General features: G+C 39.0%; 2 protein-coding genes and 1 pseudogene across 11 annotated transcripts in view; all 3 read right to left on the reverse strand.

Moving 5' to 3' along the window:
* Serpinc1 (serpin family C member 1) overlaps positions 1–5,163 on the reverse strand; it is a 43,525-nt gene extending 38,362 nt beyond the window's left edge. For 4 of the 7 annotated variants that reach the window (XM_087194340.1, XM_087194341.1, XM_004853407.4 and 1 more), the window contains exons 1-4: positions 4,956–5,088; positions 4,235–4,408; positions 2,935–3,304; positions 471–686 (exon numbers count right to left, since the gene is read on the reverse strand). In XM_087194340.1, coding sequence (XP_087050466.1) covers positions 471–686; positions 2,935–3,304; positions 4,235–4,408; positions 4,956–4,981 — 786 coding nt within the window. In that variant the 5' untranslated portion in view covers positions 4,982–5,088. Of the gene's footprint in view, positions 1–470; positions 687–2,934; positions 3,305–4,234; positions 4,472–4,955 lie in introns of all 7 variants that reach the window. The other 3 variants (XM_021265400.2, XM_004853409.4, XM_004853412.4) reach the window with 3 other exon arrangements.
* Positions 5,164–14,338: 9,175 nt separating this feature from the next.
* On the reverse strand, positions 14,339–111,897 carry Rc3h1 (ring finger and CCCH-type domains 1). Of its 4 annotated transcripts, none has more exons than XM_087194336.1 (20): positions 111,768–111,897; positions 79,127–79,505; positions 64,747–64,867; positions 63,605–63,844; positions 63,022–63,197; positions 60,492–60,692; positions 52,852–52,984; positions 48,670–48,788; positions 44,174–44,286; positions 38,814–39,095; positions 38,266–38,480; positions 35,398–35,771; positions 34,703–34,870; positions 30,643–30,795; positions 27,730–27,943; positions 27,228–27,318; positions 26,763–26,895; positions 24,607–24,750; positions 22,684–22,799; positions 14,339–20,370 (listed from the first exon to the last, which is right to left on the reverse strand). In XM_087194336.1, the coding sequence occupies exons 2-20, from the start codon at positions 79,355–79,357 to the stop codon at positions 20,220–20,222; spliced, it is 3,375 nt and encodes a 1,124-aa protein (XP_087050462.1). In that variant the 5' UTR covers positions 79,358–79,505; positions 111,768–111,897; the 3' UTR covers positions 14,339–20,219. The 4 variants fall into 4 exon arrangements, with proteins under 4 accessions (XP_087050462.1, XP_087050461.1, XP_087050463.1 ...); XM_087194335.1 differs by having other exon boundaries at positions 24,607–24,777; XM_087194337.1 differs by lacking the exon at positions 111,768–111,897 and adding an exon at positions 67,930–67,980 and having other exon boundaries at positions 24,607–24,777; positions 79,127–79,282.
* Positions 71,761–71,918, reverse strand: LOC147823102 (U2 spliceosomal RNA; annotated as a pseudogene).
* Positions 111,898–144,179: the final 32,282 nt, after the last annotated feature.

A 144,179-nucleotide genomic window follows, 5' to 3' on the forward strand; every position in this document is an offset into this window, starting at 1 on the left:
GGAGACAAGTGCCCATGTGTTCAAATAAGTTTGAGAAATTCTGGCTGAATAGAGCAGTATATTTCTTTGTTGCAGCACTTCTCAGAACACTTAATAGCCTCGTGTGCTTCATGAATCTCCAAGAGGAGAAGACAACATGCATCATATACCAATTTTATTTGACCTCAGCAACTGTTTACATTAAATAAGTTCTCCCATAGGACCAGGATCTCCTTCCAGTGTATAGCCTTTGTTATATATCTGAACGAGGTGGGTGAAATAAAGAACTGACTTATACAACTTTGTCAGAGGAGAATTGGAATCTAAGCTGTCTGTACCATGGACTTGTGAAGTTTCCAGTAAGAATTGGTACTCCAGGTTCCAGTTTGTGGCCAGTCTTCAGCTAGCATAGCAGTGCTGCCTTTTTCTACCTCCTCACTGTCCCGGTGGACAGAAAGAACTCCTCGGTGAAAGGGGCATCTGCCACTCACCTTGAAGTCCAGGGGCTGGAGCTTGGCGCCATAAACCACCTCACTGATGTCCTGGTAGGTCTCATTGAAGGTCAGGGATTTGTCTCCAAACAGCCGGTTGGCTGATACTAACTTGGAGGACTTGTTGGCTTTTCGATAGAGTCGACAGTTGAGTTTGGCAAAGAAGAAGTGGATCTGATCAGAGGTTTTCTCGGAGATGGTATCAAACTTAAAAACCTGTGGAGGCCAAAAGAAAATGGCGGTGGGTTTGGCAGGACAGTGCGGCCCAGCCTCCAGCCAAAGCCAGCAGTCATCTGCTTTGCGCACAGTGCCCAGCGCAGCATGAATGCCTAGCTCGGACTTGAGGATGAGTAAAGGGACAGAAGAAGGGCAGGAAGCATGAAGGGAAAAGGAAAGACAGTGAGAACAGAGAGCCACCCACAGTCTCAAAAGGGCTCTAGGCCGACATGCAGATGTTTTCTTAATGGGACAGGAAAAGTCCTCTTGGTGTTGGGGACAGAGTGGGAGCCACGATCATGTCTTTCCTTAGAACAGCACTTTCCTGGCATCTACAGGGCTCAGTTGGGGCTCCAGGATACTGGCTATGGTAGGGCTAAGAAAGGAAAACAGTGATTCCCTTAGCAAGGAAATAAACAGGCCTCAAAGCAGAGTGTCTAAAAAGTCATTGGTCATGTCTAAAAAGTCATGGTCAGAGCCATGGAAGCTTCCTCCTCTCAACCACCCACCCTCACCATCAAGGAAAATAGTGAGGTTACTCTTCCCCTCCCTCCAAGCTCTGTCCCATGGTGATAAAAGGCATATCGGTTTTATCTATTCTCTGATTTTGATTTTCCTGATTTTGTCTCAGCATGCAATTTTTTAAAAACCACGATAGCTTGGTGTGGAGGTGCATGCCTGTAATCCCAGCACTGGGGAGGCTGAGGCAGGAGGATCGCCATGAGTTTGAGGCCAGCCTGAACTACATAGTGAGACCCTGCCTCACATAAACAAACAAAAGAAAAGAACCATGCTTTGACTAACAGCTTGATGCTGAGTTTCTTCCTTCTCTAGAGTCCCACCCCAGTTCTCTAATATATGACAGGGCATGGTCAGTTTGGAAATGATGTTCTGTTTCTGTTTTCTTTTATTTTTTGTTCTGCTTGGGATCAAACCCTGTGCATAACTAGGCATAGTCTACCACTGAGATATACCCTAGCTCTGTTTCAGGTCTTTTTATAGAAGGAGCCACATTTAAGCTCTTACGTGCTACAGAGATGTGTCCTGGTAAACAGAAGCATTTTAAGACCAATACCTGTTATACAAAGGTTATAGAAGGGCCTTGAGAAGGCAGTAGTAGTATGTGTTCTACGAGATTCCTAATATACATCAACAAGGAGTAATACTACATAACAGAGAAAGGACAGTGTGTTCAACAAATGGTATTGGAGAAATACACAAAAGATTTAAATTAGCAGACTAGAGAGCCCAGGAATAATTTCTAAAGCTACATATGTTTTGTGGCACGAAGGCATGGATTAGCTCATTACAGAGACTGAACAGATTGATAAAGTCCAGTGGAAACCGGCCACCAGAGGAAAGGTGAACTCTTCACATGCTTCGGTGTCTGGGACTCAGAAACACTGGGCACCACACTCAAGGGTCTTGTGCCTCCCTATAGTTTATCTCTGCTTCCAAAGGGAGACTCAACCTGAAGAGAGCTAACTGGGAACTCAAGTTAAAGGCAGACTAAAGGATCTAGTGTGTCCACTGGTGACTTATTATAGCGGTATCAGTGGTGAATTAACTTGTGTCATTTCTTCTTGTCCTGCCTTCCTTCCTAGCAAAACAAGGAAAAGAATCAATCCTTATCTGAAGCGATCAATACCTTCCTGAGGATCCTTTTGGCTTCCCTGGAACCCAGGTCTCAAAATACAGTCCTCACATCTTTATCCACAAGAGCCCGCGTGCCAGGTCCGCAGGATGGTAAACTGCCCTCCCCTACCTGGCAGGAAGTGGGAGTCTCCACTGCTTAGCACACTACCTGGACAGGCATAGTTCTGACTAGGTAAACACAAACATAAGTGAAGTGATTGAATGACTGAATAAATACATAAATGAGAGAATGACTAGAAAGGAAAGTTGTAAGGCCTTAAGGCCTTCCCGCATTTGAAAACCTAGAAGAGGAAACTCAGATTTGCAAAATTTAGACATCCAGGTAGTAATTCCTTTCCTATTAAATAAAAAGTTTTTCAAGGACCAGGGATTTAGTTCAGTGGTTCTGGCGCCTGCCACGCAAGCACAAGGTCCTGAGTTCGATCCCCGGTACCAAACAAAAGTCTTTCAAAAGGAATCAGAACACAGGAAGTAGTGACTCAGAGGGAACCACACCCCACAGTGCACTCCCTGAGACAGCGTTGGTTTAGGAGTCCCAGGAGGAGTCCTAGGAGGTGCTTCCCTCGAGGGGAGCGGGGGCGCTGGACTCTACCTCCATCAGCTGCTTGAGGGTGTCATTACAGGCACCCAGCTTGGTCATTGCAAAAGCTGTGGAGATACTCAAGGGCGACAGGAAGATGTTGTCATTGTCGTTCTTAGAGTCTGCCAGGTGCTGGTAGAAAGTGGTGGCAAAGCGGGAATTGGCCTTGGATAGTTCCCAGACCCGGCGGTTGGTGGCCTCAGGGATCTTCTTCTCTGAGGCCTCATCCTCAGTTGCTTTCTTCTCTGGGAAGCGATAAATGCACATGGGATTCACAGGGATGTCCCTCGGCTTCGCCACGCAGATGTCCTCCACAGGGTTCCCTTGACAGGCCACACTGCCCCAGAGGCCAATGAGCAGCACGGAGAGAAGAGAAACCTTCCTACAGGGGACAGAACACTGGGGTAAGTGACACCAAAGGCCCTGGTCTCTCAGGAAAGCACAAGATGGCAGCCCAGCTGCTGAGGGCCGAGGGCCAAGCCTTGGAACCAAGCACAAGAACCCAGGACAAGGCTAGGCCTGGACTTCTTGCCAGAGGTTAGCCCCGCTTTGCCTGGACAGTCTTGCTGGGCTTGCAACTGAGTGCTGTTTGTTAGCATGCTCAAGATTACTGCGCTTGGGCTGAGGATTTAGCTCAATGGCATTACGTGCCTGCCTCAAAAGCACAAGGTCCTGAGTTCGATCCCCTGTACCACACACACAAAAAAAAGATTACTGCATTCAAGGCCCCATGCTAGGAGAGATAAAGAATGTACAGCTTCTAGTTGGTGAGGGGGAGCTATCTGGACAGGAGAGAACCTTAGTGCCCAGTGAAGTTAGGGCAGCAAGGGGAGCCAGGCAGAAGCTGTTTAGGGAAACCCTCACAGATGGTTGGAGTTCAACCTGGACCTTGAAGGCTGGGAAGGATTTTGAACAAGGGTAAGAACGAATGCATGAAGCAGACATCTATGTGCGGAAGACCCCCAGACTGCTAGCTCCAGCCCTAACCTTCCACAGAGCTCCAGACTCTGCTGGACAATTCCACCAGAAGTCCCACACTGTGACCCGGTCCAGGTCCCTCCTGCCTTTCCTCCTGTGGCCTTCAGCTCAATGACCAGGACCTGCATTTCCCCTGACATCCAGTCCAGAAACCTGGGAGTCACTCTGGGTTCCTCCCTCTGCCCCCCCTCATTCAGTCAGACTTCAGGTACAATCCCTTGCCCTCTCACCAGCTACTTCCACTGCCTTAATTCAGTCCCTTGTCCTTTTATGTTGCCTGAAATGTGTAATAGCTTCCAACAAGGGGTCATTAAATGTAAATGAAGGTAATCACTTTTTAGAAAATGTGACAGGGAAGCAGGTGTGCTGGCACAGGCCTGTAGTCCCAATGCTCTGGTAGGTGAAGGAGAGAGAGAATGAATCGTGGTGTCCACCACTCATCTCAGTTGTCTTCTGTTTCCTGCACATTTGGAACCATGAATGGAAGTGAGAGGAAGGCGCTGGAGCTCTGTTAAGCACAAGAAGAGCCATGATGATGGATCCACCACCTCACTTCCAGCCCCGTGTCAACCTAGATCAAGAGAGAAATGTGCGTGGTCTTGGGGCAAGGAGGGAGTCTTCCCGATAAAAGGGAACACGGCTCTGATATTTAATGGAAGCTCACTGGGCAGGGGGCGACCCAGTGAAAGGAGGAATAAAAAGGGAGTTAGGAGGTCCTTGTGGATTCCATTCGCCCACTTTTCCATCTGTGGCAGGCTCCTCCAGTGTCCTCTAGATTGCCAAGAGTGCTAGCCATCAGTGTGGCACCTTCACCCAAAGGAAGATGTCCCCAGTTCCTTGGGCTAAGAACCCAAGGTGTGGTTTAGGGAAAGACCTTACCCCAAGAGGGGTGTGGGAGGGAGGCACTCAGAATGACGTCTTCCAAACAGCTTTATTACTATAGCTACCAGGGAGAGGACCTGGTCTCCTCAAAGGTGTCGGAGGTCATCCTCGTGAGTTCTTTAAAGGTCAGAGAAGCCAGCAAGAGCATGTGAAGGGAAAGTTCACCCCCTTACCTTCTCCCCAAAGCACTGGAATACATGGTCGCTAATCTTCCACGGGGCTGGGCAGGTGGAGGTAGTGTGGTCTGAGGCAATCCCTCTGAAACTGGTTCCTTTCTCTAAATCAGACTGAGGTTCCAGAGGCCGGAGTGGGGGATGGAGCTGGTCAGGAGGGTAGGGCTGAGGTCAAAGGCTGATGACCACTTCCCAGGGTTAAGCAAAGTGTAGAGCCCCGTGTTACTCAATGAGTAGAGAAGTTAAAGTTCAGTCAGGCCTTGGGAAAGCATGGCCCACCTCTCTTATCCACAGTCCGTCATTCTCCTCTTCACTTTACAGAAAAGGAAAAAGAGAACATGTGATGAGCTCAAACTTGCTTAGGAAATAACTGACTTAGGAGAATATTTAGGACTTTCCGCCCCCCTGGTTAATCCCATCAGGAAGTAGAAATACTGTAGGTGAATATAAGTAGACAAGTTAAATGTATAGAAACTTCTATACCTTCTAGCTCTTCAGTTCAATCCCCTCTCACCCCACCCCCCATAGTTTTCTTTATGGAGAGAGAGAGAGAGAGATAAAGACAGAGACAGACAGAGAGACAGACTATGAGACTACTATTTACTCAGGGGGAAGGAGGAACAAGCTGCTACCTTCAGGATTCTGGGAGCTGAGGTGTCCCAGGCCCAGACCTAGGTACACCACAGTGGTCACAACTATGGCTCACAAATGGACCATTCCCCTTTCATCCAGGAAGTGTCGGGAGGCGACACAAGAGCAGAGTTCGTGCCAAGGGAACGCTAAGGGAAAGGAGCTGGCTGGGAAATACTTAGCCGATTCTACTGGGGGATTAGGAGATGGAGTATGGGGCAGGTGAAAAACATACATGCAACTGCTTATTTATTTATGTGCTAGGAATCAAACCCAGGGAGGGCCTTGTAAATGTTAGGCCAGTGCTTACTACTGAGGTATATCCCAAACACTTCAGTGTTCACAGGATACATATGCCATCTTCTGTATGACTAAGGATTCAGAAGTTGTTACTGCAACTGTCAGAATTTTAGAGTTCTTTACTCACTAGTAGGAAATCCTCTGGACTGACCCACGTCTAAGTTCTTGGTGGTTCAGTGGGATACTGCAAGGACCCCCGTGTGCAGTGTGAACAAGCTCCAAGAATTGTTCCAAAGGATCCCAGAATGCTCAGAGGCTCGTGGGCACCCTTACTGAAAGGCAGTAAGTGGAGCCTGATGTGGTGGGACACACTTGTAATCACAGCACTCAGGAGGCTGAGGCAGGAGGATTGCAGGGAACTCAAGACCAGCCTGTACTACACAGCAAGAGCTTGTCTCAAAATACAAACAAAACAAAACAAAAACACAAGAGCATGATAGTGAGGGGTGAGGTGGAAAAGTATGGCAATAATGAAACAGAAGATTAGGGCATGGCAAAGCTGGCAGGGATGTAGGCCTGACCTGTTAATTACAAGATCCCAGAACACATGAGAACAGTTCCCAAAGCCATGCACACGGACTTCTCAGGAGAACTCGAGCAGGTTCTCGATAGGATGGCCTAAATCTGATGTCAGCTGGAGGCGTGGGATCCCAGCACTGCCTCTCAGGGCCCGGATGTAGTCCTTTCAGTTTCCTCAAGATTTGGACAACAAATAAGGACACACAAGGAGCCCCTATCAGGACTTTCCTCACGTAGCCCACCCAGCTTCCTCCAGAGTGTCCTTTTATCTTGCTTTTTTCTCTTTTATTTGGCCCAAGCTCACTTTGCACAGCCAGTTTCTCCCCCACTCTATACTTTCTCATTAAACTTGGCCACTGCTTTTTGCTCGTTTTGTGCAGTTCTTTGCTTGAGATGAGAAGAACCTGGAATCCAACTCCAGAGGGAGAGGCGGGGTAAGGTTCAGTTGGCGAGCCACTTTTAGAAGGAGCTACCCAATAACCTAAAGACTTGTCAACATCCAGAGCTTTGCTTATGCTAGGTAAAGGCTGCCACTAAGCTACAGCTCTGCCTGTCTTCCCTTTTTTTTTTTGGTACTGGGGATCGAACTCAGGACCTTGCACTTGTAAGGCAGGCGCGGTGCCACTGAGCTACATCCCTGGCTGTGTTTTCCCTTTCTGAACAAGCCAGGTATCACCTTGACTTGATGAGCAACGAGGCCATCGGTGATGTGTGACAGCAGCTTGGGAGAGGGGTCCCAGGGCAAGGTGAAGGCAATGGCAGCATCAGAGGAACCACAGCCAGGAGTGCACGCCTGTGATCCCAGCGCTCTGGGAGGCTAAGGCAGGAAGGTCGAAAGTTTGAACCCAGCCCAGGCAATTTAGGGATTTAGTGAGAATCTAAAGATCTAAAGATTGAAAAAAGGGCCAGCGATATAGCTCAGTGCAAAGGCCCTGGGCTCGATCCCCAGTGCAGCAAAGAGGAACTGCAGGCTGAGCTCCCAGCTGGTGACGATGAAAGAAGCCCACTCCAGTATCTGCAGATGCAGGAGAGTGTGTAGGGGCCCTGCCTGGTCAACTAATCTCTGTTGGCTGTGTAGCATCCCATTGTCTATCATTTGAGCGTTACTCTCCTGTTAGATATTAGCTTAGGTCAAATCTAAACATCTCAGGATGGTAATGCTAGGTTCCATTTTAAAGCACTGTATTCCAGGATCTACTCTTGAGTGCTTTAGACGCCATCTTACAAGTCTCTCATCAGCTCTGCCAGGAAGATATCACTGTCCCAGCTAGAAGAGAAAGGCGATTTTACACTGTTTAAGTACTTGCCCCAAATCACAGCATAAGCAGAGTGAGATTGAAAGGCCTGTGTAGCCTTCTCACGGCCGTGTCCCCACATGAGAGCTATGAAGGAAACACCCACGGCTTCCCAGGCTAAAATCACAGGGCTGACTGTCCCTCCTTTCTATTTCTCTGCAGTGCTCAGGATGGAACCCAGGGGAGCTCTGCCCCTAAACTACATCCCTAGCCCTTTTTTAAATTTATATTGAGACAGGGTCTCACTATGTAGCCCAGGATGGACTGGAATTTGTGATCCTGCCTCAGCCTCCCCATTGGCTGGGTCTGCAGGCGTGTATAGCACGGCCGGCTAATTGTTGTTCTCCTCCGGATAGTCTCTTTCAGGTTTGATCGAAATTCTCTCAAAATCCAGGCCCCAGAAATGAAACCTGGGGCTACCACCTTTTTCTTTGGCTGTCCATATTTCTCCCCCCACCTCTCTGACAGGATCTTGATTTGTCATTCAGGCTGGCCTTGAACTATGTAGTCCAGGCAGGCCTCAAACTCTAGACAATCCTCCTGCCTCAGCCTCCTGTGTGCTGGGATTACAGGACTGTGCCACCACACCTAGCTGACTATCCAAATTTAGGACCGTATATATTTGTCTCTGACACACATTCCAGATGAGCACATCCTAGGCATTCAACATACTAGCTCTTCCTTTTTCAGTAGCTAAGTCTTCACGATTCACATGATGAAAATGAGGCTGGTCCTGGCCCTGAAATTCAGCCCAGGTAGCCCCTATTCTCATCTTAGGCCTAGCACTGTCTGTGTGTGTCTGAGACAGTTTTGCTACGTAGTTCAGGTCAGTCTTGAACTTACAGTGTACACCAGGCTGGCCTCGAACTCACAGTGATGCCCCTGCCTCAGCCTCCCAAATGCTGGGATCACAGGCATGTACCACCATGCCTGGCTCACCCTCTGGATTTTAGGATTTCCAAGATCAGCAGTTCCTTCCCCCAGCCCCACCCCCAACCTAGCAGTATCTTGCGCAGTCAGCGGGTCCCACCTGGTGCCCATCCTGGGTGTCCCTTCTCCCAGCCCCCAGGGTAAGACTGCGGTTGGGCCCAGTTCTTCCCATGGCTACTGAGTAACTCAAGAATGAACCCTTCCATGGAAATCTGGCAAGAAATCTAGCACAAAAAATCTCCACCTCCCCTGGGTTTCCAGATTATTAGGCAATGGTAGTATTTTCATTAAGGTGAGATAAAGTTAATAAAAATAAATCCTGCATCATTATTTGGCAGCTTTTAGCTGAGTCTCAAAATGTCACACTGGAATTTGCCCTAATCCTCACAAAAGTTAGAAAGTTCAGTTTGGTTTCAGGGAAATCAAAACAGCAAATATTTATTGAACATGCCCAGGGCACACACCGCTGCACCTTGAGTATCCCAGGTACTCAATAAACTTTTGTGTTTGTGTCTGAAGAAATTCATGTGCTGGCCTCCTGACAAGGCCCTCCACCCCCTTTTCTTCCTTCTTCCCGCCCCTCTCCCCAGAAGATGTCTTTGGACAGGGTGAGGTTTAGCTATTGTGCCAGTGTGAGTTTGCTATCCTGGGCTGGGGATTTAGCTCAGTGGTGCCGCCAACTGCCTTGCAAGCGAAAGGTTCTGAGTTGGATCCCTGGTACTAAAAAACAAACAAAAGCCATGTCCCCTCTTCTGGGACATTCGTTAGGAGCTACCTTGTGATGAAGGAATCAGGATGAGCAGGGCCATTCTCCGCCCATCACACTGGCTTCACCTGTCTCATCATTTGCCTGCACACTAGAGCTTCTCATCCTCCCTTTCATTTTGCAGTACTTGGAACTGAACTCTGGGCCTTCACATTGAGCTACATCCTCAGCCCTTTTTAATCTTTAGAGACAGAATCTCTCATTAAGTCACTGAGTTGCCCAGGTTGTGCTCCAACTTGTGATCCTCCTGCCTCAGCCTCCAGAGTGCTGGGATTACAGGCGTGTGCCACCCCTTCCAGGTACATCCCACTCTATCTCTGGGGCTGACTTTCTCTCCCCAACAGGCCACCTCTCCGTATTCCAAGCTGGCCTCAAATTCACCATCCTCCTGAGTGCTGAGTGTAGGCATGTGCCACCACACCCAGCTGCAGCACCTTGCTCTCTTCATTAACAGCATAGTTTATCTTTCCCCTCTGTTTTTGGTCTTTTTCAAGACTGGGTCTCTCTATGTAGTTCAGGGTGGCTTTCAACTATGTAGACAAGACTTGCCCCAAACTTGCTTCAATCCTCCTGCCTCAGCCTCCTGAGTGCTGGGATTACAGTTGTGCATTATCATGCTCAGCTACCTTTTTCCTTACTGTGAAGTTACAGTTGCCATCTCATTCCCTCAGGCTGCTGGCACCCCTGTGCCACTATTTTTCTGAGACAAAGTTGCCAAAGTTGGTTTTGAACTCCTGAGCTCGTGACCCCCACCCCCAACCCAAGCTCCCAAGGGCCTGGGACTGCAGAGGTGCCACTGTCTGACTAGGTCATGCTTCAAATGTGTCCCAAATGCAAAGTTAAGATTGTGGAGTGAGGTAAGCAAACCAATGGGCTATTAATCGAGAGAGACCTTACCTCCTTTGAACAGAAACTGGCCAAGAGCACTTGGAAGGCTGAGCAAGACAGAACTGGACAGGGTCAAAGCTCATTGCTTGTACATTAGCTCAGAAGTTGGAGGTGTTGAAAGAAAAATAAGGGATGGGGAAAGCAGAGTGCAGAGGCAAAGGTAGTGGGAGAAAGTTCCCTAGGAAGAAAAACACATTTAAATAGCTGCCTGGAGAAAGTCGCAACAGTTTGGACAAAATTAGAAGCAACAGAAAGAAACTTGCCAAAGCTAGGGCCAAGAGTTTGTTTTTTGGAGGAAGGATCTTGCTATGTAGCTCAGGTTGTCCCTGAACTTGCAATCTTCCTGCTTTAGCCTCCTGAGAACTAGGATTACAAGAGGCACATGCCATCACACCCAACTAAGAGTTGACACGTGCAGACCAGTGATGTGTCTGGTGCTTCCTGCCCATGTCTTCCAGAGCTGATTCTAGCAAAACTGGCTTAGTCCATCCAAGGAGTGAAGAGAGGAGGATCTGGGAATGAATGCAGCAAACCAATTCTCACCTCACTGGCACCTACGGTTGGCTTGAGGCCCTTCCCAAATGGTCTGTGCTGAAAACAGACTCTGCCTGGGGATAGGGTGTTCTAACTTCCCAGAAACTGTGGCTTCAAGGATGGTACCCTGGGTGGCTATGGCCAAGTCAGCTGACCAGGGAAAGGTGCTAGAGGCCAGATCCCTGCGCTGCACACGGGGGCAGGAGCAACAGGTCAGCCCACAGGTCTAGGTGTTTGCCAGGTTCCCTGACTTGTTGGAGCAGAGAAGGCCCAGCTGTAGAACAGGGCCAAGCACAGAGACTCAGGAAAAGTAGAGGGCACCTTTAGGTAACAACCTGAGCACTTTTGGATTTGGGGGGACAAGAGGGTGTTGATGAGCTAAGATAACTAAGTTTTCCTTGTAACTGAATATTTTCAAGTGGTTCGGTACCCTCCACATCATTTTCCTCCTTTAAACTGATGGTGCAGGAAGTGACATAGTGTTTGCTTAAGGAGACCAAGGAGAAGCAGCTGACTTGCTCACCAACCATGGACGTGCATGTTCAGTAGTGATCATCACGCTGTGACACCTGTCCTCACATTACCATGATTACCTAGTCTCAGGAGTCCCCACCCTTCGCATCCCACTGTCGGGGCACAGGGAGTAATCATTTCTTCTCAGTCTACTGCAACAAACCCCTAACTGGAGTTTTGGTCTCAGGCCCCATTCCACTTCAAACCAGAATAATCACATCACCCCCACCCCTCACTCCACTCCAGCTTCAGATCTTTTCTGGCTTTTAATTGCTAAGGGATTGCACAGTGACTCAAAATGGCATAGAAAGATTTCAACCTAACTTTTTTTTGAGAGGGTCTCTATATGTGGCTCAGGCTGGCGTCACACTTGCAGTGATCCTCCTGCCTCACTGGAGAGCGCTCAGTGCTGTCACTTAGGCTGTGCACCACCACTTTACCTTTCGCCTCCAGTGTCAATTATGTCTTCCACGTTACTCACGTCACTAAAATTAAGGTCTCTGATATGCAGAACATTATCTTCCTCAAAAATTACTTAACATATTGAACCTTGTTGTATATATTCTTTAACATTCACTGTATATTTTGTCACTCCTTGGTATTATGGATACTCAGTGCTTAATCACATTTACTTAATTGTGTAAGTCATTGTATATTTGTTAGCATCCAAGTCCCAACAAAGTCCACATATTACATTTGATTTTTGTATAAATTCCTTTAAAATCTATAAAAATCCTTTTCCTTCCTTTGATTGACTTTGGGTTTGTTTTTTGAGATAGGGTCTCACTTTGTAGTTCAGGCTGGCCCTCAACTCATTATGTAGAGGCAATCCTCCGGCCTCTGCCTCCCAAGTGCTGGGAATTATCAGTGTGAGCCACCACGCCCGGATGACTTTGGTTTCTACACGATAATAAACTTACATTTACCCTCCAACTGCCAGGAATGACTAATGGGCAGGGAATTCAAAACAATTAGAAGTCAGTAAGAGTAGAAAGACAAATATTTTGCCTTATGAAGGTACCCAAAGCAAGACCATTTTGCTTAGCATAAAGATGGTCTTGACTTTAAGAGAAGCCATAAAAAAGCAAGATGTTGGGTATTAGCTAAGAGTCTCATTGAGCACTGACCTGCACATCTCAGAACCACTACCTTTACTCTTCAATATATAATCACTCAACCACCAATGAAGGAATCTGGACTGTAGTGCATGAAACAGGGGACCAACTACAGTGATGTCTACACAAAATTGCTTATGACAGTATGTGTTTGCTTGTGCAATCAGCCACTTATTTTTCATCTAAAAAAAGTTCTATTAAAAGGTATAAAAATAATCCAGCAGGTTAGATGGCGCAGACTCAAAAAAGACTGTACATTCTTCCTCATTATCATTTAATATAAATGCTGACAGAAAGCAGATAAAGACCTTATAGATACTTTCATATATTGACAATCCAAACGGTTAATCACCTCCTTCTACTTCTTAAAATAAATCCTTTTATCTGCAACTCACAGGAGCCTTAAACACTGAGTAGGAGCAACAAGAGGCTGAGTCAGATTCCAAGGTAATAAAGAAAGGAAATAGCATTTTAACAAAATGTGGCATCTCTGATATAAACAACATGCAAACAAACAATACAAAATTGAAAAAGATGGCCTTAATCCTCTCAAACATCTGCAACAAGTGAAACAAAACTTACTCAGACCCAGAATTCTGTTCCCCTAAACACACTCCTAATTACTTTTTTTTCCCAGAACATCTGTTTTGAAAGCTGGTTAAAAACTGGAAATATTAAACATTTAAAAAGAGAAAAAATGGTCCATTTTAAATATGGTTTGCCTTATTCAAAAGAACTTTCAGAAGATAGTCTTCAAGTAAGATTTCACAGTTTGCCAGATACTAAGAAATTATTCACAGCATGGGAAATTCCAAACCAGTCTATTTGTCTTCACTTAAAAAAAAAAAAAAGAAACATCTGGAAAAAGTAAATTTCACAAAGCTCAGCAATTTAAAAATCAGTTGTCACAGGACCGGGGATTTAGCTCAGTGGTTTCACTGCCTGCTGTGCAAGCGCAAGGACCTGAGATTCCCGGTACCAAAAACAAAACAAAACAAAACAAAAAATCAGTTGTCACTTTAAGGCTCAATATTTATTTATTTCTGAAGAGGTGAGTAGAGACAGGTTAGAAAACAAGAGGGGGTTGTGGCAATGGAAAAAAGAAAAACAGGAATGCAAAAAAACCTTTAAAAATGGTATTTTGTCTGGCACTGATTTAGAAGAACAAGAGAATTTTCACTATTCAAAACTGTATTTTCCTAAGTCAAGTAAACCTGACTCAAATCTCTAGGGCTCCTTTATTAACCTAGATTATTTTTGTTTTGTTAAGTATACCTCTGCAGGGCACAATCACATACAATCAATACGACTGGCAAATTATACAAGCTCTATCCCAAGCAAATATGCATCAATGTTAAAAAACTATTTTAAAAAAAACGAAGTAAAAATAAAATCCACCCCAAAAAGGTGATAATGACTGCAGAATGTCTCGGGGAGACTGGTATGAGCCTAAACACCAGTTGACCATCACCAGGGAAAGGGTAGCAGGAGATGGCAAGAGGAAGAGACCACACACCAAGGGGAATCTCACAACTGGAAAATGCTTAAGTGGATGAAAGGTTTTATTCATTACCTTAATTCACTTTGTTTTTTGGTACTGGGAATCGAACTCAGGGCCCTGAGCTTGCTAGGCAGGCGCTGTGCCGCTGAGCTAAATCCCTGGCCCCCTTAATTCACTTTTGTCATTAGAAAAAGTCATAGAGTCATCATGTAAGATAATGAGGCCCCATTAGCAATGAATAAAATGAAAAAATTTTTTTTCAAGTTCCTTTCTTTCCCAGGTGGGAAGAAGATAAAGGATGAAAAGGGTGTGAAGCATCTGGAAAAAAATTGTTCTGAGGATAGTCTCTTAGTTGAGCAGAAAATGTAAAAAAGAGAACCAAAAGCTTTAAGTGTCTTTAAATCAGAAGAATATTTTATGAGATGGTTCAGAAATTATAAGAATGGCAACCAATCAACGAAGAGAGATTACATTAATAAATCAAGATTTTTAGAAATCAGGCAAAAAACAATACAGAAAAACCCTCTCCCCTAATCCAACCAATTACTCACCCAACATTTATTCCCATCTTTTTCTTGACTCTTTTATACTCTGACTGGGGTGGGGAACCACCTGACAGTTTCCAGTTATAAGATGACTCTGAGCGTATAACCTAAAGTGGATGCCAAAGACTTGTGAGCTCTGTTTAAGCAGCAGCAGCAGTGGCAGTGGCAGCAGCAGCAGCAGCAGCAGCAACAACAACACACACCAAGCAGAAAAACCATCTAGAAACAGAGGGACCTTAATATAATAAAGTAAGTCACCTTATCTAGTATATACCTTAAGATATTAAATGCCACAGGATTTTATTTTTTTTTAAATACACATTTTTGGATGTCATATTGTCTTGAGGTTTAAGTTCTCTATTTTGGGTTATTGTGCCTTAGTTTCCTGTGAAAATAAAGGTTATTTTAGGAATGTTTTGCTCAGGGACAAAGTTTAGGGGAAATTCAGTGTGTGGCTGAAAATTGAGAGGCTATGAAATCAAGGATTCCGGTGGTGAGCTAAGTGCTTTTATCATGGGAGGATTTCCAATGGCTCTTGTACCCACTCTGTTCAGTGCAGTACTGAACAAATATCCCACTCACTGGGATCACACATTAAAAAGGCATTTTACTTATTCCTGGTGCTGGGAGTTCCTTATTCTTAACATTATGGCTAGTATTACTTATCAACTAGAATCTATTATTTATAAAAACATCTTTAGCAACCAGAAATGAAAATCTTAAAATTCCAAATCTTGTTGTTCACTACAATTAATAGTAAGTGCACTATGACAAAAATAGCTGTTTTTTTGAAATGGCTCACAAAAGTTGACCTGAGAAATTAAAAAAATATTAATTGCAATTCTTCTACAACACTTGTTTATTCAATGCCTAAGATTGAGAATAAAATTCATTTTTAGTTTAGTAGCTCTAATTTTTATTTTCTGAAGGAGAGATCTGTTTGATAATACATGGTTTCAATTAAAATTTCAACGTATCTGGACTCTTTCAGGATAAAAATGTAAATAAACACTGCAGTTAATTTCTAGACAGGTTATTAATTTTGCCTAGCAAGTAACTGGGCTGTTTCTTTTCATGAAATATCATCATTACAGGTGGTTTTTAACAGATAGATTTTATATATGAAAGCTTTATTTAATCCTTTAAAGTAAGCAAAAAGAAAGTGAAAGATAATGAGACTTCTCCCTATCACCATTGTGTATATAAGTAACAGTAACTGAATCTTCTTTAGTGCAAAGAATCTAGTTTCTTTGACTCGTTATATAAACTGAATACACTCAACTATTTCTTCCTGGCTACATGGTTAAGATTATCCAGTCTCATCACCTAACCATACTCATATAGTATATCATCCTTTAGGCACAAGTGAAAAAACGTAAAAACACGAAAGATGCTATCACAACAATATAATCTCAAAAATTAAAAAAAAGAAAAGTGGAGGTGGGGACAGTTACTTACAATATTGTAAAAGATGACATTCATTAGAAAAACAAATGAATTTTCATCACTTTTTCATTTTATAAGGCCAACTATAACAGTTAACTTTAGATAAATCTAAACAGTACAATGAACTCACAGACACTAAAAGTTTTCACAATCAAAATGGCTACTACTTCCCCCCAAACCAAAACAGAGTAAAGCACAAGTCTTTGGCTCTCCTTTAAAGAAAACAGCAGGTTACCATTCTTAACCAGACCTTTGTTTGCCTACCAGTAGGGCAAATACCACATTTGTGCATCACTGAGTAATAACACCATTAGAAAAGGCAACTTCACAGAAGTTATTGGCTAAGCGAATTCATTTGAATGCTCTGTTTTGAGGCAGCAAACTGTCACTGTTACAGATTGGGAAGGGTAGTGGGTAAGTCAAGGGGGAAACTGTGGAATGCAAAAGGATTAGGGAAAAAAAGTTATTTATAGGAAAACTAAAATTAAATTTTGAGCTCCAAACTGAAGACCCATGGAAAGTCTGATGGAGCTGTATACTCAAAGTAGGAAATGAGAACATTACCAATTTTCTGATTTTAGGCAAAAGAATAAATACATGGGAAAAAAAATAGGAAAAGGGAAGGGAAATAAGATGGGAGAAAGGAATCACATTAATGTTGTACCAAATTTTTTATACATTTTAAGTAGCTGAATATTTGTAGTTGACATTCAGAATAGTGCTTATCATATGAGTAATATTACTACAAACCTATGTTATAATTAGAAAAGTAATAAAGAATAGATCTTTGGTCACTTTAGGCTCTTTATATTATCCAAGACAGGGCAGTTATTACACATTATCTTATGACAGTATCTAGAAATCAGTCCAAAGAACTACATGTAAGACAGAAAATAGTGTCTGGATGTCTTATTAACTCAGTTCTTCTACTCTTGCCTATGGACTTTTCAAAACAGAGTAAGCCAGAGTACTTATATTCCTCACTATAATAAAACCCCTGGCTTTGTTATCTAAATAAGAATGACCATAATGCTCATTACTCCTACCTAATCTTTTCAGAGGTGTTCATGTTCATATGAGATGTCCAAGTCTTATTCTGAATTCAGGAAAAAGCAAACAGTTTTATTAAGAAGATACTAATATTTAAATAAGAAATCATGGAATTCTATTACCTATCTAATTGGTTTCATGTCTTAATGTTTCTAAAGGCACTAATAAAATTTAAAAGCCAGAAGAAAAAAACCAATGTTTTGTGAATGTGGATTTAAAAAGCAGGTAAAGAGTCAATTAGTTATGCCTTAATTGGCTATTTATCCTTACTGGCTCCTCATAGTACAGAGTGTATCAGAGAAAAGTAAAAGGAAAAACTCAAAACCAACCAAACCAAATCCCAAAGTTTGGGGGTTTTATTGAATTCATGAACCTGCTGGTGGGTACTAGAAAAGCTGTAAGAATTTTTCATTAGGCATTAGGCAGAATGACCAATCTAAAATATAAAATAGCTGAATTAGACACAACAGAGGAGTACACCACTATTCCTAACCAGCCAGACTGTGTCTACAGTATGGGACTTTCAAAGGGTACAGCCAGAATTCAAACTACAATTTAAAAATTATGTTGCCCCAAATGAAATTAAAGAAAGACACTAGCATACTTGGAGGAATAAGAACAAAAATAACAGAATTTGAGTTATTAGGAGTCTCAATCAATACATATTCAAAATGTAACTATATTTTTTCTGAATCTCAACCAACCGAACATCCATAAATTATTTTCTAATTCCAGAATCAATCACTCTAACTTCCAAAGTAAACCAACAGCTTATAAAACTTAGAAATTATCTGACATATCCAAAGAAGAAATAAGATCTAACCAAACCTGCCTATGGAAGTTAACAGGCCAATTATTTTGTCTTTTATAGTTTGTTTATTTGTTTGTTTTTTGGTACTGGGGATCAAACTCAGGACCTTGCGCTTGCAAGGCAGGCACTGGAACCACTGAGCTAAATCCCCGGTCCTATGTCTTTTCTAGTTACACAGAGAAATGAAAACTCTTAAGACTCTGTCAGACACAACAGTAGTTTCTTTCCTTCTCCCAACAAAGTATTTAAAGTATAAATTAAGAGGGTTTAAGTTAAAAAAAAAAGCCAAAAAAGTAAATGTATGAATGTGAAAAAAAGAAAGGAAAATGTATGTTTCAACTGAGAAAGATGCCTCAATTTCGTTCAGTGCTTTTACCTCCCAATCAGTCATTTTATCGCAACAGCTGCGCTCATGCGAAGAAATCCGTAAAACATACCCAATATATATACAGATATAGCTATGTATATATGTATATATAATATATATAAATTTTTATTTAAATAAAAAAGAAAGCTCGAATCCCAAGCCAATATGTGTATATCAAATCCTTGACCAGCCAGGTCTGTAGGGCATAATCAAATTCAATGTGAAATAGTATATAAACACGGTGCCTTGACTGGGCAAATTAAATAATTGCTACTCAAAAGAGTGTTCTGTTTGGACTCTCCTACTGGTAGGCAACGGCAGGACTGTATTACCCTTCCCCCCCCCATTTGTTTCAGTTAATATGATGGGTACGGAGCTTAGACTGAGGTTGTTACGACCTCAGCAGGAGTTAAGGGTTAGGAATATAAGAAACAAGAAAAATATAAACGTTTGCTTTACCCAACCAAAGCAATGCAGTAACTTATTACATAACCAGTGCTTTCTGATTAGTAGTATAATCCAGAAAGGGAATTGAAAATATAAGGCAAATATAGGATGGAGAGAGAGAAAGAGTGACTATAAAAACAATCCCAGTAAACGTTTTATAGGGGTTAAGTATAGACTTGTGGCATCAGAATATGTGCAGCATAACCAAATAATAAAAACATTCTTCCTTACTCTTTTCAACATTCTCATGAAGAAACTTTTTTTTCATTTTTAGGTACTAGGGATTGAATCTAGGGGCTTTGTACTGAGTTCCATCTTCCAGCCCCTTCTTTAGTTTTTATTTTGAGACAGGGTCTCACTAAGTCCCTCAGGCTGGGCTCCAACTTGCAGTCCTTCTGCCTCAGCCTCCCAGAGTGCTGAGCTTACAGGTGGGTGCAACCACATCCTGTTATGAAGAAGCTTTGTTAATGCTAGAAAGCTAGTTCTATGAAAGCTGACTGCTAGGTTATTTACTACCTATTTATGCTAGTAATCCTAATGAACTATCCTTAAGACTCAGTTTGTATGTGCCAAATCTCTGAAAGCCAGGAGCTCCAGTATACAGGAATTTTATTTTATGCTTTTAGGTTTTGAAAGTGAAAACAAAAATACCCACTGAAATAATGTATTCCTACCTATTAATTTTTTTTCCTACCTATTAATTTTGGGTTCAAATCAAGTGTTAGTTTTTAAAACATGGTTAATTATCCTATGATTTCAGCAAGTTTAATTCAGAAAGCACAACTCCAAGTTTCCAATTATAAACATGAGTTCAACAGGCAATACACCAGCTCCATATTTCCAATGCTAGTAAGTTCCAGTACATTCCTAAAATAAACTTCATATAAATTTAATCAAACAATGTAAACAATGGATCAGTTCTTTGATTACATTAAGAAAATGCAGAGGATCCTTAACATGCAAATGAGGAACTCAAAGTTTCAATGTCATAAGGAAAACATAATCTATTCCTGAAGTCAGTGGTCCAGAAAGGAAATAATTCCACAGAACAGCTCTGAGAAAATTTAGTTTGCTGCACATTTTCTAATAACTTGGTCTACCACTGCCTCTACCACCACAGAAGTCTCAGAAATGCCAGTGCTTTTTTTCTGGTTTAGTTTATGTGGTGGTGAGAGTTAGGAAGGATTGGAGGTAAGGAATTATACACTGGGTATGTAATAATACCAAAGTACAAGAAAACCTACTTCATTAAGATCATACAATTAATCAAACAGAGTGTATATATAATATCTTCTTCTTTTTTAAAGCCCTGGATCCAAGGCGTCCAAAGTTATTAAAATAAAGTTCATTCACAGAACAAAAACAAATTTAATCTGAATTGCTTGCAGATACTGCTAATTTTCTTTTTCTTTAAATTAAAAAATGCATTAATGTGAACTATGTGCAGGGTTTGTTTTTAGTAGTGGTGTTTGTGCACATTGCCTTCGGTGCTTTTCCTGGATTTCTCTGACCGCTCTTAGAGAAAAAGTTTAGAAGTCATCTGTTCTTTTACCCCTGTGCCCCATAGCTGATTAGGAGCAGTAGATCAAAGCAGGACTCCTCATGTTTTAGGGAGCAGAACTGGGAGTAACTCTCGATCTCTGGGAGTCACTGTCATCCCCTCTGCCCTCGGGTTCCTCTGACAGGTTCAGAGAGCTGGTCTTGTTTGACAGGAGGCTGATATCCTCTTGTGCCAAGGATGATCCGTTCGGTACATCACTGTTAACATTTAAAAAAAAAAAAGAGAGAATTTTTGGCCAAATGTCTCCACACTTAAAAAGATAGGAAAGATGTTGATAACAGTTATTCTCTGGGTGTTGCAATTACACATGATTTTTAAATTTGTTTATTTCTAAAATTTTCAATTTCCTCCAACTTTTTATAAAATATTTAAAATAAGAGGAAGTACTGAGGATGTAGCTCAGTGGTACAGAAAGTGTGTATCAGGCCAGGGATTTAGCTCAGTGGTTCCACCGCCTGCCTTGAAAGCACAAGGTCCCGAGTTTGATCTCTGGTACCAAAAACAGTAACAACAGAAAGTGTGTATGAGGGCCCTGGACTCAATCCCAGCATGAAAAAATAAGTAGGGGTGTGTGTGCTCTGATTTTTTTTTTTAAAGATTTTAGTATTGTGTTTACATTGCGCATATATTGCTTTTATATGAGTGTATGTGTATGTGTATATATATACACACACACATATATACACACATATATTTTTTTGCAGTACCAGGGATCGAACTTAGCTCCTCAGGACCTTGCACTTTCGAAGCAGGTATGGAGCCACTGAGCTAAGTCCCCTCCCCCTTGTTTGATTTGTGGGTTGGGGGGGGTGGGTCGTGGTATGTTTTAATGTTTTCTTACAAAGATAGGCTTCTGTCTGCTGTGAACTGCTTTGGGTGTGGAAAATGGTCCCTAGTGGATGGATGGGTGTCGTATTTCCCAGGTTATGGTGTGTGATCACTGCACTCATCACTCAGCAGATCCTCTCCTACTGACTTAACCACGCGGGATCATTTAACTACTGTTTTCTTTTCTGTTTGTTGGCTTACTTTTTCAAGGATTTCTATTAAACGTTGTTCTGAGACCTTTCCACTTAGCTGTCCATACTTCGCCATCTGTATAAGGTAATTCTCTAGTGCTTTCGTTTTTTTCAGGCTTTACAAGTGCTAAGTTACTTAACCTGGCCCGGGCTGATTGGTCCAGAACTTGTGCTAAGATACTGTTTCTCATTTCTGCTTCCCTGTGCTTTGCTTCCTGTTGTGCTGCATCAATAGGATCCTTGTGTTTCGCCTGCAGCTCAGCCAGCCTCTGGTTCCTCAGCACCTCCAGCTCCTCGTCCGCCATGGCGCGACCGTCGCGGAGTAGCAGCAGTAGCCACTGTCCGGCCCACCCGGAACGATCTCATGCCCTCATTTGATTTTTTGAGACAGCGTCTCCTTATGTAGTTTAGTGGCCTTGAACTCACAGCAATTCTCTTGGCTTAGCCTCCCAAATGCTGGGATTACAGCCATGTGTCACCATGTCCAGCTACTATTTTGGGGTTTTTTTTGGTACTGGGGATTTAGCTCAGTGGTTTCACCACCTGCTGTGCAAATGCAAGGAAGCGAGTTTGATCCCAAGTACCAAAAAAAAAAAAAACCTCTCGGGTCCTTGCACTTGCGCAGCAGGTGGCGGAACCACTGAGCTAACTTCCCCCAGCTACTGTTATAATTTAAAAACAAAAGACTAGGGCCCAGGATTTAGCTCAGTGGTTTCATCGCCTGCTGTGCAAGCAGAAGGACCTGAGTTTGAGCCCCAGTACCAAAAACAAAAACCAAAAAAAGTAAGGCTGTATTTAAAATTTAAAAAAAAAAGAAGAAAATATAACAAGAAAATTTTGTTAGAAATCAACAGACAATTCAACCCCAGGACTATTTTGAGATAATGTTTTTGTGTGTGTGTGTGTGTGTGTGTGTGTGTGTGTGTGTGTGTGTGTGTGTACATGCTCAGATCACACACATCAGTTGTGCTAATTTTTATTTTGAGACAGGGTCTTGCCAAGTTGGTATGGCTTCCGAGGCTGGCCTCGAACTTGCATTCCACCTACCTCAGCCTTCTAAGCAGCTTGGGATTATAGGCATGAGCCACCATACCAGCAAGATATGGTTTTTGGTTTTTTTTGGTACTGGGGATTGAACTCGGGTCCTTGCGCTTGCGCAGCAGGCGGCGAAACCACTGAGCTAAATCCCCGGCCCAGTTTTAAGTTTATTAGTACACGTGTGTAGTATACAATTGCTTACATTCCTTGTATAGAGTTGGTACCTGTATACGACACACCTCAATTTCTTTGCTTCATCCCTGTCCCTCTCCTCCCTATCTCCATCTCTTGATCCCCTTCCCCCCCTGAGAATGATCTATCTCCTTACTTCCTTTCTTTTTTTTGGTACCAGGGATCAAACTCGGGTCCTTGCACTTGCGCAGCAGGCAGCAAAACCACTGAGCTAAATCCCCAGCCCTGCTTACTTCCTATTTTATTTTGCTCTTTATTTACCTGAATGTCAATGTAAGGTCCTCAGCTGGAACCTTGTTTTGTGGTTCTGGTTGTCCATTTTCTGGTTGCTTACTTGTATTCAATTTGCTTTTCATGTCCAGAGAACACTGATTCTCCTTTGAAAAGAGAAGAAAATAAAGTCAGTTATCTTGTAATTAATGGCGGTAATGGGACAGACCAAATAAATAATATAAACAAACTTGATCCAGAAATCAGTTTTATAGCAAAACCAAAGAAACAAGGAGACCAGAAGAGAGACATACAAGAGTATAACCACCTGTTCACTATCTAAACTGGATAATAGGGAGAGAAGGCCTCAAACTAACACAGGAGAAAAATGTGTAATGTATGAAATTCATAAAAATAGGTCATCAATAATTGTTTTGTATTTTATAACAACTTCCTCTTTAAAATTAATTTTGTTGATACTGTTTTTTTGGAGACAGGGTCTTGCTTTGTAGTTCAGGCTGGCCCTGAACTCACTATGTAGCCCAGGCTGGCCTCCAACTGTCAGCGATCCTCACGCCTCTGTCTGCCGAGACTGTTGGGACTACAGGTGTGAGCCACACCTGGCAAGTTGATCCTTCCCTCTTGCAGCAGCTAACTTAGAGGTCCCACAAGATCTACTTTAATCCCATCCAAGCGCAACACCTCCAATGACTCAAGCACTTTTCCCATAGGCTCCACTTGCAAAAGGTCCCACTACCCCTCACCGTCACTAGCCTGGGAATCAAGTTTCTAACACAACAACCCTAGGAAGAACCATCACCTCCAAGCTATGGCAACACTTAGTTCTCCACCAAAGGCAGAACTACTTACTTTCTACTGTGTAGTTTGCTTGGCTTTAATCTAGTGTATTTACAGATACAGTACAAATCTCAGATTCTGCAAAGTGCATTGGTCATAATATCAACCAAGGAGTGGAGTAACAGGATCAGGCCAGCACAATGGTACCGGGGATCGAACTCGGGTCCTTGGCTTGTGAGGCAGGCGGCAGAACCACTGAGCTAAATCCTCGGCCCTGGAAGAGGGTTTTGAGGTCTCTCCAGCATCAGCCTTGCTACAACTTTCAAGAATTTATTTAGTATAAGCTTTTTAAATTATTACAAAACTGACTTGTCTTTAAGGACATTGCCATTTACTTATGAAGAAAAATAATTTCATTAATATGTGGTAGAATAAAATAAGAGTTTCAGCTAATAATTATTATTGTTCAAATGATATAGGAATCTATCAATCTGAAAAGGCTGTATACAAGAGATACCATGCAAAATGGGCCTTGGAAGCAGGTAACATTTCAATAAGCAAATATGAATAAATGCAAGGTTTCAGGGAGGCAGTTCATCATGTGCAATGAAGTGGAGGCAGAAAAGTGTGATTTTACTTCAATGTCATCAATAATTTAAAGGCTGCAAAAACTAGAATGTTATTTGGTAAATATATCTTTACATAATATGATAATATTGGAAAAATAGTAAAAAAATCCTACCTGCTTCCTTAATCAGTAGAAACAGAAATTAAAATTTCCAATTAACTACCCTGTGTTCCTTAAAAGCTAGCCAAGAATTGTACAAAAGAAATGCACTCAAACCAAACAGGAATGAAAGGAACAATATAACAGGGAGGGAGCTTATCTTCATGGGGATTTTTTTCTTTGTTTTGAGACAGGCTCTTGTTATGCGGTTCAGGCTGGACTTGAACTCACTCTGTAGCCCAGGCTGGCCAAGAACTCACAGTGAATCTCCTGCCTCAGCCTCCTGAGTGCTGGGATCACAAATGTCACCACACCTGGTGAGAACTATTTTAAAACTTAATCACTCATCAGAGAGCATGGGATGCACTCCAGATGATTTCCAGAACTCTAGAACAGCAACATAACCCTAGATTTTATTTCACCTTCCCCGTTATCCCAATAACACTCACCATACTGAGCTCCCGAGTTCTCTTCCCAATTTCCCTTTCCACCTGGTGCAGTTCCAAGCTCAGCTGCTCACTGGAGATCATTGCAGGCCACTTTGGAGGTGGAGGTGGGGGCTGCGGCTGGCCTGCCAGGGCGTTTGGCTCCCTCTGCAACACCAGCCTGTTACTAACAGCCTAGTACATAAAGCCAAGCACATACACAACTCAACACACATCGCACCATGAAGAAAATAACCAGGCAGGCCCATCTCAGACTACAGCTACTTAAGCTTATCATCCAAGTATTCACAATAAAAATAACACGGCTATAAGGCACAATCTGAGTATCATTTGAATAAAAAAGAACAAAATATAGGTGATTTAAATTTGATGAATAGTTATTCCATCTTAGATATACATTGCTGTTTTTATTTTCTTACTTGAAAAAGTCAATAATAAATGGGTATCTTTCTCCTTTTTTTGTTAATTTTCTCTGAAGTAAATCCTGTAGCTTATTTTAATAAAACTTCAATAATGGCAAGGATTTTTAATATAGTTAGAGGAGTATGTGGCAAGCTTCCAAATAATACTGACTTTTTTTTTTTTGTAGTGCTGATACTCTTCTCTACTGTAGTGCTGTAATCTCAGCACTCAGGAGGCTGAGGCAAGAAGACTGCTGCCAGTTTGAGGCCAGCCTGGGGTATATAGTGAATTTAAGGCCAGCCTGAATATGTAGCGAGACTGTCTCAAAAATAAAACAAAACCAAAAGCACGCAACTTCAATTAAAATAAAAAGCCTTAATTCAAGGATAAGGAGTAATGCACTTTATGGGAATGAAGAGCTAAACATTTAAAAAGTTAATGAACTAAAGACCAACATAAGCAAGTATAACATTGTTTTAATTTTTTTTTTTTTCCTTCTGAGTCAGGGTCTTGCTCTGTACACAATGGCCTCAAACTTACTAAGTAGCTCAGGCTGGCCTTGAACAAATGGCAATCCTTCCTGCCTCAGCTTCCCTTGTGACCACTATACCTGGCTCAGCATTCTGTTATGATAGAAAGTTATATCCTTTAATCAAAAAGGGGGACAGTACCACCTACCTGACATATAGTCAGGGACACAGTATGGATCAAATAAGATATGTGACAATAACTTATAAACTGCTAAGAACGATATAAATGGAAAGTATTATTATTCTTATAAAGGGGCTTTTTAAAAACAAAGTCAAAGTTCATGATCACCTTTTTTATTTTGAATTTTACTAAGTTACTAAAGTTCCCCAGACTAGGCTTGAACTTGCAATCTTCTTGCCTGAGCCTCCCAGAGTGCTTGGATTACCGGTGTGTCACTATGCCTGGCTAAACCAAAATTCTAAGTGTCAACAAGGAAACAAGAAAAAGGAAAAACAAAAACAAAAGCCAACCCTGCAAAAGCTAAAAGGATCTGTTGATAAAGACTGTTTACTGAGCTGAGTGTGACACACACCTGTGATCCCAGTGCTTGGGAGGCTGAGGCAGGAGGAATGCCTTGAGATCAAGGCCAGACAGGGTTATATAGTGAACTCAAGGCCAGCCTAGACTACAAAAGGAGACTGTCTCAAAAAAAAAAAGAGAGACTGTTTATTATAATCTTAAATATGCCATCAGTAAATATAAAATAAAATTTTTTTTGATACCAGGGATTGAACTCAGAATCTTGGGCTTGCAAGGCAGGTGGCAGCACCACTGAGCTAACTCCCCAGCCCTATAAAATAAACTTCTAATGAGAATTTTTTTCTACCCTTAGGTGGTAGTAATTCTGTTTCCTATTATCCCAGAACAGAACCTAGTACTGAATTATTTGAAGAATGGATATGGACATTTATATTAACTTTTTTTTTTTTTGAGATAGGGTCTCACTACGTAGTTCAGGCTGGCCCTGATCTCATGGTGCTCCCCTCCTGCCCCGGCCTCCCCAGTGATAGGACTGCAGGTATGTACTACCATGCCGGGCCTATATTGACTCTTTTTTCTTTTTTACTTTCTTTTTTTTTGGAGACAGGGTCTCATTATATAGTTCGGCTGGCTTTGAACACCCAGTATTCCTCCTCTGTCTCAGCCTCCTGAGTTAAATTCCTTTGTCTAAAATTTCTGAGAACACTTAAAAAATTGGAATAAAGAAGTTATCTATTGGCCAGTACCTCCAATCCCCGTAGCTGGGTCTGTTGGCTAATCTGATGGTTCAGTTGTTGCAGTTCTAGTCGGAGCTGTTCTCTCTCAGCAGACGGAAGGGGCTTTCCATGACTGGCCACTTCTGCCATGGAAATTCTCTCCCTTTCATAAGAAAGACAGCATGAAACAAAATTTGAAGTTTTAATTTTGTGGAAATATTACTGATCAGAAAAACAAAGTAAGGGGCCAGGGATTTAGCTCAGTGGTTCTGCCGCCTGTCTCGCAAGCGAGGACTTGAGTTCAATCCCTGGTACCAAAAAAAAAGAAGAAAAACAAAGTAAGAAAAGCTGAATAATTTTTTTTTTTTTTTGGTACCAGGGATCAAACTCAGGACCTTGGCACTTGTGAGGCAGGTGCTGGAACCACTGAGCTAAATCCCCGGCCCAGAAGCTGAATAATTTTAAAGATCTGTACAAGAAAAGAATGACTCATACCTCTCACTGAAGTGTCCCTGAGAAGGTATACTTTGATGGGGTGAATATGGAGAGCCTCCCCAGCCACCATGGGCTCCATATGGACTATAATCTGTAAGACAATGAGTTACTGTGGTGTGATGCAATTCAGGTTTGATTCTTCTTCTAAGGTACTCATCATCAGAAAGGTATAGCCATATTGCATACACAGCTACCCAGAAAAATATCTACCAAAATGGTAGTGCTGATATTTGTTCCCTGCTAAATGTTTTTATATTTTTAATGAGAATACATTATCTTAATAAATTAATGAAGCTATTTAAAGAAAAAACCATAGGGAATCTTAATATACAGACATTTAATTTTTGTTTACTCCCTTAAATTCCCTGGGTTATAATTACCTTTTTTACAGGGATAATTCTACAGAACACCTTGACAATTACTGCCTTGGAAGATTACTGAAGCACAAACAGTAAAGATCATGAATATGATCCCTCTAGATCAGCTTTCCTCTGAGTCTTACCTGAAATGTTAACAGATTTTGTAGGAGCTCCCTGAGGTGCCATAGCCTGCACTGGGCCAGCACCCTGATATATCGTTTTGGACGTTCGAGAGATGGCACCAAACCTAGATACTGTTGGTCGGTCTCCAAATGGGATAAGGTCATCATCACTGGTTTCTACTGCTCTTCTTTGAAGATCCAATCGCTGGTCTCGCATTCCTTTAGTGTCTACATTCTGATAAAAAAGCAAAATTAGACATCTACCCCATCCTTGGGCGTAGAACATAATTTCCTCTAGCTCTGTAATAACTGAGTAATAGTATAATGCTCTTATTAGCAAGAACAAGATCACTAGTAACCTTTGTCATGTAAAACATTTAAAATTTTTTTTAAATTTTTAAACCTTTGATACTCATAGTAAGAAATATATTTTACGCAACCACAAGGACCTGAGTTCGATCCCCAGTACCAAAAGAAATATATTTTACATGACTGAACGAGTTTATCTCTATGTATATTTTATTCTCTTTCTCTTTCTCTCTCTCTTTGATTCCCAGTTAATGTGTATGTACATTAATTTTGAAAAGCAATGGATTAGACTTCTTTTACTTATTTAGATTTTCAAACATTCAAAAGCTTTCCTTTTATACTAATTTAAGGGACTTAGCTTTATTTTGCTAATACTTATGTTATTTTAATGTAGTAACTGAAAGCAAAGTATAAAGCAAGAGTTCCTGCCTCACTCCATGTCTATGTCATTCTAGTGAAAGGGTTATCTGTCTTAACAGCAATATTTCCTCAATCACACCACGGAAAAATCAAAGTAAAGGGTCTTCTGTTGTTTTCTTCTTTTCCAGTGCTGGGGATTGAACCCAAGACCTCACATATTCTAGGCAAGTATGCTGCCGCCACCGAGCTATACCCCCAGCCTACAAAAGGCCTGTTATTCTTTTCTTGCTTTCCTGTTTTGTCTTGTTTTCCTTCCTTTTTTTTTTTTTTTTTTTTTTTGGTGCCAGGGATCTAACTCAGTTTCCTGTTATTTTTGGAGGGCTGTCATCTACTTGTATTTTATAGTATAGATATCACTTCCTTCATTTATAGTGGCATCAGCATCCAAATCTTTTCTACTACCAAGAAACAGTCTTCTTTTAACATGATATTAACCTAGGGAATATTTTCGCAGTTAAAAAGGGCAAGCAAGTTAAGAATAATATCAAGGCATCCATTTCAACCCAGCAATACCACTTTTAAACCTAACTTTTTTTTTGGTTTTTTTGAGACAGGGTCTTGCCAGGTAGTTCAGACTCGCCTTCAACTCACTATGTAGCCTATGCTGGCCTCAAACTCATGGTGATCCTCCTGTCTCAGCCTACCTAGTGCTGGGATTACAGGACTGCATCACACCTGGCGAGTATTAACTTTCATTATACCACTGTACAGAATAGTGAAAAGTCAAGGGTCGGGGATTTAGCTCAGTGGCACCGTGCCTGCTTGGCAAGCACAAAGTCCTGAGTTCGATCTCCAGTACCAAAAGAACACACACACAAAAAGTGAAAGGTCACAAATAGCTTCCAGGTTCATCAACACAAAATGAGTAACAATTTATTTCTAAAGTGGGCTGGGGATTTAGTTCAGTGGTTCCAGCACCTGCCTTGCAAGCACAAGGTCCAGAGTTCGATCCCCGGTACCAAAACAAAAATCCAATAATTTATTTCTGTCACATATTTTGCTGAATGATATGAGTTATGCAATGTCTGATAAAAGCAGTTAAAAATGAATGAACTTCAGGTATAGGTATAAATATGGACACATCTCAAAAAGCACTAAAATGCAAGTTGAGGGCCGGGGATTTAGCTCAGTGGTTCTGCCGCCTGCCTCAAAAGTTTGATCCCCAGCACCAAAAAAAAGAAAGAAAAAAGCAAGTTAAAGTATATAATTTATATGAGGTCTATAAATATGGAAAACAATATTTTTTTTAGAACAGCATAAGCCAGGCTTGGTGGCAAAGCTCTATAGTCCTAGCTACTAGGTAGGCTGAGGCAGTAGGATCACTGGAGCCCAGTGGGGGGCAACAGTGTCAGGCCCCAACTCAAAAAAAAAAACTCTGTTAAAATGGTAAGTAAGCATTAAACTCATGATAGAGGTTATGACTGGCAGGGGAAGGGAGAGGAAGAACAATGAGATGAGGAAAGTATTTACAGCAGGATTTACTTCTGGAAAGTTTCAATTCTTTGAAAAATAAAAAGTATTTTTAAGGTTGGCTTACTGATACATTGGTGTTACACTACTTTTCATTATAAAAACAAAAACAATCCAGGTATATTTCAATGTCTCATTGCTCACTTGAAGCTAAGCAGCTACAATTCTGACTCATGTAATACTTTTTTTTTGGTACCAGGGATCAAACTCGGGTCCTTGCGCTTGTGCAGCAGGTGGCAAAACCACTGAGCTAAATCGCCACTTTTAAAACTCTTTTTTGGTACCAGGGATCGAACTTGGGACCTTGTGCTTTCGAGGCAGGCACCGGAACCACTGAGCTAAATTCCTGGCCCATCACATAATACTCTTCTTATTCGCTAGATTCAAGCTCAGTTAAAGTTCGGATTTGTGAAAAAGTTCTAATTTATTTGTTGAAGAAATTCAAGATCCTGATTAATTTCCTAAATAGTTAAACCTGGACTCTAACCAACTGTTGGGAAATTGCTATCTTCATTGTAATCTAATAAATGTTGTTCTTTGTCTAGATAAGTAACAGAAGGTTGTTCTTTATACCTGAACAAAATAAAAAATCCCATATAGTTGTAATACAGTTAAACTGCAGAATATGATTTGAAACTTTTAAAGCTCAATTATTTGCACCTAAACTAAAGTAGCCAAAAATTTATTTGGTTTGTCTTGATTTGCACTAATTCTGGCTTAGTCATTAACACATACCATCATTTCCACACTCCCTGCTGCCACAACATCTTTGGGTTTTACATCTTTGGTTCCAATGTAGGAGCCAATGGTGTCACATGACCAAGGAGAGTATTGGCTATAATCATTTGTTTTGTATTTCCCAGCTACCTTCAATTCGTCATCCAAAAACTAAAGAAAGAAAGAAACCCAGAAAGACAAAATATGAGGGTCTAGGAATTACACAACAGAGACAACAAGGAATTTCTTAAAACAATAAGCTATAGCAATAAAATGACAGTTATTTGATTTTTAAGTGTCAGGAATAGATAAATACAAGCAAACAATGATGTCTTTAGACTTAATATTTTGTTATTAGCAGGTCAAAAAGAAGTACCTCAATATTTTTCAAGGACTCAAACTAGGATTTCTTCCCCCTGTCCTGGGGATTGAACCTGGGGCCTTGCATATGCTAGACAAGCATTCTACCACTGCCCTATATCCCCAGCCTTCAAGCTAGGATTTCAGAGATGATTTACTCATGCTTAGTTTTGCTAGATCTGCCTCAGTGGTTCTTCCAGTAACATCTCAGGTAAGCAACATTATACACAATTTACATGTTCTATACAGTGGATGATGATTTAACAACTCTTTACTGAAATCTCTTTAACAATAATAGTTCATATTTTGAATAAATTAAGGTCCATATAATGATTCAGAAATAAAAAGATGCCTAATTTTTGTCTTAAGTTCTACAATTACCTAGTATGTATTTCATTTTACACTTTGAAAGTGCTTTCATGTAAAATAATTTATAAGCTCAAGTCCATGATAGAAACAGTTGTAATTTCACCAAGCCTTTACAAAGAAGGAGCAGCACTACAACTAGACACCAATACCTAGAAGCTATTGGTAATTTAGGCTTTATACTTCCCCTTACACTTATGAGGTCTATTTTCTGTGTAATTTTTGGCGTTCTGCACTGACAAGAGTATGCTGCTTCAGTAACACCTATTTAAATGACACCTTCAAGTTTCTTCTTTACAACCTCCTTTGTCCTACCACTACTTAAAATTTTTTTCATTTTCTTTTTTATTTCTCTTCCATTTATAAAACTTCATGTAGAACAGCTAGCTTTTAAAACACATTACTTATTAACAAGAATGCTTCTTGGGGCCAGGGATTTAACTCAGTGGTGCCATGGCCTGCCTTGAAAGCACAAGGTCCTGAGTTCTATCCCCAGTACCAAAAAAAAAAAAAAAAAGTGCTTCTCTGCTGCAGGGGTTGGGGGTGGCATACACCTATAATTTCAACAGTGCTCAGGAGGATGAGGCAGGAGGATCCTAAATTCAAGATCAGCCTGGGCTATACAGTGAGTTCAAGGCCAGCCTAGGCTACCTGAGAATTTGTCTCAAAAATATGTAAGAGTGCTCTTCCTGTTAAACATAATGTATTACACAGCTATTAAAAGGATTAGATAAATGAATTGGGTGTGGTGGTACATGTCTATAATTCCAGCACTTGGGAGGCTGAGGCAGGAGGACCTTCATGAGTTCAAGGCTAGCATGGGCGACATAGTGAGTTCAAGGCCAGTCTGAACTATATAACATCAACCTATCTCCAAATAAGGGGGAAAAGAAAAAAAAAAACCTACAAAACCTCAGGTTGTATTATTTTTTGTTTATTTTTTGAGACAAGGTCTCACTATGTATTCTAGGCTGACTTTTAACTCACTATGTAGCCCAGGCTGGCCTCCAACTTGTGGTGATCCTCCTGCCTCAGCTTCTCAAGTGCTGGGATTACAGGCGTGCACCACTACACCCAGCTTTCAGGATGTATTATTAAATAATACTTTTAGAAAATAATTTCTTAGTTCATGCACAGAAAAAGGTGAAATTCATATATTAAACTGACAATGGTTATTACAGAAAGTGGCATTTGGAGAAGTCAATCTTTCTATATTATGTACTGCTAAAATCTATAATTTCTTTTTATTTTTGGTACCGGGGATCGAACTCGGGACCTTGTGCTTGCGGGGCAGGCGCCGGAACCACTGAGCTAAATCCCCGGCCTATAATTTATTTTTCTGTTGTCCTTTTGCAGTGCTGGGCCTTCACACACTGAGCTGTATCTAAAATACACACTATTTATTTGAAGACAGGGTCTTGCTAAGTTGCCCAGGTTATGCTCAAACTTATGATCCTCCTGTCTCAGCCTTCCTGAGTGACATGTGCCACCGTATTTGGCTAAAATGTACAAATTTAGTATAACTACATGTTGGCTGTTTATAATCAGAATTGAGGTTTAAGTATCCAGAGCTCTGTATTGACAGTAAAATGATTCTATATAAAGTTCCTAACCAGGTGTGGTGGTGCACACCTCTAATCCCAGCACTCTGGAAACCAAGGCAGGAGAATCCCAAGTTTGTGCCCAGCCTGAGCAACTGAGCTCGACAATGTCTAAAAACAAAAATCAAAAGGCTGGAGATGTAGCTCAGTGTGACAGTTCTAGATTCAGTACAAATATATATATATTTGTATATATTTGTATATTTGTATATTATCTTTTGGTTTCTCATTGTACATAGTGCCTCAGCTTGTAGTATATATCCTTTTTATGAGTCAAAGAAGTTTTGTCACCAGGTTTAGATTTGATATTATTATAAGGAGCATGTTTTACATCCTTTGTATTTGGAATTATGTTTCTAAAGAACATTGCTAACTGTCAAAACTGTGCGTAACAATGAAAATTAGATTTCATTGTATGTAGAAAACGTAACCTTTGGGATATATGAAGATAATCTACTAAATAGAAGTTGTTCATAGAATCTAGCGTTCTCATCCAAAATCTTTAGAAATTTTTTTTACAATAATGTATACATGCAAGGCCCTGAGTTTGATTCCTAGTGCCAAAAAATATATATATACACAATGTAAGCATGCATGCATTTTATATATTTATACATATACATATATATGTATTTCTTTTTATTCACATGTTTCTTTTTATTTTTAATGTAGCTACAAGAAATTTTCAAAGATTACATGTATAGGGCTGGGGATTTAGCTCAGTGGTGCCAAGCCTGCCTCGCAAGCACAAGGTTGTGAGTTCAATCCCAGATACAAAAAAAAAGAAAGAAGTGGATTTAACTTTTATTTTAGTTTTTTGAGATAGGGTCTCACTATGTATCCCAGGCTGGCCTCAAACTCATGGTGAACTTCCTGCCTCAGCCTCTCAAGTGCCAGGATTATGGGTGTGTGCCACCATGCCCAGCTGAATTTAATTTTTTTTGTACCAGGAATTGAACTCAGGGACCTTGCACTTGCAAGGCAGGCATGGAGCCACTGAGCTAAATCCTCAGCTCAACTGAATTTAATTTAAAAAATGTTTCATTTAATAAAATATATCCAAGATATCAAAATATCAATGAGATATTTTACTTTTTGGGTATCAAATCTTCAGACCCAGAGTATATTATATTTTATGCACATCTGAATTGGGGCAAGATACTTTTGTGGAAAGTAACATGCTGATTCTTAAAGAACAGTACTAGAAAACATGTACCACCATATATCCAAAACTTGCAATAAAACTACATTAAGAGAAAGTGGTATTGGTGTAAGGAACAAATACATGGATAAAACAGAATGGATAAGACAGAATAAAGTCTAGCAGGCAAAGGTGTTCATTTCATTAAATGGTGCAGTCAATGAGATATCCTTATTGGGGAAAAATAAACGAATATTGGGCTGGGAATATAGCTCAGTGGTAAAGCATTTATCTAGTATGTGCAAGGCCTTGGGTCCAGTTCTCAGCACTAAAGGAAAAAAAGAAAACAAATACAAAAACAAAAAACCCAGAGAAAATAATCTTAAATCCTAACGCATTCTACAAAAATTCAATTCTAAATGGATTGTAGATCTAAACATAAAATAAAATAATTCTTTAGGAAAAAAAAAATTTCTTCATAACCTTGGGAATAGATAAAAAGATTAATTTAACAGGACACCCAGACACAATACTAATGAAAGAAAAACTAATAATTCTAAATATGCGCTTACTTCCTCTTAAAAACTAATAATTCTAAATATGCGCTTACTTCCTCTTGATGGAATGCAGGCGGTAATGTTGGTGAAGGTGCAAAAGGAGGTGGAGAGATAACCTTTCTTTCCTCTAACTGGGCCATTATTTCCTTTCGTCTACGATGCAGTTCATCCAGACTAGGATGCGGCTGTGGAGGAGGAGGAAGTCGGCCATAAGGAGGCTCCTGAAAATAGATTAATTAAAACTGACAAAGAATTTCAGAACACATTAATTTAACTAGCATATATTTTAAATTAGAAGCAATTTGCAAATATGAAGACTTAAAAGAACAAAGAAAAACAAAACTGACCAAATCTCTGAAGATCTCCCAAACAGCTAAATTTAGATTTTTTTAGCCAGAGACCAAAAATTTCTATTAGATCTAAACCATCTAAAGTTCACAAACTAATAATGATTACTTAGAAGGAGGTCCAATTAATAGTTTTTTAAAATAATCTCAAATTATGAAAAAATAAAGAAGTTTTATTATTAAAAAAAAAAGAATTGATCAGGGGCCAGGGATTTAGCTCAGTGGTTTTGCCGTCTGCTGCGCAGGTGCAAGGACCCAAGTTCAATCCCTGGTACCGGAAAAAAAAAAAAAAAAAGAATTTATCAAAGCGTTATTACCATGGGGGAAAAAAAAGTAAGGAATCACTGTAATCAGTTATCAAATTAAGACCGATCATGTAGTGAGAAAAAAATACAACATACTCTGGGATATGAAGGTCTGATCTGAGTTGGATGAGGAGCCACTGGGTAGTAACCTTCCATCTGCTGGTACCTTTCTCTGGTCTCTGGTACATAAGATGGTACTGCTGCAGGCGGAATCTCAATGGGTATAGGACTTTCTCTGAAAATCTCTTCTCTTGCTGTGTAAGACTGAGCAGGGTACACTCGACGGCCGTCATAGTGAGGTGGGTACATAGCTGGGTACTGTTGAGGCTGTGTGCCATACTGAGAGCTTACAACACGATCTTGGAGGTAGGGTGAATAATGATCCAAGTATGGAGGACCACCTTCAGGAGCAGATGGTGGAGGTCGGACAAAGCGGGACACACACTGTGGTGGTGGAGTATAGTACATCCCTTTATAAAACAAAAGAGGAACCAAAACCAGCAATGAACCAGTTGATTGTTCTATGTAAGATTTTTTTGGCGGGAAACACTAAAGTATTAATCATCTACTTATTTCTTTACAAGTTTTCTCTCTGGCTATACAATACTGTCAGGTCAGCTTTATGAGAAACAAGAAGCAAAAATTACCTTCAGGGCTAGGAGTGTAGTTCAGTGCTTGCATAGCCTGCACGAGGTTCTGGGTTTGATCCCAATTATGTGCACATACCATTAATAAAGAAGTTAAAGAATCTAATCAATTTATAATCTACTATAGTAGGCTCCTCTTATTATTTACCCTTCTTTCTGTATGCCTTAATGGACGCAGATATGAGAAAGCAGAAACTTTCATTATGCAGACATCCCTCCAGTTTAGGTTCTACTGGAGTTTTGAATGTGTGAATGTGAAACTACTTGGTAAAGAGATGTGATACACAAAAGATCCATTTTCCTCATGCAGATCTAGTGGCCACTACTTGCCTCTAGAGGGTTTTTTTTGAGACAGGGTCTCACTACGTAGCTCAGGCTGGCTTGGACCTTGCTGCAATCCTCCTACCACAGTCTTCTGAATACCGGGATTACAGACATGTGCCACCATGCCCAGGTTGGCTCTAGATTAATTCCTAGAGACCTATCTGAAGCCTGCTTCTCTAGCACTTCCACCAATATTGTAGGTACCTAATTCTTGCATAAACTTCTACTTAATAGTTAAAAGGATTTTTAAAATCTACATTTGAACCTTAATACACGGTCTATTTAAAGTTACACATTGGCCACCTCAACAAAAGTAGCTGGATTTTCCTGAAATGAATAAATCATTTTTATTTTGCATGTACAGTGCACCCTTGAATTATGACTGGCCTTGACATACGAACACCTTGGGTTACGAGCGGAATTTTAGTTTTAACTTATGACCAAAGTCTTGAGTTACAAACTGAAGCTGCTTGTACTTACAGGTGGTCTCACATACAGATTTAAACCTTAGAGTTCTGGAAGGAACATTACAACATCCTTTCCGGTGTGGGGTTGAGAAATCCTGGGCCAGTGTCTCTCTAAGGACACTGAGATCTGCCTGGAAGAAAGTGTGGCCTAAACTTATACAGGAGAGAAACTCTGAAGGCTTGTAGAGGAGCCTGAGCCTTCAATTGACCAACATGAATTACAACCAGCCCTCGCAAACAAATTGAGTTCATAAGCCAAAGGTCTACTGTATTAGTAATGCTGTAGAGAATGTAGAGAAGATGATATTTGTGATTCAAAATTAAAAGACCACCTTGGTTAAATAAAAGTGGACATCCTTGATCTATTACCATTTTAAAAAATAAAAGCATTAAGCTTGGTGTGGTGGTGCACATCTATAATCCCAGCACTCTGGGAGGACTGAGAAACTGAGAAACTGAGCAAGAATCTGTCTTAAAATAAAAATTAGAGGGGGGCCAGGGATTTAGCTCAGTGGTTTCGTTGCCTGCCTCGCAAGGGCAAGGACCCGAGTTTGATCCCCGGTACCAAAAAAATAAATAAATAAAATAAATAAAAATAAAAAATTAGAGAGGGATGAAGCTCAATGTGTAGATTCTAAGTTCAATCCTCAGTAATGAAAAAAAAATGCATTATACTTCTGACAGATATAACAATTCAGTGAGATTATATGTGAAAACTTAAGTCATCCTATCCTTTAATCTATTATTTTGTACTACCATTAAATCTTAGAAAATTTTCTAAATCCCTTCTCCCTTTTTTTTGGTTTTTTGAGACTGAGTCTCATTATGTAGTTCAGACTGGCCTTGAATTCACAGTGATCCTCCTGCACCAGGTTCCCAAGCTCTATATTACAGGCGTGCTCCACCACAGCTGGCTTTTATCGTTATTAATTCTATACTATAAACTCCCTAATAGCAGGTTTGCTTCATTTTTTTTATACATATTACAAGATACAGAAAAATACTGATTAAAAGAAAAATATAACGTGCAATTTATATCTACTAAGATACTAATTTTTTCACTGTGTTGAAAAATTTTATTCAGAATATATTCTCCTTTACTCATCAGCAAATTTCCATTGCTTATTTGAGTGACTTGTTACTTCCATAAATATATAAACACATTTATTACAGATTTACATTTAGTAGGTAAAAGCAGTTTGGATAGTTGATCATAAAAAAAAAAAAACAAAAAAAAAACCCTCAGTTTTTTCAAAGTATTAATAATGCAGCCAAGCATGGTGGCATGTGCCTGGAATCCCAAGGCTAAGGCAGGACAACAGCCTTGAGTTTGAGGACAGCCTGGGCTACATAGTGAGTTTAAGCCAGCCTTAACTACACAGCAAGACTCTGTCTCAAAAAAAACAAAACAAAGAAAAAAATGCATTTATTTTCAGAAGGCTACTATGTAAACAGTCACTCTTACCTGGAAACTTCTTTCACCAGTAAATATGAGAAAATCAAGTGACATAATGAAAGATCATTACCCTGCTGATAAGGTGCTGGTTCAAATGGTGGGGCAGCTCCTCGAGGATCCTGATAATAAACATCAGCTTGCTGTGGTGGGTATAACTGAGAACTTCGAGGTACCATCTGAAGGGGCTTGGTGACAGGCAGGGGAGGCAGCTCTGGTGGCCCCCTCTGAGGTACGGGATGTGTAGTCACAGGTAAGGCAGAAATACTTTGAGGGACAGACTCTAGCCTAAGAGAATAAGATTATATGTCAAGTTTAAAGTCTCTAAAAATACTTCTAATGTACATAAATTGTAGTAGGAAAAAAGGACTGGCATAATTTGGGAAACTGGTTTATTCTAACAGTCATCCCCACTACAAAATTTGTAAATTTTGATCTCTTTCACCTATGCTAAATTATTTCTTTAAGAAAACCCACTAGTATAGGAAATAGAAGTTAAAAAACAACAAAAGACAAAAAATTAGGTTTTTTCTCTCCAAAACAAAACAATTATTCCTCCTTCCTTTTACTTCTCTGTATAAGGAAGAACCCTTAAGTTAAGACTTAGGAACAATGACGTACAGATCAGGAGGGGATCCGGGAGCACTACTGCTCAGATGATCTATCTTTCCTGGTTTCAGACTAGAATCATAGCTGGGGTCCGTGCCTCGTGGGATGAGCTGTGTTACTGCGTTCCCTGATGACACAATTCCATTGGGCAGAGCAGAGGCTTTTCTGCTAGGCAGATCCACTGCAGCTTCATCTGGAAGGATTGCTGTTGAAGGCAGGCCCACCTCATTAAGCTGACCCAAAGAGGCACTCAGGGGTCTTCTAGGGACCAGACGTTTGTTCATTTTACGGAATCTATACAAAAAGAAAAGGCATGCATAGAAAAACAAATATAAAAGGAAAATCAAGAACTAAAATGTATTTAAAATTCTCTCTTGAAAACATGGGGTCTATGAACTTGAAAACCATATGTGTATTTCCTATAAAATCTTGACCAGCAAGGCACACTGATTAAAAATAAAATTTCTTGTACTGAACATGTATTAATATTTATAACATTCAAATCATGTTAATATTTTTACTATAATATTTACTGAAATTTCTATTTCTGAAAACTATTGGAAGGGTAGACAGTTTGAAATATTTACTTCAGCTTTTCTTCAAATGTATACTTTGATACAGTGAGCCTATGTTAGAAATTAAGAGGGGCTAAGAATGTGACTCAGTGACAGAGTGCTTGCCTAGATGCCTGAAGCCCTGGGTTCAATCCCCAGCTCACAAAAAAACAAACTAAAACAAAACAAACAGGGCTGGGGGACCCTGCAAAAACAAGCCCCCAAACAAACAGAAGAAAAACAAAGCCAATGTACAGTGAAAAATTTATTGTTTACTACATTAAAATGTTTATCTAATCAAGAATACTTTCATCAGAATTGCTTCAGAGATACTGATGTTATTAATGTGTGTTCACATAAAACTGAAGTTATTTTAAAAGTCTGTAAAGGGAAACAACACTATAGAAAATGCCCTAAATGTATATGGTTGCTGTGGTTTAAAAAAAAAAAGTTACAGATTCTATATCTAACAAAAGGAGAAAAACTAAGCCACCAGACTCCAGCCTTCTTGTCCCTCAACAAAAGCAAGTCGCTAGTACATTTTTAAGAACAATGTCAAAACTATACGCCCATTAGAATACTGCTGTTATTTCTACGTTTTTCATATCTGAGAAATTTAGGAGGGTATCTTTCAGGGGTAACATTTTTTTTAAATTTTATTTTATTGGTACATATTAGGTACACAATATAATGATATTCATCATTGGAAATTTGCACCTTTACATAATCTCTCTTGGTTCTGATTTTTCCCCCTTCCCCTGCCCTCCCTTCTAACCCTCCCTATTTACATCCCTCCCTATTTACAAAGACTTTGTTTCCATTTTTTCATTTTCTCATATTAATTCCATTCCCTTCTTTCCTTTCCCCTACCCCTCCCACTTCCCCTTCCCCTTTGCCCCTAACCTGTTTTAATATTCATATTCACATGCATGTTAATTACTCTTTACAGAAATAGGGTTATATATTATGTAGTGATTTTTTTCCTCTATTTAATCTTCAATATTTCTTTATGTCAATTCATTTTAGGTATTTTTTTGCTATTAAAATAAATTCTGTAACGGATAATTATGTATATATACTTGCACCCTGTGTGAACAACCAGGAACAGAATTGCTAGGTCAATGATGTGCATATTATAAATTTTTATAATGCTATATAATAAAGGAAAATATCTTTTAATACTTCATGAAATACTGGGTAGCATTAGTCAATGTTAACATGATAGTTTAAAATACTGTTTAATTTACATTTCTTTAAAGTTAGTGAGGCTGAATACATTACATGTGCAGTGGGCACTGGTACTACTTCTGTGAACTATGTTTGCTATGGCTCAGTTACGGGTTGAATGTGCCCCTGCAAAGGGCCCTCAATGTGGCAATGTCGAGAGGTGGCAGAGCCCTTAGGAGTAGTAGTAAGCGGGAGGTAATTAGATCACTGCCCATGGAAGGTGTTAATGCTAGAGCTGTGGCATGAACTGGTCTGTGCAAGAACAAGCTATACAACACACCATGCTTGGCCCTTTCTGCTCTTATGCTATGTCATGACACAATCTAAGGAGCTCTCACAAGGAATCTGTTCTGTACTGTTTGGGGATTTTTTTTTTTTTTTGGTGCCGGGGATCAAGCTCGGGGCCTTGCGCTTGCGCGGCAGGAATTGGAACCACTGAGCTAAATCCCCGGCCCTGTTCTGTACTGTTTGGATCCTGCAGATTCATTTGCCAAATAAACCTCTTTACAAATTAACCAGCCTGAGGAATTTTGTTAAAGCAACATAGGACTAGAACACTAGTTATGTTATGATCCAATGATTCATGAACACTGGTTCCTCTTCCTTATAGATTTGTAGAAGCTCATTCGGTGTCAGGGACATCTCTCTCTCTCTCTTTTGGGTTTTTTTTTTTTGGTACTGGGGATCAAACTTGGGACCTTGTGCTTGCGAGGCAGGTGGCGGAACCACTGAGCTAAATCCCCAGCCCTCTCTTTTGGTTTTCTGAGACAGAATCTTGCTATGTAGCCTAGGCTGACCTTGAGCTCACGGCAATCCTCCTGCCTCAGCCCTTCAAGTGCTGGGATTACAGTCATATGCCATCATGCCTGGCTTCTCTTTAATGGTGGTGTTTGTAGAGGACATAAGAAAATGGAAAGACATCCCTTGTTCCTGGGTAGGAAGAACCAATATAGTGAAAATGGCCATACTTCCAAAGGTGATATATAGATTCAATGCAATCCTGATTGAAATCCCAACATTGTATTTCCCAATCTAGAGAAAACAATCCAAAACTTCATTTGGAACCAGAAGAGACCTAGAATAGCAAAAGCAATTCTAGGCAAGAGACACGGCAGGGGGTATCACAATCCCCAACTTGAAATTATGCTACAAAGCCACTGTGACAAAAACAGCATGGTACTGGCAAACACCTAAGGATCAGTAGAATAGACTAGAAGATACAGAAAGAACTCCAGACACACTCAGCTACCTCATCTTTGACAAAGCAGCCAAACACCCTCACTGGAGGATAGATAGCCTCTTTAATAAACAGTGTTGGAAAAACTGGATTTCAACTTGCCAAAGATTAAAACTAGAGCCCTATCTTTTAGCATGCACTAAACTAAAATCCAAGTGGATTAAAGATCTAAATACTAAAACAGAAACACTAAACTTGCTGGAAGATAAGTTAGGTAAAACTCTTGAAGACACTGGCATAGGAAAAATCTTTATGAACAAATCCTCAGTAGCATGGGAAGCAGCACAAAGAATCAACAATCGGGATCTCATCTCATTAAAAAGAACTGCAAGAGAAACCACCAACAGAGCTAAGAGACAACCTACAACGTGGGAAAAAATTTCTACTAGCTGTTCCTCCAACAAAGGTCTACTATCTAGAATATATAAAGAACTTAAAAAAAATCAGACCCCCCAAATATAAAGACCCAATTCAAAAATGGGCATTTGAAATGAGCAGACATTTCTCAGACAAAGAAGTAAAAACAGCAAATAAATATATGAAAAAATGTTTTACATCACTGGTCATTAGAGAGATGCAGATGAAAACAACACTGAGATTCCACCTCACCCCAGAAAGAATGGCTGCTATCAAGAAATCAACCAAATAACAAATGCTGGTGCGGGTGTAGGGAAAAAGGAACCCTTCTTCATTGTTGGTGGGAAATCAGTATGGAGATACCTCAAACAACTAGGATTAGAAGTCCCATTTGACAGAGCTATTCCTCTGTTGGGTATCTTCCCAAAAGAGTCATACCACAGTGATGTATGTTCATCCATGTTTATAGCGGCACAGTTTGTAATAGCTAAAACTTGGAAACAGCCCAAATGCCCATCAACTGGAGACTGGATAAAGATGTGGTTTTTCTATAAAATGGAATACTACTCAACCATAAAGAATGAAAAACTAGAGACATTTATAGCTAAGTGGATGGATGCACATTGAGGCGATACTTTTGTTTTTTTGGTACCAGGGACTGAACTCGGGACCTTGGACTTGTAAGGCAGGTGATGGAACCACTGAGCTAAATCCCCAGCTTGAGGCGATACTCTTAAGTGAAATAAATAGGATACACATGTGTAAATACCAAATAGTTTCTTTGCTGTGAAAAACTAAAAGTGTAAATAAGGATCAAATTGTATAACTGATACTGTGAAATAGGAAGAAAAGGTCTAAAGGAGTACGGGAAGTGGGAGGGGTAGGGGAAAGGAAAGAAGGGAAAAGAAAAAATACGAGAAAAGGAAAAAAAATGGAAACAAAGTCTTTGTAACCAAGAACCAAGATACGTCATGTAAAGGTACAAGATCCCAATGATGAATGTAACTGTATACCTAAAATGTACCAATAAACTTAATGAGAAAAAATAACTGTGGTGTCTGTGCCATACATTAGTTTTTTATTTTTACGTAACCAAAGTTATTATTCTTTTCCTTTATCGATACAGAACTGTCACTAATATAGAATTCTTTCCTTAAGATATTTAACAACAACAAATCACCTCTTAGTACTCTGGTCTCCTTCCTAAATACTGAAATTTCTGATTATTTATATATATACAGATATAAAAAAATTCATTTTGTTGTGAAGGTTGAGGCAAAATCTTTCAAATGTATAGCAGTTATTTCACTGTTAAAATGTTACCTGAAGCACATACGCTGAGTTCATGTTTTTCACTCTTTCTATATTCTCTATTATATTTCACTGAGCTACCTATTCCTGTGGAATACCAGTCTTTATATTCACTTTAGGTTAGGATACAGGTTAATAAATACATACTGTACTAAGCATCATATTACCATAGTGGCTTTTGATTTAAGATATAACTTACTAACATGTGGAAAAGTATCTATGACATTTCTACTGCATTAAGAGATTCTGATGTACAATTAACAATGGAGTTTATTTAAGCTCAGTGTGGTGGTGCATGCCTGTAATCCCAGCACTCTGGGAGGCCAAAGCACGAGAAGTGCAAGTTCAAGCCCACTTACCAAGACCTGTCTAAAATTAATTCAAAAAGGTCTGGAGAGGTAGTTTGGTGTGAAAGTCCCGGGTTCAATCCCCAGTACCGTAAGTAACAGCAAAACACAAAGCAAAATGAAATGAAACAAACAACCAACTTATTTTGAGATTTAACTCACCAAAAAAATCTTCCTATCTATAGGAGCAATGTAATGAAAACTGAAAAAACTAGTCTTTAAGAAAAATTGTTTTCAATTTTCTAAAAATTGCCTATTCATTTTTGTACTTCTCAAAGTCGGCAAACTATTCTGTTTTATGTTATTCCAAAGGGCAAGTCTCATGACTTTTACACTTACTTTTCCAGTTCCTCCTGGGAGTGTGCAAATGTACAGCTGGCTCCACGAGGGCATCCTCCCCTCTGCTTCATATCTCGACACATGTATGTTTTATATTTGCTATGCTGTGGAGGCTATGACAAAAGTCAAAACATTAGGCATTAAACAAAAACCATCACGACAAAACAAACATGAATTTTCTATTGTTAGTTCAGGATCCTGATAATCTAAGTCCCATGTTTATCTAAACTACGTAGAGCAATGCCAAGAGCAGTGGCACATGCCTGTAATTCCAGCACTCAGGAGGCTGTGGCATCATATAATTCTCGAATAAATCTCAGGGCAGCTCTATGGTCTTTCCAAGTTTTTGTTTGGTTGTTTGTGACAGGGTCTTGTTATATAGCTCAAGCCAGCCTGGAAATCACTATGTAGTCTAGGCTGCACTTGAGCTCAGTGATCGTCCTGCCCCAGCCTCCAACCAACAAAGTTTAAGACTTTCAAGAGAGAATAAATTCTCTAATAGCTTTTGTGAAATGTTCAGTACAACTATACATATATAATTGTTTCCTATAAAACATCACAAAAATCTACAAAAACCCCTATAACTTAAATGGATCCTATAACCAGTTTCTTTTCAATGCTAGGGCTTGAACACATGGACACATGCATGTTAGGCAAATGCTCTACCACTGAACTATAATGCCACACATTTAAGAATATCAGCCATGTCAGAAAAATCCTTGGTATGTGTTCATTTATAAACTCTCTGAGATTTCTTTTTTTCTTTTTCTTTTTTTTTTTGGTACCGGGGATCAAACTTGGGCTCTCTGAGATTTCTAAACACAGTGACTTTCCAGCCCCATCACTCCCTTTTTAAAAATTTTGAAACAGAATCTAAGTTGCCAGGGTGCTTCAGACTTGTGATCTCTGCCTAAGGCCCTGAGTAGCTAGGATTTTTTTTCTTTGAAACAAAACTGGTATATTTTATATATGCATAGTGATAAAATTCATCAAGGAAATTTGTACCTGTACATGATATATCTTGCTTTTTTTTGCATTCCCTTCACTCCCTTCCAACCGCTCTTCCCCTCCTTATTTACAAAAGCTGTTTCCATTTTTTCCTTCTCCCCGCCAACCCGTTCCCCTTTTCATTTGGACATTCTCTTCCCATTTCCCAATATATATTATACATTTTGGTCTGCATTTCTTTCAGTTTCTCACACCAGAGAAACAATGCAGTATTTAAATATGTGTGTCTGATTTATCTCATTTAAGAGTATAGCCTCCAGGTGCATTCATTTAGCTAGAAATGTCTCAAGCTCATCCTTCTGACAGAGTCGTATGCCACTGTATTAAAAAACCCCATATCTTCTTTATCCATTCATTGGATGATGGGCAGTTTGGCTGTCTCCAAGATTTAGCTATTACAAACTGTGTTACTATAAACATGGGTGCGCATATATTGCTGTGGTATGATGCTTTTAATACTTTTGGGAAGATAACAAGGGGAATAGCTGGGTCAATTGGAACCTTTACTTTTAGTTTTGTGAGGAATCTCTGCACTGATTTCCAGTGGTCACACCACTCTACACTTCCACCGACAGTGGAGAAGGGTTCCTTTTTCCTCAAAGCCCCATCAGCGTTTATTATTGGTTGATCTCTTGATAACAGCCATTCTTTCTGGAGATGGAATCTCAGAGTTGTTTTGTCTGTCTTGAATGACCAGTGATGTTGAACACTTTTTCATGTATTTATTCGCCATTTCTACTTCTTCATCTGAGAAGTGTCTATTCACTTCAGATGCCCATTCTTAGATTGGGTCTTTAAATTGGGGGGGGGGTCTAATTTATTTGTAGTTCTTTATATATTCTATTCTTTTAATTTTTTTTCCAGTACCAGGGATCAAACTCAGGACCTTGTGCTTTCGAGGCAGGCACGGTGCCACTGAGCTAAATCCCCAGCCCTCTTTATATATTCTAGATAGTAATCCTTTGTCTGAGGAACAGCTGGCAAAAATACTCTCCCCACACTGTGGCTTGTCTCTTTACCCTATTCGGGGTTTCTCTTTCTGTGCAAAAGCTTTTTAATAAGATGAGATTCCAGTTGTTGATTCTTTGTGATATTTCCTGTGATTGGGGGTTTGTTCATAAAGTCTTTGCCTCTATCATGTCTTCAAGAGTTCTACCCATGCTATCTTCCAGCAGATTTAGTGTTTCTGTTTTAATATTTACATCTTTGATCCATTTTAATTTTAGTTCAGTGCGTGGTGAAAGATATGAGTCTAGTTTTGATCTTCAACATGTAGAAAGCCAGTTTTTCCAGCAGCATTTATTAAAGAGGCTTCCAGTGAAGGTGTTTGGCTCCTTTGTCAAAGATAAAGTAGCTGAGTGTGTTTGGAGTTGTCTCTGCATCTTCTAATCTGTTCCACTGATCCTTGGGTCTTTTTTTTTTTTTTTTGGTACCAGGGACTGAACTGCAAGGCAGGCGGTGGAACCATCTCAGGTCTTTTTTCTCTGCCACCACCATGCTGTTTTTATCATAGTAGCTTTGAGGTATAATTTCAAGTCAAGGATTGTGATGCCCCCTGCCTTGCCTTTATTGCCTAGAAGTGCCTTTGCTATTCTAGGTCTCTTCTGGTTCCAAATGAATGTTACGATTTTTTTTTTTTCTAATTCTGTGAGATATGATACTGGTATCTGGATTGCATTAAATCTGTGTAATAACTTGGAAGTATGGCCATTTTCACTACATCAATTCTTTCTACCCAAGAACAAAGGATATCTTTCCATTTTCTGATATCCTTTTCCATCTCCTGTTTCAGAATACTGTAGTTTTCCATGTAAAGCTCTTTTACTTCCTATGTTAGATTGATTCCTAGGTATTTCATTTTTGGGGAGCTATTGGGAAAGGTGTTGCTTCCCTAATTTCTCTGAATAACTAGGATTACAGGCTTGGGCTCCTGTCTACTTCTTCTTCGTCTTTTTTTTTTTAAGAGACAGGGTCTCACTGTGTTGTCCAGACTGGTCTTGAACTCATAATGTAGCCCAGGCTGTCCCTGAACTGGTGGTAAATCTGCCTCAGCCTCCCGAGTACTGGGACTTCACGCTTGCACCACCATGCCTGGCCTATAACCAATTCTTAACATGCAGAAGAATATACACAAGACTCGAAAATCTCCAAAGGTACAAATTAAACTTACTGCTTACAACTCAAGGATAAAGCAAGAAAATAGATTTGGAAGTTAACAAGATAACCAAATTCAATTAGACTGAACCATGTTTAGTGTATTTTATCACTTTATGGTGGGTCTTAAAGGTCTTATTATTTTTGTTATTTTCTTCATATAAAGCTCTTATTTGAGTTTAGAGTGATTAGGGAAACCCTATTCAGATTATTCTACTTATTTAGCAAGACACTTTTTATATTTCTTGTCTTTCCAGGAAAGAAAAGGTATACTAAGTGACCTATTATTAATAATAGGTAAATTACAGAATTTTAAGTTCACAGGCTTACCACTATAAAAGAAAACACCAAATGAATCTAAAATAAATCCTGAGCATAAAATAAATTATTGGCAACAAAAGTAAAAACTCTGGCTATAATGTATTATAATTTACACACATTTCACTTTTAAAAATTTAAAGCCAGGTGTGGTGGTGCATGTCTATAATACCAGCACTGTCGGAGGCAGAGGCAGAAGGAATGCAAATTTGAACCCAGCATGGGCAAGTTAGTAAGAACTTGTCTCAAAATAAAAAAGGGCTGGAAATGTAGCACAGTGTTAAGGGCTTGGATTGTTACCCAGTAGTACATTTAAAAAAAAATAATACAGGAAAATTTAGACCACGGGAGTAAGAGGCATTATCAATGACAAAATTTAAAATACTAACACACAAGGGCCAGGGATTTAGCTCAGTGGCACCTCACCTGCCTTGCAAGTGCAAGGTCCTGAGTTCGATTCCTGGTACCAAAAAAACCCAAAAAAACTAATATAGAAAAACGTCTACAGATATGTAAGCAGTATTGGTGAGATAAAATATTAGTAATAAAAAGTAACACTTTTTTTTTTTGAGACAAGATCTCACTATGTACTTCAGGCTGGTCTTGAACTTACTATGTAGCCCAAGCTGGTCTTGAACTGCCAGTGATCCTCCTGCCTCAGCCTCCTAGTGCTGGATTACAGGTGTGCACTGTCACGCCCAGCTAAAAAGTGACACCTTTGTCAAAATGAAATGTAATACTAACTGAGGAAAACAAAATCTACTTTCTCCATCACATGTTGCTATATCCAAAGTGACCTCAGCACATGAGATCATTATGGGTTATTTCAATGTTGTCAGATAAAATTACTAGGCTAAACCAGTAAATTGGCTGGTCACTATGTCAATTGTGTCAGTTTCAAAATATTCATATGACCTTTTTGGCTCTGCTTCTGTAGGTATACCCACAATGGCTTACCTGTAGTTTTAAGTTATATCCAAAGTAGCTTACCTGCGAATTCCAAACTACTCCCTTACCTGCTGTTGATCTGCTCCTTTTTTGCTGTGGTTCTGAATATAATCAACCAGGCCATGTACCACGGTACGCACAGCAACCAGCCCATTTTCTAGCTGTTCCCATGTAGGAGGAGGAGCATCTATGCAACAAATTAAAAAAAAAAAACTATGATGTGATTCAATATTTTGCCCAAAATTAAATTAATAAAGAAGTGCCCGCATTTCAGTGCAATCATGTTAAGCATCATATAACTTTTCGTATAACAAAACATATTCACCTAACCATCATTTTGAAGGAAAGGACATATTCTTTTAAAGTCAGGGTTGTAAAAGAAAATAAACACAGGGAAAATGAAAGTAATAAAGGAATTAGGTAAGCCAGACAATAATGACAACTGTTATTAGACTCTCAGTTTTGAAGACAACGAAGAGTGACTGGGGGGCCGGGGATTTAACTCAGTGGTTCCGCCGCCTGCCTAGCAAGCGCAAGGGCCCAAGTTCAATCCCCCGTGTACCAAAAAAAAAAAGAAGGAAACAAAGAGTGACTGAGAATCTGTCAATCTGATGAGCATAGCTATCATCCTAAGATTATAATTATCGCTAAGCTTTAGCTGGTTGTTGTTATATGAAAATGCAAGGCTTGCCCTACCAAATATATTAAAAATACATTAAATATTTCCCAAGGATATCTTGAATTTGAGCTCCGTAAGTAAAGTTCACTAGATTTTTGTTGGTTTCTGTTTTATTCTTCTGCAATGTGAAGGACTGAATGCAAGGCTCTGTGTATGCTAGGCAAACAATATACCACTGAGCTATACTACCAACTAAAATTAAAATTTTTAGGTGCTGGCACCTTAAAAATTTAGAACAAGATGCATACTAACACTGAGAACCACACAAAACTTTACTATGGATTACCCACTGTCAGCCAATTTGTACATTTATTTTGAAGTCTTATATAAGTCAGATAAGTAGTAAACAAAGTACAACATAAAAAGTTTTTTTTTAACATAAAAAGTTTAATAGAAGAGCTACCATATAAAGAAATTCTGCTACATGTCTTCTTCATTTAGTATTTGCTCAGTGCCAGCACTATAGTTTTATTATGGAAAAATGAACTACAAAGCTAAACATAAAATATTCTCTCAAATATACACATACTTGATGTTAGCCAAAAGGTTGAGAAGTGATCTAAAATATATATAAAATCAAGTGAGAAGAATTTTTAGAGATGACTTCCTGAAGGAGGCACCACGAAAGGCTTTTCAGTGATGGCACATGAACTGGCCTTTGAAGGACACATGGAATTTCACCTGGGAAAGTCAGAGGTAGTGAGAACAGTCATTCAAAAGTAGTTTTTGGACAGCTACTACTTTTGAGATATTATTCTAGCTGCTAGAGAAGCAACAGTGATAAAAACATAAAAATCTGTCACATTTAAGGAGAGGATCCAGACAACAGACAAGAGAATAATCAAAATTCAGACTGTTTAGTTAATGATGAATTGAAAACTTAGGCAAAGAGAAGTAGCAAATATGTGTAAAATTTTAGACAAAGTAAAGATATTAGTGGAAAACTTTCTAGTTAGGAGAAACAGGCATAAATAGAAGAGGTACAGCATAGCAAACACCACAGAGCCCCTCAAATAGAGAAGAGGAACAGGTTTAAAATCTGCAACACTCCTAGGCCAGAAGCAATGGATATGGGAAGTCAGCAGAGGACTTTGAGAAGAGAGTCTAACAAAGTAAAAAGGAAATTAGGAGAATGTGTGTGACTTACAAGTCAAGACAAAAGCTTTTCAAGGAAGGCAGAGTAAACAGCAATGTTATAAATGCTCCCAACACATTAAATACAAGAACTTAGAAGTGGCCTTTGGAACTGGCTAGACAGAAGTCACTTGAAGCCAAGTGTGGTAATGCATGCCTATAATCCCAGCACTCTGGGAGACTGAGGCAGAAGAATCTTAAGTTTGGGCTCTGGCTATGCAACTTCGCAAAAACCCTATTTCAAAATTTAAAAAGCTGGGGATGTACCTCAGTGCATAGGCCCTGAGTTCAATCCTAAGAACTGGAAAAAAAAAAATGGGAAAAAGTAAATATAGTAGGAACAGATCTGATTTAGTATGATTAGGCAATCCTGGGAGCAAACTTACAAAAGTAGGCTGATAAGAGAACTGAGCATAGTGGTACACATACATAGGTAATCTCAGCTACTTAGGAGGTTGAGAAGGAGGATCACCAGTTTTAGGCCAACCTTGGAAACTTAGTAAGACCCGTCTCAACATAATAAATAAAAAGGGCTCGGGATGTTGCTCAGTGTGAGTCTCAGGGTTCAATCCTCAGTACCACAAAGCTAACAAATAAAACCCCACAAGTCAGGTGTGGAGGCTCACTCCTGTAATCCCAGCACTTGGAAGGCTGAGGCAGGAAGATTGCTAGAGAGTTAGAGGTCAGCCTCGGCTACATAGTGAGTTCAAATCCAGCCTGAACTATGTAGCAAGACCCTGTCTCAAAAAACAGAAACCAAACCAAAAAACAAATCTCACAAAGAGTGTTGACTGCTATAGTCATGCATTCCAAATCTTATTCTATAAGTAATGGGGTATCCCTGAAAGTTGGATTCTTTTTTTTTTGAAACAGAGTCTCGCTATGTAGTTCAAGCTGACCTTGAACTTACTATGAAGCCCATGCTGCCCTTGAACTCTCGGCAATCCTCCTGCCTCAGCCTCCGGAGTACTGGGATTACAGGCATGCCCCACCACACCTGGCCCCTGAAAGTTTCTGAGTGTGGAAATAAGATCCAAGATATGACTGACTTTGCAGCAATAAACAGACCAGATTAGAGGAATAATACAGGAAACTGGAAGGTGTTCAGTCCCAGAGAAAAGGAGTGAGGCTCTCAACATAAGAAGCAATAAAAGGCACAGGATATTTAAAGAACAGATAAATCCTGTTTTCTGGAATAGTACATATAGGAAGTGAAAGCAAAGATATGAGGCAAGACAGCAGACAGAAGGCAGAAGGTTTTAAGCTTGTGTTCCTCAGAGAATGAGGTTGATAACAGGATACACAGAAGAAAGTGCAGGCTTGGAAAGAAGATGAACTCACTTTGAAAAGAACAGGGCAAAAACAAAAAAGAAAAAAAAGAAAAGAACAGGGCAGGTGATGGAGACTCTCAGCAAGCATTTGAGAAATGGATCAGGAGTGATGAGGAGATAACGGCCATAGAGATATCTGAGAGTCTTTTGTAGAAAGGTTAATATCTGATGCTAAGAATGAATAACAAACAACAAAGAATACAAAGGAAACAAATTTCCATGAGCATGCTCTTACTAACATTCACATCTTTCTTTGTGGGCAGAAGCATCCCTCTAGTCAAAAGAGATCATGAGACTATAGAAAGATAAGGTGTCAGAAGAGTCTGTATAAAGAGGTGGTCAACAACTACCAAAAGCGGAAGATAAATGAAGTAGTTTAAGCACTGAGAAGGAAGAGGAATTAAGATAATAGGAAGCTATTAGTGAATATTAGGAGAGTTTCACTTCAGTGATAAGAATAACCACTAGAATACAAGATGAAATATGTCAGATGTAAGTATGAGGTGAAAAATGAAGGTTCAATACATTTTCAGGTCAGAGAGAAGGAGCAGGAAAGGGCTGACAAAGATAAGCAAGAAAGGATATTTAATGCAACAAGGTATCATGGAAAAGACAAAAATGGGATCAAGGAAATGAAATTAAGGATATATAATATATAAAAATGATGGGGCCAGGGATTTAGCTCAGTGGTGCCACTGCCTGCCTCAAAAGCGCAAGTTCCCAAGTTCGATCCCCAGTACCAAAAAAGAAAAAAAAAAAAAAAAAGATATATAATATATAAAAATGAGAAAAATGTGAGTTTTGGCAAAGTGAGAAATAAAATACTGCAAAATTTTGTGATGGGAGAAAGAAAAAACAGAGAGAGGCTCAGAGAGATCTATTTTCCTCATAAGTGAGTGGAACAGTAAAAGTACTCAACAAGTATTAGTTGATGTGAACTTACATGAGATAAAGAAGGACAAGATGTGGGACAAAAAGTAAAATACTATATAAAAAAGATGTGAAAACACTACTCTGAAAATTTCTACAAGAACATATCAGAAAACAACTGTAGAAACATTGCAGCACTGAGGGACACACAGTCCATTATTTTCTGTTGGGTTTACCTGGACTAGGGTCAATATTTGCTAATAGCTCCAAATGGGGTCTTAGGCGGTTCAAGTTTGCTGGGTCTCCAGTCCTCTGGAGAGCAATTGTTAGTTCCTGAACGCTCTGTGCAAAAGAGGCTGGGGTCTGCAACTTAAAAAAAGATAAATGTTAACTTTCCCAAAGACCAGATAACCCTCAAAGAAAGAAAATCATTTTCAAAATTTTTATTAAATTTAACTTTTATTCACCCACACATCCTATGCTTTGACCAGACTGAATTATCTGCTACTTGAATAAACTCTGCACTTCTCTATAGTCACCAATTGGCACACGGAGACATAATTTAGGGACAAAAGCAAGAACAAAGGTGCTGCGTTCAAAGTGAATTTGAGTTCAAATTCTGTTCAGATCAAAAACTATGATGCCAAAGGGCCAGGGATTTAGCTCAGTGGTTTCGCCACCTGCTGCGCAAGCCCAAGGACCCAAGTTCGATCCCCGGTACCAAAAAAACTATGATGCCAAATATAAATCTTACAGACTCAATCTGAAGTCCATTTGTTAAGTGGACTAAATAATTTCAGAAGCCTACTACAACTCAAAAAAAGTCCTGTATTAACTTGAGATTCTTTTGTTTTGCTTTTGTTGAGACAGGGTCTCACTATGTAGTTCAAGCTAGCCTTGAACTAACTGTGTAGCCCAGGCTGGCCTCAAACTTGTGTTGCTCCTTCTGCCTCAGGCTCCTGAGTGCTGCAATTGCAGGTATGTGCCACCACACCTGGTCTTTATTTAATTTTTTTTTTTTTTTTTGGGTACAGGGGATCAAACTCGGGTCCTTGCGCTTGCGAGGCAAGTGGCGGGACCACTGAGCTAAATCCCCGGCCCCTTAATTTTTAATATACTTATTCTAATTTAAAAATAAACATAGCCATTAATGTACTTCCAGAGTTTTGGCTCCCTTAACACTGTAACAATTTTTGTATTTTTAACCACCTTTATTATAAAATATTTCAAATGAAAGTACTAATATATTTATCCACTATTAAGACTTAACAATAATAAAATTATAGAGGGCAGGGAGCTTGAGGGGGGGAATGGGATAAAATAAAATAAAATAAAATTTATTAAAAAATAAAAAGTACAAAAAATATAAAATTTTACTATCATTTTTTTTAAAAAGGCTCACTAGCCACATAGAAATCATTTGCAATTTTATTTTTTGCAGTGCTGGGTATCAAGCCCCAGACCCTGCCAATCCTTGGAAAGTGCTCTACCACTGAGCTACCATCTTAGTCCCTTCACAATGATTTTTTAGTAAGAAATGTCAGGTACTAGCTGACAATGATGTATCTTTTCAATTTAACTTATTATTATTATTATTTTTTGGTACCAGGGATTGAACTCAGGACCTTGCACTTGTGAGGCAGGTGCTGGAACCACTAAGCTAAATCCCCGACCTTTTCTTTTTTTTTGGTGCCAGGGATCGAACTTGGGTCCCTGCGCTTGCAGCACAACCACTCAGCTAAATCCCCAGCCCAATTTAACTTATTTTAATGGCTGTGTGTTATGAGCATATAATTCTTAACTTCTTTAAACATTTCTTTATTTTGGCTTTTAAATAATATATCAATTGGGTCTGGGATTTAGCTCAGTGTTGCCAACGCCTGCCTCGCAAGCACAAGGTCCTGAGTTCAATCCCCTGTAGCAAAAAATAAATAAATAAAAATTAAAAAATAAAACCAATTAATATCCTTGAGTTCATAAACCTTTTTGAAATTTTGATTTCCCTTAAAATAAATTATTGGAAATAACAAGTTTGATCGAAGGACAGGAATGTTTTTATGGGGTTTTCTTCACTGACAAATTGCTTCCCAAAAGATTTATAGGGGTTATAAACCATCAGCAATATACGCTCCCCCCCCCGCCCCACCCCCCGCCCCACCCCGCCCGGTCCCCTTGAGACAGGGACTCACTATGTATGTCGTTCAGGATGCCCTTGAACTCACTATATAGCCAAGGCTGGCCTTGAACTTATGGTAATCCTCCTGGTTCAGCCTCTGGAGTGCTGGGATCACAGGTATGAGTCACTACATCTGGCTTATATGGTCTTTTTTTTTTTTTTGGTACCAGGGATCGAAATACGGTCTTTTTTAAAAGTAGCAATGTAATGGGTTATTTGGTATGTTACTATTTTAAATGTATATTTCTTTAATCATTATTGAGGCTGAATTCTATCCTATCAATTGGATATACTGATGTATCTTCTTTGTGAACTGTTAATTCATGTTTCTCTATTAAATTACTGTGATTAGTTTTTCTTGTAACTTATTATAAATTTTGTATTTGCATTGTGCAGTATGGTAGCCTTAGCAGTACATATCTATTTAAATTTAAATTAATTAAAATAAAAATTTCAGTTCAACAAATCCACCTGTCACATTTCAAGTGACAGGGGCTGGGGATGTAGCTCAGTAGCAGGGCTCTTACTTATTAGCATGTACAAAGTCCTGGGTTCAATCCTCAGCAGGGCAAACAAAACAATCAGGTGCTTAACAGCCACGTGTAGCTCATTAGTGAACATCACAGTGGTCAATGCATTACACAGAACATTTCCACTATCACATAACCTTTGTTACCACATATTGCTTTACAACAACAAGATATCACATACATTGCAAAGTTCATTTACCTTTTTTTTTTTGTACTGGAGATCGAACTCTGGACTGCACTTTCAAGGCAGGCGGTGGAACCACTGAGCTAAATCACCAGCCCTCATTTACCATTTTATTGTACAGAGGTCTTAGATATTAAATTCAAAGCACTGTTCATGATGTGAGAAAATTATTGTAGGATATACACCTACTTATATAGTTAAGTTTAGAGAAAAAGTAAACTCTTTGTAAAATCTTTAGAAAAGTAGGCCTAATTTCTTTTCAAAGGTAGAAAGGGGCCGGGGATTTAGCTCAGTGGTTTCGCCGCCTGCTACGCAAGCGTAAAGACCCAACTTCCATCCCCGTACCAAAAAAAACAAAAACAGAAACAAAAAACAAACAAACAAACAAAAAAAGATTGGGCTGGGGATTTAGCTCAGTGGTTTCGCTGCCTGCTGCGCAAGCACAAGGACCCAAGTTCGATCCCTGGTACCAAAAAAAAAAAGGAAAATGTAGATCAAAGGTAGAAAGTTACCAAAGCTTCAGTAAGTTCAAATTTGTCAACAGCACAGCTTCATATATAAACAACTATTAAACTTAGGAGCTGCAGCTTTTGGGTAAAGGTATTATAGGGAAGACTTGTAACTTGAAATTACATATCAAGAAGTTAAAAAAAAACACAGTTGGTAATTCTCTGAAAATGATCTATTACTAATTCAAGGAGTCTTGTTTTTTGGGGTTTTTTTGAGACAGGGTCTCACTCTGATTCTCCTGCCTCAGCCTCTTGAGAGCTTGGATCACTCCTAGCTCAAGAAGTCCTATTTTGCAAATAGTAAAAACACAGGGACCAATTAGCATATAAGAGGATTAATGGTTAAGAACATATTCGATGGGAGGCTGAGGCAAGAGGATCACTGTGATTTTGAGGCCAGCCTGGGCTGGAGAGTTCAAGGCCAGCCTCAACTACATAGTGAGACCCTGTCTCAAAAAAAAATCTACAGGGCCGGGGATTTAGCTCAGTGGTTCCACCGCCTGCCTCACAAGCACAAGGTCTGGAATCCGATCCCTGGTACCCTCCCCCCAAAAAAAAAAATCTACAGTGGGCATATCAAGATTCAAACCTACTTCTGTCACTTAGTACCAAAGTGATTTGAAAAAATGAATTTAACTTCCCCATCTCTGAGTAAAAGGAAAGGCATGGAGCTTGTGGAAGGATTAAATGAATTACTTAGAACCAACCACTAGGTACATTGAGAAGCTTTTAGTTAATGGTTAACTATTAGTATTTTTAAAATTAATTTTATTGGTAATTTTAGGTATATAATATAATGACATTCATCATTGGAAACCTCCATCTTTACATAATCTCTCTTGGTTCTTATTTTTTCCCCATTTCCCTGCCCTCCCTTCGACCCCTCCACTATCCCTCCCTATTTAAAAAGACTTTGTTTCCATTTTTTCATTTTCTCATATTAATTCCATTCCCTTCTTTCCTTTCCCCTACCCCTCCCACTTCCCCTTCCCCTTTGCCTCTTTCTTCCTATTTCATATTATCTATTATACCTCTTAGGCCTTATTTACACTTTCAGTTTCTCACACTACAGAAACTATTCCATATTTACATGTCTGTTCTTCTTTATTTCACTTAAGAGTATGGCCTTAATGTGCATCCATTTAGCTATAAATGTCTCTTAATTTCTCATTTTTAATGGCTGAGTAGTACTCCATTTTATTTTTTAAAACCCACATTTTCTTTATCCAGTCTCCAGTTGATGGGCAATTGGGCTGCTTCCAAGCTTTAGCTATTACAAACTGTGCTGCTATGAACATGGGTGCACATATATCACTGTGGTATGTATGATTCTTTTAATTCTTTGGGGAAGATATCCAGTAGGGGAATAGCTGGGTCAAATGGGACTTCCAGTCCTAGTTCTTTGAGGTATCTCCATACTGATTTCCACAGTGGTTGCACCAGTCGACACTCCCACCTGCAGTGGAGCAGGGTTCCTCTCTCCCCACAGCCCCGCCAGCATTTGTTATTGGTGGATTTCATGATAGCAGCCATTCTTTCTGGAGGTGGAATCTCAGCATTGTTTTCATTTGCATCTCTCAAATGACCTGATGTTGAACATTTTTTCATATGCTTATCTGCTATTTCTATTTCTTTGTCTGAGAAATATCTGTTCATTTCAGATGCCCATTTTCTGATTGGGTCTTTAAATTTGGGAGGTCTGGTTTTTTTAAGTTCTTTATAGATTCGAGATAGTAGACCTTTGTCAGAGGGACAGCAGCTGAAAATTTTTTCCCACATTGTGGGTTGTCTCTTCACACTGTTGGTAGTTACTCTTGCTATGCAGAAGTTTTTTAATAGAGATCCCACTTGTTGATTGTGCTAGTTCACGGGCAACTGAGGTTTTGTTCATACAATCTTTTCCTACACCAATGTCTACAAGAGTTCTACCTAACCTCTGTTCCAGCTGGTTTAGTGTTTGTTTTAATATTTAGATCTTTCATCCATTTTGATTTTAGTTTAGTCCATGGTGAGAGATATAGGTCTAGTTTTAATCTTTGGCAAGTTGAAACCCAATTTTTCCAGCATCATTTATTAAAGAGGCTATCTTTCCTCCAGTGAGGGTGTTTGGCTCCTTTATCAAAGATGAGGTGGCTGAGTGTGTCTGGAGTTGTTTCTGCATCTTCTAATCTGTTCCACTGGTCCTCAGGCCTGTTTCCTTGCCAGTACCATGCTGTTTTTATCACAGTAGCTTTGCAGTATAGTTGCAAGTTGGGGGTTGATACCCCCTGCCATGTCTCTGTTGCCTAGAATGGCTTTTGCTATTCTAGGTCTCCTCTTGCTCCAAATGAATTTTTGGATTGTTTTCTCAAGGTCCATGAAGTATGCTCCTGGGATTTCAATTGGGATTGCATTGAATCTATATAGCAGTTTTGGAAGCATGGCTATTTTCACTATGTTGATTCTTCCTACCCAGGAGCAGGGGATGTCTTTCCATTTTCTGGTAACGTCTTCAGTCTCTCTTTTCAGAGTGCTATAGTTTTCAGAGAAGAGGTCTTTGATTTCTTTTGTTAGGTTGATTCCTAGGTATTTCAGTTTTTGGATGCTATTGTGAAAGGAATTGTTTGCCCTATTTCTCTCTCAGTGAGTCTGTTGTTTTTGTGTAGAGGAAAGCTATTGATTTTTTGTGTGTTGACCTTGTATTCAGCTATTTTACTGAATTTGGTTATTAAGTCTCGAAGACTTTTGGTGGCGTTCTTGGGGTCTTCTATGTAGAGTATAATGTCATCTGCAAATAAGGACAATTTGACTGCTTCGTTTCCTATCTTTATTCCTTTTCTTTCTCTTGTCTAACTGCTGTGGCTAATGTTTCCAAAGCTGTATTGAACAGGAGTGATGATAGTGGACATCCTTGTCTTGTTCCTGATTTTAGTGTGAAGGATTTCAGTTTGTGACCATTTAGTATGATATTGGCTGCTGGTTTTTCATAAATGGCTTTTATCAGACTGAGGTAGAGACCATCTATTCCAATTTTTTGTAGGGTTTTTATCATAAATGCATGTTGGATTTTGTCAAATCACCTCGATCCCCAAAGCAGAGAAAGACCCAACTGAAAAAGAGAACTACAGGCCAATCTCACTCATGAACATAAATGCAAAAATCCTTACTAAGATACTGGCAAATAGAATGCAGAAGATCATCAAGAAGATCATACACCCTGACCAAGTGGGATTCATCCCAGGGATGCAGGGATGGTTCAAGATTCGCAAATCAATAAATGCAATACACTACATATCAATAGAGCCAACAACAAAAACCATATGATCATCTCAATAGATGCAGAAAAAGCATTTGACAAAAATCCAACTATTAGTATTTTAAAACTACTCTTACGTGTGACTCTCTAAATTAAATGTAGGGTGGACTGTACAGTTGGCATCATTTCTGGAATTTTAAGTATTTAAGGTAAAATAGTAAAATGAGATAAGACTATTTTTTTTTCTTCCAGACACTATGTAGTTTAGGCTATCCTTGAACTCATTATGTAGCCAAGGCTGGCCTCAATCTCATGGCAATCCTCCTGCCTCAGCCTCTTGAGTGCTGGGATTACAGGCATGAATCAACACGCCTGGCAAGACAACTGTTTTTTGGTACCAGGGATTGAACTCAGGACCTTGTGCTTTTGAGGCACTGCGCCACTGAGCTAAATAAATCCCTGGCCCACAATTTTTTTTAACATACAACAGTATATACTAAGTGGTGCTTTAAGACTTTTTAACAGAAATTTCATACATTTCAGGTTGAATTACAACAAAAATTGATATTACTCTAGTTTTAAGAGAAGTATAACTAATTGGAACCTTAGCTAACATTCACACCTCCTTTGATTCATCATAACAGACAACAGATAAAGTAGAAATATGTACTGAGAATTTGATCAACTTAGAATGGTGGTAACTTCATTATATGTGAAATTATTCTGATTGAGAATCTTTCTGTTTTTCTCTCTGTACCAGGGATAGAACTCAGGGCCTTTTGCTTGCCAGGCAGGTGCGGTGCCACTGAGCTAAATCCCTGGCCCTTCTGAGAATCATAAGCCTCAGTGTATATGTATATCTTACAGATGAATACATGTCTGCTATGGGAAGACAACAGATGGAAAATGAGTTTAACTAACACAATGATGAAAACTCAAAAGGAACAATAAATAAAGGAAGAGGCAATGACAAAACAGAGATGGAAGGCCCTCAAAGGAATACTGGAGGGCACTGGCTAAACCATTATAACACTAATCAAATATTTACAAGTATATAAGCAAAGTAGTATTGTGGTATGACAAATTAGGACATGACACTGAACCTCAGTGAATACAATTTATAAAAGCCCGACATGCAGTATTCATTTTAATACTCACTTATTAAATAAATGAATCACCAAATCACAAATTACCAAAACTCCCAAGATTAGTCTAAGAAGTAAAGAACAAAAAAGGCTCTACCTTGTCAATAATGGACTGCATATGAGATTTATGAGACTGGTCTCCATAAAGCAGAGAGGACCATTGATCTGGTGCAATTCTCAAGCCTGCTTCCATAGCAATCTGCACTATCTGGGAATCATGCTCTCGTCGCAAAGCTTCATAGGTTCTGAATTCTTCTTTCAGCTGCATCAAAGAAGAATCTTCATCACGCTTGGTGACCTAGTAAGATATAAATAATCTCATAATAAGAGGAAAAAACCCAGTTAATATATTAACACACATAGACTCTTTTGCCTCAGCCTCCCCAGTAGCTGAGATTACAGGCGTGCAGAACAGCATAATTTTTAATGTAACAAATTTCTTCTAGCAACAATAACAAAATTAAAATGTAGTACACTTTTGCCTGTCAAACATTCCCCATTATAGATGTCAAAATTTCCTGGGATAGGTTTTACAGAAAGAATAAATGTGTGTAGGACTGAGATTCAAAGACTGGACAGAACTTAACATATGTGTGCAGTTTAAAGTGTATGTGTGAGTTGGGCATGATAGTGCACACCTGTAATAATCCCAGGTACTCAGGAGACTGAGGCAAAAGGATCACAAGTTTGAGGTCAGGATGGGTAAGACAGTGAGACCCTGTCTAAAAACAAAGCACTGGGGCCGGGGATTTAGCTCAGTGGTTTCGCTGCCTGCTGCACAAGTGCACGGACCCGAGTTTGATCCCCGGTACCAAAAAAGAGAAAAGAACGCTCATTGGTATTTTTGTTTTGTTTTGGTACCAGAGATCGAACTCAGGACCCTGTGCTTGAGAGGCAGGCGGCAGCACCACTGAGCTAAATTCCAGGCCCTCCTAAATAATATTTTGCCATATTCGAATGTAAGTCAAAAAAGCAAATGTATATTGATCTGTATGAAAATATTCCCTCAATACATGCTAAACTTCATTAAATGCTTTCTATATCCTATACTGGTATACTAAAAGGAAAGTCATAGCATAGCTATGTGGGCACATACTCCTACAAAGAATGACCAAATTGGAAATTTGTTAAAATTACTGTTAAAAAGATTTTTTTTGGTAGTGCTGAGGATCAAAATGAGGCCCTCATGCATTCCCGGCAAGCAATGTATCACTGAGCTATTATCCAAACCCACTGTTAACGCTTTTAACTAGAATTGAGAGATTCACTTTGTGGGCATTCTGGGTGTGTGTGTGTGTACCCCAGGGCTTCATACATACTAGGCAAACTCTACCACAGCTACATCCCCAGCCCTGTTTTGAGGAAAGAATTTGAAAATTTATCTAGGCCTGGTTTGAACTTAAGATCTTCCTGCCATAGGCTCTCAGGTAGCTAGCATCATAGGTGTGTATCACTGTGCCTAGCTGAGCCACTTATTTTTTTCTGCCAGTAAAGAACTGCATTTTTTCCTGTCCTTTCATTATTTTTTTAAAGCTTTCTGTAACAGTGGAAGTAGAGACATTCTGAAATACATTCCGGATTATACTGTATAGTAACATTACTCTAACCACAATACAAGTGACTTACTATATTCAGAGACAATCTGGACCAGTTAAAATAACTCTGGCTGTAAGTTTCGTCAGCCTCAGGGCCCCTCAGGAAAACAGAAGCTCAGTTTCAGTAGAGAATCAGATGATGGAATGATGATCTCTGGAATGGACTTCCCTATAGCCAGCAGGTTTATGAAGTATTAGTTATGGGTTGTGTCAGGAGCAAAACTCCTTGACTTCAAGAAGTTAAGGGCTCGGGCCGGGGATTTAGCTCAGTGGTTCCGGCGCCTAGCTCACAAGCGCAAGGTCCTGAGTTCGATCCCCGGTACCAAAAAAAAAGAAGTTAAGGGCTGGGGATTTAGCTCAGTGGTTCTGCTGCCTGCCTCGCAAATGCAAGGTCCCAAGTTCTATCCCTGGTACCAAAACCAAAATAAAACAGGACAACAAATGATACAAAGTAGGTACCGGTATTTGAGGCAGTGCTGCTTCAAATTCAGGACACAAGAGAATGTCCAGCATTAACGTACATGGCTACATCAAAATAGCAACTGAAACTCCAGTCAGCATATGTATAATTATTTGTTTGTATCAGCCATGGTGGCACACACCTGTAAATTCTAACACTCAGGAGGCTGACGCAAGAGGATCATGAGTTCAAGGCCAGACTGGACTATGTAGCAAGACCCAGTCTCAAAAAAACAACAAAAAAAATTGTTTGTGCTAGGCAGAGACCTGTAATCCCAGTTACTCAGGAAATTGAGGCAAGAGGATTACAGATTACAAGTTCAGAGCCAATCTTGGCACCTTGGTGAGACCCTTGTCTCAGTCTTAAAAAGGGCTGAGGATGGATCAGTGGTAGAATACTTGTCTAGCATGCATGAGGCCCTGGGTTCAATCCTCAGTACTACAAACAAACAAAAACAAAAACTGTTTAGGTTTTATGAAAAGAGCACAGGCAACCTTATTAAATTCCAAGTTTTACTTTAAGTTTGGCAGAAGAGACAATTTTTTCTTTCAAGTTGAATTTTAGATTCATACCTTAAAGCAAGAAGCTCTATAAAGAAGCTGAACAACATGACCAATGCTAGTCTTAGAGGCTTGAGGAAACCGTGGCTCCAACCTCTGCACCACAAAGAGAACCAATACTTTTCTTGACAAAGCAGAACCATCTTCTAAGGCCAGGAGAACCAGCTTTAAAGCTTCCTCTTGCATCGCTAGAATTTAGACAAAACCAAAATTTATCACGTGCAGAGATACACTTTATCAGAAAAGAAATATACAATCATTTCTGCAGATATCACACAACAGAAGATATTTAACCATTTTTACTGGCAGTTTGGTCTTGCATATATTTTATTTAACAAATACACAAGTTATTCAATGCATTCATTTCAAAACTTCTCTCAAAATGAATGAACTTTGGGTATTAAAAGAAACCCCCCCCCAAAAAAAGAAAACTTTCAAAATTTCTGAAAAACTAACAGAATTACTTAAGCCAGGATTTTAAGTGGGATGTTACTTGTTAACAGAATTCACAAAGAACCAGTCTTGTACATCATTTAGGAGTTCTTACGCTACGCTTTTAGAATTTCTAGTAGAATACTGAATTTTAATTATATACCTGGTCCAAGGAACTGACAGCCCCTAGCTCTGACTGCTGCCCAAAGGTTGGAAGAGAGTTGCTGAGGATTCTGGTGCTGGAGAATGAGCTCTGTAACTGTTCGTTCACCTAAAGATCGAGCAGCTCTCATGGCACGAATTCTGCCTTCTTCCTCCACTAGTTGGCAGTGGACCAGAGTCACAAGCTTCCTTTGCATCGGGCGACTGAGAACACTCTGAGTAGTGCTATTCAAACCCACTCCTTTAGAAGAGAAGAAAGAAGTTATCTGTAGGTTTACAATGTAATTTTACAGTCGGGAGCACTTCCTCTGATGGGCTGATTGACCTGTGGGTATGTGAATAGTTCTATGTCCTACCAGAATATTTAAAATAAAGCAAGTGAAGTCTTTAGTAGCATTTTAAAATTATACATATATACATGTATTTCATGTAAACATATTCATTATGACATTCAAATATTATCATTCATTTTAATTATGGGGAGGGGGGAAAAAGGCCAGACAACATTAACAATTAGTTTAAAACCCCAATTTTTTTTTTTTTTGCCCATTAAGTTCACTGGCACATTTTAGGGATACAATACAGTTACATTCATCGTTGGGATCTTGTACCTTTACATGATGTATCTTGGTTCTTATTTTTTCCCCATTCCTCCGCCCTCCCCTCACCTCCTTCTCCCTTCCCTATTTACAAAAACTTTGTTTCCATTTTTCTCCTTTTCTCCTATTTCTTCTTTTCCCTTCTTTTTCTTTCCCCTACCCCTCCCACTTTAAAACCCAAATCTTGAGGTTCTAATAGTTCTAGTTCTAATCTTACTTTTTTAACTAAATAGTAAGTGCTTTCTGGGAAGTGATGGCAACTTCCATTTTTATTACAGTATATCTTAACACATCATTTACAGCTAGCTAAGAGATTATTCAGAACTGTCAAATGACAGAAAGCCTTTGTGTAGCACTAGTACATTTATACTTACTTTTGTCATTACTTCAAATAATGTTTCCACCATCACATTACATAAAGTAGGTTTGGTTTACACTAAATAAATGAATTTCATCAGTATTCATGTACAGCTCATAACTTTTATGGTAATGGAAGTATCTCTAGTAGATGCTTGCTTAGCATGGATAATTATAACAGATTTACCTCTAGCACTGCTGAGCGGTTTCAGGTACAATGCTAATTCTTCTACACATTTCTTGGCTTCCTCATAATGCTTTGTATCTTCAACACCACTACACAATGTAATGGGCTGCTGCTCAGGGACCTAGAGCCCAAAAGAAAAGGTCTGAATATACATTAATTAAACAAATGATTTAATGAGTACAGTTTATACACTGCTAACACAGACAACAGGAAAACTACTAAATTTACTTAATGCTTTCAAAAGACCTTTTTTTATATACAACACATTTTTGGATTGGGAATTGTACTCAGGTGCACTGAGCTACAGCACTATTTTGAGACAAGGTCTCATTAAGTTGCTCAGGCAGAGCTCAAACTTGCAATCCTCCTGCCTTTGCCTCTTGAGTAGCTGGGATCACAGGCATGTGCCACCACACCTGGCTTATTGCATTACTTTGCTTCTGTAACAGCCTCAATGAGAGATAATCTACAAACCACATGATAGGCTAAATGCAAATCAATGATTTTTAGTACCTTCCCAGGTTTTGGGTTTTTTTTTGGTACTGGGGATTGAACTCAGGACCTTGTGCTTGTGAGGCAGGCAGCAGAACCACTGAGCTAAATCCCCGGCCCAAGTTAGTACCTTTCTAGTACCTAGTTGAAAAACCATCACCACAATCAACTTCAGATTTCTTCTTCTTCTTTTTTTTTGGCACTAAGAATTAAACACAGGGTCTTTGTGTTAAACTATCCCCCGCCCCCCAGACCTTTTGAGATAAATTTCACTAAGTTGTCAGGCTGGCTCAAACTTGTGATCCTCTTACCTCAGCCTCCCATTTTCGCTACCAGAAAGAAATCTTATATCTTATTATCGTCTTCCCATCATTTCGTCCCCAATCTTATAACATCTCTTAGGAAAAACGAATCTATTTGTGATGGGTTTGCCTAATTTGGACTGAAAAAAATAGAATCCTACAATATGTGGTCTTTTCTGACCAGCCTCTTCCATTAAGCATGTCTTCAAGGACAGTCCAGCCTATAGCATTTATCAGTACTTCATTTATTTTTATTGATGAATAGAATTCCACCCTATGCATGTAAAACATTTTACTTATGAAGGCATTAACTGGCAGACATCTGGGTTTTCTATTTTTGACTAGTACCTTATGAGTAATAACATTTGCACACAAGTTGGGTTTTTTTTTGGTACCGGGGGTCGAACTTGGGACCCTGTGCTTGTGAGGCAGGTGGTGTTGTGTACAAGTTTTTACATGACATGTTTTTGTTTTTCTTGGGTATATATACCTAAGAGTGATAACTTTTTGAAAATCAGACTATTACCAAAAGTGGAGTACCATTATATAATATTTATCAAATACCTCCTACTATTATTACTGTATCAATTCTAATACATCAAAAGTAGATTTTTCATATAATTTTTTTGGCTCTAGGGATCAAATTCAGGGCCCTATGCATTCTCTTTAATTTTATCTTGAATTTACAAATAATGGTTGTATATAATGATGGGGTACAACATAAATCAGGTTAAGAAAGCTATCACCTCAGGTGCATTAAAAAATTCACTCTTTCACCAACTGTAAAGTATGAAGTGTGAAGGACTTTCAGGAAGATGGCGGAGTGGTGAACAGCAGAGAAATAGCCTGAGATTTGGAGTCCAGACACTGGAATATAGCAGAGGAAGACAAGGAGGAAGGAAGTGAGTCCCCAGAAACCAGCAAGGACCAGAGGCAAGAATTTAAACCCATGGGGAAAGTGAGTAGAGAGACTTAAATGAAGGAGGAGGTAGCAAGCAGCACTTTCTCCCTGAGCCCTGACTTACTGTGTGGGAAAGGCAGCTCGAACCTGCAGTCACACGTTGACTACTGGTGACCCCAGAGGCCTCCACAGAGAAACGCACCAGGGGAACACAGCAATGGATGAAGCAGACTGCAATGGCTGCTGAGTTACTCAGGTTCAGAGGTCCGCCAGGAGAAGGCAACTGGCCAGCAGCCATCATGGACAAGGGCCGATTGAGCTTGGAACTCAGAGGAGGTACGGGCTGGCTCCATCAAGGTGAGGTAGAACCAAGTTCAAGTTGGTAGGAGGTCAAGAAGCCAAGCTCCAGGCAGCATGGAGCCAAGTTCAAGCCGTAAGAGGCACACAGAGTGTTGTAGGCTGAACAAATCAGGTTCTAGCCTCACAGCCAGAAACCATCCTGAGTTTCAGAACGAAAGATGCAGGCTTGCTGGAATTATTCATCACTCTGCCATAAATCTATGGCTTGCTTGCTGGGATTAAATCAACATGGATCTGGGATCTGTGGACCCAATTTGTCTACCAAGGATAGCAGAGACATGCCTTGAAGCAGACATTTTTTTCCTTACTTTTTCCCTTTTTTTCTTCGTTTTTGGATTTTTTCTTCATTGTTTGTTTTTACGTAAATGTGAACATTGTTTCTAGTTTTGTTGTTCTGTTCTTGTTTTTAATTCTTCCTTCCTTCTCCCTCCTGTCTTCATTAGTTTCTCAAATTTGCATAATCTTCTATCCTCCTGCCTTCCTTCTAATCTCTTCTATTTCTCTATTTTTTCCCCTAACCCCTTTAAAATTTTCTCCCCTGAAGGTAAAATCACCATTCTGAGGGCATATATAATATACAATTTTCTGGTTTTAGCTTTTGTTATATAACCAAAAATCTAGTTCATACAGTTACAGGGGACAAATAGTTGCCACAGTTTGTCATTTTCTAGGTTGTGTTTGATGCTACTGTTATTACTGATTGTACTACTTTAGCCAAAACATCATAATTGTGCTAATCAGTTGTTCTTCCTGGTGTGCCAAGATTGAGCTTGCCTAAGAGTCATAAACAATACTATAGGCCAGTGCCAAAGAACAGGGGCTAGGCTAGACCAAATAGGCAGCAACTTCTCATCCCCAATAAATTGAAGAGGTAGGATCTTGACACAGTCTCAAGCCCAAAAGCTAGCTATGCCTAAGAAGATATCTCTGAGTAGTCATTCCCTAAGGGTTCTAAATACTAGCAATAAAGCTACTTGCCAAACACAATTTACAAGCATCAACCCAGGAATTAAATTTAAAAAAAGAAGAAAATGAGAAGACACTTAAGCAAGATGTAATCCCAAACTTCCACCTCATCACAGGCAAACCCAAGGGGCAACAAGGTAGAACAATTCTAAACCCACCCACCTGGACTTTGAACTGGTAACAGCGAATGTATCAAAGCAGATGAATGAGGCTCTAGAAAAAAATAAAATCAGAAATAGTTTCTCAGATAGAGATGGTGACCATAACGAAAGACTATTTAATTGGTTATAACTGATATATACTGACTTATCCTTGTCATGTTATTTTCCTGTTGTTGGTTCCCTCTCTTTTTCTCTGTTTAACTGTGAGGGTTCATGGAGTTGTAGTCCTCTTTCTAGAATGTCCTTCAGAACACTTTGGAGTGCTGGTTTGGTGGTCATGAATTTCTTCAGGTGTTCTTTATCATGGAAGTATCTTACTTCTTCATCAATTATGAAAGACAGCTTTGTGGGGTACATCAATCTGGGCTGGAGGTTGTTTTCTTTTAGGGCTTGAAATATTTCACTCCAAGCTCTCCTAGACTTGAGGCTTATGTTGAGAAGTCTGCTGTGATTCTGATGGGCTTTCCTTCATAGGTGATTTGTTTCTTTTCTCTAACAGCTTTTAATATTCTATTCTTTTGTCGAATTTCTGAAATCTTGACTATTATATGCCTTGGTACAGATTTCTGTTTTGATCATGACTAATTCGAGTTCTATATTCCTCACTTATCTGCATGTTAAATTCTTTTTCCCTGCTTGGGAAGTTTTCTGCCAATACTTCTGTGAACAGGTTTTTTAATGTCATTTGCACTATCTCTTGCTTTTTCATTGATGCCAGTCTTACGTTATTCTTTGCATCTTCTAGCAGCTGTTGGATTGCATTTTTGTGGTTCCTTGCTATTTTTAAGAAATCTTTCTTTTCATGATCGCTAACTACAAGCCTGTCTTTTATACCTGTTATTCTGTCCTCACATTGGCTCATTCTGCTGCATATACTTTCAACGGAATTTTTAATCTCCTGGATATCTGTTTGAATCTGTTTTGTGGATTCCATTTCTTTCCTATGCTGGACGTTCATGGTTTTCATCATTCTCCTAACCGCCTCTATTTCTTTTTTTAATCTGTATCTGCTCTAGAGTGCTTCCCCGAAGGTAATGTACAAACTCAGGTCTAAGGATACTTGGATTGCCCCATGTATTTGTAAAATGGGGCAAGTGTGTGGCTTGCCAGGCCAAAGGAGGGATTCTTTTTCAAATCGTTGAATAGACGCTTCTCAGATGAAGTAGTAGAAATGGCAAATATATGAAAAAGTGTTCAACATCACTGGTAATTTGAGAGATGCAAATTAAAACAACACTGGGGTTCTATCTTACTCCAGAAAGAATGGCTGTTATCAAGAAATCAATCAATAATAAATGCTGGTGGGGTTGTTGGGAAAAAGGAACGCTTCTCCATTGCTGGTGGGAGCGTTGACTGGTGCGACCATTGTAGAAATCAGTGTGGAGATGTCTCAAGAAACTAAAACTAGAGGTTCCAGTTGATCAAGCTATTCCCCTGCTGGGTATCTTCCCAAAAGAATTAAAAACATCATACCACAGTAATATATGCCCATGGTTATAGCGGCATAGTTTGCAATAGCTAATCCTGGAAACAGCCCAAATGCCCATCAACAGATGAATGGATAAAGAAGATGTGGGTTTTTGGGGTTTTTTTGGTACTGAGGATCAAACTCAGGACCTTGCGCTTGCGAGGCAGGCACAGTGTCACTGAGCTAAATCCCCAGCCCAGATGTGGATTTTTTTATACTCTCTGCCATAAAGAAGAATGAGCTGGAGACATTTCTAGCTAAATGGATGTAGCTTGAGACCATACTCTTAAGCAAGATAAATTGCACACATGTTTAAATACTGCATTGTTTCTCTGATGTGAGAAACCAAAATTGGAAATATGGACCAAAATGTATAATAGATATTGGGAAATGGGAAAAGAATGCTGAAATTAAAAGGGAAAAAAGAGAGGGGGAAGGGGGAAAGAAGGGTCAATGAAAAAGGAGAATAGAAGAAAAAAAGGAAACAAAGTTTTCTGTAAATGAGGAGGAAAGGGGGGTTGAAGCATGGGGTGGGAAATGGGAAAAAATGAAGAAGGATGATATATCATGTACAGGTATAAATTCCCTATGATGAATGTTATCATTATATATATCTAAAATGTACCAGTAAATGTTTTGCTTAAAAATATAGTACACTAGGAAAAAAATGCATGAAGTGTGAGTGGAAAACAGTGAATGTTGAGATTTTTAAAAGAAATTCATTAAAAGACACATTGACCTTAATCCCCCTCAGAATACTCTCCCCTTGCTTAAAACATACTTACTGTTTGTTGACACTTTCTGAAACAGTTCTGAAAGTCTGTACAACAAATCGCTAAAGCTTAATGCTCCTGGCTAACTGAAGCTTTGAACCCTTTGATCAACATCTCCCTTTTCTCTCATCAATTCCCTCCCTTTAATTTGTTTTCTTAGGGAAGGGTTGGAGACTGAACTCAGCGCTTCTCATATGATATACAAACCTTCTATCTTTGAGCTACATGCTCAGCCCTAATGCATTTTTCTTTTTGGTACTGGGGATCGAACTCAGGACCTTGTGTGTTGGAGGCAGTTACAGCGCCACTGAGCTAAATCCCCGGCCTCTAATGTAGTTTTGATTTGTATTTCTGTAACAACTGAGGATGTTCGACATCCTTTTATGTGCTTATTGGCTATTTATCCATCTTTTCTGGAGAAATGTCTACTTGGATCTTTTGCCAATTCTGTTTAACAAGTTTATGATCGGCTGTAATTTGTATGTCTCACTGCCAGGTATTTTAAACCACTGGTGGTACATGCATAACTACCTATCAGATGGTTTTTAAATTAATTTTAATAGTAAAAAGACCGATGATAGTGATTAAATTTGTTTGTACCACCAGTGGTTCAAGCTGGCAAAAATGTGTTAATAAACCTTATTTTACCAAAGAATTTTATTTTTTGTTTTTTTTTAAGACAAAGTCTTATTATAGTCAGTCTAAGCTGGCCTTGAGCTCACTGTGTAGCCTGGCCTAGCCTCGAACTTGCAACAATTCTGCTGCCTCAGCCTCCCAAGTGCTGGGATTATAAGCATGTGCCATCACACCTCACTAGAACAATTGTATTTTTTTTGTTGTTGTTTTTTGGTACCGGGGATCAAACTCGGGTCCTTGCGCTTGTGAGGCAGGCGGCGGAACCGCTGAGCTAAATCCCCAGCCCTAGAACAATTTTAGATTTACAGAAAAATGACAAAGGCAATACAGAAAATTCTCATTACCTTCCATCCACCTTCCATTATTATTGTTTTACACTGGTATTTGTTCACATCAGTGAGATAATATTAGCATATTTATTATTGTTAACTAAAGTTTACATGTTACTCAGAAATCCTAATTCCTATGGGAAAAAATAAGAACCAAGATATATCATGCAGAAGTACAAATTCCCAATAATGAATGTGATCACAATGTATACCTACAATGTACCAATAAACTTAATGAAAAAAAAATCCTAATTCCTTTCTCTGTTCCAGGATACCATATTACGTATTTCCTTCCTGTCTCTTAAAGGTTCTTTGATGGTTTTTCATATTTGCCTTGTTTTTGATGGCTTTGACAGTTTTGTGGTATACTGGTCAGGTTAGTTTGCAGAATCCCTTTAAATGGGACTTGCCTAATGTTTTTCTCATTAGACCAGGGTTGTAGGTTGTTAGAAATAAGACCCAAAAAGAAAAGTGCTATTGTCATCACATCATATCAAGGAAACACATTATCAACATGACTTATTAAGGCTGATGTGGTTTTTTTTGGTACTAGGGATCGAACTCAGGTCCTTGTGCTTGCAAGGCAGGCAGTGGAACCACTGAGCTAAATCCCCAGCCCTGATGCTGATGTTTAGCTCTGATCAGCTGGCTGAGAAAGCATTTAGTGCAAATACTGTATAAATACACGTGATTTTGTTACCCACCAATTCTATTCTTTGTGTAATCATAAGCAATTAGTACATGCATTTTACACTTGATCTTAGCCAAAAGGCTGAGAAGCAATTAGTACATGTATTTTAAATGAACATAACTAAGTAGTCAAGCCAGGAGATTTGACTATGTTTTCAGAAATGTGATAAATGTAAAGATAAATCTGAGAATTTGAGTTAAGGAAATAAGTTAAAGGCGACAACAAGATCACGCATCATGCCATATAAAATATCAGAATTCCAGAGGTCTGGTATATTTGTTCAAGTACCTTCCAGCTTCCCTAAATATTTATTTTTATTTTTATTTTTTGGTACCGGGGATCGAACTCGGGTCCTTGTGCTTGCAAGGCAAGCAGCGGAACCACTGAGCTAAATCCCCGGGCCCTTTCCTAAACATTTTAAACTTACTTTAAAGTAATTTTAGTGTAGTTACTCCTTCCAAAAAAAGTATGTAAGGTGGGACATTTAACTTACATTGGAATAATTTTACAGAAAAGTTGAAAGATTTTCTAAATCTTTCTTCCTTTTTTTGGTGATTAGATCCTATTTCTTTTTTTTTTTGGTACTGGGGATTGAACTTGGGTCCTTGCGCTTGCGCAGCAGGAGGTGCAACCACCACTGAGCTAAATCCCCAGCCCTTAGATCCTATTTCTTAATCCTGCCCGTTATGGTTGTTTCTCAAGTGCCTACTGAGCAATTATCATGTGCCAAGTCCTGTGTAGGCACTGAAGGAGAAAGCTATCTTTTACCATGTCTTCCTTCCTTTCTTTCCTCTGTATTCTTCACCCCTACTTTCAGAATAAGAATTTCTCTGGTTATAGCAAGAGGTATTGTGGAAATCTGTTTTCCAGTAAGATATATTTAATAACTTTTTAAAAAGCTGTAAAAAGATAAATCAGTATGTGATAATTTACCTACAAGAAAGGGTTCCCTCCTTTTCCTCCTGCATATTCTGTGCAAAGAGCCTGAGATAAGTTGATAAGAGGGCTGGCATATGCACTAGGACCCTGAGAGAGTCATCTACTTCTGTGGGCACTTCCTTCCTCATCTATATACCTATAAAACACAAGGGTGACTAGCTCTATGACTTTATGTTCCTTTTAAAAAATACCCATATGTTTGACTATTCTAACACTTTGTCTTTAAAATTTTGAGCTTTTTTCCATTTTCTTTTCAGCTTTCCTTTATTCCAGGTATATTCTCCTGACACAGCTAGCTTTCTAATTTATTGGGTCGTAGTCCTGCACTGAAAAATGCTACTTGTTTGAATATCTACCATGTAAATTTACATTTATCTGAGCCCTAAAATGAAATCAATCACAGGCAAGTGTGTGTGTGCGTGTGACACACACAAAATTATGAACCCCTAAGCAAAAATATTGCTGTGCTTATGTGTCAGTCCCTTTACAAGTCAGTGTTCAATTAACTTGCAGTATGAAGTTAACAATCTCCCACCTTTCATACCTTTTGTTGGATGAGGTCATTTTGCATAGCACACAATATATTCTACTTACTTAAAGGTATTGTAATAATTTATCTGAAATTCTGCATGATACCTCTCTTTCCTCCACGTCTTTTTCCTTCATTTAATCATTTACATTTTATCTGTACAGACTCTGATATATTTATTTAATATTTTGGGTTACAATTCCATTCATTTTATTTGAACTCTTTCAGTTTTGGCCACTGGAACTTAACTGGCTCCTTTATGCCTTTGACATAAACAACATCACTCTGAGCGTTTCTTTACTTTATAGCACTATAAGGTACTTCAGGCTCATTTGAATACTTCCTGACTCAGTCCTACAATCAGCCTTTAAAAAAAGAAAACAACCTTGGTTCCCTTTATTGGAGAAACCAAAATCTGAACCCTAGGTATGTACACTGCCTTTGGGGCATTGGGCCTTCCAACTCATCTTGGATGATACATGTATACACTAAGACAGGTGTATACATTTATCTATACATATTTGTTTACGCAATCATCTGTATCTATGCTAAGCTAAATATGAGTTTATACTGATGCTGCCAACTCTAATCTACTACCACACGGATCATTTTAGCATTTATCTATTGCTGATCTGTAAACTTCAACAGTGAGAAAGCTGGTTCCCACCATCTGCCACCCATTTACTTAAGTTGTTCAATTCCAGTATGCACATACAACAGTAAAAATTAATTCATACTCCCATGGTAAACTACTTTGTCAACTAGAGTACACTGCTTTTATAGACTATCTTCTGCCTTTAATCTTAGACAGTCCACCAATTTTGACCTAATAAGTATCTAAAGTTACTTAACTTAGCACCTTTCCTCCCTATCCCTTTCAGTAATTTCATATATTTCAGACTATTATCCATACTCTTTGTAAAGTTTTATGGGTTTTAACCAATGCAGAGTGTCATATATCCACAATTACAGATTCATATACAGTTTCACTGCCCTAAGAAATATCCTGTGGGGCTGGGGGTTTAGCTCAAAAAAAAAAAAAAAATCCTGTGCTTCAACCAATTCAATCCTCCATTCCTCTTGAACACCCAGCAACCACTAGTATTTTTATTGCTGTTATTTTTTTTTGCCATTTACAGAATATCATATAATTGGAATCATATAATATGTATCCTTTTCAGAGTCTTTCAGTAAGTAATATCTTTCACTAAGTAATATATGTGGTATTTATCTATGTCTTTTCATGGCTTAACAGCTATTTTTTAATTCTTTCATTTTCTACAATATTCCAATTGCATGGATATACCACTGTTTGTGTATCCATTCACTTACTGAACAAACCTGGTAAAACAGTCATGAGGGACAGGCATGATGGAGCACCCCCATAATCCCAGCACTTGGGAGGCTGAGGCAGGAGGACTGCCACTGAGTTTGAGGCCAGCCTTGGCTACATAATGAATTCAAAGCCAGCCTGAACTACAAAGTGAGACAAACAGTCATGAGAGCTGTTTGTGTAAGTTTTAAGTTTTCTAATCAGATGGGCTAATGCTCATCTTAAATTTAGTAAGAAACTGCCAAACTTTTATCCCAAAGTGGTTTTATGAGTTTTTCATTCCCAGCAGTGAAGAATGAAAAGTATCTGTAGCTCCATGCATCTTCAGCATCTGTTGTCAATGTTCTGGATATCAGCTGTTCTAACTGGTATACAGCGCTATCTCATTGTTATTTTATCTTACAATTCCTAAGGACAACTGCTGCACAACCTTTCATTTGCTCATTTGTCATCTGCATATCTTCTTTGATGAGGTGCCTATTTAGATCTCTACCCATTTTTAATTGGATATTTTATCATTTTAATTGAGTCATAAACTCATGTACATATTCTAGATACAAATCCTTTACTAGATATATGATTTTACTATCACCCTTCCTTCTGTAGTTTGTTCTGTCACTTTCTTGACAGCATCTTTGAAAGTTTTTAATTTTTATGAAGTTTATCTTTTTCTTGTTGTTCTTGGTGTTTTCAGTGACAAATCTTCAAAGGAACAAAGGAACGAACAAACAAACCCAAGACACTGCCTACCCCCAAATCATGAAGACATGTGGTTCTATTTTCTTCCAAGAATTACACAGTTTACATTACACATTATCTTTTACATTTAGCCTTTGAATCATGAGTAAATGTTTATTTGGGCTTTTAAATTTTTCAAAAATATTTGTAGCTATCAAAGCATAATTTTACTTTTTTTTTTGGTATCAGGGATCGAACTCGGTACCTTGCGGTTGTGAGGCAGGTGGCAGCACCACTGAGCTAAATCTCCGGGCCCATAAACACACTTTCTTTCTTTTCTTTTCTTTTTTTTTTTTTGGTATCTGGGATCGAACTCAGGACCTTGCATTTTCAAGGCACACAGTGGCACCACTGAGCTAAATCCCGGCCCTCTAATTTTACATTTTTTAAAAAGTGGTAATGGATACTGAACTCAGGGCCTTTGAGCTACATTTCCAGCCCTTTTCTAATTTTTTCTTTGAGACAGGGTCTTGGCTAAGTGGCTAAATTGCCTGGTCTGGGCTTGAACTTACAATCCTGCCTCAGCTTCTCAGTGATGGGATTACAGGCACACCCCACATCTGACTACTTTTGTACTTCGTTTAAGTACATTCCTAATATTTTATTTATTTTGATTTTATGTAAAGGGAATTGATTTTTTTTTCACCTCCTAAATGCTGACTAGAAGTAGTGAGCAGAGATTCTTGCCTTGTTCTTAATTCTACAGGGAAAGCATCTAGTCTTTCACCATCAAGTATGATATCAGCTGTGGATTTTTCAGAAGCGTTCTTCTTTTCCTAGTTTCTTGGGTATTTTTTATCATGAAAGGGTGCTGAATTTTGCCAAGTACCTTTTCTGTGTCCATTGAGATGACTAAGTAGGTACATTTAAAAAAAATTCTATTGTTATGGTGTATTGATTGATATGAATCGGTTTTTAAATGTTAAACCAACTTTGCATTTTTGGGACAAAACTCACTTGGTGATGGTATATTTTTAACTTTTTATAGTGATAAAATGTGTAACAAAATTTACCGTTTTAGACATTTTAAGGTGTATACTACATTAAATATGCTCACCTTATATAAGTATTACCAATATTTCCAGAAATTTTCACCATAACAACTCTATACTCATTAAGTAATAAACTCCTCATTCCTTTGGCCCTTGGTAATCTCTGTTCTTTGAGTCTTTACCTATTCTAGATAGGCAGAAACATATGCATCATTTTTTATCTGATTTATTTCACTTAGAATGCTTTTAAGATTCATCCATGTTGCAGCATGCATCGGAATCCCTTGTCAGACATGATTTATAATTACCCTCTCTCATTTTGTGGGTTGTCTTTTCAATTTCTTGACATGTCTTCTGATACACGTTTTTATTTTTGGTGACTTCCAATTCATCAATTTCTTTTCTCTTTTACTGCCTATACTTCTTGTACTGTATCTAAAAAATCATTGTGAAGTTAAAGGTCATGGAGACTTTCTCTTGTATTTTCTTCTAAGAATTTAATAGTTTTAACTCATAGGTCTTTGATCGATTTTGAGTTAATGTTTGTACGTGGTGGAAGGTAAAGTTCCAATTAATTTTTCTTTTTCTTTTGCAGTATGGGGGATTGAACCCAGGGACTTAGCACTGAGCTACATTCCCAACCTTTTAAAAACTTAAGTTGGGGTCTCGCTAAGTCTATAAGTTGCCCATGCTGTTTCTGAATTTGAGATTCTCCAACTGCAGCCTCTCAGAGCGCTAGGATTACAAGTGTGTGCCACCATGCCCAGCAACAAATTTTTGTTTTAAAAAACAAATGTTTAAAATGTTTATTTTAAAAAATAAACTTAATGGGCCAGGGATTTAGCTCAGTGGTTCTGCCGCCTGCCTCGCAAGCGAAAGGTCCCAAGTTCGATTCCCGGTACCAAAAAAAATAAAATAAAACAATAAACTTAAGGGCTGAAAATGTGGTTCAGTGCTAAAGTGGCAGAACACATACAGGCCCTACTACAATTCCTACTACCAAACACATACACAAAAAGGGAAAAAATTAATTGAAAACATCATTGGAATTTTGATAGGTCTTTCACTAAATATGTAGACTGCTTTGAGTAGTATTGCCATGAGAATTACATATGCCAATGAATAAACACTTTATATCTTTCCATTTATTCACCTGCAAAGTCTCACTATGCAGTGGGGGCTGGCCTTGAACTCACCTTGCGTATCCCATGCAGCCCTTGAACTTGTGGTAATCCTCTGGCCTCAGCCTTCCAAGTGCTGGGATTACATCCAGCACTACACCCAGCAAATTTTTTTTTTTTTTTGAGACAAGGTCTCACTATGTAGCCAGGCTGCCTCAACCTCCTGAGTGCTGGGATTACAGGCATGCGCCACCATCCCCGGAAGCATGTTGATTTTGTATTTGTAATTCTGCTGAATTTATTCTTCAGTTCTAATTGCTTTTTTTGTTTGTTTTTGAGACAGTCTCACTGTGTAGTTCAGGATGGCCTTGAACTCACTGTGATTCTCCTGCCTCAGCTTCCCAAGTGCTGGGATTACAAGTGTGCACCACCAAGCCTGGCTAATGGCTTTTTAATAGGATCTTTAAGGTTAAAATAATGACTACTGTACACTAAAATGTCCTGTCTTCAAGTTCCATAAACATTAGCTGTTTCATTGAAGATAGGAAGTCTCAGCCATTTTGTGGAAAAAGAATTAGTTTATTCTTAGACAACTTTATGTAAAAAAGCCAAGCTCAGTTATCTGGCATTAAAATACCAGATATTTCTAAAACTATTATCCTCAATCAATCTATTTTCTTTCCAAAACATACTATAATTTTCAAAATACAAAGAAAATGATTATAAGATGAATTAATTACAGGAGCCAGGGATGTAGCTCAGCGGGACAGTGCCTGCCCAACATGCGCAAGGTCCTGAGTTTGATCACCAGTACCAGAAAAAAAAATTAATTACAAGAAAACAAAAAAGATCAAATCCATTTTCCTTTTTGACAAATATTTAGCAGTGCTGTTGGTGACATCAAGATAGGCTCATAAATAAAGTAAATTTTTCTTTTGAATAAGCTATTCTAGAACAGCTGCCTTTTTCTCCAACGTACGTAATATCAACCTTTGCCGTGTTTTAACAATTTATAGAAGACTAATCTTTAACTTACGATAAACATATGGGACTTAAGACTCACACTGTACAAAATAGTGAGGACTGTCTAAATAAATGCTTCTAAAAATTTGTTTATCTTGGCTTTAAATCTTGTGAGGACACTGATCTCTAGTTTGGGAATACTTACATAAAATTTTCAATTACCTCCAGAACTGCCAGATTCACGTACCCAGGACATTGCTTCTATTCTAAATAAACTGTTCACAAATGCTGCACTTGATACTTTTGTCACCTTTCTCATCTTTCATTCCAATTAGTTTCTAATAAGTAAAACTGTCTGAAGCAGCTTTATCTTTCCCACTGAGTAAAGTACAAGGTTTTATGACTATTTTCCTCAATGTTAAGTCCTTATTACTAACCTCCTAGGTTTCTTTCCTAATCCATATAGCTAGGATTGTTGAAAACCAAGCCACAAGATGAAATGGACGTTTCTGTATTACAACTGAAAAACTATGGACTAATAAATCTAACATACCAAAATAAAGGATTTGTACAATAAAGAATTATACTCACACAGAAGACAACATTACTCAGTTTTAATTCAACACATTTCTCTCAAGAGGAAAACATACACCACAAATTAAAAAGTATTAAGTCAATCACCTTACCTGAGCACCCACTAGCTGTAGCAATGCTGAGTTCACAGGGAGGAGCTCAATGTCTGTATTGATAGTGGTCTGGTCAAATGGGCAAGCCTTGCGGTGGAGTTTATTCAGGCACATCTTGCAGACAGTATGGCCACAACCCAAACTGATAGGTTTTCGAATTGTTTCGTCGAAAGTCTGAGTGCAAATTGGGCAGGAAAGGAAATCCGTCCATTGTGGAGCTTGTACAGGCATTGCTTCTGGAGTTACAATTCACTAACACACACACACACACACAAAATCTAAAGCAAAGATTCCACTGGAATCAAAACCTTTGAAAAAAGTTTATCTTTTTTTAAATTATCTTCTGTAGATACAGTCAGCACATAGTGTGAAATTTAACCTGGAAAAACAAAGAAAAAGGAAAAACTTTAGAGTATGTCTTTTGTTTCACTTAAACTTTTAGAAAGTAATCAAATTTAGTCTCATCTCTGACCTCTCAAAACACTTATATCACAGTACTCCATATTTTTGCATTTTTAAAGAATTAAAGCCATAATAAAATATCGAGTCTTGTTCCTTCACTTTAGGGATGGGGAATAGTCTCCAAAAAGTTGAAATAACTCGCTTAAAGAGCCAGGCGTAGTAGTGCATGCCTGTAATCCCAGTACTTGGGAGGCTGAGGCAGGAGGGTGGCTGCAAGTTCCAGGCCAGTATGGGCTCCATAGTGAGTTCAAAGCCAGACTGAACTACACAGCAAGATTTTGTCTCAAAAAACCGAACCCAAAAAAAAAAAAAAAAAAGGAAGAAAGAACTAACTTGCCTAAGTAACACTTGCAGTTAGTAATGAAGTTAGAGCCAGGACATCTAAGTCTCTTAAGTTTAAGACTCTGTTTATATACTGTACACATATACATATGGTTAAAAATTAACCTTTTGGGGGATTGTGAATTTAATTCAGTTATAGAACATTTGTCTAGTAAGTGTGAGGCCCTGGTTCAATCTCCAGCACCAAAATAAATAAATGAATAAAATCTTTAAGGACTAATCCTTTTCTAGCATGCATGAGGTCCTGGTGGTTTGATCATCAGCAATAAGAATGAGGGGAGACATAACAAAACAAAAACCTTTTTAGAGGGACTAATAATATTCTTGACCTGCACATGTTACATGGGTCTCTTCAGTTGTGACAATTTACAAGCAAGTTCTTTACTTATGTGGACTTTTTTTTTTAGTACCTGGGATAGAACTCGGGTCCTTCCAGTTGCGAGGCAGGTGGCGGAACCACTGAGCTAAATCCCTGGCCCTGAAGTGGACTTCTACATAAGTTATATATCAATAGAGAGGTTTTTGAAAATTGGCCTAAAATAAAAACTACCTTAAAGATACGTTTGTTTTTTTGGTACCAGGGATCAAACTCGGGACCTTGCACTTGTGAGGCTGGCAGTGGAACCACTGAGCTAAATGCTCAGCCCTTAAAGGTACTTTATCATCAAATTTGGTTGGAATAAAGAGATAAAAAAGAGAATATAGGATTTTTTTTAACTTTTAGATATTCTTAAATTTGATATGTAAGAAGACATCTTTTTTATGGTTCCTTGCATGGCTCATATTAGTTTTTTTATATATAGTGTGTGTTGCTAGGACAACAAAGTATTAATTCAAAAGATTTTTTAAATCTCTAGCTGGGTATGGTGGTGGTACACCTGTAATCCCAGCACTCAAGAAGCTTAACCAAGAGGACTGCTGTGAGTTTAAGGCCAATTTGGGCTACATAATGAGTTCAAGACCAGTCTGAACTACATAGTGAGACCTTGTCTCAAAAAAAACTTTATCATTTTTTTTTTTTGGTACCGGGGATTGATCTCGGGTTCTTGCGCTTGCGCAGCAGGTGGCGAAACCACTGAGCTAAATCCCCGGCCCAAAAAAAACAACTTTAAATTCCAAAATTTAAGAAACAAAACAATTGCCTGGAGTAGTAGCAATATCTGTAATCCCAGGATTCTGGGAGGCTGAGGAAGGAGGATCATAAATTTGAGCCCCGGCATATCAATTTGGTGAGATTCTCCATCAAAATTTTAAAAGGGCTAGGGATGTAGCTTAGTGCTAAGATCCTGGATTTGATAAGCATTGAAAAAAATAAAATAAAATAAAACTTTTGGCATGTGTCTTAAACAATAACTACTACATTTACTAATAACTTGTTTTTTAAAATGAGAATTGATGAATAAAGTATTAGAGTATTACAAGTCATTAAAGGGCCTGGGATTTAGCTCAATGGTTTCGCCACCTGCTACGCAAGCTCAAGAACCCGAGATCGATCCCCTGTACCAAAAAACCAAAACAAAACAAAACAGTCTATTTCAATTAAACTTTGACTTTTTACAAGGTATGATATTTAGCTTAGCACGTACCAGACCCTGGGTTCAAGTTCTATTACCACAAAAATAAAAAAAACTTAATCTCCCCCAAAAAAACACTAAAATGAGAGGGCTGGGGATTTAGCTCAGTGGTTTGACCACCTGCTTCGCAAGTGCAAGGACCCAAGTTCTATCCCCGGTACCAAAAAAAACCCACAAAAACACTAAAATGAAAATAGACAAAAAAATATTAATGGTGTAATAGACAGTAAATACTCAAGTTAATTTCATGTCAGTTCTATTATTAGTTACCTGCATGTGTTAACAGCTTCATAATAAAGAGTAAATTGTGAAACTACCTATATTTTAACTTCTATAATAAAGTATATTCTAAGTAAAATTCACCTACAAATAATTAATAGCTTAATATGTTCAGACTATCTTCTAGATGCTAAAAAAGAAAATAAGGCTGTCATACCTCTTCATGATAGTCCGCCCTACACTGTAGGGTGTATTTTTTATTTTTATTTTTTCACGCCATTTTGCTTGGCCCAAACTTGCTCTGCAGAGCCCCCTTTTTCCCCCTTGCCTGTTTTTTTCTTACCTTTAATAAATGTGAAACTTTGCCACTGTTAAAAAGAAAGAAGAAAATATCTAATAACTATCTGATTGTAGAGTTAAATGCTATAATGGTGTATGAGGTTGTAGCATGCTCCAAAAAAAAAAAAAAAACAAAGAACAAAGAAACGGGTGTTTAGAGGACATAACATTCAAAAGGAGAGCTGGATATCTGAAAATGTTTGCTAAAGCTGAGTTGATAGAGTATTCATATTAACTTTTCTAGTAATTAGCATAGCAGTTTATATTAATGCTTATGAAGAATCTGATCCTGTGCTAATCTGTGCAAAGACGTAGAGAGATTTAATGGTTTTTGTTTTTTAAAATATATTTTTATTAGTACATATTGGTGATATATAATGAATACGATCATCATGAGGAATTGGTACACATACATATCTCATCTTAGTTCTTTTGTATTGGTATGAGTTTTGATGAACTTAGAATTTTTTATTTATTTTTAAAATTAATTTTATTGGTACATTTTAGGTATACAATATAATGACATTCATCATTGGAAATTTGCACCTTTACATAATCTCTCTTAGTTCTTATTTTTCCCCTTTCCCCTGCCCTCCCTTCAACCCCACCATCCCTCCCTATTTACAAAGACTTTGTTGCCATTTTTTCATTTTCTCATACTGCCAGTTCAGAGAGTCCAGGTGGTTGAGTATCAGATTGTTCCATCTTGTTTCCCTTTGGGGTTGCTGTAGGTGATCTGGAACTCCGTTTTTGAGGGTTTCTTATGTGTTTTCTCATTTCCACGGGGCAGGGGGGGTGCTTCTGGTGCCCACAAGGCTCACTTTCTCTGCCCTAGGAGCTTGGGATGGCAGCGGGGGAGCTTCCTTCTGGGTGCTGGGACTGGCTGAGCTTCTCTGCCCTAGGAGCCTGGGATGGAGGCGGGGAGCTTCCTTCCAGGTTCTGGGACCGGCTGAGCTTCTCTGCCCTAGGAGCTTCGGATGGCGGTGGGGGAGTTTCCTTCCGAGTGAGGGACCGGCTCACCTTCTCTGCCCTAGGAGTCTGGGATGGCAGCCTCATTTTCTCATATTAATTCCATTCCCTTCTTTCCTTTCCCCTACCCCTCCCACTTCCCCTTCCCCTTTGCCTCTTTCTTCCTATTTCACATTATCTATTATACCTTTTAGGCCTTATTTACACTTTCAGTTTCTCACACTACAGAAACTATTCCATATTTACATGTCTGTTCTTCTTTATTTCACTTAAGAGTATGGCCTTAATGTGCATCCATTTAGCTATAAATGTCTCTTAATTTCTCATTTTTAATGGCTGAGTAGTACTCCATTTTATTTTTTAAAACCCACATTTTCTTTATCCAGTCTCCAGTTGATGGGCAATTGGGCTGCTTCCAAGCTTTAGCTATTACAAACTGTGCTGCTATGAACATGGGTGCACATATATCACTGTGGTATGTATGATTCTTTTAATTCTTTGGGGAAGATATCCAGTAGGGGAATAGCTGGGTCAAATGGGACTTCCAGTCCTAGTTCTTTGAGGTATCTCCATACTGATTTCCACAGTGGTTGCACCAGTCGACACTCCCACCTGCAGTGGAGCAGGGTTCCTCTCTCCCCACAGCCCCGCCAGCATTTGTTATTGGTGGATTTCATGATAGCAGCCATTCTTTCTGGAGGTGGAATCTCAGCATTGTTTTCATTTGCATCTCTCAAATGACCTGATGTTGAACATTTTTTCATATGCTTATCTGCTATTTCTATTTCTTTGTCTGAGAAATATCTGTTCATTTCAGATGCCCATTTTCTGATTGGGTCTTTAAATTTGGGAGGTCTGGTTTTTTTAAGTTCTTTATAGATTCGAGATAGTAGACCTTTGTCAGAGGGACAGCAGCTGAAAATTTTTTCCCACATTGTGGGTTGTCTCTTCACACTGTTGGTAGTTACTCTTGCTATGCAGAAGTTTTTTAATAGAGATCCCACTTGTTGATTGTGCTAGTTCACGGGCAACTGAGGTTTAGTTCATAAATTCTTTTCCTACACCAATGTCTACAAGAGTTCTACCTAACCTCTGTTCCAGCTAGTTCAGTGTTTTTGTTTTAATATTTAGATCTTTAATCCATTTCAATTTTAGTTTAGAGCATAGTGAGAGATATAGGTCTAGTTTTAATCTTTGGCAAGTTGAAACTCAATTTTTCCAGCACCATTTATTTTTTTTATTTTTTTGTACCAGGGATTGAACTTGAGTCCTTGTGCTTGCGCAGCAGGTGACGAAACCACTGAGCTAAATCCCCGGCCCCCTTCCAGCACCATTTATTAAAGAGGCTATCTTTCCTCCAGTGAGGGTGTTTGGCTCCTTTGTCAAAGATGAGGTGGCTGAGTGTGTCTGGAGTTGCTTCTGCATCTTCTCATCTGTTCCACTGGTCCTTAGGTCTGTTTCTTTGCCAGTGCCATGCTGTTTTTATCACAGTAGCTTTGTAGTATAGGTTCAAGTTGGGGGTTGTGATACCCCCTTGCCATGTCTCTGTTGCCTAGAATTGCTTTTGCTTTTCTAGGTCTCTTCTTGCTCCAAATGAATTTTTGGATTGTTTTCTCAAGGTCCATGAAGTATGGTGCTGGGATTTCAATTGCATTGAACCTATATAGCAGTTTTGGAAATATGTCATTTTCACTATGTTGATCCTTTCTACCCAGGAGCAGGGGATGTCTTTCCATTTTCTGATATCCTCTTCAATCTCTCTTTTCAGAGTGCTATAGTTTTCAGAGATGAGGTCTTTGATTTCTTTTGTTAGGTTGATTCTTAGGTATTTCAGTTTTTGGATGCTATTGTGAAAGGAATTGTTTGCCCTATTTCTCTCTCATTGAATCTGTTGTTCGTGTAGAGGAAAGCTATTGATTTTTTTGTGTTGACCTTGTATCCTGCTACTTTGTTGAATTTGGTTATTAAGTCTAGAAGACTTTTGGTGGAGTTCTTGGGGTCTTCTATATAGAATATCATCTCATCTGCAAATAATGACAATTTGACTTCTTCATTACCTATCTTTATTCCCTTTATTTCTTTCTCTTGTCTAATTGCTGTGGCTAATGTTTCCAAAACTATATTAATCAGGAATGGTGATAGTGGACATCCTTGTCTTGTTCCTGATTTTAGTGTGAAGGATTTCAGTTTTTGACCATTTAGTAAGATATTTGCTGCCAGTTTTCCATATATGGCTTTTATCAGATTGAGGCAGAGACCATCTATTCCAATATTTTGTAGGGTTTTTATCATAAATGCCTGTTGGATTTTGTCAAATCACTTTGATCTCCAAAGCAGAGAAAAGACCCAACCAAAAAAGAGAACTACAGGTCAATTTCACTAATGAACACAGATGCAAAAATCCTTCCTGAGATACTGGCAAATAGAATGCAGAAGATCATCAAGAAGATCATACATGCTGACCAAGTGGGATTCATCCCACAGATGCAGGGATGGTTCAACATATGCAAAGCAATAAATGTAATACATTATATCAATAGAGCCAAGAATTTTCTAATTAATCAAAAACATAAAACAAAACAAAAAAAGAGAAAATAAAAAAAGATAAAACAAAGCACTTTAAACCCTTAAACACTATACAAACCCCAAAGTGTACAAAATACTGCATATCATTTTAGTTTTTACTATTCATACAGCCATGTGCTACATACTGTGCAAAGTGCCTCACAAAGCAACCATTTGGGACACTGTTGTTATTCCCCCCACAAAAAAGATTTAGAGAGGTTTAGTAAGCTAAAAAAAAAAAGTTATATTAATTCTGGTATTGAAGCTCAAAATCCAAACTTGTAACCACATCACACCACCCACAGATTGAAGACTAAATACAAAGAGAGAACTATTTATAGTTTCAAATGAAATCCACACAAGATACTAGTAGTGGTATAAACTATCACAAACCTGCATTCTCTAGTAGCAACTGACTGCACGGGCATTCTGGTCTCATGGCAAACTTGCTGCCAAATCTAATGGTCAGGTTATCATTCTAACCTTGTCTTCTCTTTTTTTTTTTTGGTACCAGGGATTGAACTCGGGTCCCTGTGGTTGTGAGGCAGGCGGCAGAGCCACTGAGCTAAATTCCCGGCCCCCTAACCTTGTCTTCTCAACAAGATATGAAACAGATGAATCTCACTCTCTTAAAAGGTCAATGAATGATATTCCTCTCCTTTTCAATTAAAAGTGAACTCTTAAACTTCTAAATGCTAGAGTCCTCATGGCTTTGTCTTAAGTTTCCTTTTTCAAAAAATCATTTTCCAGTTTAAAATCTGGAAATGGCTTTCCATTATACTTAGTACAAAATCCAGATTTCTATAATTAGCTCTTCAACTTCATCTTCTAACATTTGTCCCCACCACTGGATCTTAATGCTAGCTATTTTCTGTCTAATCTTTGAACTAGATGCTACTCTTTATCATTTAGATGCTACCAAAAATACCAACCAGGTTGGGGATGTAGTTAATGAAAAAGCACTGGCTTAGCAAGTTCGAGGCTTGGGTTGGAACCCCAGTACCACAAGCAAGCAAGCAAGGAAGCAAGGAGGGAAGGAAAAAGCTAACTACTCAGAAGCCTTCCCTGGCATCTTACAACTCTATAACAGCCTCTAGATCAGTTTCATTCCACCACTATATTAAAATCATTTTTAGCAGAGACTAAATCTACGTTGTTCACAATGAAAGCCAAAAATCCTCACTCTGAAATTTCACACAAAATTTTTAAGGTCCAAACACCTGTGAAACCACAGTGATATATGTGCACCCATGTTTATAGGGACACAGTTTCTATTAGCTAAATCTTGCAAACAACCCAAATACCCATCAACTGATGAATGGATAAAAAAGATGTGGTTTTTCTATACAGTGGAGTACCAACTCAGCCATAAAGAAGGATAAACTTGAGACATTTATAGCTAAATGGATGCACGTTGAATCTATACTCTTAAGTAAAATAAATCAGACACGTGTTAAGTATTACACTGTCTCTCTGGTGTAAGAAACTGAAAGTGTAAATAGAGACTAGAATGTAAAATAGACAAGTGAAATAAGAAAAAAGTGTTCAAAAGGAAGGGGGAACTGAAGAGTGAGGAGGGGGAAAGGAAGGAGGAAAAAACAAAAAAATTAGAAAAGAAAGACCTGTGAAAAATCTATTCATAGATTCCTACGGTACTTAAGATTTTCCAGATTAAGAAATTCTAACCTATATTATTCTTTTATGAATCTTAAAAGTACAGCAAATATTTGAGATTTTTAATATATTCAGCATTCTAAAATAGAAAAGCATGAAGAAAATATGGTATCAGTTTAATACTTCCTTGCTCTCCCACATGGTTTCAGGGTAATGCTGCCATAACAAAAATTTTCAAATTATTGTGTTGTAACAAGAATAGTTTAAAATAAAGTAATAAAAATTAATTGGTAAAAGATACCATAGAGAACACTGAGTTCTAGTTTAACTAACTTTCCAATATGAGGTGACTAATATTTACTTGTGTCCCTAACAGTATCAAGTATTATTAAGCTTTTCAAATATCTTTTTTCATTTAATCTTTAAAGTCCACAGTAGCTGGTGCCATTTTCCCTATTTTTTACAGAGAAATAAAGCAATATTCAGAGAACTCGTCCAAGGGTTACACAGGGAGTAATTAGCAAACTCAATTCATAACCATCTCTGGTCTACTTGACCCTAAAACTTATGAAATTTTCACAGTATCAATTTAACATGGAATAGACCAAAGACAAGAGAAGTAAAAGTTTCAAAGTCATGAGGCTTGTTAATGGCAGAAGTGGGATTAGAAGCCAATTTTGCTGACTCTTGTTTAAGTGTCCTTCACACCCCCAACTGGATTCATTCACATACAAATTCATCACTGAACCTTTATAAGATTTTGAAATATTCTTGTCATATTAAAACTATAATTAAAAATACTTGGCATGGATCAAGGAATCCATTAACCTTGGGAAGACTATTGAAAATCTTCATGTATACACACATACTACTCATTTTTTAAAAATCAGGTAATAAAAGGCTTGTTGGGGGGATGGATAATATCACTGACCTAGACATATGGAAATAACTATTGAAAATATAAAAAAGGAGAAATAATTTGCGTGAACCTACATTTCTTCTATATTTATTATCAGTCTCAGACTCAGGAAAACTTTTTCAAGTAATATCTATGTGCATCAAAATGTCTTAAGAAGTATTATAGTGACATATCTCCCTCCTCCCCCTATTTCTCACCTCCTAGTTCTCATTATTATCCACCTCCACAGATGAACCTTCCCTTTCTCCCTTCCCCTACCTTCAAATAAATTGTCTTTTTTTATTTAAAAAACAAAAAAACAACCCAAAAGTCTAGAAGCCAGGCATGATGGTACACACCTATGATCCCAGCACTCTGGGAAGCTGAGGCAGGAGGATCACAAGTTCAAGCCCAGCTTAAGTTATTTAGCAATTTAGAGAGACCCTGTCCAAAAAACCACTAGGAATCTTTGTAGCTGAAATAAACACCAATCATACAATAACAGGGCAACAGCTAGATACCACAGAGGTACACCCATACGTTGGAACTGTAATGAAACTACATTAAGTAAAAACAAAACTTTTAGAGCCAGGGATGTAGCTCAGTGGCACAGTGCCCGCCTGGCAAGCATAAGGTCCTGAGTTCGATCCCCAGTACCCAAAAATAAACAACAACCCCAAAACAAAAAACAAAACCTTTCAGAGTAATACATATAAGATATAAGATTTGTACATATAAGATTTGTATGAGCAAGGAAAAAAATCTAATTTTTAGTCTCAATACTGATGTATATAAATGGATGGAAAAAATATCTGCAAAAATACCCAACTAATGTAACAGCAATTAAATTACAAATGGACAACTTAGCAAATGTATATATGCATATAGTCAAGAATTAACTGGGCCAGGGATGTAGCTCAGTGGCACCGCGCCTGCCTGGCAAGCACAAGGACCTGAGTTCAATTCCCAGCACACACAAAAAAGAATTAACTAATTAAGTGGAGAGCCAGGGATTTAGCTCAGTGGTTCCTCCACCTTCCTCACAAGCACAAGGTCCCCAGTTTGATCCCTGGTGCCAAAAAAAAACCTAAGTGGAAACAAATTGAAAGATAAAAAAACCTAACTGTTGGGGATCCAGCAAGTGTGAGGCAGTGATGGGTTTGATCCACAGGCCCTAGGAAAGGGAGGAGGGGGGTGAGAGGAAAGAAAAGGGGGTAAGGAAGAAGAGGAGGAAGAGCAGGAGGAGGAGAAGGGTAGTAATACGTTTAGAATACAATTTAGGAATTCAAAGATAAACTACTCAAACATTTTTCCGTATTAAACTAACCTTTTATACATTTGGATAGCTAAATCATCAAAAATTACTACTTCTTTTCAAAATCAATTTAAATCCCCTTGTCTGATTTGAGGCAGCATCTCACTAAATCAATAAATTGCCGAGGCTGGCCTCTTTTTTTTTTTTTTTGGTACCAGGAATCAAACTCGGGACCTTGCACTTGCCAGGCAGGCGCCAGAACCACTGAGCTAAATCCCCAGCCCTGGCCTCTAACTTTTAATCCTTCTGCCTTAGCCTCCCAGAGTGCAGGTGGTATATGCCACCACACCTAGTTTCTATGGTATTTCTTTTTGTTGTTGTTGTTTGGTTCTTTTTTTTGGTACCAGGGATCGAACTCGGGACTTGGTGCTTGCGCAGCAGGTGCGCCAGAACCACTGAGCTAAATCCCTGGCCCTCTATGGTATTTCTTTCAAAGACCAAGCACAGCTTTATTATATACCACTTCCATTTCTATGAACTTAGTAAAACTGGGTGTGTAGTTAACCTCTTCATTTGTCCAGTAAAATAGTTCTTAGAGACAACTATAACAAACTGTAGAACAAACTGAATCAATAATCAATTCTTCATTACAAATAAAAGCATTCTTATACCACAAAGATAGGTCTAAGAGACCATAGCAAAATTAGCATTTTCAAAGCTTAATTTTGGCTGGGAAATCTGATGATTAAGAATAATAAGTCAGGGCTGGGGACTTAGCTCAGCGGCACCACACCTGCCTTGCAAGTACAAGGTCCTGAGTTTGATATCCAGTACCAACAAAAACAAAAACAAAAAACAAAAATCCCCAAAGAATGATAAGTCAGGCTGGCTGAGGTGGCACACACCTGTAATCCCAGAACTCTGGAGGTGGAAGTAGGAGGATCACCATGAGTTTGAGGTCATCCTAGGCTACATAGTGAGTTCAAGGCAAGCCTGAACTACACAGCTCAAAATCAAACAAACAAACAAAATTAAGTCATTCTTAAATTATTCTATTGCAGGATAAAATCACAAAGCAAAGATTTTTTTAGAATCAAAATGTCAGTTAATTGTAGATACTAATCTAAGAATTCCACTTCCTCATTATCTTTCTGAAAACTCAGTTTTGGTTTTTGTTTTTTGGGGGTTTGGGGGGGGGGGGTACTGGGGAATGAACTCGGGACCTTGCACTTGTGAAGCAGGCAGGGGAACCACTGAGCTAAATCCCCAGCCCTCAAAACTCAGTTTTTAAAACACTCTCCAAGTTTTTCAAAGGCAGTTGTTTGCTAGGAACCATGGGCATCAGGAGGATCACAAGTTCATATCTAAACCACACAGGATATATATGGTTTAATGAATGTAGTAAACATTCTTTCAGTCAAGAGTAAACATACAAACAAGAACACCAACCCTTCCATAAAGCTGTTAAAATAATCAAATTTTTAAATGTAACAATTTAAAAATACTACTCAGATCTATTTATGAATACAGCAACAGCCCTATTACATAGCTAAATTACATTGCTTTGAAGATTTCATTTAAATTCAACACAAATATATTACCATCTCCTGTATTACATTTCATTTCATATGTCCCTTAGGTAGAAAAATGGAAATTAAATACTACTCTGAGCTAGTTATCCTCTGAAGCATCATTATGCCCATTTTACAGATGGTTACTTTTGAGGTTCAGAAGCATTACTGTTCAGCCAGATTAAAACTCAGGTCACAAAAAACAAACAAAACAAAGAAACAACTCAGGTCACACATGAACTGAAGTGTAAATTGTCCTGGGAGAGACAGTAAACAAAATTTTATTGTCCATAAAATGAAAAATCTTTGATCTCTCCCTGCCTCACCCCTCAAGGGATGAGTTTTTAAAATCATTATTCCTGGGCCAGGGATTTAACTCAGTGGTTTCGCTGCCTGCCTCTCAAGCGGAAGGACCCGAGTTCGATCCCCGGTACCAAAAAATAAATAAATAAATAAATAAAATCATTATTTTTGACTTTAACTTAATTTTCCAGTTCCCTGGAACATTTCTATAGCAACCAACATGGAGGGCCACATCAGAGAAGAAAAAATCTTTTTAACTATCTTGAAAAATAAAGCTAAAAGCAAGAAATAAAAACACAAAGAACAATTATCATTACAGTTAGTATTAGAAGTCTCAAAAAAAAAAAAGAATTCTCAGCAGAGCATCAATTAATTCACAGAGAAAGTAATAGTCTTAAGATTTGCGGAGGTTCAGGGTTTTTCCAATAATGATACTCTGAAGACCTGCCCCCTCCTCTAAAGTACCAGGGACTGATCCCAAGGTCTTCTCACTAAGCCTTATCTCCTTTGAGATAGGTTCTTCTTAACTTACTAAATTGCCTGGGCTGGGCTCAAATATTTGTTCCTCCTGCCTCACCCTCCCAGAGGGCTTGGACTGCAGGTGTGCACCAGCACCACCCACCCTGCTCTTGATTTTCTTTAGTAGTTCATTCCTCATCAGTATGCTTAAAACTTTGCTCAGAGGAGCCAGGAAAAAAAATTTTCTTTCAATCTATTTAATCTTTTAAAAGAGTCATTCAACCTCTGTCATAAGTCTCTGCTTTCTTACCCACCTTTCAATGTTCAACCACTATTTAAAAATAACTGAACAAACACATCAAGAATCATATGAAATTCAATGGTCATATCTCAATTCTTTACTTCTTTCTACATAGTAGTTCAGTGTTAGACATGCTGCCATTTTCTGGCTTCTATGACAACACACTGTCCAAGTATTCTATTAAATAACAGATTCCTCCTTGCCAGTCTGTGTTAAGGGTTTTTCCTCTGCCCATCCTTGTGATGTAGGTGGCTGCTTAGAATTTTTTCCAATTCTCTTCTCTACAAGCTTTCCTACTGTGATTTCATCTATTTTTACACTTTCAACTACCAAGTAGACCCTGCTGCATTTTAAATCTGTATTTCAGTTCAGTCCTCTCTTCTGAGTGCTGAGGCACACACACTCACAAATAAGCACACAAACATATACATATACACACACAACCAGCTGACCATTATTTATCCATGTCCACTAGGGTCTCAAACTTAACATGTCCAATACAGTCTCCTCCTACCAAACCTTTTGTCTTTTGTCAATGACTGCTCATTCCCAATACCTGACTGAAAGTTACCAATATAACTTCCCTGGATTACTGTGACATCCCCCTTCCCCCGCTGGAGTTTGGGGCCTTGCCCACGCTAGCTAGCCAACTGCTATCCCACTAAGTTACATCCCCAGCCCTTTGTATTTTTTCCAGTCACAGTCTCACTAAGTTGCCCAGGGTGGGCTCAAGCTTGTGATATTCATGCCTCAGCCTCTCAAGTAGCTGAGATTATAGTAGAGGCATGTGCCACTGTGCCCAACTACTATGGTAACTTTTTAACTAGGCATCTGTGTTAACTGATGCCTCCCAACATAACAATGTTAAGCTGTAATAACTACAGACAAAGCTCATTTTACCTAACCTTGTTTTTTTGTGTCAAAACTATATATTTTTTTTTTAGTACTGGGGATCGAACTTGGGACCTTGAGCTTTCGAGGCAGGTGCCAGAACCACTGAGCTAAATCCCCGGCCCAAAACTGTATTTTTTACAAATTAATAGTTTGTGGTAACCCTTTGCTGAGGTAGTCTGTTAGTGCCATTTTTCCAACAGCCCAGATGATCACTGGCATTTTTGAGTCACAAAATGTTTTAATTAAGGTATGTATACTGATTTTTAGATATAATGCTATCATATACTTAACAGATTATGGAACAGTGTAAACCAAACTTTTATACGTACCCAAAACCAAAACAAATGTGTGACTTGCTTTATTGCAATATTTGGTTTAAATGTGGTGGTTTGGAACCAACCTCGTAATACTTCATAGACTAAGGTTCTTTTTAAAGATCAGAGAATAGCTTAGGTACCATTCCTCACTATTTTCTCTAGGGCCTTACTACACAGGAAGTTATCCCTTACATATTAGCAAACCTATCAATTGGGCTAACGGGGAACTCCTAGAAAAGAAACCTAGGGCCTTACCATTTTAGAGTAGAGTATTACACAACGGTCAAAAATACAAGCCTTGAATGACACTAGAAATCAATCACACCTAAAACAGAACACTACCCAGTGAACAGAATTCTTCTCAGGTGTATGCAAAACATTCTCCACAACACACCATAAAGCAATTGTCAATAAATTTTAAAGAATTAAGAAAATAAAAGAGATGTCTTCTGACCACAATGAAATGGAAGTTGGGAAGCTCAGAAATATATAGAGAAATAAAACACCTTCCTAAATGACCAACATGTCCAAGAAGATCTAAAGAGAAATTAGAAAATATTTTGAAAAAAATATAATTGGAAATGAATGAAAATGACACACCATACCAAAATTTACAGAATACAACTGAAGCAGGGCTTACTGGGGAATGAACAGCTTTAATGCTTATATTTTAAAAGAGGATGTCAAATCAATAATCTTACTTTGCTGTGTGTGGTGGCACATTTCTATAAATCCCAGACACTTGGAAAATTAAGGCAAGAGGTTTGGAATTTCAAGGCCAACCTAAACAACTTAGCAAATGAGTGAGACCCTGTTTCAAAATTTAAAAAATCAAACAAGTGTTAGAGATGTAGCTCAGTGTAAAGACCCTGGTTTACAAACCCAAGGTACCAAAAAAGAAAAGGAACATAAGGCGGCTGGGAATGTAGCTCAGTGGTGGAGTGCTCCTTGGACTTGCAATCCTCCTGCATCAAGCTTCCAGAGTGTAAAATAATTTTCTAAAAAGTGAAAAAAGGAAGAAGGAACAAGTTGATAAAATCTTTAGAGCAGCACTGACCAAGAAAAAGAAAGAATAAAATAAAGAGGTATAGTTCTACCAACATTACAGAAATACAAAGGTTTACAAAGGAATACAGTATAACAAAAAATTAGATCTGGATGAAGTGGATGGATTCCTTAAGAGCCACAAACTGGAAAAACTGACTAAAGAAATAGGTGACTTGGAGATCTGTAACAACTAGAGACTGAATTAATATTAAAAAAAACTATTCCCACACTTGTAATCCCAGCATGCAGGAAGCTGAGGCAGCAAGATCACAAGTTTGAGGCCATGGGCCACATACATAGTAAATTCAAGAGCACATAGATTGGACTACATAGCGAGACTACATAGCAAGACCCTGTCTCAAAAATCAAAATGAAACAAAACCAAGAAACTATTCCCTAAGGAAAGCTCAGTACTGGATGGATCCACTGGTAAGTTCTACCAAAAATTTAAATACTAATTCTTCACGAACTCTTCCAACATAGAAGAGGAAGGCATGCACCACCCAGCTCATTCTCCGGTCAGTATGAACCATTATACCAAAATGAGAGAAAGGCACCAAAAGGAAAAACAAAACTCAAACCAAAACATTAAAGAACCAGTATCTCTTATGAATATGAATGTAGAAATCCTCAACAAAACACTAGTAAACAAAATCTAGCAATATATTTTTTAAAACATTAAACATCACACTGCCAGGTATAGTGGCACATGCTTGTAATCCCAGCCCTTGGGAGGCAGAGGCAAGAGGATTGCTATGAATTTGAGACCGGCCTGGGCTACACAGTGAGTTCATGGCCAGCCTAAACTACACAGCAAGACCCTGTCTCAAAAATACAAAGACAGGGCCGGGGATTCAGCTCAGTGGCTCCACCACCTGCCTTGCAAGCGCAAGATCCAGAGTTCAATCCCTGGTACCAAAAAAAAAAACCCAAACAAAAAACAACACACACACACAAAAACCTGAACAACAACAACAAAACCAAAAAGAACAACAAAATTAAACATCATAAACCAGTTAGATTTATCTCAAGAATACAAGGTTGGCTTGACATATGAAAAGCAGTGAATATAACAAAGTAAAAAAATAAAAAGTTAAAAAATCACATGATTTCGATATGGAAAAAGTATCTGACAAAACTCAATACCCTTTCTTGATAAAAGCACTCAAGAAATTTAGACGAGAGGGGAACTTATTCAACCTCTGTTTACAGCATCCAACAACCCGAATGCTGGTCTTTTCTGTGTGGGGTTAACTGAGAAATCCTGGGCCAGTGTCTCTCTAAGGACACTGAAATCTGACTGGAAGAAAGTGTGGCCTAAAATTATACAGGAGAGAGACTTTGAAGGCTGTGTAGAGGAACTTGAGCCTCCAACTGACCCTGTGGTTGATGACCTTGTCACTATAGCAGAGACCATAGGCTCGCAGGTAGACTGTGGTGATGCTGAGGAACTGGTGGAGGAACTCAAAGGAACTGTCTAGAGAGGAACTTCAGCAACTTCTGGCTGAGCAACAGATGGCAGCTAAGGAGCTCTCTGAAGAGGAGGAGGAGGAGTATCAACAATCAGTGCAGCGAAGTTCTTCTTTGGAAAAAAAGGAAAGCTGCGCCACTGAAATAGCTCAGTTGGGAGAGCATTACATTAAATTAAAGGAAATCCTAAAAAAATGGACAGAGCTACAAACCTTTGTAGAGAAGACCCACCCAGACAGAGAAAAAGCCAATCACTGCATTCACTTGCTTAATGACAACGTCATGTCATACTATCGAACAGTGTTAAAACAAAAACAGACAATCTCAGACCAGTTTTTAGTTTTGAAAAGGTTGAGACCTAGTGGGCCAGAACTAGGTCATAGTGGGCTACAAACTCATCCAAGGACAGAAAAGACACCAAGAGCCAGATTTCTGAAGTTCTTATGGAAGAGGACTTATTCCTTCCGAATAATAACCACCTTCCATTTCATCCTTCCTTCCTGCAAGCCACAAATGTCAAACTGAATGGTGAGTACAGTATGAAATTGTTGTTTCTGGTAAACCAGGCACATTTTATAACTTTTTGGTGAATACAATAGGAAAATTATTGGTGTTTCTGGTGAATTTTGCACATTATACAATCCTTTTTTATTATGAAAAGGTTAAGGGGTGCTTTGGGAGGTTCGGAACATATTTTGGGTATTTCCATTATTTCTTACAGGAAAAATAGTCTTAACTTACAACCAACTTGAGTTACAGCCAGCCCTCGTGAACTAATTGAATTCATAAGTCAAGGGTCCACTGTAATTCCAACACTCAGGAGGCTGAGGCAGGAGGATCACCCTAAGTTTAAGGTCAGCCTGGGCTACATAACAAGACCCCGTCTCAAATAAATAAATAAATAAATAAATAAATAAATAAATAAATAAATGGGCTGGGAGATAATAGCTCAGTGTGAAGGCTCTGGATTCAATTCCTAGTGTAGGGAAAGGTGGGGGAGACAGCAGGCAGGGAAAAGATAGGATAAGGCCTCAGTAAGCTTTCTGGCTACTTAGAAAGAGTTAATTCTTGTTGGAAGGAGCAATTACAAGAGAGCTGACAAACAGAGCATGGGGAAAATGGGGCACCCCAGCTAAAGTTAGTTCTCCCTCCTCACCTTCAGTAAAGTACAAAAGAGACAAGATGGGGAGGAAGCTACAGAACAGAAAAGTCACTTAGTACAGTGGTACCTTGGTTCACAAACTTAATTCTTTCCATGATTCTGGTCACAAACCAAATTGGATGAGAACTGAATCAAATTTCCCCATAAGGCCAACAATGAACTTAACCTCTGAATTTGATTCAATTTTCATCCAATTTGGTTTTCAACCAGAATTGTGCGAAGAACTAAGTTCGAGAACCGACATACAACCTTGTATGTAAGGTCCCTTCTAACAAATCCATAAATTCTAAAGACAAGGCCCTGATAGGACAAAGAAAACCAAATGAAGCTCACTCAGGAATCTGCATGTAGGCAATATTGCCCGAGTTAAGGGTCCTAGGGCCTGAAACAGCCATTCAGGTCATGACAAGCTCTGGGGGAAGGATCTTTTCTGCCACCTAATAAAAGAGGCTGAAGACAAAGGTCCTCAGGTGACCCACTCCAAACAACCTGCCTTCTTCTCACAAGGTAGCTGTCTGTTCTCTCTTTCTTTCTCTCTCCTCTCCCCTCTCCTCTCCTCTCTCTCCTCTCTCCTACCTTTTGAGACAGGGTCTCATGCAGTTCAGGCTGGCCTTGAACTCACTATGTACCCCAGGTTGTTGGTGATCCTCCTGCCTCAGCCTCTCAAGTGCTAGGATTACAGGCAACCACCATCATGTCCAGCAACTTTTCTTTGTTTCAAATAAAGTGTTTTTGTTTTCTAACTTTGTATTTTTAATCCATTACCGGTGCAAAGTTTATGATTCCTAGTTGGCTGTGGTACAGCAGTGCAAGTGCACACCCCCAGACACAACACTAATACCACAAATTTTAGGTTTTTGGGGGGTTTTTTTGGTACCGGGGATCGAACTCGGGTCCTTGCGCTTTTGAGCCAGGCAGAAGAACCACTAAGCCAAATCCCCGGCCCCACAAAATTTTTTTTTAAAAAACACCCACAGCTCAGTGGTTCTGCCACCTGCTCCAAAAGCACAAGGAACTGAGTTCGATCCCCAGTACCAACAAAACAAAACAAAACAAAACAAAACCAACCCACAGATAACATCACACTCAATGAAGAAAGACTAAAGCCCTCCACTGCTGCTAGTCAACACTGTAGTGCAGTTCTAACCAGAGCTATTAGACAAAAAGAAACAAAAGGCATCAAACTGAAAAGAAAAAAGGGAAACTATCTCTACTCACAGATGACATGATGTTCAGTACAGAAAATCCCACAGAATCAATAAGAAAGCTAGAACTAATAATTATATTTGGCAAAATAGCAGGGTACAAGATCAACACATAAAAATGAGTTGTGTTTCTATATATCAGCAATGAACAATCTGAAAAGGAAATTAAGAAAGCAATTCCATTTAAAATAACACTAAAGCTGAGGATTTAGCTTAGTGGTTTGGCAACCTACCTCGCAAGTGGAAGGTCCTGAGTTCAATCCCCGGTACCAAAAAAAAAAAAAAAAAAAGTAAAATAACACTAAAAAGAAAACATTTAAGAACTTAAAGAAAATGTAAAATTTATACTTTGAAAAACACAAAACATTTATCATGGACGTCCAGTCTTTTAGCTTGCCAGACCACAATGAAGAGAAATTGTCTTGGATTGCATATACAATACATAATATGGTTAATGTATAAAAATGGCAAAACTTCCTTTATTATTATTTTTGCTTTTTGTTGTTTTGGTTTTTTGAAACAGGGTCTTGCTATGTAGTTTGTGCTACCCTTGAACTCACTATATAGCCCACAATGCCCTCAAATTCATAGCAATCCTCCTGCCTCAGCCTCCCAAGTACTGGGATGACAGGCATGCGCCACCATACCCAGCTATTTTTTACTATAGTATTTTATTCTATTTTTTATCATAACATAAAAAAGGGAAAGGAGCCCACTGGTTTGCTTGGTTGAACAAGCCTTGTTAGATAGGTCCTATTATTTAGAATTATTCTAAATAAGCTGAAAATTCCCAGGCAGCTTCTTCATAGAAAGTGAACTAATCAAAAATTCATATGGAATTGCAAAGGAACCAGAATAGCCAAAATAATCTTAAAAAGGGGGGGAACAAAGTTGGAGGTTTAACCTTCTTGATTTCAACACCATAAAGCAAAAGTAATCAGGACAGGGTGGTAATGCTTAAAGAATAGACATAGAAAAAAAAGAGTAGACATAGATCTTGGGCCAGGATGTAGCTCAGTGGTGCCCCACCTGCCTTGCAAGTGAAAGGTCCTGAGTTTGATCCCTGGTGCCGGGAAAAAAATAAAAGACATAGATCTATGGAACAGAATTGAGAGTCCAAAAATAAGACCAATGTGTCCACAGTCAACTAGTTGTTGACAAGGATGCCAAAACCATTCAATGGGGGAAAGAACAGCATTTCCAACAAATGGTACTATGACAAGATAGCCACATGCAAAGGTGTACCCTAACTCACATTGTGTTAAAAAAAAAGCTGAGAAGAGAACTAAATATGGGACCTGTAACTATAAACTAATGGCTAAATTTGAAAAATGGCACGCACTCTCAACATTTATCTTAAAAATGGAGAAAACTGGAACAATTTAAACAACAAAATAAAGTAGTGCTGCATTGAAGCAATACTCTTAAGTGAAATAAATAGGACACACATGTGTAAATACCTAATAGTTTCTCTAGTGTGAATAACTGAAAGTGTAAATAAGGACTAAAAGGTATAATAGATAATGTGAAACAGGAAGAAAAGGGGCAAAGGGAAAGAGGAAGGGGAAGTTGGGAGGGGTGGGGGAAAGGAAAGAAGGGAATGGAATTAACATGAGAAAATGAAAAAATGGAAACAAAGTCTTTGTAAAAAGGGAGGGATGGAGGGGTTGAAGGGAGGGCAGGGGAAGGGGGAAAAATAAGAACGAAGAGCGATTATGTAGTGGTGCAAATTTCCAATGATGAATGTCATTATATTGTATACCCAAAATGTACCAATAAAATAAAATTTAAAAACTAAAAATAAAAAATAAAGTAGTGCTGGATTACAATCCAAAGTATAAAATACATATTGATATGTATAATGATAAAAATAATTGACTGAATAAATTTACAGAGAAAGACAAATCTCTCAAGTGGAAAAATTACAAATGAATTCTGTAGATACTCCACTTTAAGGGACAGTTAGCATAAATTTTTAAGTATGGGCTATCCACAGTGATTTCCTTCCTAGAGTACAGTATGCAAATTGAGAAACAAAAGAGTAACTTTACAATGGAGAAACCTGACAAATACTACCTCAGCCAGGAGATTACACCTCAATATCAATAGTCATAAATCATGTTGACAGTGATGAGAAGCAAACTTTTACCTCTGGTTTTCTTTTCCCAAACTCACAGAACCACTTTACTCACAAGAAAAAGCATCAAATTCCATTAAAAGGGCATCCTACAATATATCTGAGCAGAGCACCTTAAAACTGTAAAATCACCAAAAACAAGCAAAATCTGAGAAACTCACAGCCAAGAGGAAGCTAGGTAAATAAATACATAACTAAATGTAATGTGGTATCCCACTAAATGTAATGTGCACTAGAAAAAGGATATCAGGTAAAAACTTGAAGAAATAAGAACAGACTACAATTTTAGTAATATAAATATGGCATCAAACTTTAGTATCAGTATTGGCTCATTAACCCTAATAGACGTACCACACTAATAGCCTAAGATGAAAACAACACGGGAAACGGGGGGGGGGGGGGGCCCCTCTGCGCAAATTTCCCACAAATCTAAAACTATTTCAAAATAATGTCTATTACTAAGAAAGAGACACAAATAGTACAATCAAAATTCACACCTGGGTTTCTCTAGCTTTATTACTATTATAAAACCTCCAATGGGGTTTTTTTTCCCAAACCTTCAATCTGGGCCATGCATACATAGTACGGGTGGCCTTGATTTACTTTGAATAATTGCTCGCAATAGAAGTGATGCCAAGAGAGCTCCTAAGCCTAGTTCTCTAGAGATCTTGCAGTTTCTACATACTCTTTTGGAATGGGAGGAAGCTTGAACAAGCCTGCCTGAGAATGAAACCATGTAGAAAAAGAGAAGTCGAGTGTGGTGGCTCCCAGCACTGAGGAGGCTCAGACATGAGGATTTGCTGTGAGTTCCGAGGCCAGCCTGACCTACAGAGCAGAAACCCTGTCTCTAAAAACAAACAAACATGGGCCGGGAATTTAGCTCAGTGGTTCCACTGCCTGCCTTGCAAGCACAAGGACCAGAGTTCGATCCCGGTACCAAAAAAAAAATAAATAAAAATAAACAAACAAACCCACCCAGCCAAGCCCAGGCATGGTAGCACACAACTGTAATCCCAGCACTAGGGATGCTAAAGCAGGATGACTGCCACAAGTTTGAGGCCAACTTGGGCTACACAGTGAGTTCAAGACCAGCCTGAACTACAAAGTGAGACCCTGTCTCAATCCCCCTCCTCCAAACAAAACAAAAAAACTACAGCCCCATTCAGAGCGACCAGATAACTGAAGTTACACAAGTAGCCTCAGGGGAGAACCATTCAGCTAAAGCAGTACACATTACTGACTCACAGAACTGTAAGCAAATACAATGATTCCTTTAAGCCACTAAATTTTAAGGTGTTTTGTTACTCAGTAATAGATATGATAGCTGTTTACATAAATGGCATGATTTTAATTTTTAAATTCCATCTTAACCTGTTTAGGTATTTATTTGTAGTACTAGGAATTGAACCCAAGGCCTTCACACTGAGCTACCTCCCAGCACCTTTTTTTTTTCTTTAATTTAGAGACAGGATCTTGCTAAATTGCTAAATTGCCCAGGCTGGGCTCTAACTTATGATCCTTCTGCCTCAGCTTCCAAGAGTGCCAGAATTATAGGCAATGGCCAATAATAACATCATGCCTGGGGCTCATCTTAGTCTTTTGAGAAAACAATGCTGAACACAATATTGATATTGGAATAGAATCTGAAAAGTTCTCTTAAGTGAATGACAACCTGTTTAATAAAGTAAATCATCCTCTTCTTTTGAGGTACTAAAATTACTAATATATTAAAGTACCTTAAAAAACACATGCCCAAATTCAACTTTACAATCCTGTGACCCAAATTATCAGTAACTGAAAGCAAAATGCCACATTTTCTTAAGTACAATATGGACTGTAAACCTCTTTTTTTTTGGTACCGGGGATTGAACTCGGGACCTTGCGCTTGCGAGGCAGGCGCCAGAACCACTGAGCTAAATCCCCGGCTCCTATAAACCTCTCCTGATTTAAAATACATACCACTTATGCTCAATTTAAGTCAACTAAAATTTATTATATTCCAAACTCAACAGGCTTTAATTGGCATCCACGCAGTAGTCCTCCACGCTGATGTGCCAAAGCAGCACTAACTCTTACAGTGATAATGATTCCTATGTTCCAAGCTAGATGTTGTCAGTCCTTACTGGCAATCTAAAGACTGAACTTTCCTTATCATCACCTCACACATCTTCAGAAAAGTTATACTTGCTTTCACCTACCTACCTACCTACCACCTACAAATGACAGTTAAATAATTACAAATATTTTCCCCTAACATCTTGAAACTGTGGAAGGAAAGGGGATCTATCATTTAGTTATAGGTTATCACATTCAACTTTCTAGTAATGTTCTGAAATAGATACTATTACCTCTACTGATGAAAAAAGTAAAGAAAATGGATAATTCGTGTAACTTAGTCACATTTGAATCCAAATTTGTGCAACACAAAACCTGTATTTTTTCTACTATAACACAATGCCTTCTAACTTCAGTACCTGTAATTTTATACTTCTTTAAAAAACATTTATTTTCATTAGTGCATATTAATTTTACAAAATATTGGATTTTAGTTTGGCATTTTCATAAAACAACATATTTTGCTCATCTCTATCCTCTCTACTACTATTCCTTTCCTTTTAGTACTAGGGATCAAACTTGGGACCTTGCACTTTCGAGGCAGGTGGCAGAACCACTGAGCTAAATCCCCAGCCCCTATTCCTTTCCTTTTGTCTAACACAGTCTCTCACAACTACTTTTATGTCATCTTTTTTTTTTTAAAAGATTCCATATATTAGGGAAAACATATGATAACTGTCTTCCTATAAGACTGGCTTATTTTTTGTTTGTTTGTTTGGTTTTTTTAAGACTGGCTTATTTTAAAAGGACAATCTCCAGTTTCCTTTTTCTACAAATGATATAATTTCATTCTTTATGGTGAATAAAGTCCACTGTATATTCCACATTTGCTTTATCCATTTACCTGTATTATACTTCTTAATAATTACAGTAGTCCATCATGTTAAAAAACTAAAGGAGGAACACTCCAAATTCAAGGCCAGCCTGGGTCACACAGTGAATTCAAGGACAGCTTGAACTACACAGCGACACTTGTTTCAAAAGCCAAAAGAACAAAAACCCCAAACAAATAAAAACAAGTGAGCAAACAAATGCAACATGTTTTTTCTATAATATTTCTATATTATTAAATGAATTATCTCTATAATCTTCTGGCCAAGGCTTAACATCATTAATCTGCTTATTTTTAAGGATTCTGCCTTATAGAATTTCCAGAAAATAATGTCCAAGTGACTTTCAATTCCAAGTAGTATTTGAAAAATAAGGTCACAAAGTGCAAGCTGGTCTGGTGGTGCATGCCTGCAATTCCAGGACTCTGAAGGGTGAGGCAGGAGGATATCAAGTTAGAGGCCAGCTTAGAACACTTCAAGACACTGACACTGTTCAATGGGAATGGGAGGGAGGAGGGAGAAAGGAAGGGACAAGAAAAAAAGTGAAAATAGAAGGAAAAAATGGACACAGGAAGGGGAGGGGGGGAAATGGGAAAAAAAGAGGAAGGATGTACTATGTACAGGTGCAAATTCCCTATGATGAGTGTTATTATTATGTATGCCTAAAATGCACCAATAAATGTTTTGCTGTGAAAAAAAAAAGAGGGCAGGGGATATAGCTCAGCGGCACAGTGTTTGTCTGGCAAGTGCAAGGCCCTGAGTTCAATTCCTGGTACAAAAAAAAACCCCCTAAAACCTTCGAGACACTGTCTCAAAGTAAAAAACAAGAAAAGAACTGACTGATTCTACTTTAGATTTGTAGGTTATTTTTGCATGCAAAATTTCATTCTGAAGAGTTTAAAAGAATGAACAAATTACTTCATGAACTCCAAACAGAAGACAACAGCTACAATGAATCTCACTTATATTGTATTAAATATTCTTCTATCTTTTCATAAAGTAGTTTGGAACAGGAATGTAAAGTGTAAAAGATGTTTTGATAATTCCCAAATAGCTGCTACTATTAGAGAACTTAATGATTTGTTGCTTACTACATCAGAATGAAATATTAAGACACTTCCTTCAACATATGCAATGACAATCTTCAAGAGATTAAATTCATGCTTAAGTTTGTGTACTATGTGTGGCAGGGAAGAGGGAATAAGAGTCTGATATGAGTTGCACAATAATTAGTATTATACTTTATTCTTTAGTAAAAACAGGGTCTCCAGTTTTTCTTAAAAGAAAAAGAATAGTTGGTCCCACTCTTCCCCTAACCCTGCACCTTTCCCCTATTTTTCTATAAGCATTAATATGTGAATTCCCTCAGGGAAGGCCTTTCCTGATCATTTATTTTAAATTAATACCCTAATCCCAATCCCTCTCTCACCTTCTTCTACTCCACAATAAAATAACACTGTCAAACAAGAAAACTGACTCAGGTAATGGATCAAGCCAAAGAACTCATAACTTAATTTAAAAAAAAAGATATATGGAAAACCTTACATACTTTTGGAGTGATAGGGGTTGAGACAGGGTCTCACTATGTAATCCAGGCCAACCTCAAATTCATGAGGATCCTCCTGCCTTGCCCTTCCAAGTGCTGGGATTATAGGCATTCACTGCCATGCCCAGGCTTATGTACACTTAAAAGTTTTTAGTAAACTTAATGAGAGGCTAGATTCAAGCAGAGTAAGTTAACATTTGAAAACCTGCTATCAATAGGTAACTAATACAAAAACCATATAAAATACGGGTTTCAAAAGCAGTTACAGGGCAAGCATTTCAAATTGAAGATTAAAATCCAGGTGTTTGCTGGGGATGGTGGGATGCACCTGTAATCCAGCACTGTGGAGGCTGAAGCAGGAATATGACAAGTTAAGAGTTAGCCTGGGTGACTTGGCCAGACCTGAACTCAAAATTAAAAAATAAAGGAAAGTGCTAGGGATGTAGCTCAGTGTGAAGGGCCTGGGTTTAATCCCCACTCCCAAACAAAACAAAACAACGTTTAGCAGAAAATGTGGATTAAAAAAAGACTTTTAAGCAAATGTACCCAGTATACAGAAAAGGTCAAATCAAGACCATACAGTGTGTGGCTAGTTTTAGCAAAAAACTCAATATAAAAGTACAGTTTACCTCAAAAGAAAAGCAAGAGACCGAGATGAGGCCCTCTATTTTTCCAGTTGTAGACACTTTATCATCATCAGTTTAGGAAAATACAAGCTTCCACTGTAACCAATTTGGATTTTACAGATCAAAATGTAGTATGATTTTTTTTTAGGCAAAGTCTCACTATGTAGTTCAGGCTGGCCTTGAACTCACTATGTATCCCAGCCTGGCCTTGAAATCACAGCAATCCTCCTGCCTCAGGCCCCAGAGGGCTGGGATTACAGGTGTATGCTACCACGCCCTGTTTAGTTTGAACAGAATTTAAATGTACTTTGGTGTTAATAAAGAATTGTGGATACTCAAAGTGTTCAGTTAAATACTACTCACCCTTACCAGCCCCAAATCATATGAGCCCGAGAAAGTTATCTTCTTTCTATAACACATGAAGTGAATAACATTCTTCTATCACAACTGAGTTTCTCTCTGTAGAGAGAAATCAGCTATAAGATAATATTTCCTCATTTGAGATTTTGTGTCCCTCCCCACCGCACCGCCCACTCCCCATACTGGGGACTGAACCCAGGGCCTTAGCTCTGGGCTATACCCCTAGCACTTTTTAAATTTTGAGACAGGATCTTGCTAAGTCACTAAATTGCCCAGACTGGGCTCAAATTTGTAATCCTCCTGCATCAGCTTCCCAGAGTGCTGAGATTACATGCATCCATGAGCATACCCAGCTCCCATTTGAAATTCTAATTGTTTAAATAATGAATAATAAATTTACTAAATCTGTAGTGATAGCTTGTATAAATTATAAGGCTACTTTAAAATTACATAATATATAATCAAATGGTCATCAATAACCTCTTCAAAAATGAATATAAAGTATAAAAAGCAAATCCAACTAGTGGTAATCCTATGAGAGAACTACAATAAGGAGATGTAGGTTCTAATTCCAACTCTACTACTGATAGGCTCTGAGAGTGTATATCCTAAATACTCAAAATGTTTAGAGAAAAAAACAAAGTAAAATGATTTTAAGGACAAAGAGTCAAGTAAAAGATGCTACTATAAAAGAAAACCATACTACAAAGGCTAGATACTTGGTTCTTTAGGGGAATGATGTATTTTAAATTATGCTGTATAAATTAGCTGACAGCACAAGCAACAAAACAGTTGGTAAAGCACTGAAAATGTAGGCCTAAGGACAAATTAAGACCCTGTAAATAGGTATATTCTCTGTGACAATGAATATAAATAGAAAAATGAAACCCGAACATGTGCTTTCCAATGTGGTAGCCACTAGCCATGTGTGGCTACTCAGCCCTCCTAATGTGCTGGTATGACTGAGGAACTAAATTTTAAATTTTATTTACTTAAAATTTAAATGTATCCAACAATAGATTATTATTCAGTAGTAAAATGAAATGAGTTGTAAAGCCATGAAAAAGGATCCTTAAATGCATATTGCTAAATGAAAGAAGCCAGTCAGAAAAAAGGGCTCCTTTAACAGTCTCTGTTTTGGGAGAAAGCCAAGCATAGGGCCAGTATCAAGGTTTTATTCATTCAAAGAAGCCAGGTGTGGTGGTGTAAGACTACAGTCCCAGTTACTTGAGTTCATGGGTTTGAGATCAGCCCAAACAACAAAGTGAGGCCCCCCCACCAAATATTTATTCAGCAAGGATTAAAAAGTACCCCTTCAACAAGGATTAAAAACTCTAAATACTCTCAAAGATTAAATAAAAGTCATAAAATTGTAGTCATAAGTATCAAAGAGTTTCAATATAATTCTAAAACTCATTTCCCATTGTAACTTGAAGTAAGTCTTTTGTTTATATTTCTTTCCACCAGGCGTGGTGGAGCATATCTGTAACCCCAGCACTGGGGAGGCTGAGGCAGGAGGATCGTTGGGAGTTTGAAGCCAGGCTACACAGTGAGTTTCAGGCCAGTTCAGACTACTTGGCAAGACCCTGTCCCAAAAATGAAAATTTAAAAAACACAGCTTTTGCCTGGGGATTTAGCTCAGTGGCACTGGGCCTACCTCATAAGCACAAGGTCCTGAGTTTGATTCCCATACCAAAAAAAAAAAAAATCACAAGAACGAACAACCAAAAAACAATGGTTTGACTTACATTTCTTTTCTTCTGTACATAAAGAAAAACTAAAAGGCACAAGTTCTATATAAGTCTATTAGTTGCTCACATTTGAACAGACCATCAATTCAAAAAACACAAATCAGAGAATTTGAATAAAACTCTTGTGATCAAAACTAAAACCAGTGCTATAATATATAGACTTATATACAACTTGTGCCTTTTAGTTTTTCTAAAACTACATAGCAAGACTCTGTCTCAAAAAAACAAAAACCCCAAAAAACAAAAAACAAAAACTGCTGCAGCTCTCATCTTTTCTTTCACAAAGTAACCCTGGCAGCATGCCTAATGTACTTAGGCAGTGCAAAGAAACGGTTTTTTATTCTTAAACACAATCCAAAGGTTTTTATGTACTTTCAATTGTACACAGTATTCTTCCTCAATATCTCAAAATAACTTTATTTAAATCCAGAGATTAAAAAAATAGAATGGGTGTCAGAAATGCAGAGGAGAGGGGAATTTTTAGAATTAGATCAAGGTGGTAACTATACAACATTACAAACATACTAAATGCTACTGTTCACTTTGACATGGTTAACACGTGAATTTCACCTCAAAAATTTTTTTACATTGCTGGCACAGAGGCTCCTATCTGTAATCTATCTGTAATCCTACCTCTGAGAGGTGGAGGCAGGAGGATCACAAGTTTGAGCCCAGCTAGGGGAACCTAGTGACTTAGCAAGAGCCTGTCTCAAAAAAACCAAAATGGGTTGGAGATATAGTGTGAAGGCCCTAGGTTATCCTAGTACTGATCCCTTCACCCCAAACAAAATTGAGCTCTTTAGAAAAAACAATGCCACCATGTAGCTCAGTAGGAGAGCATTTGCCAATTGCTATGAGTGCTGGATTTGATTCCCGGCACCAGTCATCCCATCCAAAACAAACAAACCCCATATTGCTACCATGTTCAAATGCTATTCTTTTTTTTTTTTTTTTTTTTTTTGTACCGGGGATTGAACTTGGGTCCTTGTGCTTGCACAACAGGCAGCGAAACCACTGAGCTAAATCCCGGGCCCTCAAATGCTATTTAGATCTTAAGAGATTTTTAGACAAATTGCAATATAAATTATTATATATGCACAACTATAATCAGTGAGAGGTATAATGATGTCAACTGAAAACACTGCTTCATAAGTGTCAAAAGAATACTGGTGACATACGTGTGTATTGTAATCTCAAAGAAAAAATAAATAAGCCTTAAAATATTTATTCCTCTGTGACAGGAAGTGCTTTCACACAGTTCCAAACTGTAAATGTAAAGTGAATTCAAATTTGGGGAAAATTGTTTTCCCACACTTTAATCCATCAGGAAAATATGAAGTATCTCACCTATTATACAAAAGCAAACAAGAATACTACATTAAAAGAAAACAAACACAAATATCACCAATAGCAGATAGAAATGAATGTTGTCTAATTATCTTGGGTATGCAGGCAACATTACTGTGAGGTATACCTCACACTGAAAATGTAAGGAATACCTTAAGAAATCTAGAATAAGAAAAATTTCCCTGTACAAATGTCTTATAAAATTTTTCTTATAACCTCCAAGGATACCCCAAATCCAGCCCAGACTTCAAGATTAAACAGAAGAAAAGGAGGTCTTTAAGTAGATCCTAGGGAACACGCTGATTTCAAAATCTGTGACTATTATGGTACAGGTTAGTGGTGGCAAACCTATGGCACAGTACCCCAGCAGGCTGTCTGTATCTCTGAAAGCTCTACGTGGTTCACTATGACCGGTACAGGCCAATCTAGTGAGTCCAATTCTGAAGAATACCTAACCCTAAGCATAGAGAGGGCCAAATCTAAACCAGGTCAGAGTCCCTGCCAGGGAACATCTGATCCGAGGTGTTCACCAAACAGGGATCATTTATCAGTTTGTTCTTCACTTTGTTGGATGCTGCCCACTTTCAAGAGACATGTAAGAATAATACTGCTGGGGATTTACCTCAGTGGTTGCACCGCCTGCTGCACAAGCACAAGGACCCGAGTTTGATCCCCGGTACAAACAAAAAACAAAACAAAACAAAACAAAAGAATAAAACTGATTAGACTCCATCATACTCCATGTCAAACTTTAGTATCTGAGGTGAAAAATACCACAGAATTCTAAATGATCTATGGCTTTAAAAAATTATAAACAAATTGCAAACATTATCTGAATCAACTTTAACACCACTGAAAGTTTTTAAAGTTATTTTAAAATTTTCATCAAGTACTTCAAAGGTACAATTGTTTACATAACAAATTAAAGCCATAAAACAACTGTAGTGATGCCACAAATCTATCCTATATAAATGGTATGAATTTATTTCATAAGAGTTCAGTTCTGCTAAAAACAAACATGTTTTTCTTTTCTGATTCACATAAACAAATACTTTCTTGGTCACGTAAGTGAATATTTGGCAGGACACAAATAATAGAAAATTAGGGCTAATGCCAAGCACAGTATTACACAACATAGTTCACAATTTTTTTTAAAAGTCTTAACATAGATCTTTCAAAGTTTAACAGTGTCATATATGGTGGCAGCAGTAAAGCATCTAATTTGTATCATAAGCCCTGGGATTAAGTAAACTCTTTTACTTATTAATTATATGACCTTTTTGTTATGGTAGTTACTCAGCTTCTCCTAGCCTCAGATTCTTCATATGGATAAAGACAATACTACCAATGCTGCAGCATAATGAAGAGGATTAAATGAGATGTTTCTATTCACTCAACAAATACACTCTGAAACACTATAATTTTTGTTATGTACAAAATAACCCTTTCCAATCTCTCCAAATAACTAAACATATATTTACTTTTTTGTTTTAACTTATCATATTAACAGGAAAATGGAAATATAATTCCTTACGTTATGGTTCCGAAACTTCTTAGGAAATGTTTAAATTACTATTTGAGAAAATCTGAATTGAAATGAGACTAAGCACTTAAAGATATAATAATTGAATCACATCTTCAAACAAATTTGACATAAATAAGTAAAATAAATTTCCATGTGAAAGTTTTCAGCCACTCAAAACACTGTTAGGCATAAAGCACTAATGTGTATCCACTATACTTCAAATCCGCGTTTATTCAATTACTAGTCTACTCACCATCAATTCTTATGGAAGAGCTAGGAACTAGACTAGTGCTGTTCATTAAACTTATCACCTGACGATGCTTTTAATTATGACAGACATGGATCAATTCTAATTAGAAATTCACCCCTAAAATGGGTGAAAGATATTAACTGTTACCTTCTCTCCACGGTCAATTTTCGTTTTAAGAATTTGAACTAAAGCCCTTACAATGACAGACGCTGCAAATGAATATTAAACAGTGGGAAGCAATTTTCAAAACCACAGTTGTTTTTAGCTAATTGTAAGTGTTGAAATCTTACAAAATATAGTTTAGAAATCATGTCTCAAATTCACAAGAAAAGGTTGGTCTTCAACAATTTCAGGACAAACTAATAAAAGGAAAAATTAGAACACAAGAACGGGACACAAGAAATTCTATGGCTGGAGATGAATCTGAAGAAGTGTATTTTATGCTAATTAATGTTTCCTGCGGTGCACATTAATAATTCAAAACGGGTCGTTTGAAGAAAAGTTCTAGTCAAACATTACAATTTGTAGCCAGTAAGTGGCTTTGTTTCTAGTTTCAGGGAGAATTCTGGGATGTCAAGAGTTATATCATTATTGCTCCGAAGAGCCCTTCTTTCAATTCACTCTCACCAGGGACACACTGTTTACGGAGAACTGATGCTTAGAGACGTCTGCACAGATACAGCCCTCGCCACTCCATCCTTTACCGATAACCACATTTTGTGTATTGCTGTTGCAGCACTTTTTTTTTTTTTAAAGACACCTGCAGGCTCCATTTCCCCTTCGCCGACTGGGAGAAAGAAGACTGTCTCGGGCTCGATTTCCAGGAGCTCCAGGGAAACGGACACCAGGGAGGGGGCTGGGAAGGGAGCAGCCCCGAGGTGCCAGGCGGCCCAAGCCGCGCCTGTTTACGGGCGCCGTCGCCCTCCCCCACCCACTGACGGGGTCCCACAGCGTTTCCTGCGCGCCTCTCCGCCGGCCGCGGGCCTCTCCCGCCCTCGGGCTCCGTCCCCGGCAGGCCCCGCAGGCGGCACGCCGAGGCCTGAGGCCTAAAGGACGCCGGCCGGCCAGTGACAACCGGGCCGGGGAAGCCGGGAGGCGAGGCCGCTGGCCCGCCGCGGCCGCCTATTGTTCCGACCCTAGCCCCGGCCGCCCGCTCCCCACTGGCTGCGCCGCCCGCCGCTCGCTCACCGCGCTGGTCCGAGCCGCAGCTCCTCTCAGCTCCGAGTCTCCGCGGCCGTCGCTACCGCCGCGGCAGCTGCCGTCGTCGCCGCCGCCACCATCGACTCTGACTCTGTCCCAGGCCGCCGGGCCACGGCCGTCGCCGCCGCTACCACCAGCGCCGCCTCCAGCCCCCCACCTGCTGCTGCTGAGGCCGCTCCTGCAGCAGGGGCCATCTTGTTGGTCGGCCTCCTCTTCCTCCTCCTCCTCTTCCTCCTCCTCTCGGTCCTCCGCTGCCCCGTCGCTCGTTGTCCTCGTCTCCTTCCTCTTCCTCAGACTCCGACCCGCCCCGGAGACTGGGGCGGAGAAGAGGCGAGGCTCCTCCTCCCGGAGGCGGGGCGGGCAGAGGGCGGGGCGGGGCGGGGCGGCGGTGGGTGGGGGTGGGCGGGTGCCGGGAGCAACACTCTGAGTCACTGGCCATGACGCCCGGGAGGGGCCGCCCGGGAGGAGCCGCGTCGCTCCGTGCCCTCCCTCCCGCCGCGCCCACGCGCCCGGAGCCTGGATCCGGTCCCTGAGTCCGCCCTGCCGGCCCTCCAGCGCCTTGGGCCCTGGCGGCGAGCTGAGTTAGAAAATTATTGTGGTTTTCGTCCAGTCCTGGAATATCTCCACTCCTGTGGCTGTCTCAGCTCTGCACCCTGCCTCTGTTTTCTTCTTTTGACTTACCCTACACTCCACCTTTTTTTCCCTTCGTCTTTATCCAGGCTTTCCGTCACACCAGTTTTGCTCTCGTCACCTGTCCCACGGAGGACCCAAAGAGTTCAGCCTCCCAGGGCAGTGGCCCACCCTAAAGACCTGCCCAATCATTGCTCCGAAATCTCTCTCCAGCTTTCTCCAGAACAATAAGAGCAACATGAGGGTGACAGGAAAAGATTCCACTCAAAGAAGAGCTCGTGGATCTAAAGGCTGATTTTTAACCCTTTGGAAAATTGGCTAGGGGGAATGGGAGACTTCTCCGAGACAATTCGGAAGGTTAGCCAAATTCCTGCTTTTGAGAAGGGAGAAGAATGGAATTTTTGTTTTGTTCTGAGAGTTTCACTCTGTAGATTCCAATGTACTATCCTTCTGCCTCAGCCCGAGGAAAGAAGAATGCTGAGATCACAGGCGGGCGCCACCTGGTTATGGAATTCTTTTACTGCCTTACGGTATTACTTTCAAAATAAATGCTCTAAATAAAAGAGTTCCCAAATAAACACCCGTTTAATACTCCATCCTCTGCACTTTCCTTCAGGTCTAGGGAGGGAGAGCAGAGAATGTGTTGTTGGGTTTTTTTGTTTTGTTTTGTTTTTACCGTGTACAACATTACTACCAAGAAAAAGTATGCTTCTGCCTCTAACTTGATAAAGTGAATCACTGTAATATAGTGTTTTTCTATTTGTAAAACATATCACACACTTTCCTAAACTTAGCAAGGAAAGTACTTTTTAGTTGACAACACCCACTAGAATTACAGTTTCTTTTTAAAAGACTTACTGATCTAATTTGCTGCCTTTGAAGTGGACTAAATCTATCCTCATCCCTCCAACTCACTAAATGCACTAGTCTCTGCCTCTGAAGTTTCTGTGCTCTCAGTCATATACAGAAAACGGCTGTCTGACAAAATTAAATAGAAAATTCCAGAAATGAACAATTTATAACTTTTAAATGACTTGTTGCAGTACATTGGTATAATTGTCCTATTTTATCATTAATTATTGTTGATCTCTTACTGTGCCTTAGAAATTAAATTTATCATAAATATAGGAAAAGTCATATAAAGTTCAGTCCTGTCCTTGGTTTTAGATACCTGGTGAACATCTGGGAACATACCAGGCGGATAGGGGGTGACTTCTGTAGTCACCCCGGTCTTACAAAAAAATAAATTTCTAGCTACCACAGGGGAATTAGGCTAGCGTGTTCATTTAAAGGCCATCTCTTAAAAAGGCTTTCCCTCAGACAACCAGACCTCTGTCCCCTGCTAGGAAAAATAGATTAATCTGTTCCTCCTGCTTTTCCTCCTCCTCGCTTCTCACTCCTGGGAACCTTCCACAACAGAAGGTTGTAGCTGCTGTTGCTATCCAAGTGTGCCAACTTCCCTGTTTAGGTGGAACACAACTAACTCAACTTCCAATACAAGCAACCTAGATAATGTAATTATTTGAAACATTAATATTGTACCTCAGTTGGAAAGACAGTTCCCTTATAAAATAGGATTTTTAGGGCCAGGGATTTAGCTCAGTGGTTCTGCCACCTGCCTTGTAAGCACAAGGACCTGAGTTCAATCCCGGTACCAAAATATAAATAAGTAAAAGAGAATTTTTAAAGTTGTTTATTTTTATGTCAGCAATATTTCAGTTAAAAATTAAAAACAGAGGTGTTCCTCAGAGCCCCCCCCCCCCACTGGGGATCGCACTCAGGACCTTATGCTTGAGAGGCCTCTGAGCTAAATCCCCGGCCCCCAGAATTCATTTTAATGATATAATTAAGAAAAATTTGACAGAAAAGAAGAGCAGCTTTGAAGAAACAACGGTTTACAATAAAGGCTAGTCTGTGAAAAGTCATTTATATGTTGTGGTTAAACTAAAAATATACAGAGCAAGGGATGCAGGTCAGCGGAACCGTGCCTGCCTGGCAAGCAGAAGGTCCTGAGTTTGATTCCTGGTACAAAATAAATAAATAAATAAATTATATATATATATATATATATATATATGTATATGTATAGATATGATACAGAGGTTAATTTGTCCTTTGAGACTTGAATCTATTGAGAAGGAAGATAATGTGATAATTCAGCAGGGGGACCAAAAACAGTCAGTGTTTTTTATTTCTAAATTAACAACTATTTTAAAATTTTAACTAGTGAATTGAGCTTTTTTTTCCCTGATCTTGCTGTTTTAAAAATTGTGTTTATGGGCCCAAGGATTTAGCTCAGTGGTTCTGGCGCCTGCCTCGAAAGCCCAAGGTCCTGAGTTCCATCCCTGGTACCAAAAGAAAAATTGTGTTTATGATTGTTGTAATATTGAGATTTATTGTGACTTAGTATAAATAAGATTGAGTCATTATATTGGTTTCAATGTACATAAAAAGAAAAAAATAAATGTACATATGTAATTTAAATTTGAAAGCTTTTTGGGTTTTTTTTTGAGACCGGATCTTGCTATGTAATTGGTAGTTCAGGTTAGCCTTGAACTCACCATACAGCCCAGACTAACCTAGAATTTGTGGCAATCCTGCTGCCTCAGCCTCCCAAATATTGGCATTACAGGTATGTACCACAAAGCCTGGCTTAAATTTCAATCTTAATGTTGAATATTCATTTAATTTAGGGACATTTCTTTTTTTTTTTTTTTTTTTTTGGTACTGGTGATTGAACTCAGGACCTTGTGCTTGTGAGGCAGGGACGGTGCCACTGAGCTAAATCTCCTGCAATTTAGGGACATTTCTGTTAGTACACAAAATGAATAGCATTTTATGAAGTGCCTTAAACTAAAGCTAAAACATTAAGAATGTACTAGTTAAGATAAAGAGCTTACATGTTTAATAGTCATTTGTGCTTAGAAATTAGTATTTCGTACCTTCAAGACAATTTAAACCATCGTTTTATTTTGTATTTTACTTAATTCTAATGTGGAATGCCCAGAAATTTAGACTCTGCTCAGGCCTCCACCACTAAAATTCCTTGAAAATTAAATGAGTCATTTTATGTAAAGTACTTTGTGCGTACCACATAGTAAGTAGTCGATAATTTTTTAAAAATTCATTTTATGAGTGAGCCATTGTGGTGCATGCCTGTAATCCCAGCATTCTGAGAGGCTGAGATCAAAAATTCAAACCTAGGGCCGGGAATTAGCTCAGTGGTTTCGGTGCCTGCCTTGCAAGCGCAAGGACCTGAGTTCGATCCCCAGTACCAAAACAAAAAAAATTCAAACCTAGCCTGGGCAATTTAGTGAGTTAGCAAGACCCTGTTTTAAAATTTAAAACAAAAATTAAAAGGGCTAGGAATATATCTCAGTAGAAAGGCTCAGGGTTCAATCCCCAGTACTACAAAAAAAAATTTTTTTTTTATGTTATGGCTGGGTGTGGTGGTATATGCCCATAATCCCCAGCAATTTGGGAGGCTGAGGCAAGAGGATCACACATTTGAAGCCAGCCTGGAAAATTTAGCAAGGTTCTCTGTCTCAAAATAAAGTTTTAAAAACAGATGAGGATGTAGCTCAGTGGTAGAGGGCTTACCCAGCATATGTGAGCCCTTGAGTTCAATCCCCAGTACAATAAAAAAATGAAATTCACTTTATATATGTCATTATAGTCTTAAAATTCTTGATCAAATAACAATGACAAGCTATCAAATACAATTTTGCTCTGACCATAGAACCTAAAAAACTGTTATTCTTTAGGTCCTATACAGATCAGTTAAAATAATACCTTAGGAATTTCTGAATATATTTTCTAAAGTGCATTATTATATTCTTCTTCCCTTAAATTTCTGTTTTCTTTACATTTGTTTGTTCTGGTTGTTTTGTGGGTTCGGGGCGGCCTTGAACTCACTACATAGTCCTGGCTGGCCTTGAACTCAAAGTAATTCTCCTGACTCAGTCTCCCGAACGCTGGGATTCTAGGTGTGTGCTACCACACCTGTGCTTTAATTTTTTTGAAAACAACATATAAATGTTGGGTTATGATGAATGCTTTTTTTTTTTGGTACTGGGGATCGAACTTGGGTCCTTGCACTTGCAGGGCAGGCGGCATAACCACTGAGCTAAATCCCTGGCCCCTGATGAATGCTTTTTAAAGAGACTACATGCTTTAAAATTGCTCTGGATGCAGAAAAATTATGTGACAAGATCCAACACCCATTCATGATAAAAACCCTACAGAAAATTGGCATAGATGGTCTTTATCTCAATCAGATAAAAGCTGTCTACAACAAACCAACAGCCAATATCATACTAAATGGACAAAAACTGAAAGCTTTCACTCTAAAATCAAGAACAAGACAAGGATGTCCATGGTCACCACTCCTATTCAATATAATTCTGGAAACATTAGCCAGAGCAATTAGATAAAAGAAAGAAATAAAAGGAATAAGGATAGGAAAGGAAGAAGTTAAATTATCATTATTTGCAGATGACATGATACTCTACATAGAAGACCCCAAAAACTCTACCAAAAGGCTTTTCAATTTCATAACCAAATTCAGTGGCATAGCTGGATACAAAATCAACAAACAAAAGTCGTCTGTACACAACAGACTCACAGAGAGAGAAATTAAAGAAACAATCCCTTTCACAATAGCATCCAAAACAATGAAATACCTAGGAATAGAAACTAATAAAGGAAATAAAAGACCTTGAAAATTATAGTTCTCTGAAAAAGGAGATTGAAGAGGATATCAGAAAATGGAAAGATACCCCTTGTCTTTGGATAAGAAGAACAAATAAAATGAAAATGGCCATACTTACAAACTTGTTATACAGATTCAATGCAATCCCAATCAAAATCCCAACACCACATCTCAAAGAATTAGAAAAAACAATCCCAGGGCCGGGGATTTAGCTCAGTGGTTCCACCACCTGCCTTGCAAGTGGGAAGTCCTGAGTTCGATCCCTGGTACCAAAAAAAAAAAAAAAAGAAAAGAAAAAACAATCCCAAAATTCATTTAGAACCAAAAAAGACCTAGACTAGCAAAGGCAATTCTTGGCAACAAAGGCAAAGCAGGGAATATCACAATCCCTGACTTTAAATTATACTAGAAAGCTATGGTAATGAAAACAGCATGGTACTGGTAAAAGAGGATCAATGGAACAGACTAGAGGATGCAGAAACAACTCCAGACATACTCATTCACCTTATCTTTTGTTTTGTTTTGTTGGTACTGGGGATCAAACTCAGGACCTTGCACTTTCAAGGCAGGTGGTGGAATCACTGAGCTAAATCCCTGGCCTCAACCACCTTATCTTTGACAAAAGAGCCAAACACCTTCACTGGAAGAAAGATAGCCTCTTTAATAAATGGTGCTGGCAGGGCCAGGGATTTAGCTTGGTGGTGCCACCTCCCTCGAGAGCACAAGGTCCTGGGTTCAATCCCTGGTACCAAAAAATAGAATAAAATAAGTGTTGCTGGAAAAACTAGCTTTCCACATACCAAAGATTGAAACTAGACCCACATCTTTCACCATGCACTAACCTAAAATCAAAATGAATCAAAGATCTAAATATTAAAACAGAAACACTAAATCTGTTGGAAGAGAGAATAGGTAGAATACTTGAGGACATAAGAGCAGACAGAGACTTCATGAACAAAACCTAGACCACACAGGAAATGCTACAACCAATCAACAACTGGGACCTCATCTTATTAAAAAGCTTTTGCACACCAAGAGAAACCACCAACAGAGCAAAAAGACAACCCACAGACTGGAAAATTTTTTTTACCAGCTATTCATCAGACAAAGGACTATTATCTAGAATATATAAAGAACTAAAAAAAAAATCAGACCCACACCCCCAAATTTAAAAACTCAATCCAGGGCCGGGGATTTAGCTCAGTGGTTCCGCTGCCTGCCTCAAAAGCGCAAGGTCCCTAGTTTGATCCCCAGCATCAAAAAAAAAAACAAAACAAAAAACCTCAATCCAAAAATGGGCATCTGAAATAAAAGGACACTTCTCAGATGAAGAAGTAGAAATGACAAATAAACATATGAAAAAATGTTCAACATCACTGGTCATTCATGAAATGCAAACTAAAGCAATGCTGAGATTCTACCTCACTGCAGAAAGGATGGCTGCTGTCAAGAAATCAACCAATAGGAGCCGGGGATTTAGTTTAGTGGTTCCGCCATCTGCCTCACAAGCGCAAAGACCCGAGTTCCATCCCTGGTACCAAAAAACAAAAAGGATAATCAGCTCTCAATTTGTGACGTCAGGAGTGAAGGAGAATAAGGAATGAGAAATTGAATGTTACAAATATAGAGTTTGGGTTGACTTTTTTTTAAACATTTCTTTTCCTTTTTTTTAGTACTGGGGATGGAACTCGGGACCTTGCACTTGCAAGGCAGGCAGCAGAACCACTAAGCTAAATCCCCGGCCCTGGGTTGACTTTTAAAACCTGGTTAACCTATAGCTGGAACCTGAGAAATTTCCAGTATAATCTGTATAGGGGAGGGAATAACATCCTTTTACACTACCCATACACAAAATAGAGAGTACTGGAATTGAATCAGTTGGCTCTCCCAAGCTGCTTTAGGTAAAGATGGGAAGCAAACTGAGTCCTCTCTCTTCACTGTCCTCCCTGCCACCACCCACAGATTCTCCAGGACCTTCTACTCCCTCCCCCAACCCGCAATATTGCACCCCTCCTATTTTCAGTGTTCATTGAAATAAAACTTTTGAAAACACAAAGAGGAAGAGGAAGGTATCCTAAGCAATTTCCAGTGTCTACCTTCAGAGTCCCGTTCTAAACCAGGTCCAAAGCAAAAGCTGCAAACAAGGCCTAAGGGGTTGTCTTACATCCAGGATAATTATCACATGACACCTCAGTTCTAGGATTTCTAGAGCTACAGCTAGGTCCCTTGTAGATTTGATCCCCAAAGAGCTTTAAAAAACAAACAGATGTTTCTGAGCCTTACGTGAAATTGCTTCTGAAAACCTGCCTTCCGTGAAGGCCTCCAGCCCAACACTGAGCATGTCTGAACTTCAATTGATCTCTAAGACTTTCCCAGGGTGATAATAAACAGAACAAAGCCTTTTTTTCCTTTTTGTCTTTTTGTTTGTTTTTTGGAACTTCTGGGGATTGACCCAGGGCCTTGTCCATCGGAAGGAAGGCTTTTACAAAAGAGCCCCTGGTCTACTTTTAGGAAAGAGGCCCATTCTAGGCACTGCTCTAAACTGTTGGATTGAGGAAGCCACTCCACTTTTCCAGTGGCAAAACACACTGAAACATTGGTGTTTCATCATTGCACTGGTTTGCTAGGGTTGCTATACCAAATATCACAGACTGAGTTGTTCAAACAAGAAAAATTTTCTCATACTTCTGCGGGGTAGAAGTCCAAAATCAAGGTGTGAGTAAATGTGGTTTCTCCAGAGATCTCATTCCTGGCTTGCAGGTGGTCACCTACTCGTGGTGTTCACACTCACACAGTTGTCCCTCTGTCTATGTTGTCTCTGTGTTGTTTTAGGGTTTTTTGTGGGGGGGAGCAGGGTCTCAGTATGTAGTCCAGGCTGGCTTTGAACTCACTATGCAGTGCAGGGTGGCCTTGAACTCACGGTAATCCTCCTGCTTCAGCCTCCCAAGTACTGGGATACAGGCATGCACCAACAGATCCGGCCTTGCTTTCTGTGTCCTAACCTCTTCTTCTTGTAAGGACAATAGTCACCTTGGGTTAGGGGTCACCCCATGCCCTTGTTCTACCTTGACTGCCTCTTCAAATGCAGTAATTTTGTGAGTACTGGGGGCACGATGAGTGTTACGGTTTGTGTTTAGCTGTCCCCTCAAAGCCTCATGCAATCTTAGAGGGGGTTTTTTCAGGAGTGGCTGAATGTAGAGTGTGTTATGCCATTTGGAGATAGGTCATGAGGGAGGTAAAATATGTCCCTAAATGGCCGGGGATTTAGCTCAATGGCACAGTGCCTGCCTTGGAAGCACAAAGTCCTGAGTTTGATCCCCGGTACCACCTCAAAAAATGTCCCTACAATAGATTCTTTTCTGGAGATGAATAATCAGCTTCATGTTACTCCGGTTATTTCTTAAGGGTGAATAAAATCTTCTTTGAATGTTCCAGTCTTCTCTCAGCTGTGCTACCTTCTGCTAATCGGAGAGTTCTCAACCATACTTGGGCCAATCATTCTCAAACAGGCCAATGGCAGAATAGTAATGGAAAATAATCTAAACTTCCCCCAAAGGAGAAGAGTCAGAGTACTTCTCTACCTTGGCATTTTTCTTCTGTTGTCAGTATGGGACAGGCTGAAAGATCTAGTTCCAACCTTGCTTTCCTACTTACTAGCTATGTGAACTTGAAAAAGTTAATCCCAGAAAGCTTGATTTCTTTTATTATCAAATAGGGACTATAAAAATGTATTTTATGGAGATTTAGATGAAGACATGTAGAACACATAGTATATTGCCTGAAGTATGTTAGCCACTACGTGAGTGAGCGTTCTTAAAATGATGCTAGTACTGTCTTGCATTAGGCTTGTAGTTCTCAATTTTGTTTTGAGCCCTCCATCCCACCCCAGTATTGGGAATTGAACTCAAAGACGGCCAAGTTATATCCCCAGGCCTTTTAAAATTTTATATTGAGACAGGGTTTTGCTTGTTTCTTTCTTTCTTTCTTTTTTTTTCTTCAAACAGGGTCTCACTATGCACTTTAGACCCTCCTTGAACTCACTATGTAGCCCAGGCTGGCCTTGAACTTTCCATCCTCCCGCCTCTCAGCCTCTCACATAGCTTCGATTACAGGCATGTCCCACCATGGCCACCTAACTGTGAACTTTTAACTACAGAATATCTTCAGCCCCTGCCCTAGAAATTCTGATTTGGGGTGATGGTGTGAACCAAGGCATTTTCTCTTTTTGTATTTTATAGGTGATTCCATCCTATCATCTCAGGTGAGAGTCACCAACGTAAGTCAATAGTCAGTAAACCTTTTTCATAAATGACAAGATAGTAAGTATTTTAGGTTTTTTAGGCCATACGCTCTCTGTCAGAACTATTCAACACATCACTGTAGTATGAGAGCAGTTATAGGAGCATGTAAATAAATGAATGACTACATCCCAGTAAAACTTTATAAAAACTGACAAAAAGAAGCGGTGGGCTGAATTTGGCTGCCAGGCTGTTGTTTGCTAACTTTATCTTATATGAAGAGAGATTTTACTTATTATGACCGAGGAAAATATATTATTATTATGTTCATGGCTTCATTAAAAGCCTTACTGTATGACAAATATTTGGTGCTATAGACAGTTAATTAAACAGACACAGCTCCTGCCTTTCAAGGAATTAGTAATCTAAAACAACAGCACAGACATGATATTTACAAATAATACTCAATGAGTAATTGTCACATAAACAGATGACTACATAAGACTAAATGTGAAACTGAGTCCAGGAATGAGCAGATTTTCCTAATGCTCTTGATTTACAAATACAGGTAAAATAAAAGGAATGTAAAGGATCATTCAAGAACTTATGTAAAAAGGAGAATAAAGCCCCAAAGATCTCCCCTACTGCCTCCCTTTTTTGCAAGTGGCTGACTATAAAAGAGCATCTTTTAAAAAGAGGTCTTTTAAAAAGTACTTTATGACATAGTTGAATTTGCCTTCACTTAATGCTAATTTATTCATCAAAATACATTATTGTTAGATTTATCCTCAGTGTTTTGGGGCTATGTTATGGTTGCACTTTAATGACACCAACGACACTATCTATCTCCTTTAACCCAGAACAAAGAACAATATCTTCTCAGTAGGAATATTAAATTTAGAAGAAAAGCCAATGGATTACTTCATGTGGCTGTGTGTGCAGGTACAGGTCTGTTTAAATCAAGCAATGGTTAACTTAGTAACCTACAGCTACAATCGTACAGTGAAGCAATAGTGGCTGTTGGACGAGGTAGGATTCTCATATGTCCCTGAAATATAAGTGTTGTGAACATTAGTAATTGTTTGGCTTTTGACTCTCCTTCTTCCACTGAGAATTTTCCATTTGGGAACTGCAGAGGGTAGTAGGATCCCTTCTTCCATCACAGGGGCCAGGAAGTCCAAATACTTACCTAGCTTCACTCTACTCCCTTGCTTAACAGCCAATATGTAACCACTTGGGTGAGGGAAAGTGATCTAAGCTTGGTCAGCTGTGTTCCCTTTCTTGGGACTTTGTATCTGGAATGAGTTATGCAAAAGTAAATAGAATCCACCCCACTGGCCCCTGTGGTCCCCAGAGCCTGGAGGCATGAGCATACTTGGGGCTGACGGCAGCAGTGTGCAGCATCGCTGGTGGAGGCAGCAGCATCTTACTAGGCCACGTCAAGGCTGACTTAAGCTGTGGTTGGTACTGACTATCTAAGTGCCCTCAATTCTTGACTTTCAAACCTGTGAACTACTGGATCTTCTTCCGGTAAATTGCCTTTCCGCCTAAGTTAGCCACTGAGATAGTTTGACACGTAAGGAGAAGAGTGCAGAAATCTCTATTTTTACAGGAAATAATCTATTTTCCATTTTTCCATATAGGCACCCTTTACCCAGTTTAAAGGAATTATCCCTCTTTTCTCTTTCTCTGTATTCTGATTTTTATGATCTGAGTTATCAGTCTTAAAACTTAAGAGTACATCTGTACCCATGTCACTTACACTGAAATGATATCCTAAATCACGTTTCCTTCTGTTAACTTAGTACCTTGATTATTGCTAAATAATAAACATTCCTCTTAGAACTTTGGTTTGAATTTTTTATTCATCTGCCAAAACTGTTTACTGTCTATTTTGAAAACTAATTGCAAATTTTGTTGATTTCTCAACAAAAATGGCTCTATATAAATTTCTTTTTAAGCTTAAAATGAAATGATTACAAATGCAAAATGCTTTTTCTCTTTTGGAGGAAGGATGTTGAGAAGTCTTGAAATCTCTATGTAGCCTAATCTGGCCTCAGCCTTGAAATGCCCCCATGTCAGCCTTCCCCTGTGCTGGGATTACAGGTATGTGCCACCATACCCTGCTCTTTTTTCTTGAGTCTCTTTTGCTAACAAGAAACATCCTAATTAAACATTTTATCTAGGGCAATCAAAGGCTTCCACGCTAAAATTATGTGGAGAAAGAATTCTTAAAATTTTTGCAAAAAATATTTAAACTACCACAATTGGATTGAAACTAGGGACTTTGCATTGAGCTACATTCCCAGCCCCTTTTTATTTTTTCTTTTGAGTAAGGGCCTCAGTAAGTCACTAAATTGCCCAAGCTAGGGCTCAAACTTGTGATCTTTCTGTCTCAACCTCCCAGAATGCCTGATTTACATGTGTGTACCACCATGTCCAAGTCTTAACCTTGTTTCTGTAACAGCTTGTCACGTTACAGGTGTTTGCTAGTGATGATATAAAAACAGACTATATACAACTATAACTTGTCAATGTATAATAGAAATATAAGTCACAGAATAAAATTAACTTGCATTCACTTTATCACAAATAACAAATATTTGATAACTTGTTACATACTATTAAACATGATAGGCATTGTGCTGTTGACACAGGAGATTAGGGTGTGGTAAAGCTGGCTGGGGAAGTAGGCGTGACCTGTTAATTTCAAGATCCCAGGACACATGTGCAGAACAGTTCCCAAGGCCTTGCACATGGACTTCTCTCGAGAACTCGAGCAGGTTCTCAGTAGAATGGCCTGGACCTGATGTCAGCCTGAGGCATGGGATCCCAGCACGGTCTCTCAGGACCCAGATATAAAAGTTCTCGCAGTTTCCTTAAGATTTGGGCAACATATAAGGACATAGACGGAAAGAAGAGCTTGCCACCATGGCTTTCCTCACAGTAGCCTGCTCTGTTTTTTCCAAGGTGTCCTTTTATCTTGCTTTTTCCTCTTTTCCTTGGCCCAAGCTCACTCTGCAGAGCCAGTTTCTCCCTCACTCTTCACTTTAACTTTTTCAAATAAACTTTTTCACTACTTTTTGTTCATTTTGTTCAATTCTTTGTCTGCAACGAGAAGAACCTGGAGTCCAACTCCAGAAGAAGAGGTAAGCATCCCCAAACCCAGTTACATTTATTTGGCAAGACACTTTTAGAAGGAGCTACCCAATAACACTGTGGTTATAGAACAGTGAACATCTTTACCTTGGAAGTTCATAGTTCAGCAGAGAAGACAAAATATGAAAAATAATCACAAGTTTGTTAAATGCCCAGAAGATCAAAATACTTGAGATGTTTAACATTGGGAACTAAACCAGGGATGGTGGCCTATGCCTATAATTTCAGCACTTGAGAGGCAGAGCAGGAGTTTCTTGAGTTTGAGGCCAGCCTGGGCTGCATAATAAGACCTTGTCTCAAAACACCAAAAAAAAAAAAAAAAATCAAAACATAAAATTTTTTTTTAAAAGGCAGGGAAAATTGACCTAGCTTGAGACAGTTTCCTCAAGAATATGACACTTAATCTAAACCAAAGGATGAGTAGGGATTGCCCAGGCAAAAACTAGGGGCAAAATCATTTAGGCAGTGGACATCATGTACAACTGCAAGGCAGAGAGAAGCATGGTGTGTTCAAGCGACTGGTGTAGATTTATTTAGCTGGAGCTGCTGAGTGAGTCTAATAAAGATAATGCTACAGCTAGACCTAGGAAGACAGTAGGAATTTTAAACTTTGTTTTTTTAAATTAATGAATGAAAATGAAAGTTATTGTACCTAGAAGCAATACTTCGTTCTTAGTAGATAAACCAGTCAGTTTGTCAGTAGTTAATTCCGTCTTTGCTCAAATGGGTGAGAAAATCAGCGTAGTTCCTTTATGCCGTCAAATTTTCTTGTGGTATTAAAGTGAAGCAGGATGGATGGTGTAAAAGGCCAGCAGCCAATGAAACCTTGGGCTGAGAGCCGTTGGTGAAACCTGCAAACTCAGCCCTGATCTGAGTGCAGCTTTGTTTCCTTCCATCTCCTTTTCCATAGAGAGAGGTGCATCAGGTAGTTTCAACAGGGCGCTGTTTGGTTTTTGTTCTTTCCACTCTTCCCCTTTTTCGCCATGCCCAGCCCCATAGGCTGCCTTTTAGGCTTTTAAAAAAAGTTTTCAAATTGATTTATTGTTTCACAGCAAGATTTTTGCCATAATAGTACTAGCTTTCCATAGCCTAAGAGGAAATGAAAGACAATTATTTTACTAGTTGAATTGATAAAATGCTAAATTATAAAACATCACAAGAAAAATTGGGGCAATTAAAATTTCCTGGCGATGGGTCTATAATTTATTTGATGCCTAGACAAATGCATTTTATAGAGAAAAAAATTATATTTTTGAGTTTCACTGTTGAATTTTAGTGCTCAATTATTTACACTGTTATATATTTTTGAAACCTATTAATATATAATTTTATTGGCAACAGTATATAATTTAGGCAGTATTTTTAAACTTTGTTTTAAAATAAATTTGCCAGGTAATATATAGGAAGTCAAATTAATTTATTTTTCAAGTACATATCTGAGATAATCAATATTTTAGTATGTTTCAAATGTTGTATGGAAGATAATTAAACTGAAAAGAGTATCACTATTTATATGAAATTCAAATTTGACTGGGCATCCTGCGGTTTTCTTTGCTAAATCTGGCAGATTTATTTCCTATTTTTAAGAGCACTGTGGATCTGAGAGATTGAAGAAGGACGTGGCAAGATTTGCTTGGTGAGGAAATTACTCTGCAAAAGATAGAGTGGAAAATGTACTGGAGGCAAACAAAAGTACATGAGAAGATCTTTATCAGTCCTTCTTAATCACACCCGGTTTTTTCCTGTCTCTTGGCTCACTGTCTTGGCCCTCTGCCTTTTTTTTTATTGATACTGGGGATTAAACCCAGGGCCTTGCCACTGAACTAAATTTTAAATTTTAAAACGGGATCCCTAAGCTATGTAATTGCCTGGGCTAGGCCTGAATTTGTGATCCTTGTGCCTCCGCCTCCTGAGTGCTGGAATTATAGGCTTGTGCTACCACGCCCAGCTCTGTCTGCTTTAATAGACCTGTCTCCAGGAAACATATACACTAGTTGTTGGCTTTCTAAAACCAAACACAAAGTTTGCAAGGATGGAAAGCAACTACTTCTCCCTCGGGTTATTAGTGGGAATACGAAATGCTTTTTTTTCTTTAAAGGGATGTTTGTGATGTTTTAATGGGCTTTTTAATTGTCTTTGAAAGAAGTGAACTGACATACAGAGTTGATAGAAAGATTCCAATGCCCCAAAATTTAAAAAGATTACAATGCTCATGTAGGTATCAGTATTAAACTCTTACATATAATATGTACATATATCATTCAGAAATCTCCTAACACCCTACTTCAGATCTGGGTCACCAATTCAAATGGCATTATTTCTCTGTGCTACTCATTAACTTCTGTATTCCAACAAATCCTTTACATTTTTTACTTCATCATGCATTGTGTGACATCATGGCAGAATCACATCTATAGAATTTTCAGAGATTGAAATAAGTTGACACAGAATATCAGTAAGTATGATATTTATAGAAATAAGTGAAGTTTTAAAACATAGGTAAAAGGTTGGAGGAGTGAAAAAAGAATCAGACACCTATTTCTGATACGGATGGACAAGAGTATTCAAACCAGAATTCTGGTTTGAAAACAACTAGAAAAGCTGGTCAAAATATTTTCAAAATCCCAGACAGGTGTAGTGGCTTAAACCTGTCCTGTTGAGATAAAAGTTTTGAAAAGGTTGAGATAAAAAGATCAAAATTTTGTCACATGTCACCTGTACTCCCAGCACTTGGGAGGCTGAGGCAGGAGGAGCGCCAGACATTTAAGACCAGCCTGAACTACATAGGGAGACCCTGTCTCAAAACAGTAAAAAAAAAAAAAAAAATCAAAATTTTGAGGCCAGCATGGGCAATTTAGCAAGATCCCGTCTCAAAATAAAATTTAAAAAGGGCTGAGGATGTAGCTCAGTGGTAGAGTGCTTGCCTAGGGTTCAATCCTGAGTAGAAGGCTTGGGGAGTGGATGGGGAAGACATCTTGAAGGCATGAAAGAGTTTACAACAGTGAAGAATTAAAAGCCAAGTGAGACATGGAGTTGATCCTGAGCTTCTTTGCCCTCAGATCTGTTTACTGCCTTCCCTAATCTTTGTATCCCAGGGAGGATGGCCCTTCCTCTGTCGGGAAGCCTCCTGATGTATTTGATTTAATGGGAAGAGTTGGGAGATGAGGGGAAAAAAGCCAGGTTTTTCCTCATCCAATCTCCCTCTTCCTATGTCAGGCAGTTTCTTGGGCACTGGCTGTATCCTTCATTAGGTGTCCTCTGGGAAATTCAGAGCCTGGGCTCCTGTAATTCTTTCTTCCTTTGCCCCTTTGGCCTAGGGTTGTTAGTCACTAAACTCTGGATGGCCTCTTTTAACACCCGTGTGTAACCAATCCCTTGCTTCAGTTCTGTTTGTTTTAAGCATTAGAGTGGCTTCTGTTGTTTCTTGTTTTTGTTTTTTTGCAGCCCTGGGGATTGACCCCAGGGCAGGCAAGCACTCTACCACTGAGCTCTCCCTGAAGCCTTGAGAGGCTCTGCAAACCAGCTGGGACTCCGCCTGGGGTAGACATTCTCTTGGCCAGGGTGACAGATGGTATCGCTAGTTAGGATGGAAGGGCCACTGTGATCATTTCTCATCCTGCTGGCGAAAACTTACAATTGTCTTCTCTTTCTTTTAGTTTAAAACTTTTAATTCTGCCATTGATAATAATACCACCGAGGATTTTCACATGCTTCCAGTCCACTAAAGAACAATCTGAAGGGCCAGTTGTACCCACAACCTCTTTATGAGGGAAACTGTCAGCAATGCCTGGTAGAGCAAGAGCAGGAAAAAGTGGAGACATTTGCTCCTCTGAACTCTCACCATGGCTACCACGCTGGCCAGGGAAAGGTCACCCACCTGGGAACAGCCAACTCTTGGGTGGCTGCATTCCTATGAGGAGACCCAGAGTGAGGGCTTTACCCTCAGCCACAGTCTGTCCACTATTTGATCTCTAGCCTTAGAAAGTCAGTTAATTGGTAGTGGGGACAAAGGCAGGGAGTCACTCTGAGTAAAACAGGCAGAGAGAAAGGACATAAAGTACTCAGGAAAAATGGGCGAATTCTTGCAATAGAGGAGCTGCTTTATTTGTGCTGGGTCTTGGAGAAACGTTTGATTCAGAAACCACATTACAACCTAAAAACTATTTTTATTTTTATTTTATTTTTAATTTTTTCAGTACCGGGGATCGAGCTCAGGACCTTGCACTTGTGAGGCAGGCAGCAGCACCACTGAGCTAAATCCCCAGCCCATAAGACTATTGTTAAAACATTTTTATACTTTTTCCAAATCATCTATCCTGCAATTCTATGAAACAAGCAGAGTAGAAGTTATTATTTTCATTTAAAAAAAGGAATTTCAAGCTTTACATTAGCTAAGTAACTTGTCCAAGGTCACTGGACTAAGTGACAGAGCTAGAACTGGAGTCAAGTTATTTGACTTTAGTGTCAAATGTCCACTGGCCTGCTCTTCTGTAGCTCCCAATGGACACAGAAGAACATACATAGCCTTAAGGATTTATGTAACAGGAAGATAAATATTCTGATGTACTAGATATCAGACGTTCACTACTGGGTATCAAAGTTTTCTTCCATTTAATTGAGAAATTTACATTATCATCTTTTATGACAGTGACTGTTCTATTGAACAGAGGCAAGACGAAGATGAGTCATAACAGTCAGAAATCCTTCCATTGAAAAGCAGATACATCCATTCATTCAGAAACAGTTACTAGGAAACTATTCTATTGTCAAAATTTGTTAAGTGCAAGGGATATCGAGATGAATAAAACATTATTTGCTCGCAAGGAATTTTTAGTCCAAAGGGGGAGAGATGTAAGTAGCAAATAAATAATAGTGTGCAGCCAAGGATTTAGCTCAGTGGTTCTGCTGCCTGCCTCAAAAGCGCAAGGACCCGAGTTCGATCCCCAGTACCAGAAAAAAAAAAAAAATGTAGTACAAGAAGGGCCAGATTCATGAGCAAAGCACAGACATAGGCCAGGTGAAAGTCTGATGATGAAATCTATGACAGTGGGTAACAGGGAAGGTTTTCTGAAAGAAATAACATTTGATAAGGGTTTGTAGAGTTGAATAGGAAAATAAATACTTAATGGTAAAAAGAGGAAGTATGCTGCAATGAAAATTTTAAAGAGAACTCATAATGGAAGAGAACGAAGAGGGTTGATGGCCCAACCACCGAGGGAGATGGTTTCAAGGAAGTCTGGAGCCAGCAGTGGTGGTGCATGCCTGTAATCCCAACACTCCAGGAGGCTGAGGCAGGAGGATTGCAATGAGTTTGAGACCAGCCTGCACTACATAGTGTGTTCAAGGCCAGACTGAGCTACATAGGGAAACCCTGTCTCAACAAACAAACAAACACACAAAAAAACAGCAACAAAAGGACTGGCAGTGTAGCTTAATGCAACAACCCTAGTTCAATCCCTAGTACTGCAAAAAAAAAAAAAAAAGTCTGAGTAAAGAACATATAGAAGCACCTGTCAAGTAACACAGTTACTAAGACATAACGAGTGGACCAGGAAAGTAGTTAAGTTCTTGGTACATTTCCAAGGTTATTTCAAAAGGAGGAGGGAGTGGTGATTCAGGATGCAGTGGGATCCAGAATGGGGGGGAGTGTAAAATAGAGGTATGAAGTTGAAAGTATGTTTCAGGAATCCCAAAGATGAGTGGAAATTGTGCCAATACTTTTCTCTAAACTTGGAAAAGGGTTAGAGAACTTAACATACAGAAGGAGTGGAATTTGGGAGAACAATACCTTTTTTTTTTTAATAGCAAAATATTTATTGGTACATTTTAAGCATACATAATGATAACACTCATCACAGGGAATTTGTACCTGTACATGATACATCCTGTCTCTTTTTTCCCATTCTTTCCTTTCCCCAAGCCCCCTCCCCTCCCTATGTACAAAAGCTTTGTTTCCATTTTTTTCTTCTATTTTTATTTTTTTCTTGTTCTTTCCTTTCTTTCTCCCTCCTTCCTCCCTTGTTTCCCTGCCCATTTCCCAATATATGTTATACATTTCAGTCCTTATTTCCACTTTCAGTTTTTCACACCAGAGGAACAATGTGATATTTAAACATGGGTGTCCTATTTATTTCACTTAAGAGTATAAACTCAAGGTCCATCCATTTAGCTAGAAATTTCTCAAGCTTATCCTTCTTTATGGCAGAGTAATACTCCATTGTATAAAAAAATCCCACATCTTTATCCATTCATCAGTTGATGGGCATTTGGGCTGTTTCCAAGATTTGGCTATTACAAACTGGGCTGCTATAAACATGAGTGTGTATATATCCCAGTGATATGATGCTTTTAATTCTTTTGGGAAGATACCCAGCAGGGGATTAGCTGGGTTGATAGCTGGGACCTCTAATCCTAGTTTTTTGAGGTATCACCATACTGATTTCCACAGTGGTTGCATCAGTCTACACTCTAACCAACAGTGGAGAAGGATTCCTTTTTCCCCACAGCCTCTCCAACCTTTGTTATTGGTTGATTTCTTGATAGCAGCCATTCTTTCTGAGTGAGATGAAATCTCAGTGTTGTTTTAATTTGCATTTCAAGAATGACCAGTGATGAACATTTTTTTCATATATTTATTTTCTCTTCCTACTTCTTCATCTGAGAAGTGTCCATTTATTTCAAATGCCCATTTTTGGACTGGGTCTTTAAATTTGGAGAGTCTGATTTTTTTTTGAGTTCTTTATATATTCTAGATAGTAGTCTTTGTCTGATGAATAGTGGGTAAAAATATATTTTTTGAGCTGGTAAAAATTTTTTTCCCATGCTGTGGGTTGAGAAGAACAATATCTAAGATGTAGGCAATTAAAAAGATAATAAAAGTATCAATAGTAACTAATCTTATCTGAAGGCTATTTGCAGGCATTGTTCTAAATGTATTAACTCATTTAAATTTTTACAACACCCTTATAAATCAGGGTATCAGTGTTATTATCACTATATTACAAACAAGGAAATGGAGGAAATAGGTTAAATTACTTCCCCAGAGCTTACACATCAAAAAGTGGTAATAGAGAGTCTTGGCAATGAGAATTGAGTCTTGAAAATAGGATCCAGAGTTTGGACCAAAGTTGTACTGCTAAAAAGTAGGAGGGAAACTACCTGGCATTGGTGGATATACAAAAACATATTTCAAGTATTTGTAGTGGATATCTTGGAATCAAATCAAAAGATCAGTTTGGTTCTGAATATTAAGGAGATGTTGAAAATTCAGAAATTTTGTTGAAGGTCATAGTGAATTTTTAAAAAATATCAAGCAGTGTTCTAAAGCACCCAAAGAATATACTGGATACAGTGCATTTCAATATCCTAGGGAAATGTTCACCAAAAAAAAGTACATTCTTGGGTATATTAACCAAGAGCTCACTTGTAAATAACCATATGTACTAAAGGATTGGAGACTGCCTATCTGAAGAACTGAGAACAAACATTGGACTGACCTTTAGTTAAGTCAGATGTTCTTGCCCCTAAGGAGATCATAAAGTAGTTCTCAAAGTTCAGTGACACCTCTGAACACTTCTTATTCTCTTTCCTTTCTTCTTTTTATTTGGTACCAGGGATCCAACTCAGGACCTTGGGCTTCCAAGGCAGGCGGTGGCACCATTGAGCTAAATCCCCGGCTCCTTCCTTCCTTCCTCTCCTCTCTTCCTCTCTCTTCCTCTCTCTTCCTCTCTCTCTCTCTCTCTCTCTCTCTCTCTCTCCCCCACCCCCTGCAGCTTTTTCTTTCTTCTGGTGACCCATCTTGCATTCCTTTCATCTTGCATTCCTTCACTTTTCACAATTGCCACCAGCCTATCTGCTGTTTTCCTCACAAGGCTATCTGAGAAAAGATCGCTTAAATCTTTTCTAGCCATCCTTAATGACCTCAGGAAAAAAGCTCAGAGGTCCCCTTCTTTCTAAGAAATTATTGTTAATTGCTATGCGGGACCATATTTGTAGTTAAAAGCAATGACAAAAATGAGGAAGTAACAATTATTAGTCCCAAAATTTAAACAAGTTCTACAAGTTATTCTTTATCTTTGACCACAATTATTCAGTATTCTGGGGTAAATTAATTTTATTATAATCTTACCTGGAATTCATTTTTGTGTAATTGTTATTTATTAAGCACTTATATGCTAGACACTGCTTGAATGCTCTTACATATCTCAGCATCCTGCTTGGTAATAATCAGGCACAACAGGGTTGGCTACTGGCCTGCAGTGACTATTATAGTTTGGATCTGAACTGTCCCCCAGTTCCATGTTTTGGAGGTTTGGTCTCCAGAAAGGTGCTATTGGGAAGTTCTGAAAACTTTCAAGAGATGGAATCTACTGATAGGCCTTTAGCTCCTTTGGGGTGTGCCTTCATGAGATTATGGGGCCCTGGTCCCTTCTTCTCTCTCTCCCTGTGAACCCTGCTTGTGAGGAGATGAGTTTCTCCATCATGGCCCTTGACATGATGTGCCACCTTCCCACAGCCCCAGAAGCTACGAAGTCAATCAGTCATGACCTGAAACCTCTCAAACTGTGAGCCCAAATAAATCTTTATAATTTGATTATCTTAGGTATTTGTTATAGTGACAGAAAGCTGACCAAGGCAGTGGCTTAATAAATCGCCACGGTTCTTGATTGATATGGCTGCCAAGCTTTGAAGCCTATGGCCTCTCTGGTATAGCCCAAACCAGGATAGATGACAAGTGGAAGTGTGTAATAGTTGTTTTGAAGAGGGTTGCTTGGGCACTCTGCATGGAAGCATGGCGTAAGGGCTGACTGCCCTGGCAGGCTCTCTTTGGCAGAACACTTGGCAAGATCACCTTTGCCTGGTGACTGCTTCTCAGCTTTGGAGATTCATACACTGGATTTTCTCATTCATCCAGAGATGATGAGAGTCTTAAAGGCAATTGACTCTGACCAAACTTGTAAGACACTGGTATCACAGCCATATTTTTTTGGAGACAGGATCTAGATCAGGTTGGCCTTGAATTCACTACATAGCCCAGGCTGTCCTTGCACTTACAGCGATCCTCCTGTCTCAGCCTCCCCAGTGCTGGAATTACTGTTGTGCACCACCATTGCCCAGCTTCACAGCCATAATGTTATAAGGCATATTCTTTCCCAGTCGAGACTCTTAACCCTCTATCTGAGACCCACTCTTCTTGCTTTGAGGGAACCCGGAAAACCAGGAAGCTTATTAGTGGAAATGGAATTTGTATTATAGTCACAGAGAGGAGAGATCACCTGGCCAGGCATTGTGTTAGCAAAGAGATCATTTATTCATTCGTGCAAGGACCCGAGAGTGTGCTGAGTCTGGAAAAAGGGAACTCAGTGCAGAGCAGGCAGAAAACAGAATTTAAAGGGAAGGGAGAGGGTTATTGCCTTAAGGAATTTGAGGGAGAGATAGAGTGAGGTCACGCTTCTCAGGACAGCAAGTGTCTTATCTTTGTTTCCCTTTGAGGTTTCCCGTACTTAGGGGGCTGTGGCTTGATGGCGCCCTGGCTGAGCTGGGCACGGCACTCCTGCCCACGTGGTTGTCATGGAGACAGCACGTGCTCTGGCCAGTGTGGTTGCCTTACCTGCCGGACGTGACAGAATTGTATCAAGGGAATAGAAATTTGGGGGGTTACAGTTCCTTTAGGCTTTGAGCATGGCTCGTGAAATAATCCCTCTCTTGTAACAGAAGATACAACCTGCTGGTCCTTGTTTCCAGATGAAACGTCTTTCTTCACAGGTCAGGAAGTAGATGTGGACATGTCCACTATCTGTCTCAGCAGTTGTCTGGGTGTTGGAAAATACAAATCTTGTGCACATTCATGGTTCTTTGTGACTACCCTGTACAAGATGCAAATGTGCCTAAAGAACAGCTTTTGGGCCGGGGATTTAACTCAGTGGTTCCACGGCCTGCCTAGAAAGCACAAGGTCCTGAGTTTGATCCCTGGTGCAAAAAAAAAAAAAAAAGAACAGCCTTTGCCCTGAAGGAGGTTACAGGCTTCATTTGCAAGGAAGAGTAACAACATGAAATCCCAAGTACAAACTCTAGGTGCCCAGAAGCCAAATGAGTCAAAAAAGAGAACAATTACTGAGAGTTAGCATAGTCAGGGAAAGCATTAATTGACCAGAAACTGTAAGAATGTGTTATGGTTTAAATCTAGCTACTTTTTTTTTTGGTGTATATATATATATATATATGTATGTGTATATATATATATATATATATATATACACATACATATATATACACACACACACACATTTTTGTAATATATACATTTTTTTTTTGGTTTTTTTTTTTGTTTTGTTATTTTTTTGGTACTAGGGATTGAACTCAGGACCCTGTGCCTGCCCGGCAGGCAGTGGAACCACTGAGCTAAATCCCCGGCCATGGAAGGTGTGTTCTTGTCATTGCTCCTCTTTCTCTCTGCTGCCTGGCTCCCAAGAGCTGACCTGCTTTCCTCCTCCAGGCCCTTTCTGCTTTTGAGTCACCCGACTGGGCTGAGTCTTTGAAAACCCTTGAGCCAAAATAAACCTTTCCTCTTTTAAATTGTGGGTGTCAGGGATTTTTGTTCCAGCAATGGGAAAGTGACTAAGATGAATGGGTTAAATTTAGATTATAGTTGGGTGAGGTGGTATACACCTGTAATCCTAGCACTTAGGAGGCTGAGGCAGGAGGACTGCTGTGAGTTCAAGGCCAGCCTGGAATACTTAGCAAGACCCTGTCTCAAAAAACAAACAAAAAGTTAGATTAGCAGAGGGGAAAAGTAGTAGAGGGGAAATAGTGACATAAAGACTATGAGACTACTCCCAAGGAGAACAGGGCCAGGGAGTAGGTAGTTATCACAGGAGAGTAAGAGTGGATCTGGTAACAGCTGGCTTCCAAGGCGGAAAAAGACTTTAGATATGAGGATTTTGGTATTGGGTTAAAATATGTTCAAGGAGGGCCACCAGATGTGGAAATCCCAATCTGAGATGCCAAAGACCCAGCCCAGACAATGGACAGGAGGAGCTGATATTTGGGGCTGCTTGTTTCTTGTGAGAGGGTCTTACCCTGTACCCTAGGCTGGCCTTAAACTCACAGCTGATCCTCCTGCCTCAGCTTCTTCAGTGCTGGGATTATAGGCATACAGCACCATGCTGGGAAGGAACTGATATTTAGAAAGCAGGAAAATATACATGTACATATATACACACATGTATATATATATTTCTTTTTGGAGACAGGATCTTGGTATATAGTTCAAGCCTCAAACTTGTGGTGATCATCCTGCCTCAGCTTCCCAAGTCCTGAAATTAAAAGCATGAATCCCATGCCTGGCCCTCACATTCCTTAGGATGTGTACTGGTGTTACTATGTGATGTAGCCACACTATATTTCCTTAATGCCTTTCATCTAAGGATCATATAGAACACAGCAAACATTAATTAATTCTTACAACAACACTATGAACTATAATTGTATGTATATCTAGTAGATGAATCACCCGACAAACCAGCAAAACACAGCTTTTACGGGAAAGACTAGGCTGATACAACTTAATGCATAAACAACCTGGTCAAATAGTTCAGGGCAGAAAGGGAGGCATTTTTTAAATAAAAAACTGATGGTGTGCCATTAAAAAAAAAAAAACTAAATAATGACTTCTTTAGGTTTGTAACACTTGGACTTTTGCAACAAATATTACCTGAAAGAGAAAGAAGTGTTAGAGTCTATTAATAGCTACCCCCTTCAATCTTATTGTCATTCCCAATACAAGTGCTTTGGCAAGGAAGCAGGCCTAGTCATTAACCCAAGCTTTGATTTGGGAAAGTGCACCAGGGGCTGACTCATCAACACTGCTTCCTGCCTAGATTTCCCTGGAGTCTCTCATTTGAGGGTGTAGAGGCCAAAGCCTACGTAGCTGAAAAGAGACTGAATCTTCATTATTGTTTTTTAGGCCCCTTTCCTTAATAAAAGCAAAAATTGAATTTATAGAGAAAAATATTTATAAGAAAATGGCCTCTTTTCTGCATTGACTCACTGAGCAATCAAGGATATACACCAACAAATGCTTAGGCTGGGGATTTAGCTCAGTGGTTTCACCACCTGCTGTGCAAGTACAAGGACCTGAGTTCGATCCCTGGTACCAAAAAAAAAAAAATGCTTTGCTCACCGATACTGAATTAACACCTTTTCCTTTTGTGGGGGAATCCCATCTTTATTCTAGGTTTTCAAAATAGAAAATTTCATATATATGCAAAATAGACGAAATAATATAAAGACCTGTAGGGAACAGGGGAAGGGGACTTTACCAGAACCTCTGCAGTAAGTCCTAGTCTCCTTCGAGCCACGGCAGCACACGGCGAATTACAGGAAAGGTAGACAAATGAGAAGCTGAGCTTTAAGCCTGATCAGTGCTGCTCTGGGCAGCAAAGACAAAACCCCCCTAGCTTGTAGTACCTTTTATTTAGTACAAGGGGAAACAGATGTAACAAGTGAAATGCAGAGTTCAGTACTACACATTGGGATAAACAAGGTGTAACAAAAGACTGGGGGGCAGTGGAAATCTAAGAACAATGAGGAACTATGCGGATGAAGATTTGGTTCCTCCCTGGCTTCTCCGGCAGGTGTGGTCTTGTCCTGGAGATTACAGCATCCGGGGATCACTGAGGTCTCAGTTGTGACCAGAGGCCAAAAAGCAGTTATGTCTGGAATGTCGTAGCTGGCCTGTAGGCCAGAGAACTAGGCCTACTCAAATGATATTTCCCTAGAATTATGTAGCATTGCTCCCAACAAAGACCCACATACCCGTTCATTAACACATACAATTGTTTCCATGGCTCCCTTTACTCAAACATTACTAAAATGTGAACACTGCAGAAATTCCCACTCCAGGTGTGTGATGCACATCTGTAATTCCAGCACTTGGGAGGCTGAGGCAGGAGGATTGCCATGAGTTTGAGGCCAGCCTGAACTACATAGCAAGACCCTGTCTCAAAAAAGGCCAGAAAAAAACCCCCCAACATTCCTAGGCCCTTTCTTTTGGCAACAGAACACTTGTCTCAAAGGGTCTCATACAATCTTGAAAGTCAAATTTTAATTTATTTTAATGGGGTTTATAAAATATATGCAAATATACAGGTCAAAGGTAAACTTCTGAATGAGAAAAATATGTCACAAAATCAAACAAAATGTCTAAACGCTAAGTAATAGTAATAATGTTACCTGGCACTTTAATACACATTTTCCTCAACTACCAACCTCTTATTTAATATTTTTGAGTAACTGGCTCAAGCAAACCAACTTGCAGCTCACAAGTCCTGACTCCAGAGTCTGTACTTTGTTTTACAAACTGGGGCAGAGGATCACTAGAGCTCAACACAAAGGACTTGTGTTACTAATGTTAGCAGGGAAACAAAGTGGTCAGGAGAAAAAAAGAAACTCAAAAACATTGTTAAAAGTTCAGCACTAAAGCTAAGGCAAGGAAATTAATCAAGTCTACCTTACTCCATTTAAAGAAAAATGACCCTAAGATTTTTTTTAACATGACCTGACAAATACACATGTTGTTCAGCAATACAATTATTTCATTGCTATTCATTTATTTATTTAGCAGTACTGGGGATTTAAACCAGGGCCTTTGCACTGAGCTACATCCCCATCCTTTTTTTAAACTTTTAAAAATTTCTAGACAAAGTTTCACTTAGCTGCTAAATTGCTCAGACTGCCTGGCACTTGGGATCCTTCGTCAGTGTTGCGATTATAGGTGTGTGCCACCACCCCAGTCAAGGACAATGACTTTAAATAGCCATAATTGAATAGGAAGCCATAATTTAAATTTGCCCACTGTCAAAATAATAAATTATACTTTAAAAAAAAATTTTGGTACAGGGGATCGAACTCAGGTCCTTGCGCTTGTGAGGCAGGAGGTGGAGCCACTGACCTAAATCCCTGGCCCCAAAATAATAAATTAAATCAGAAGTTGTGTCAAATAAATTCACCATTAACACATTCCCTAAATCCATTATGAGTCCATGCCATTCCAGTGCAGTGCATCAAAACTTGAATTTTATTGCCTTAGTCATTCTTACCTTTTCTAAAAAAGTATCAAGATGCAAAAGAGTAGGTGAGATTTTATTTGACATATTTTTCTTAATAAAAGATCCACAGTCATTTTATGTTTAACTTACATTGCTTAATGCTTTCTTTTAAACAATATTTTTGTGAAGGAATATTGTTTTCTTTTAACTTTTCTCTGTTGTACTTCATTTTAAATTTTTAATAAAAGTGTTATATACATAACAATTTAATAAAATCAAATAACATTAAATAAATTATAGCTGGATATGGTGGCACATGCCTGCAATCCCACTTACTCTGGAGACTGAGGCAGGAGGTTCACAAATTGGAGGCCAGCCTGGGCAACTTAGTGAGATCCTGACTCAAAATAAAATTTAAGAGCTGGGGATTTAGCTCAGTGGTTCTGCCACCTGCCTCGCAACCCAAGTTCAATCTCCAGTACCAAAAAATAAATAAATAAATCAAAATAAATTTTAAAAGGGGCTAGGAGTATAACTCAGCACTAGACTACTTGTCTAGCATGTGCGAGGACCTGGGTTCAACAACAAAGCCACAAAGATGATCTTCCTAACTCTTCCAAATTACCTCTCAATGATTGTCTCAGAAAAACTCATTTTGCTTTTTTTCACCATTCAACTGTTCCTTCGTGGCTGTATTATTAGGTGATATTTTGAAGCATCACTTTCAGACATCTGTTGACTTCCAGGTATGCTAAAAAGGAGGTATATTTGTTCAATAAATAATGATTAAGCCCCTACTATATGCCAGACCCTGCTGTCTGTACTTTGGGTTCCAGAGGCAACAAAGTAGGCAAATCCTTGACTTTTTGGTACTAATCATCAAGTAGATAAACCTCCCATATTTCTAGTATAATTATGGTCGTACACTACATAATGATATTTTGGTCAACTACAGACCACATATACAAAGGGTCCCCTAAGATTATAATGGAGATGAAAAATTCCTATAGTTCAGTGACATCTTCAGAATTTTGAGGGCACCTCTGTTGACTACTTTCTATTGTTGCTACTGAGAACCTGTATTCATTTTCTATGGCTGTTCACAAATCACCACAAATGTAGCAGTTTAAAACAAGACTCACTTATTAGTTTATAGTTCCATGGTCAGAAATATGAGTAGATCATGACTGGATTCTCTGTTTGAGGTATTAACACTGAAATAGAGGTGTTCACTGGACTGAGATTTTGTCTGGAGGCTCTGGGAAAAATGCTGCTTCCAAGTCCATCCAGGGTGTTTTTGTGCTCATGGTTCTGAGACCACCCAGCCTTTGCTGGCTGCCATAGGAGACCAACCTCAGCTCCTGCAGGCCCCTCGGTTCCTTTCCCTTAGACACCTCATCTTTTGAGCCAGCTATGGAAAATCTCCTTTTGCCAGAACTCATCAATTCCAAGGGCCTCTGTTAGCCAGCCATGGGCACGCCTGTAATCCCAGCATCTGGGATGCTGAGGCAGGAGAACTGCAAGTGTGAGCTCAGTCTGGGCAATTTAGTAAGTGAGTGAGACCAAGTCTGAAAATAAAAACAAAGAAAAGATAGGGTTATAGTTCAGTGAGAAGGCCTTGCTTGGGTTTACCTCCCAGTACTGGAAAAAAAAATTGCCTTTCTTAATGTTTGTTTGTTTGTTTGTTTGTTTGTTTATTTTTGGTACCAGGGATCGAACTGGGGTCCTTGAGCTTGGGCAGCTTAAGGCTGTTTAGGTCAAGCTTTTTTAAAGTCAACTGTGTCATAATGAATCCTAATTAAGGTAAAGAAACATACATTACCTCAGGGCATGCATACAGGAGGTGGGAATCTTTCAGGCTATCAGTGAGTTCTCCTCCAAAACAAGTTTAAAACTATTCTAATTTGTGATCCATATTATAGGTACTATTTTTGCCTTTGAAAACTCACAAAATTTTTCATTATCCTTAGGTTTCTGAAATTTCACATGCTTTTGTATAAGTCTCTTATTTTCTACTGTGTTACACACTGGATTCCATTTCTAGCATTGTAACACAGCACTCCATTATTTGGATTCATTATGCTTTTTGTGGGGATTTTTTTGAGATAAGATCTTGTGATGGCCAACCCCACTCCCTCTTGAGCCTCATCACCATTGTGTGCTTGTGCTTGGACAAAGCACCCAAAACCTGTGTCCTGTTTGGCAGAACCCTTGCTGCAATTCCAAGTTGTTTTTTTGGTAGCTCACCTAGTGTGTGAAACTTCCTTTTGCCCCCCACTAACCGGGCATGATTCTGCTCCTGTAAAATTCTTCTTACTCTCCCCTTGAGCCCTCCCCAACTGAAAGCATGATTTGGAAGGAGAAATCAGCCTCGGACTTAGCTCAGTGGTTCTGCTGCCTGCCTTGCAAGCGCGAGGTCCTGAGTTGGATACCTGGTACCAAAAAATAAAAAAATTTTAAAAAAAGAAAAAAGAAATCGAACCATTTCTCAGTACCGAGAGATCTTTCCAGGCACGAGCCTCTTTCGGATGCTGGCTTTAAATAAACAGACTCAAATCTGACTCAGAGTGTAGTGCGAGTGTAGAGCGAATTCCAACTCTCTCAGCCATAACAGTCTCATTATATAATTCAGACTGGCCTTGAGCTCACTATGTAGCCCAGGCTGGCTTCGAACTCACAGTGATCCTCCTGCCTCAACCTCCCAAGAGCTGAGATCACAGGAGTGTGTCACCATGTCAGGATGGATTTACTATCGTTTATTTAATCAATCCTTTATTACTGGACTTTCAGGTTCTGATTTTTTAATACTATAAATAACACTGTAATGTATCACTATTTTTTTTTTTAGGTACTGGGGATCAAACTCAGTTCCTTGTGCTAGCCAGGCAGGCGCAGCACCACTGAGCTACATCTCTGGCCCTTCACTATTCTTATGCCTACATCTCTGTACATTTGTCTGGTTATTTTCTTTGTTAAATTCCTAAAAATTATAAACTATGTTCTAATTAATTATTTCTTCTTTCGCCCCCTGCTAAGAATGTCAAGTTCCACAGGGCAGACAATATATTATTTGTTTTTAGTAGTTTGTTTCCAAGTACTAAAAGAGTCCCCAGAACATAGAAAGGACTTGAGAAACCTGTTTGTTGAAAGAAGTATAGCCATTTTAAGAATTTTGGTGAACACTGCCACATTAATCCCTAGAAATTAACATCTGCACCTGAAGGTATGAGTCCCCAACTCATGGTGCCCTTTCCTGCCTGATAGTGCTGTTTATATTCTTTGGCTGGAGAATCTTTGACTTCAGCACCCGTGAGATGTCACTGCCCCTCTGGAATGCTGTGTATCACACTCCACTAAATGGATGCTTGTTATAGAAAGTGACCACACTTATAATTTTTCTTTCCTACTCAAGGTTCTGTGTTTAGAATGATCTGCTGCAGTTCTGTTTCTTCATCATGCTTATCCTTATTTTTATGAATGTACTGGGCTTAGATAAGGCATATCGATTCTAAATAACAGCAGTTAACACGGTGCTTTACAGGAAAATAGACATTACTTTAATAATGTATTTCCTGGGGCTGGGGATTTAGCTCAGTGTTTCCAAGCCTGCCTTGAAAGCACAAAGGCCTGAGTTCAATCCCCGGTACAAAAAAAAAAAAAAAAAAAAGTATTTCCTCACAAACTCAAGGATAAGAAGGCAATGAGAAACTTGGAAGGATCTAATAGGCTCTAGAACCAAGAACTCAGAATTTTTCTTTCATCTTTACTCTGCCAATTGTCTCTCTTCATTTTTTGGCTCACTGATTTTACACATCCAAGCTCCAGCCATACTGAGGAGTTACTTATCTATTTTGAATCCCAGCTCTGAGGTTCTGAAATAGAAGATTTGATTGGTCTGCCTTGATTGAGGTCAAGCACCTGGTGCAGTTTTATCAATCTTACCACCAGAGAGCGAATCATATGGTGCAACACGGCTACCAGGTGTTTCTTATGAAGGGAGGAGGGTCAGCTCTCAGAGAAAAGGGAGGAATCATTGAGCTGAGCTAAATCCTCCAGCAGTAACTCACACAGTTATCTTGCTCTAATCCTTTCCTTGCCTAAATTTGCTTGTTTGCCTAAACCTTATCCATCCTTAAAAGCCCAGGATACCTTGATAGTCCATATTACTATTATTTGTATCTCTATCCTTCCCCAGAACTTATTTGCTGCCCTGTACCATTCAGTATTATGTTAAACAATAGGTTATTTTCTAATTGTTTTATGCAGGAAGTATTTTATTTCCAAACCAGAAAAGAGCATAATTTCATTTTGATACATTTACGTATTCAATTAATATATAGTAAATTAATTAAAGTGTTGTTAAGAGCTTTGGATTCCTTGAAAGACAATTATAGAACTCATCCTGTCAAGTAGAAAGATTATATCTTGAGTTTTTTCCCATTGTGCATTATACATAGAAACACTTTAATAATAACTGGTAAACTTTAAATATCTCTAAAATACATTTCAAATTTACAAACAAATTTTTATCTCCATCACCGCTTTTTTTTTTTTTTTTTGGTACGAGGGATTGAACTCAGGTCCTTGCACTTGTGAGGCAGGTGGCAGAACCACTGAGCTAAATCCCTGGCCCTCCATCTTTTATTGAGTCTATTGTCACCCATCTCAGGGACCACTGTGTTAGAATCATACTGCATCTCCGTTACCATTTTTTATTCCTTTCTAACCCATTCTTCCACCAAAAAGGATCTTAAAACACAAATCCAGTCATGCCATTTCTCTGCTTAAAACCCTCCAATGACTTCATACTTTTTACTTAGAATAAAATCCAGGCTCTTACCCAGGCTTACAAGGCCAGTGTGATTTAATCTCAAACTACTTCTTCAACCTCATTTTTCAAGTCACCCTCTCCTTGAGTGCTCTGCTCTGTCTTTGTTTTAGCTCCTTAGGCACATGGAGGTCTTTCTCTCCTCAGGGTCTTTGCATGTACTACTCAATGTCTGTCAAAAGAGCTTCAACTCCTGAAACATTGCCTCTCCTCGGGTGTCAGCTGAAACGCCAGCATCTTCTTCCTGAACACCTTATAAATGTTTTTCTCTGTCTTTTTGTGGGTGTGGGTGTAGGGTTTTTTTTGAGACAGGATTTCACTATGTAGCCCAGACTGGCTTGGAGTTTGAGATCCTCCTGCCTCAGGTTCCTGAGTGCTGGGATTACAGGAGTGGGCTACCACATTCAGCTTCTTATGTTCTTTAGTATTTTAACCATGTGTTTATTTCCTTTATAAAACTTTCATGCCTCACAACTATTTTATTTTCTTCTCATATTTTTATTTTTATTTTTATTTTGGTCTGTTGCCCACACTCATCCTGGACTGTGTTGTTTTTTTGGTTTTTTTGCTTTCTTTCCCCGAATGTATCTCTGGAATCTCCCACAGGGCCAACATGTAGTGACAGTTCAAAATATACTTGATTTTATAAATAAAGCATAATAAGATAGTTAAAATGCTAATTTCTAGCATTTCTATGTAGTTCCACTATTTTCCTTTGGTTTTATGATTATTAGAAGGAAAATGTCCATGGCTGACACTACCACATTTTAAGCAAATCATTTGATC

The sequence above is a fragment of the Heterocephalus glaber genome, unplaced genomic scaffold (genome assembly GCF_053883595.1).
Source record: "Heterocephalus glaber isolate CG9 unplaced genomic scaffold, H.glaber_assembly_v1.0 deba00001600, whole genome shotgun sequence".
Classification (NCBI taxonomy): domain Eukaryota; kingdom Metazoa; phylum Chordata; class Mammalia; order Rodentia; family Bathyergidae; genus Heterocephalus; species Heterocephalus glaber.

Bases quoted from the DNA above. Each gene is read 5' to 3' on its own strand.
- Rc3h1 (XM_087194335.1), bottom strand. From the start codon at position 79,357: ATGCCTGTACAAGCTCCACAATGGACGGATTTCCTTTCCTGCCCAATT. The intron at 27,319-27,729 runs GTAAGACTCAGA...ATTGTCTTACAG, and splicing joins AAAATCTGTTAACATTTCAG to ATTATAGTCCATATGGAGCC. The intron at 20,371-22,683 runs GTAAATAAAGAG...AAATGTTAACAG, and splicing joins GACCTTACATTGACATTCAG to TGATGTACCGAACGGATCAT.